This window comes from Ascaphus truei, chromosome 7 (genome assembly GCF_040206685.1).
Source record: "Ascaphus truei isolate aAscTru1 chromosome 7, aAscTru1.hap1, whole genome shotgun sequence".
NCBI classification, from domain to species: Eukaryota; Metazoa; Chordata; class Amphibia; order Anura; family Ascaphidae; genus Ascaphus; species Ascaphus truei.
In genome coordinates, this window is record NC_134489.1 from 16,193,063 (window position 1) to 16,337,241 (window position 144,179).

The following is a 144,179-nucleotide window of genomic DNA, read 5'->3' on the forward strand; positions in this document are numbered from 1 at the left end:
GCTACACTCTCCCTATGGTGGAATCCAATGGTCCCCACTTGGACCTATCTTTAGCAGAACCATCCTGCGGCGAACCACCTGAGAAACAGCACACATAACATTATCATAATACATGCATAATGAGGTAGTTTTAATACAAGTACACCCAGGTACTCCCGACATGGAGAACCCTACAGATAATGCCTTGGATCAGGCTTTCTTACCCGTCGTCCATTATGATCAGTGACAGTCACAGTGAACGACTGAACCGGCCCATGCTCAGGCCTGTATGTAACACCATGCATGTAAATACACCTACCGATGCTCCATATGCGTACTAGCTCACTAATCTTATCCTCATTGTGATACCCTGCCTGACCGAACTTGGTCCGAAGGTACTCTTGGACTGCCTCCCTAAGCCAACTGTCTCGGTTCTCTTCAATCTCTCTCATGATGGGCTCCGGCACGTAGGGATACTCATACCCGTGTGACTGCCGGTATCTAGTGACTACGACCCGGTCAGCTCGACTTAGCTTGGTAAGTGTGCGGTGCCCTGCCCTGCTCGGCAGTACCCAAAATACAGGCTCCTCTGGAGCTACCTCGTCATACAATATACTGGGGCCTTGAGGTACAATACATTTCTGTTCTATCTCCCTAACTGGTGATCTAACTCATCCTCCATCTCCTGCGGAGTGAAAGAACCAGCCGCCCACCAATGATCTACCACGTCGTTCTTAATTAACAAGAACCGCATATGGTCCATCCCTTCGTGGTATCCGGTGAACAACGGCGCCCACCATTTGTCGCGGTGTTCGTACTCTGCGGCCGGACTAGTGCGTTCTACATCAAACTCTACCTGTGATGATACACCGGACGTACCCGCATCAGTAGATCGCGAGCAATCTCTCCTTCCCTTGGCATTATAATACCTAGTGGGGTTCATTTTGTGCACCACTTTACTAGTAGACCCAGTCTCTACTGGAGTGTGAGACCCACGGGCCCTCCCTCTAGCTGCAGGAGAAAACGGCACAGGGTTAGGTACAGGTATAACACTTGAATACGGTATCTCCCCCTCCGACCCTTCTTCACTCAACTCCCAGTTCCACAAGTCATTAGCGTATATTTGGGGGATTTACATAACTTATCCCTGGTAGGTCCCGGTGGCGCCACTCGTGATGGGGCAGGGGCAGTGGCCGGGGCAGGGGGGCTATGGGCCGGGGCTGGGGGAACGTCCAGGGCATTGTCCAGCAAACGGGTGACACCCCGCCAGAGGAATCGGTGCTTAGAGGCCCTCTCCGCCATACTTTGGGTCTCTCGGGAGGGGCCTCGACTCCGTAGAGCAACCAGGGCAATAGCGGCGTCTATGCTCCGAGAGGCGAACACTCCTCCAGGACTTTTCTTCTCCCCAGTGGAACTGGATCCGCGGTCATCAGGATCGCCTGCAGAATCTCCATCCGCCCCGGGGTCACGCACCGGCAGTGCGTCGAGGACCGGCGGGGGGCAGCGGTGGAACATCCGGTACACGGTCGAACAAGTAGGCCTCAAGCCTCTCTTTCTCGTTCACCGTGAGTGCGGTCTGTGCCTGGCGGGAGTAAGGGGGAGGTGGGGTCTCCTTACCGCTCCGCTGCTTTTTGATGACATCGGGATCCTCTAGGATCGTCTCGGTCTCCGTCTCCGTTGCACTGGGAGTCACCACGGCGGTGGGACTTGTACGGGCCTCCGGCCGCACCAGCGCTCGCCGTCGGATGGTCTCCGGACTTGTCTGCTCTCTTTTGATGCCTTTGGGGTGGTTCACCGGTAGGCGCATCGCCACCGATGCTACACCAACCTCTTCCTCCGAAGAAATCACGATCGGTTCCTCCGCTGGGGAGTCACCTGGTTCTTCAGCGAAACAACCAGTGGGTATAGGTACAAAATGTTCTCGCTTGTGTACCTCCACTGCAGTCGCGCTTGTCTTGGTTGCCAGCTTGCTTACTTCAATAGCTAGCTGAGCCTTGGTTCCTCCCGATATGGTACAATGGGGACCCAGGGCAGACTTTTCTTGGTCTTCCGCCATCTCCGTCAACGTTCCCGGAGAGGCACCCCGCGGGGTTCCGAACAAATCCCGCGGCTCAGTTGGCCAAAGGTAAAACGTGCCACATTTAGGGCATCGGGCCTTGGTGCTTGGTACCGGACCCGGTATCCCGCAGTGTACACACAAACACCGAACGTATTCGTGCTCGGCTACCTCCACTACCAGTAGGCCTCCTGGTAATTGGTGAATGGAAGTACTCATCTCGGACATGGTTCGCTCAGAGTGAAGACAGCTCAGTGTTCCAGCTCCTTGCTCCTTGAATGCCAGACAAAAGTGACGCTCTTCGCTCAGGCTTCCGGTCCCTCCCTTCGCGGGGGAGGACTCTCCTGATTGGCTCTTCTTGGGCCCCCTCCCTCTGGTGGAATCCAGAGGCGGGATCTTTTCCTTGTCAGCGTAATGTGGCCGGGCTTTTTGACCATTCACGACACAGGTGGGTGGGCTTTCGGCTTTCGCGCCGCTCCGCTCCCCTTGCCAAGAATCCGGGTTTGGCGCCAAATTGTTACACATGTCCCGCCACATTCTCCTGATTGCCTCTGTGCACAACGCACGTGCTTTCTCCAGGCTTGGCGGGAACCGCCATTTTAGATCACTGTCCTTGCTCCGCGGAGTGCATGTGGGGATGGCCGCCATTTTGGACGAGTCCTCCAAATGTCCATGTGCCCTATCCTCAATGTCTAAAGGGTATCTCGTACCTAAAATACACTGACTGACTGTCAACTGTGTGCTCTTCATTCTGTTTCTCCCTAAATTGAGGTGGCTTGTACCCCAGGCTCAGCGGAACTCCTCTCCTCCATGCACTATACTCGATGTTTACAATGCAAGTGTTCTGTGTTGCGTGTGTGTGGGTGATAGCTATGGTACCTCTTGTATAGGTACGGGCGTCTCCTGCTTTTGGCCACTCATAGCGCGGGCCCTGGGCCATGGTCCCTGGACTGGTTAACAGGGTGACCCCCCCAGTTGCCTCACGCTACCTGCCTCAAGGGACTCGGTCAGCTCTAACTATCCACCCTTCCTACGCCACCTCCTATGGGCGCCCAAGGCATACTGTGTGAGAGTCTACGCTCCTCCTGACTACCCTCGGCATATGCAATTGCGCCCATCCTTCTCCAACACTTGCGTGGAGAGTGCATCTCACTCTGCCTGTTCCGCCTTGCTATAAGCCGGTCCTGTTCTGACATATCTCTCAGCAGCGCCTCCAAATGTAAACCTGCTTCCCCCCTTCCCCCAGACTCTACGGTGGTGTCTAGGGTGCATGAGGACGGATTACATGCGGTGTGGTGTGTACCTGTGAGGAACAGGAGAGCCTGAGCTTCCCGCGATGTTGTGGGGGAGCCAGGACCGGGCTTCTGGGGTGGTAGCCTTCATGATCTCTTAGTGGTGCAGCGCCTCCATCTTCTATACTCCCAGGAATATGGGACAGGACCGGTATAGAAGAACCCCTTGGGTCCCAGGGTAGTACTTTCCAAATCACACACAGTCATTGCGGAGGATGAATAGTCTCTTTTATTAACAGAGCAACAATATCCCAACGATAGTGGCTTCCAACAGCCGCAACACAATAGCCAGGACGGGTTATACGCAGCTCGCCGTTACCCAGATAATTCCTCCTCTCCTTCCCTCCAAGTCGATCCTCCGGCAGGATGGTCTGGGCTAGGGCTTCAATACCCCGTGGCCCACCCCTGAGGTTAGCCTCGCGGTGGGTCTTGAATTCTCCCCATCACCCCTGGCAGAGGGGTGAGGGCATTGGTCCACCAAGTCTATAATTCTATCAGCTCTACTAAAGGACGCTGAATCATTCCGCTCTTCTTTCGCATGCACTCTGTGCAGGGGAAACCGTAGTCTCCTCCAAATCCTCGGTCCGATCCGCAGGATTTCTTGACTCATAGCATATTTACTGCACTGCATACTCCCGGCATAACGAACCGGCAACTCCAGACTCTCGGTATCACTATCAACTCTCTCGAACTCTCTCTCGAATGAACTCTACTCACCGGAGTTGGCTGCTAAATATAGAGCTAGCCCCGCCCCTCGTGATGTCAACAGGACCTCCCCTCTTGCTCACGCCTGCAGCAGAGTCCAGGCCTGCGTCTATCATTCAGGATAGGGCTATGAAGGGGGGAAAAAACATGATGATTACTGGTGCCTGATCTTAACAGGACTTACCACAGCAGAAGGAAGATAGGTATAGCCTGTGCTGTTTACAGGGGGCTACACTAGTTTGATAAATATTTTGTAAAACGAATTACAGTCATGGCACTTAAGGAAGATGTAAGCCTAATGAAAATGTAAGCACAATGTTAAAATGGTTAAAATTGAATTTAAGATGTTTTTATTTTATTTTATTTTTTTGAGATTGGCCGTGACCAACTGAGGCAGAGTGTACTGCTGAAATTAATTTAAACTCCAGCACATATCTGCCATAAAATCTCAATAAACTTAAAGGGAAATAGGTTAAAATCCAAATTTATTGCACATGATTTATTTCCATTTCCCAGCATAGATCATTTTAGTTAGATTTAGATGTCCAGAGGTTTTAGTAGTATGTGTAAATCATTTGTCAAGTGCGCATGTGTAGAGATACGCACACATGTTTACTGATGGACACAGTTTAATGATGGATTAAAGGGACTACTTAAAACCGGAGTAGCTATACCTCCGTCATACACCCCCGAAGAAGCAAGTTAGCTCGCGAAATGCGTAGGATTAATTCTGGTTGGCCCCATATAGTCTAAAGATTCAGCTCGTTGACGCTGATATTGATGAACAGCCACCAGCGAATATTCCACAGAAACCGACACCAGCTGGTCTGAGACACAGTAAACCACATTGGATTTTCGGGCTGTCATTGCCACGGTTGAGAGAGGATATTCTCTATTACATATCCAATGCGCATATCCTACCTGCGTCTCGTAAGTAGGACTCACACTTTACGTAGCGGACCACCATCGGATCTTCAATTGCATTACTCTTTATTGTTGATGTTATTGCATTTTATTATCTAATTTTAAATAAATGTACCCCCCCTTTTATCACTTATCTATCATTTCCATGTTCTGATCCTACACCTCTGAGGCATCATATCTAGCACAAATCATTGTGCTTGCTCACTTACAAAACAGTATTATACTGTGTTTTGTCTGTTTTTCTCTCTTTTTATGTGCTGAGAGAACAATTACATGAATATCCGTCTGGAGTGGCTAGGACATCGGTCACATCTCGGACTGCAAACGGTTCTATACAATACATCTGTACAGCAATTAACTATATTGAACTAAGACTAACTATCAGTATCATGCACCGGAATAATTATCTATTTTTGTACAGATACAATATATATGTTCAAAAAAAGGTTGGACATCTTTTTAGAAAGGAAATGTATACAGGGATATACCTAATAAGTAAACATGGGAAGGGTGTTGATCCAGGGAGTAATCTGTAATCTGGGATAAAGTATTTGTCGTCTAAATTTAGGTTGAACTAACTTGATGGACGTACAATATATCTCTTTTCAACCTCATCTACTACAGTGTATGTAACTATTGTGACATAGTCCAAAGATGTTAGGCAGCTTTCTGCCCTGTTTTAGGTGAGAAAGTGCAGGAATTATGCAAAATGATCCATTCCACAGCTTCACATTAACTCAGGCTAGTGGATGGAAAATCCAGACCACAGATTACAATGTGTCTAGTTCTCCCTCACCTGCTCTCCTAATCACTAGCACAGGTATTTAGAGCAGAGAGGGTTGCTTTTCACTCTCTCTTCTTAGAGCCTGGGGACTGGGGGTTTCGCTGCTCCCCTGCATCCAGTTTGGGGTGGACGGCCCCTTCAAGTATCCCAGTACCAGAGGATTTGCCTGGACACTTGGGACCGAGTTCCCACCACGAACAGATAAGACAAACAAATCTTTATTGCTGTATCTAAAAGACTGTATGCTTTATCTAGTGACCCTAAATGAGAGGGCATTGTTTTAAGCTGGGAAACCAGGTTAGTTGGCCCAGCATCAGTTAGAGAGGCTGTTTCTGCTGTGTAGTTAGATCCCTGAATGGGATAGGATTTTGATTATATGGTTTTGTTTTGTTTCTTGAAATAACAGTGTGGAAAATACTATAACACTGATATGAGTAAACTGCTGAATGTTAACATCTGATTGCCTCTTTCCTACACATGTTAAAGCTGCAGTCCCTTACTGGGATGAAAATAAAACAGGCAGAAGCCTGAGTTAAGCAACGTAATGTTAATCAAGGGATCAGTTATGATCCAGTTCTGGAGGTCTGCAGCAGTTAAGGCTGTCAGATATAATTGATAGTTATCTACACTGTGATCAAGGACCCGACACAGGTGGTGATCTCCCTGAGGGAAGAGGTGATCCAACTCCATTGAGAGGGAAGGAACTTCTGAAAGGATGTACTACATTGAAATGAGCAGCTAGGACGACCGCTGTGAGGGACAGTCTGCCTAAAGATGTCAATAAAGATGCCCAGTTTCACAAGACCCTTGCTGTGTGTGAGTGAAGTTCTTACACAGAAGGAGGCACCCAGAAGGAGGTCCCCATCAGACACTTCTCCCTGCAGCCGCAGAAATCCTGATGGGGTGGAGGCGCTGCATCGGATGTAAGACTCAACGCACACTACCTCAGATGCCTGTCATGCTGATATCCCCATACCAACTTAGTGGGAGACTCAGGAGTCCTGTAAGCCAGCAGGTGCACCACACGACATACAGACATGTAATGGGGCTAGTAGACCACAGGGGCCAATGTGAGATTGGGTGGGGGCCCGTAAAACCGTTACACATGTCACAAATAATATCACAGGAGATGGCTATTGGACAAATGAGAGATGCAGAACACTGAACATGGCAGCAAACGGAGGAAAACTATGAAGTTCATTACTTGGATTGATTTACCTTGGTGAGTTGATTGATATTTAGAGCTTTATTGATACCGTAATCAGACAAAGTTATAACCCCATACTGTATTAAAACATTCAGATTAGATTTTTTCCTACCCATGTAGAGCCGATATATTCACTGTTAGAAGAAACAGCCAGAGAAACTAGATGGCCTCTGGGGTCACAATTAGAAACTGCAACATAATTTCCTGAGTAAGGTTCAGCCTGGTGACTATATTGTATGATTCTCTGTCCTGGCATTTAAAATTTGAATTTCTACGTGAACTCGGTCTTTGCTTATAGTAAATCTGGGCCTTAGATAGGTTACTAGCAATTCAGCTCATTTGATTTTAATATTTTAATATTGACTGCATCTTTAACGTGACTCAATGTACATGTCATAGAACCTTGGGAAATTTCCCATGCCAGTCACATTGGGGGTGATGTCTATTTCTTCTGGAGGAAGAGCAGATTTCAGGTTGAAGCTCTGCAGAATGGTAGTGAAGATTAAAAAGATGGTGAAGAAAAAAATGTGAACTAGCGCTAAAGTGTAATACACAGTGTGATATTAAAAAACTTATAATAAAGGATGGCTGCCCGGTGATACTGCCAGTACTAACAGAATAAACCAAAATAAAGAAAAACCTGGCGCCAAATAGTCAGTGGAATGTCCTGTACTCCTCAAGGGATCCGCACACTTGCTCGACAGACCATGCAAAGAAAAGAACACAAACAAACAAAAATCATAGCGCAACACTGTAGGGTAAGCAGTACTGCACTAATACACACAAACAGTTAAGAATCCTAGCGACTATTAAAATAATTATTTATTAAAAAGAACTATGCCAAGACCGACAATGGCAAATACAAGGAACCGCAGGTCATCCGGAGCACAAAAATTGGAGCCCTACTTACATACAGCAAGGTTTAAACTCGCATGGTAGGAACAAGTCCTAGGTAGAGATGATCTCCCTGGCGGGTGATGCCTCTGCTCCACTGCGGCTCAGACACCAGTCAGTCCTTACGATGGTAACCGGAACAGCTCCGGCCGTGGGGGCTGGTGTGCGGGGTCCACAGCTCTGCACCGCGTGTAGACACACGCCTCACTTCCTCCTACGGAGCAACAGGAAGTCTCTGCGCGCCCGCGCGCGATAGTGCCCGTTGCCTTAAAGGAACAGCTGGCAGGCTGAAGGGAAAGTTGGGCTCCAAGGCCAAATGTCCTTAAACGTCCAAAGTCAGTCAAATAGTGGCTGTGCCACTAGCCCTACGCGTTTCGTAGATGTCACTATTTTTTCTGCACACTGAAACAGTGGATTCACTGTTTCAGTGTGCAGAAAAAATAGTGACATCTACGAAACGCGTAGGAGGAAGTGAGGCGTGTGTCTACACGCGGTGCAGAGCTGTGGACCCCGCACACCAGCCCCCACGGCCGGAGCTGTTCCGGTTACCATCGTAAGGACTGACTGGTGTCTGAGCCGCAGTGGAGCAGAGGCATCACCCGCCAGGGAGATCATCTCTACCTAGGACTTGTTCCTACCATGCGAGTTTAAACCTTGCTGTATGTAAGTAGGGCTCCAATTTTTGTGCTCCGGATGACCTGCGGTTCCTTGTATTTGCCATTGTCGGTCTTGGCATAGTTCTTTTTAATAAATAATTATTTTAATAGTCGCTAGGATTCTTAACTGTTTGTGTGTATTAGTGCAGTACTGCTTACCCTACAGTGTTGCGCTATGATTTTTGTTTGTTTGTGTTCTTTTCTTTGCATGGTCTGTCGAGCAAGTGTGCGGATCCCTTGAGGAGTACAGGACATTCCACTGACTATTTGGCGCCAGGTTTTTCTTTATTTTGAAGATTAAAAAGAGCTTCATCCGAGCCAGACCCTCTCCGAGGCAGTTCCGCTTCCCTAGAAAAGACAACAAGAAGGTCATACTTTCCGATCTGTGTAGTGAATGGGAAAAAGGTTTAGGAAAAGGCGTCTAAAAGGGATATGATTACTATTTACAAGTACAGTATATGTAAGGTCAAGACATGGCACCTTCGAGGGAACATCCTAAGTACAATACAAATGTCAGGGGGTCGTCCCAGGAGATTAGAGGAAAGAAGATTCAACCAGCAGCAAAGGAAAGGGTTCTATACAAGGTGAGCAGTGACCATGTGGAATTTATTACTCATGGAGACTGATAGATATAGTAGATACGTTTAAGAAAATATTTGGGACCATACTTGCTAAGCAGTGTTATTCCATAAGACCACATCTGGCACTGGAATACAGTTTCTGATGTGTATTCCAAGCTGCTGATTGGGGAATTTTGGGCAGAAAATGGCACAATCAGTGACTTTGGCACATATAAAATCAGCCCCTGTGACTTTAATGGTATTATAAGATGTTTTCTCATACCGGAAGGTGCTTTACGGATTAGCACTGCTTACTACATGTAAATATGCCTATTGATGTTTTTTACATAGAGGAAAAGTATACGGGGTATGCAGAACCATACACAACATAAACAGAGCTTTGATACAGGGAGCAATCTGACTAAACAGGATAAAGCATAGGCAGAGTATTGATCCATTTACAGGTGTTAGGAAGGAATTCCTTTACCTTTTGAGACGTACAGATGCAGCCGCCAGTTTTACACCACTTGCCTTTTAAAATCTGTGGCTATCTCGCAGTAACTGGTGAGATGGGTCAGAGCAGGCTGAAATGGCCCATCGGATTAACACAGCGCGGGTCCCTGAGCTTGAATGGGACTCACAGTCCCATTCAAATGCAGGAACCCACGCTGTGTTAATCCGATGGGCCATTAGTCTGGCTGCAGAAATCTCCCAGCGTTACTGCGAGATAGCCACAGATTTTCCATGGCAAGTGGTCTAAAACCGGCACATGCAACTGTAACTGGCAAATTGTACTGTGATTTTTCTTTGCCTTAAAAGATGTGCAAACTGGCCAAAACTCACTTTGATGACTTTTCGTTTTAACTTTTTATAAAGTTAGAAACATTTCCAAATATTTTGAATGTTTTTGAGGCAAAACAAATTTGCTATTTTTATTTTTTATTTTTAACTTGCCAAAATAGCAGCCCTTAAACATTTTATATGTATGCTTTAATAGAAACACTAAATAGGCACGCCGGCTGCAGCTTCACCCTGCCAATGTTGTTTTATTGTTTCAATTAGAGAGGTGTTCTGGCAGTGGGGGGAGATTCTACCCTATAAAACTGAGGAGGGATTTTTGGTCCCTTAGTTCAGCAGGGACAACATCCTAAGCAGTAGTAGATACAAGAGTTGTTTTTGCTTATACCAGTAGTAGCAGCAGTGGTACTATTGTGGTTGCACCCCCTCTGTGTGTGTCCCAGGTGCCTGCTGCTGTTGAGCCCATGTTAGTAGAACAGGTTGTGGCTGAGTTGAGCTCGGAGGAGGTAATTTCACCTTTTTCAACCTCCCTCTTTGGAAGTTGCATTGTATTAGATGAAGCACGTCAGTATGAGATTTTGCTGGTTTCCTCTTATGTAGGAGACTGCGATTTTGATAGGGCCACCTTTGGCAGCAGCTGTCTCATCTATCTCACCGCCCTCAACTAATTCTGTTGCACCTGACCCTTGAACCGTTGTTGGAGAAGGTGAGGGTGACATTTTTAGTGATGCTAAGTGAGGAGCATCCTAATGAAGGTGAGGTTCAGGAGCCATTTCTCCTCAGATGTGATGTGTTGGGACTCAGGCTGGTATTCCATCCTGCCCCCGAGCCCGCAGGCATCACATAGGCATAGTTGGGCACCCATAGGAATCCCCTCCCTAGTGTGGGATAGTGAGCCAAAAGTAGGAGGGCAGGAGCATGTGCCACCTGGAGATACCTGCACTGCAACACCATCTACAATACAATCACTAGGACATCTGGGAGAAGCACCATCAGCAATCCTCTATATCTGAGTGTTCTTCTAGGCGGAAGGATCCAACTCTATGTCACCGGTGGAGTGTTGCCACCACCATCCCCTGAAGCAGGAAGTCACCCACACCTTCTCGTAGTTGGCACACCAGACCCAGGTGTTCTCCACCATTTGCCCCTTCTAAGAGTTCTGCTCCTAGATGGAGTGCTGTCTGAAGTACCGCAGGTGCTTTTTCTGGACCGATTACCCAACTTGTGGAAACTTTTTTTCTTCCCCTAGATTCACCACCACCCCAGAGACAATGGAGACAAGGAGTGAGAACAAAGACAGCAGGGTGGGACAAGGTTCAATGCACTCTATACTGTAGCTTTAGAGATGTGTGGTACTGTCCCAAATGCATTCGCTAAATCTAAACCATTTTCACCCTAATCGCTTGGGAACTCAAATTCATCTGCAGCGTTTTTTTCCTGACCTCATGTACAAGTTTTGCACATCTCTATGTAGCATGGCAGTGACAGGGCCGATTCTAGACCTAGTTAGTCACTTAGAGTGGCAATTCTGCGATCAGATGCATTGTAAATTCTGCTGCATTTGATACAATTTTCAAATGACAAAAATATTGCAGGGAACCCTTAGGGATGCCCAGGGAATCCAAGGGTTCCTGGTTAGGTGAAGGATGGAAAACAGCTATGGGTTTTTGGGGTATGAGGGTGCAATATATTATATATTTCTTTCTTTGTCCTGTCTAGTTTGTAAAATATTATTGGTAATTATGTAGAACTAAAATAGAATGCCTGATGTAGTCATATGGGCCCATATGTATGCACGCCAATTTATTTTTGGAGTATAAGTTAGATTGCTTAGGGCTATTATTTCAGTGCCTTTGTGTTATGTCAGACAGCAATGTTTGATTTGTAATAAATGCACTCTTGCTAACATCTGTGTGCAATAAAAGTCTCTATTCAAATTGCTTTATTTGAAAAGACACGTGTGGAACTCAGTTTTTCCACCACAATTGCATCTTTAAACTGAATAATATGTTAACTCATAGATACAAACACATAACATACCTGCAGAGAAAGGCATAAAAGCGTCACTTTTCATGAAGCCGCCACTTTCATCTAAGAAGTTCTTGGGGTTGAAATTGTCAGGGTCAGAGAAGCATTCAGGCTCTCTTAACACGGTGCCTAGCATGGCGAAAACATTGGTACCCTGACAAAATGAGATGACAGACTAAAATTATGTTTCCTCTTTATAAGGGTGTTGGTTAAGAATGTACTCTGTAATCCATCTGCAAAACTCAGGGTTCACACTAAGTTGCTTAGTGGGCTAAAGGGTCAGACCAGTGTGACCTAATGGCAGTGACATTTTGTAATGGATAAAAAGGGTCCGTCCCACTTAGGACCACAGTGACCCAATCACAGTGGCAGGTTTAATGGGGGCAGTATCCCCCCCCGAAGCCTATATACATTTACCTTATATAATACCTTATATATACACACCTTATATAATGTTAGTATCTTGCCCCCCTGAGCATGTCCTGCTTTTTCTTAAAAAGCACAAATCTGATTCTGTTCAAAATCATGATTTTCTCAGTCTCTAGTGTCTGAGGTTAGCATAGAAACCTTTAAACTGCACTGATATCTGGGGAGAGCTCCATTTAAACCTTTCAGACATGTATTATTTCAAATGCTTATATCTGCTGAGCCGAGCACCCAACAGTGTGAAAGGACAAGAAGAGAGATCTCTTGAAGTAAATAAAAAGAATAATATACAATCAGTGCGGACTGCTGCTTTAAAGTGTCAGTCCCATTTAGGACAAATATGCCCTAATAACTATGATAGGTTAAATCAGTGGAGCTCAACTCCAATCCTCAAGACCCCCCAATAGTCGAAGAATGAGCTACCGATTAAGCCACCTGTGCTGAATCTGTTAAACTGTTAAACAAGGGGATCTGATGAAAACAGTTTAGCTGGTGAAACGTGAAGGGCAAGGTATGCTGTGGATTCCTTCAGCGTTGATTTATGAGTTCTGCCTGACATTCTCCTGCTTGCCATCTCCGTGCACGGCGTGACGTCATCTGTTCGTTCCGCCGCAAACATTGTCCCCGGTGGGAACCTAAACTATCTGGAGGTGTGTTCCCGGGGAAAGAATACTGTGAGGAGCCTGATGACGTGAGTTCCTGCTGGCAGAGATACACGAGGGCTGTACTGGATGCAGTGGTGTCACGGAGCAGAGTAGCAGAGCAGCAGCGCTTACAGATCCTTTGGAGCATGAGTATTACTCATACAATGCTTTTTTATCTTTTATGTTTGTGAGTTCATTTTATGAGCCTTTTATTGGGAATTAAACCATTTTTTGCACAGTAATGCACTAGGATTGGGCGCTTTTTTCTTCTATTTTATATATATATATATATATATATATAAAATCACTGGCACTCCTATATAGATGTAAATGGTTACCTGGTGCACGTCCCATAAAATCAAATAGAGGCATACATTACCAGAAGTGGCAAGGTGGCGACAGCACTCAGAGGGTTCAAGTCAAAACTTATGTATTAAACATAGCACAAAACTCCAACGTTTCGATCCCTCTGGGGGATCTTCCTCAGGGGGGTGCAGAGAGCCAGTGACTCTCAGTGACCTTAAATACCCAGCACCCCTGTGCCAAACCACACCTACTAATTAAAAACATCATTACCACGTGCAGATACAGGTGAAGAAGCATATAATCATATAATCAGGGAGAATCAGCTGAACTCATGCTGCCCGATTCCTATAGGTTTAGCCCGGTCACCTGACCCTGTTTCAAGAGGTATCTCTGTCACTGGTAGGCTTCTTCCTGAGTTCCGTATACTTTCTTTGGTTGACATAGCAACCGCGCATGTTCGTGAGTTCATTCCACTGCTCTAAGAGTTCACACGGTGTCCGCGATCTCCAAGGCAACTGCGCATGCACGTGACGTAATCCTGCAATCTTCGTGTATTGCTGCTTTGCTGATCCCTGAACCTCCATTCAAAGACAGTATGCAAGAAGAACTCATGTACAACTACTGAGTGAGCATGTTGTACCAATAGTAATGAGGCATAATAGAGTTGAATCATGCAAGATAATTGAGTATATTAAACATAATGGCCCCCACAATGGCTAGGTCACAGATATTCAGGGATCATGGGCAGCAATAAAATCAATGACAGAAATAGTAAAGCAAACGCCCTAGGGTATAAGTGAGGATAAGTGAAGTGAACAGGGGAAGGGAGGGGAAAATAAGGGGAAGAGCAAGGAAAAATGCTAAACATATATAAATCTAATACATACTGTGCTATGCTAATTATATAAAAATATATGCCGAAAGCATAGCACGTGTCAGCCTTGCTGTTATAGCTACATAATCAGTCAATAAATGGAAAATAACAATTATAGAAGTTAAAGAAAACATCTCAAGTTCATGTCCTCATTCAAACCTTTGGGGGCCATGGAATCCAGTTTATATATCATTCTTGCCTCAAGTTGAAGCAAAAGCTTGAGTCTATTCCTTCCCCTTGGTGGAACGTGGGCTTGTACAACGGGCATGCATCTAAAAGGTGGCCAAGCTATGTTGTTTGAGCTTAAAATGTCTTGCCACTGGTAATAGCTTTAGATCATCAGGTAGCTTGTAGATCGATGCATTGCTATTCGCTCTTTTAGCCCACGTGTTGTTTTAAGAACATATATAAGCCCACAGGGGCATTTAATGATGTAAACAACAAATTTAGAGTCACAATTGTGAAAATCCACAATTTTGATTGGGTAACCTTTATGCGGATGCGGGAACGTGTTGCCTAGTATAAGATACTGGCAATTGACACATCCTTTGCATTTGTGTACCCCTGGAAATTTAGTAAGCCAGGTGGGATTCACAGCATACTTATCAATAGGGTCCGCCTTTACAAGGTGGTCCCCTATATTACGACCCTGCCGGTAACAGAACAGAGGTGGGGACTTGAAATGTTTACCGATGCGCTTATCATTAGCCAGAATGTGCCAATTTTGTCTTATACTGCGCTGTACTGTATCTGGCTAGAGGCAGTACTACTGTATATGTTGATACCACATGGAACCGATCACTCTCATTTTTCCTTGTTGGTTTCAGCAAATCCTCTCTTGCAGGTGCATGATTTCCTTCTGATCATAGCCCCTCTCACAGAAGCGTTCTGCCATTTTCTGTAAAGCCACCTCAAAGTGCGCAGGATTCCTTGTTATGCTCCGTGCCCGGAGCATCTGCGAAAATGTGAGCCCCCTCTTGAGGGGAGGTGGATGGTGACTTTGGGCGTCCAGGAGAGTATTTTTATCTGTATCTTTGGTATGTATTCTAGTACACAATACATTGTTCTCCGTATATATTACCGTATCCAAGAATACTATATCAGTTGCACTGTACTGGTATGTGAAGCAAACATTAGCGGGTATAAGGTTCACATAATTGATGAATTCTAGCAGCTCTTGTTCACCCCCACCCCACATCAGAAACACATCATCAATGAATCTAGAGTAATGGAGAATAGATTCAGCATGTGGGGCATCACTCAAGAGATGAATCTGCTCATATGTGTCCATCTAGATATTCGCATAGGCCGGGGCCATATTGGACCCCATGGCCGTTCCCATAAGTTAAAGATAGTACGTGCGCTCAAATCGGAAGTAGTTCTTATGCAATATAAGATCAAAGAGGGTCATTATGAACTCCGATGGGGGTCCATCAGCATGGTCCATGTGCAGTAGATGGCTCTTGACTCCGTCCATCCCCTCCTGGTGGGGTATATTAGTGTACAGACTTGACACGTTAAGTGTCACTAACAAGATGTCCGTCAGGTCAAGAGATAATAATGAAAGTTTAGTTATAAAATCCGTTGTATCTTTAATATATGAAGGCATCCGGAGAACAATTGACTGTAGGTAGAAGTCGACAAATTGCGACAATGGATGAAACAATGATGATCTCGCAGAAATTATTGGTCTACCCGGTGGGGCAACAAGAGACTTGTGTACCTTAGGTAAGGTGTATAGTAAGTGTAGTTAAGAAACCAGCCGTGTCTTCTGAAATCCAGCCGTTGCTCATTCCCATGGCAATAATCAAGTCTACTTCTCATTTATACGCTACTGTGGGATCTGCGGTTAGCTTCTTGTAATGGTCCTTGTGAGCAAATGTTTTTAATTAGTATATGTGGTTTATGTCACAGAGGTGCTGGGTATTTAAGGTCACTGACAGTCACTTGCTCTCTGCACCCCCCTGAGGAAGATCCCACAGAGGGATCGAAACGTTGGAGTTTTGTGCTATGTTTAATTAATAAGTTTTGACTTGAACCCTCTGAGTGCTGTCGCCTCCTTGCCACTTTTGGTAATATCTCTCTCTCTCCGCCTCTCCGCCTCTCCCCCTCTCCCCCTCTCCTTCTCTCCCTCTCTCTCTAGCTCTCTCTTTCCCTCTCCCTCTCCCTGTCTCTCCATACATACATTTAGTTGATGCCCTTAAACTGATGCACTAGACACCTGACAACCCCTTGTTCTAAGAGCCTGAAAACAGAGATCACATATATGTTTATACTACCAAGCAGTATTAAATTCAATGAATAATGTCATCTGATATGTACTTTGCTAGTGCACCAAATATCTGACAAACCCTTGTAGGCTAAGAGCCTGAGAGCAGACAGCACATAAATGAGGATACTATTAATGAAAAACTGTCTTTGCAAGTAATGGCAACAGTCACAACCAATGAGTCTCTAAGGCATGTATGTGCTGTCTGCTCTCAGGCCCTTAGCCTACAAGGGTTTGTCAGATATTTGGTGCACTAGCTAAGTACATATCAGATGACATTATTCATTGAATTTAATACTGCTTGGTAGTATACACATGTAGCCCCGGTCTTATTTTGTACTCACTGACCCCCCTCCGCGAGTGCCGAGCGGTTGCGGGTGCCGCCGGAGGCAGCGACAGACCCGCCGGCACTTCGCGAGGGTGGGGGCCAGTGCAGGGAGCACTTGGCGTCCCTGGAGATCCGGCGGCGCACCCGGCTAGCGGGGGCTGCCATGACACGTTGTGCGAGCGTGCGCGGGATCGCGCATGCGCAGATAGGGGCAGGGAGTTAAAGAAGCCCTTAGGAGATCGCGCGAGAGCAGGGTCAGCCAGAGAAAGGTTGCGGCGGCCATTAGGCGTTCGCGCATGCGCAGGGCAAGTGCGCACGCGGCCCCAATGCTATAGCAGCCTCCTGGGAACTACAACTCCCATGGAGCATAGAGAGGGAGACACCAGGTGTCTCATAGTGGCCAATGAGGGCCAAGGATTCTCAGCCCAGGAAATTGATACTTTTCGCGGGCTTAGGTAAGGATCCCCAAGTCCCAGGCAGGCCCCAATCCCTGTTAGGGTAGTGGGTAGTACTGAGGGACAGCCCCTAGGTTAGGGACGCTGCCCTTAGGTGTGTGAGGGTGCAGGCTTGTCAGTGTCACAGCTGGTAGTGCTGTGAGCGCTGACAAGTATGCACAGTGTATGCAGCGTGTGCTGTGTGTTGCTGCAGGTTGACTGTGCGTGTGCAGTGGGTTGCTGCAGGCGTTAGGCTGAGTTAGCCAGAGGGGACCCGGGTGGGCACGGGATAAGTAGTGTGGGTGCAGGGGGTCAGTGACCCACCTGCATAGGATAGGCTACCCCGTAGGCCCTAGGAGTTTCCGCTAAAGCCATCCAAGGTTGCTGTGCTGTAGGGACGGCCTATAGTGAGAGCGAGCATCACCCCTTACTGAGTACCAGATAGGGACAAAGCACAGAGTTGCGGCGGTTGCAGTCATCTGGGACCAGACGGCTGGATACCGTGATATCTGGAGGCTACGTGTTGGAGTCGTCTGACCCTTTGTGAAGTTGTTGCTGGTCACCGCCGTGACCGGAAGGTATTATTACATCAAGTGCACCAACACCGGTCAACAGGCGCTGATCCCGCCTTAGGCGTAACTCTTTAGGGACACTGAGCGAGTGGCTAAAGAACTGAGCCTATACCAATATACTATATATGGACACGGTGTGTGGGGCACACGGTGAAGGGACGGAGACATTGCCCTGAAGAGGGGGCAGCCGCTATAGTTATACCGTTAGAGTATAAGTATATGTATGTGTTATTGCTACATTGCATTCTCATTAGTAAAACCCAGTTACAATCATAGAGTGTTGTATGTTTCTTGCCCAGGGGAATCTCACATCACGGGTATCCTGGGTAAGTGGAGGCGCTGTGCTAACGAAATGTGTAAGTATTACCCCAGGCTCCCAGCTAGCGGAGGCTCAGATCTCCTGGAGCCGCAGGTGTTGTACAGCGACCAGTAGTTCCTTTGGGAGGGTTCAGAAAAAGGGCTACATTTGGAGGCGCTGCTGAGATATATATCAGACCTGGGGTGCCCGGTAATTTTTTTTTCTAAATTGTCCTATTTTTGTTCGCCATGGGGAAGCCCTCAAGGCGGAGGAAGCCACGTGCTGAATTCCCGGCCGCGCGGGAAAATGTTGCTAACAGTGATCCGGGACTGGCGGGAAACCCAGAGCCCCGCCCCCACACTGTGAGTGAGCACAGTGAACAGCAATCAGCGATGTCTGTTCCCCCTAAGGAAAGTACGGGATGCAGAGAAACACACCCCTTGCTGTATATAGTCATACGGCCCCCACATTTAGTCTTGCCAATGGTAGTATGCCCGTGTGCGTTAAGAGACTGGAAGGTGACTGGTGGCTGGACGGACGGGTCACTTAGGTTTCCCGTAGCGCTCACGACAACAGTGGTAGATGGGGAAGAATGCATGCACTGCTGCCTGAGTGAATGTGGTTGCCCCGTAGGTGAATTGACCCGAGGGCCCAAGTGTCCTGACTGTGAGGCGCAGTTCCTGAAACCCAGACTGCCGCAGCCTGCAGAACCTCCAGAGGAAGAGGAGGACACTGTTGCAGAAATTGATTATTTTCCCCCCGAGATTAAGAGAGACTGCCAGGGGTTACACCCTAACGTGTATGTGCCCTGGCAATTGCCAGGAATAGATGTTCTTGCGCTGATGTGTCCCTTCCTGAGTGAAGCCTATGACAAGGGAATCGAACTGTCCCAGTTACCGCTAGGCTTCAAGACAACGGAGGTGGATGGAGAAACGTTTACACAGTGTTTTAGCACCACCTGTGACTGTTCGAGAGGTGCACTGGCGTGGGAGCCCCAATGTGACTGTTGCGGGGCCTGCTTCTTATAGCCTATCATAACCCCGGCTACGGAACCAGCAGAGAAAGACGAGGAGGATCCTGACCTCCCTACCAAAGTGAGTTATGCTGGTAATCAGTCTGTCCTAATTCCAGAGGCCTCCGGGGACCCGTGTGTCCAGACCCATGTTGCAGACACGGTTCCAGACCCTCTCAAAGGGGACGTCCTAGTGGTAGAGAAGGAACCTCTGATGGTGGAACCTGCGGAGAAAGAGGCGCCTGATGGCTCTACCGTGGTGGGTGAAGCCGCTACCAGTCCACCTACCTCAGCTGTGGAGGTTGTGGAGGAGCCGTGGGCCCAATTGGACATTCTAGACTCCGGTCCCGAGCCGGAGCCGCCGAAAACAGAGCTACAGATGCTGGAACCCCAGATGTTGGTTCCAGACACGGTTCCCGAGCAGGAACCACCGAGGCCAGAACCGCCGATTCCGGAATCACAGGGTAAGGTGTCTATACCCCCATCTTCTTTTGGTGATTCCAGCGATCAACCGCCCGTGGTGATGCGTCTGCCGGCGGACCACTCTAGTGAAGTCACCGAGCCAACTAACTCAGCGGATACAGAGTATGCTGTTGGTCCGTGTGCCATAGAGGAGGTGTATCCAGATGCTGCGGACACTGATGTGGGCCCATGTGCCCTACTGTGTCCAGTCCGACCTACCACCGAGGTACCAGCGGTTCCAGGCTTGGGATCAGTACCTGGCAACGACGACAAGGGTGAGTTGACTGCCCCAGGGGTGTCGGGTGTGAGCTTCCCGGTGATCGCGGAGCCTGGCGGCTCCGAAGGTAGGGTCACCCGGGCGATGGGCTCACCTCGTCATCGCGTCCTGGCGGAGGTGTCCCCCTTAGAAGATAGCTGTCCAGTGGTGCGAGTGGACCCGTACCTACCGCCTATCGTCCAGGCGAAGAGAACAGCTCCTGATCTGAGTGTGAGTCCGTGCGCTCCAACCCAAGTGGTCCCAGGACTGAGATCCAACGCTCCCGAGGTTCCAGCAAGTAAGTGGACTGCCCCAGAAGTGCCGGGGACAGGTCCCGAGACAGCCAAGGTGGGAACTGACAGCGTCCCCGAGGATCTGTTGGCCACCGTGAATCACGGCAGTGGTAAGGTATCTACCCTTTACCCCCTGCCGGGTGAACCCGAGACGGTGAAGAAAGAGACATTGTCCATTGCTCGCTTCCCCGTGGAAGCTTTGCCAGTTTGTAGGGACAAAGACTGTGAGAAGAAGGATTCAGGGAAGGTTGCCTCCTTTAAGCCCAAAAAGGAGCGCTCCATTCACCATGTAGTGGACCGCGGGAAAGGTCCTGGTCTCCTGGCCTACCGCATCCATGCCGCGAATGGCCGGGTAAAGGCCTGGTTAAAGGACATTGTACTATTCCTTCTACAAGGGGGAGGAAGTAGTACAGAGCCGGTGACTGTTACCCCAGAACGTGCTCTTCAAGAGATTTGTTTAGGGGAGGCTCACGGACGCAAAAGTGAGGTACCCCCATCTGCTCAGTTAAGGGCACTCCACTATGAGACGCAGCGGGCCTCGGGTATCCACGGGATGTTGTTGGGTACCAATGGAAAAATGCAAGTTATATGTGATATGATTTATGCCATGCATTTTTCATTATATAACTCTCTGTATGGTTGCTACCCAAGCGAGGTAGCGAGGTTGCTACCCAACTCTCTGTATGGTTGCTACCCAAGCGAGGTTTGCACAAACCAGGTTGGGATTCTTCAAGGGGGAGAATGTAGCCCCGGTCTTATTTTGTACTCACTGACCCCCCTCCGCGAGTGCCGAGCGGTTGCGGGTGCCGCTGGAGGCAGCGACGGACCTGCCGGCACTTCGCGAGGGTGGGGGCCAGTGCAGGGAGCGCTCGGCGTCCCTGGAGCTCCGGTGGCGCACCCGGCTAGCGGGGGCTGCCATGACACATTGCGCGAGCGTGCGCGGGATCGCGCATGCCCAGATAGGGGCAGGGAGTTAAAGAAGCCCTTAGGAGATCGCGCAAGAGCAGAGTCAGCCAGAGAAAGGTTGCGGCGGCCATTAGGCGTTCGCGCATGCGCAGGGCAAGTGCGCACGCGGCCCCAATGCTATAGCAGCCTCCTGGGAACTACAACTCCCATGGAGCATAGAGAGGGAGACACCAGGTGTCTCATAGTGGCCAATGAGGGCCAAGGATTCTCAGCCCAGGAGATTGATACTTTTCGTGGGCTTAGAAAAACGGCAGTTGAAGCTGGGAGAAGGAAGGGGGAGGAAGGGTGTAGGGAGCAAGTGGCTCCTGCACCAGGTAAGGATCCCCAAGTCCCAGGCAGGCCCCAATCCCTGTTAGGGTAGTGGGTAGTACTGAGGGACAGCCCCTAGGTTAGGGACGCGGCCTTTAGGTGTGTGAGGGTACAGGCTTGTCAGTGTCACGGCTGGTAGTGCTGTGAGCACTGACAAGTAGGCACAGTGTATGCAGCATGTGGTGTGTGTTGCTGCAGGTTGACTGTGTGTATGCAAGGTGTTTGCTGCAGGCGTTAGGCTGAGTTAGCCAGAGGGGACCCGGGTGGGCACGGGATAGGTAGTGTGGGTGCAGGGGGTCAGTGACCCACCTGCATAGGATAGGCTACCCCGTAGGCCCTAGGAGTTTCCCCTAAAGCCATCCAAGGTTGCTGTGCTGTAGGGACGGCCTATAGTGAGAGCGAGCATCACCCCTTACTGAGTACCAGTTAGGGACAAAGCACAGAGTTGTGGCAGTTGCAGTCATCTGGGACCAGACGGCTGGATACCGTGATATCTGGAGGCTACGTGTTGGAGGCGTCTGACCCTTTGTGAAGTTGTTGCCGGTCTCCGCCGTGACCGGAAGGTATTATTACATCAAGTGCACCAACACCGATCAACAGGCGCTGATCCCGCCTTAGGCGTAACTCTTTAGGGACACTGAGCGAGTGGCTAAAGAACTGAGCCTATACCAATATACTATATATGGACACGGTGTGTGGGGCACACGGTGAAGGGACGGAGACATTGCCCCGAAGAGGGGGCAGCCGCTAAAGTTATACCGTTAGAGTATAAGCATATGTATGTGTTATTGCTACGTTGCATTCTCATTAGTAAAACCCAGTTACATTCATAGAGTGTTGTATCTTTCTTGCCCAGGGGAATCTCACATCACGGGGATCCTGGGTAAGTGGAGGCGCTGCGCTAACGAAATGTGTAAGTATTACCCCAGGCTCCCAGCTAGTGGAGGCTCAGATCTCCTGGAGCTGCAGATGTTGTACAGCGACCAGTAGTTCCTTTGGGAGGTTCAGAAAAAGGGCTACACACATATACTGTATGTCAAATCTAATACCTAAAAACCATACAACAAGCGCTAATCTACCAAAATGTATATAACCAATAAGGTAACATGTGCCTAATGCCCAAAACTTAACTGTGACCTATTATAAAGGATGACAGATATCTAAAGATAAGAATTGCTGCCCAGGGTACTCCCAAAGACAAGTGCTCTCACTACACTAGCTATATATCACCACAAAGAAAACAAAAATTAATTCCCAGCGCCAAAAGTCAAATGGTAAAAATTGACACCAATTCCCACTGTCCTGGATATAGTCCAGACTTGGTTCCCAATCCGAGAATTTAATCCAGTTTGCACAAACCAGGCTTGTTTCTTTCACTCCGGCTCCCCTCCTGTTATAAAATACAAAGGGGACAAACCATTGCGCAGAAAACCAGGACTGTTTAAGGGATCACTCTTGCAGACACTAAGAATGCCTACTTACAAGATACTAACTTGATATATACATTGGATACAATCTGTGCTTTTGCCTTCTCTCCAACGTTCACGAACCCCACGTGATGCTCCTGATTGAATCTAACCTCCTCCTTCTTGTAATTGAACACCATGCACCAGAACAGTCCCACCGTTAAAGTAACAGAGGAAAAAGATAGTGCGGTACTGCAAAACACACTTTAATAAAAACACATAATGTACACAGCACGAGTACACACTTACAGTACATTGTGCCACATCCTGCCATATAACACAAATGCTGTCCGCAGCTTGAAATCCTTGCTCCTTGCAGTTTCTAGCCTATCAGCTGTTTGCGCCTAACAGCTGTGGTCTCCGACATCTTTGCTGGTAATGTTACAGCTCTGCTACAAAGACTCCTCACTTATCAGCATCTCAAACAACTAGGCTCCTCCCTCCCAACATATTTCGTGACATCAGCAGTCACTTCCTCAGGGGTTCATAGAGCCTTAACCATAGTGTGCTATTTATACCTCCCGGGATTAACCCTTTCATTACCAGAAGTTAACCATATTTAAAGGAAAAGGGGCAAAAGTGCTGTCTAATGTGCAAATGAATATATTCAAACACATATGCAGTATAAGATATAAGGCAATGGGGTTACTCCTTTCTTACTTATAATACAGACACAGAACTTAAAACCTCTAAAATCTGATCAAACATTTGGTAAAATACATAGAAGGATATAAAAAAAATATAAAAAAGGAACCACCCCTATTTTTCAATAAAAACACATCATGACGGAGGCGCATGCACGATGATGAGGTGGTTGGATGTGTAGGCGCTGAGCTCCGTCCCCCACCAAGCATAAAACCCTGATTTAACCACTCAAAAACAGCCTAATAACCCCAAATTGGCCCTATCCACGGAATAGACACACTAAAGATTGCTCCGCAGAACGCAAAGAAGTAGAACACCGGCGATCTGAGAAATTACATGAACCGCCCGAGCACCCGGGCAGCGGAGACAGAAATGGCGCCTCTTTCAAATGCCGGCTCAGAATCAGAGAGAGAGGAGGACACAGCGGAGGAACAACGGCCGGTCCGCATAGGTGACTTTGATCGGCTCTACAGAAACTTAAAACCCTCCTGCAAGCGGAGATCCAGGAGCTCCGCAAAAATGTTCAAACCATTGGTGAAAGAACCGGAGCCCTGGAAGTAAAGATGGCAGCCGCAACGAAACGATTAAGAAGACTGAGAAGAAATCCGCCTATCTTCAGCCCAAATTACAGACCTGGCTGACCGGCAAGAGGATGCCGAAAAGAGGGATCGCCGCAATAATATAAGGGTCCGCGGCATCCCTGAAGTAGTGACGGATGTGGAAGGATTTGTTTTGCGCTGGCTAGCATTGCTTCTACCAGACCTACCAGAAGGGGAGCTCCTGATGGACCGCTGCCACCGGGCCCTCCGGAGTAGGCCAGTGGCGACGGAGCAACCCCATGATGTTATAGCCAAGCTCCACGATTTCCGGACCAGGGAGGCCGTGTTCTGGAAAACTAAATCTGAAGGGGCCTGCCGATTCGAAGAGGCCTCCCTTCAGATATTCCAAGACCTCTCCCCAGTGACCCTCAACAGAAGAAGAAGGTTGCAGCCCATCACAAGAATCCTACGCGAAAGGGCAGATATAGATAGATCTTCCCATTTGGCCTGCTGGTGCTGAAAGGTGGGAAGGCCATCTCCATGAAGGAGCTTGAGGAAGGGGAGGACTTCCTAAACAAACTTGGTGTGAGAGAAGGACCACCAGCGGGCCCATGGAGCGCACAAGCACTAGAGGAAGGATGGCAGAAGGTGGGGAAATCAAGGAAGAACCGAGGGGCAGAAGAAAGTGATGAGGACTAAGGGGAGGGAAAGGGACATGGTCGGCTGATGCTTTAGCGAGTTCTAAAAGTTTTAAAGGTTTCGGTTATTCTTGCCCTGGGCACCTGAGTACTCAACCCCCATGCACGGTTTTGCCTCATGGCAGCAAGAGGAGGCTTAAGCAGATAAAGAGCCCGCCTGGCCCCCGGCCACCCCACTGCGACAAAGATTAAGGCCAGAATAAAACTTTGTATAATCCGTACCTGATTCTGAAACAGGGGAAAAGATGGACGCTATCAGTGGAACGCAGAAGGGCAAGATGGCGGTCTCGGATGGCGGGGGCGACATGCTTGATGCAGACGGATGGGGAAGAGTGGATGGTGGGAAGATCAGGCGGGAATACGGCCGTCTTCGTGGGCTTCCTGCAGGAAAATGGCGGCGTCCGGATGTGCGTAACCGGAAGTGACCAGGCAGCCATCTTGGAGGAGGCAGGGGCAGCCCGATAGCAGACGTCAGCATGCGGCGACGGGATCCCTGGGCTCTCGCGAGATTAGGTCAGAGACACCGGAAGAACACAGGCATAACCCAGGCCTGGGACAGAAGGCTGCGAGTTGGAGCAGGGAGATAGGGCGGGGAGGCAGGGGACCCTGAAGTCCATAGCAGCAGGCCCGTTTGCTGCGGCCAGGGGGTTCATCTACGCCGGGCGCGCCAGCAGGATAGGCAAGACGTCAGCAGAGGGAGGCCGTAGTATATAGTTATTGGAAGGCATGGTCTCCTTAGAAGGGGAATGGAGGGCGGGGAGGCGGGAGGGGGCCTGATGAGGGAGCGAACAAAGAACCAGGCTGTCGGGGATGGGGGGGCTTTTGGGTAAATACGAAGGGGGGAGCAAAGCATAGGACAGGAAGCTGTATGAGAGTCATAAAGCCGCTAGGAGAGAGTCCCTACCTATGGGAGTCACATGGGGGGAGGTCAAATAGGGGTACCAGAGGCAAGCGAGACAATTATTAGGGGTTAGATGGCCGCAGGGTCTGTCAATTGTTTAGGGGGTCAGTTGTGGCTCATCTGCGGGTTGGAGGCGGAGGGGGTACACATTATTCTGAGTGGTTGTTTCAAGGTTAGGGTTAGTTTATGTAGAGGGGGGGGGGAGGATCAGGGTCCTTGCCCACCGTTGTCATGGGCCTCCACCTGAGCACTGGGGCGCTTATACCCAGGCGGCTCAGGAAAGTCCTCACTGGGCCAGCAGACATGGGAGCTAGCGGCGGGAAGAAGATCATCGGAGCTGCACCCTGGCTGGATGCCCAGGAGGGGCAGATATGGCGACAGGAGGGGATCGACCCCAGCCAGTCGTCGATTGTTCTTTTGCTGTATTTTTGTGTTGTTGCGTCTGTGTCTCAATGTTTCCCTTGTGTGCGTTCCTATGTTTCTCCCCCTTGCAGTCAGTAAGCACGGCTCGGCAGTGGACCAGTCCGCAGGAATCAGCCTCGCTAAAGATACCTATTCATGATGTATTAGCCAGTGATCAAGCTCAGCTCAGAGCTCATCTACATGGATAAGGACATTGTAATTTTATCACACAACGTGAAGGGTTTCAATAGTCCGCATAAACGAAGAGTGGCCATGACCGATTATAAAAGATACGACCCAGACATTATACTGTTACAAGAGACTCATTTCTCCAAATACAGCTCCCCGAAGTTCATTGATAGGAGGTACACGCAGTGGTTTGCTGCATCTGCCAATAAGAAACAGAGAGGTGTGGCAATTCTGGTGCACAACCGATTACCACTAAAGGTTAACCTTGTAAAAAAAGATAAGAACGGCAGGTTCATAATTATAGTGGGGGAATTACAGGGCCAAATCATCACAGTGGCAAATGTCTATGCCCCTAGCGATCAGGCGGAACCCTTCTTAGATAAATTCTTCTCCTTGCTTAGAACCTTGGCCCAGGGCTGTATAGTGGCGGGTGGAGATTTTAATCAAACTCTGGACCCGGTCCTGGACATATGCACTCCGGGAGGTAGTAAGCAACGAACGGTCCAGGCAGCTTGGGCTATTTGGCTTAAGGCCAATAGCCTCATAGATATCTGGAGGGAACAACATCAAGGGGAGAAGGGTTTCACCTTTTACTCGCACCCACACGACAGATACAGCAGGATAGACTACCTCTTTGTGGTCGAACAGAATGGTTTCTCAGATCTCCCACATGGGTATCCATGATATTTCATGGTCAGATCACGCACCAATCGAGCTGCGGTGCACAGATTTTAGGCTAGACAGGCAGGACAGGAGCGAACTGGAAACTTAACGAGTTATTGTTAAAAATCCCAGAGTTTGAGCTGAAGTTGGGGGATAAAATCAGGGACTATTTTCAAGAGAACGTCGGCAGTGTGGACTCACACTCCATCCTCTGGGAGGCCCATAAGGCCACTCTCCGCGGAGTACTCATTGGATTGGCGAGCAGACGAAAAAGGGAGGACACTAAAATTAAAAAATTACAGTCGGAATTGGCCGTCCTATCTGCCCTACATAAAGAAAACAAACAAGCTTCAACTCTACAGAGGCTGCTTGATACCAAAACAAAACTAAATTTGCTGCTGACCTCTCGCACTGAAAAGGAGATATCCTGGTCCAAGCGGAAATTCTTTGAGAAAGCGAACAAGTCAGATACTCTGTGTAACAGGGGACTTGTCCCTGTTCAGTAATGTGCCTTTAATCCAGCAGTGTGGTGGTTAACCTCTGGTAGTTAATTACTAAACACCACCTGCCAGATTTAGATTGTTTACAAAAACCTGTCTGTTCAGACAGGAAGTGACTCTCTCCTTAGCTCTGACTGAGAGCTGACATTTGGAGCTGACCAGTCTTGAACTCTGCACAGCAGAGTTGATTTCAAGACACAGGGAAAACTACTGCACCTGAAGCTGAACCAGGAAGTGAGATTTTCCCTCCAAGAAACAGATAAGACTTTTATTCTTAAGAGACTGCTTATATCTGCTTATTTCATGTTATATGTTTTGGGGCTGCGAGAACTGCTTGATTAAGGGAGATGTGAATTATTGCATAGTGTTTAACTAGAAATACTCCCAAGTGAATAGAAGCTTTGTTCCCCCCCCGCCCCCTGTGTTTGGATGAATTTCCTTTATAGGGCAATTTTACACTCAGCATTTGTTTGCTAAAAATACCCCTGCTTCAGCACAGTCTTTTTATCAATTTTCACACTTTTCTGCATATACTCCTTTCACAGCTGGTAGCCCAATGCGGTGTGGCAACCTTTATTTGCAAAATCAGTACCACTCATGGGTCACCATATGTATTCACTGCTTCAGCGAAACTTTTGAAAACAACAAACACCTATCCCTTTTTTAAGGGCTGACTCACTTCTTGAACCCTGACTATGGCTAGAAGGCAAAATCCCTATTTCAATGACCGTATTACACTTTGTGATAGGCAATTAAAGGTTTACCTGCTTCAGCAGTCTCTTGGGATTGGGGAATAGAGTCCATCTGTGGTTTTTGTAAGTTTCAGTGCAGTGTAAGTTTCAGTGGTGTATAGCAAATAGACTTTTTTACCTAGCAACTGCACAATCTTGTATACCTGATAAAAGAAAATGCATGCACAATACTGCTGATATTGAAAAAAAAAAAAAAATTACCCAAGAAAGAAAAAACTACAGAGATGCCTGTGAGAGCTACGACCTCTACAAGCAAAATATCCCCATCTGTAGGACTACCACAATTGGGGGTTCTAGCAAATACAATTGCAACAGTTGCAATAGCGCCTCCTGAGGTCAGGAAGAAAATTACACCTGATAGCCTAAAAATGGAGGACAAGATGCAGCGTTCCTGTAATGAACCCTACCCCACGGAAGAGTGGCCCTTCCAGTCCTATAAAGAGGAAGACATCTCTTACGGGGAACCCGAACCGAGTCACACCCACAAAACACCCCAAGAATGTTGGAGGTGTCTGAACTCGACACAAACCGAAAAGACCGCTCCCTTTGACGAATATGATGAGCAGGAGAAAGAGCGGGAGCAGTGGATCACCGAATATTTCTGTCAGCTAAAGCAGCTGCAAGAAAAGCCTGGCGTATATAATGAAGCTGCTAAAACTTCAAATGAAGATGGAGACCCCAGTATCCCTGAAGGGACGGTGTCATCCAAATCAAAAAGCAAGAAAAAGAAAAGCGGTTCTTCACTTACCGTGGAAGTAACAGACACGTCCGCAGATCCTGTGGAGAAAAAGGGGGACCGAGTTGCCCTGCAGCCTAGAAAAAATGGAGAATTCGTCCCACGGTTAACCGAATATCCAGAGGGCCCAAGGCAGAAGTCGTGTACCTCAAAGAAGTGTCTGTCCGGTGCCAACAGTGAGGAACCCTCAACCAACCATCCCAGGGAAGTGGAGCCGGAACCAGTGAGTGACAATCCCTTGACCAGCCCTGAAGACGCCCTGAAAATTGCCAGGCATGACTGTGATCTGCTCTGTGAAGAATTGGAAAGGGGAAAAAAATAATGCTGAGCTACAGAAGACTGTGCTCGCAATTTGCTCTGCGGCCAAGACCGACTTGGAGGATCTCAAGACTGAGCTAGATACTGCAAAGGCTACTATTTCCACCATGGATGTAAAGCAGAGCCAATCTGACAAAATGGTGGCTACACTAAAGCGGAAGTATGAGGAGGCACTGAAGCAGATGACAGTCTTCCAGCAAGAGGTTCACACTCTGCGCATAGAGTTGAATGCCTCACAACAGGAGGTCAACAGTGTCCGGATAGAAGTGGACGTATCTCAGAAAGAGGTTCAGACGCTCCTCAGAGCACTTGATGCCTCACATCATGAGAAAAACAGCTGCCGCACAGACCTGGAAGTTTCCAGAAAGGAACTAAACAGGCTCACTGAGGAGCTGGACATTGCTAAAGAAACTATTGGTAATCTTGATATAGATCTCAAAGTCGCTCAGAAGGAGCTTCAGACCCTCAACCTAGAGAAGGAAGTCTCACGCCAGGAGATTGTCATTCTCAAAGCAGATGTGCGTAAATGGAAGGAGGACTGCAAAGAAGCCCTGAAGAATACAGAGACTGAAAAAATAGAAAATTCAAGATTAAAAACAGAAAACTGAAAGAAGAAAATTTTCAGTTGACAGAAGAAGTTAAGGAAAAGTTTGAAGCAGAGCACCGACTGCCGAACCAACTGCAAGGTCTGCGTATACACATCCAGTATGCTGAGGAGAAGCAGCAAACGCTGCAGGAAGAAAAGCTGCAGGCTGCTAAAGAAATTCAAGTGCTGCAGGAACGTCTGATGACCCAGTATGTCCCCGCAAAGCAGCATGAGAAACTGAAGGCTACCCTGAGCATCACCAAAGCAATGCTAAAAGCCAAGCTTAGAACCCAGGTGACGAGGCACAAAAGGGAGCACAAGAAGGTCCAGAAACTGAAACAAGTAACTGTAGCCCAAGCAAAGAAGTTCATAGTGCTTCATAATGCAATAAAAATGTGGAGTCAAGCTCAGAGAAAGCAACGCATGCAGATAAATTCCCTGAGAAGAGACTTGCAAGACGCACTCAAAAAACAGGGATCTCTCGCGGATGAGATTACAGTCCTACAAGGACAAGTATTGACCCTGACTAAGCGTCAGTATCCCAAAGCCTCAAAAATCCATGAAGACAAGGGTACAGTGAGAGCTGGGAATACCGCTCATCTAAAAGACAAGGTTGCAAAATTTGAACCACCTAAACAAGCACTAGCAAAACCTTCAGCCCCCCAGCAGGCAACAAAAGAAGGTACACGTGCTGAATTAAAACCAGAAGAATCCTTAGCTGATGAAGCTGAAAAGATGGGACACAAAGTGGGTGTGGAATTGCAACTTAATCTAAAAGGGGCTGTTTTTAAACGCTCTGCAACTGCTGCCATGCAGTATGCCTACAATGGGACGAGCACCCGACGCAAGGGAAATCTCATGACCGCGTACGCAGAAAAGAGACTATAATTGGAGAAAGTCCTCCTCGAGCGACTGAGGGGTGCTGATCTCAAACAACTTCAGCAGGAGACACGAATAAACTGGAGAAAGGGCTCCAATCCCAACGGGACTGAGGGTTCTCTTCCTCCATCCACTCTCATTCGAGTCACAGAAAGATCTCGAATGAGAGTGGGAGGATGGGCTTTGGCCGTGGTAAGCCCAAGCGTCCCACAAACAGGGGAGGTATGTAACAGGGGACAAGTGATACAAAAGGTGATCTGCGCTCATATATGATAATAAAGTGATTAGTGATATTGTGACCCTTATAAAAAACCTGAATCGGTTGAGGTTTGTGCAGCTGTTCTCAGGAATGGCTCAGCACTCCAACTAGTACAAACGAAAGAAAGAAAAAACAGCGCAAAAAAACCTCATGGTGTAGTATATTAAAAAATAATTTTATATATCAAAGGTGAGTATTGCACGTACATCAGAATTAAAATCAATCAGCATGACATGTTAGGGACATGTTACCACTCGGCGGTGACCGCAAAACCGGAACACGATATAGGATATAGCTGTCCTTCCTCTGGTGGCAGGGCCCCAGGATCGATGAAACGAGCCTGAATTTGCAGCTTTCTCCTGGTGCTGGGGATGCCGCTGCCTCCGATCTCGAGGTGGTGATTCTCCTAGTTTGTTCCGGGTCTCTTCGCGTGTGCGTCTGACGTCATCAAGTGGCGTCTCTCTGCTGTCCGCTTCGTGTCGCGCTGGGTGTATACCCAGACAAGCAAATGTCCCGAACACAGCTGATCAGTAGGGGGATACCTCAATAGGTAAAAGAAATATTGGAACGCGCCCTCTCCATCGGGAGCGAGGGTCTTGAGTGTATAAATCCAGAAACGTTTACGTCTGGACAACTCACCCAACCTATCCCCCCTCCCCCTCCAGTTGGCCTTGGAACAATCAATGCCTTTACATGTTAAACCTTGTGGGTTTTGCCCATGTTTAACCCTAAAGTGATTGGAGACACAATGTGTCTCCAATCCTCTTTTTATGTAATATATGTAATACTCTATAAAAAAGCTAAGAATTTGAAATTGACAGTGGCACCGAGTTGTCCAATCAGTGCCTCAAAAATAAAACATGGTTGAATAATCTTAAGGGATACTCTACGTGTGGGAAGTGCATTGGTTGTGGTTATAGCTCAAAATGCAAGGGATTTAAATCCAATGTCACAGGTAAAACGTATGACATTGAGTCATTCATCAACTGCAAAAGAAGTTGTAGTGTATATATGCTGGAATGCCCGTGTGGGTTATAGTATATTGGCAGAACGGGGCGACCACTTAAGAGGCATTTTGCAGAGCATATCTACAACATAAAAAGAGAATTGAAGACACATACTTTAGGGTTAAACATGGGAAAAACCCACAAGGTTTAACATGTAAAAGCATTGATTGTCCCAAGGCCAACTGGAGGGGGGGGGGGGTGTAGGGGGATAGGTTGGGTGTGTTGTCCAGACGCGAACGTTTCTGGATTTACACACTCAAGACCCTCGCCCCCGATGGCTTGAATATTGAATTTGATTTAGCTTCTTTCTTGAAATAGTGATTTTTGACATCTGGTATCACAGTTTGTTATAATCTCTAGGTAGAGATAGGTCTGCAGGTTAAATTATATTTTAAGTCATGATGTGTTTTTATGGAAAATTAGTGGTGGTTGCTTTTATATATATTTTTTATATCCTTCTATGTATTTCACCAAATGTTTGATCAGATTTGGGAGGTTTTAGGGTCTGTGTCTGTATTATAAGTAAGAAAGGAGTAACCCCATTGCCTTATATCTTATACTGCATATGTGTTTGAATATATTCATTTGCACATTAGACAGCACTTTTGCCCCTTTTCCTTTAAATATGGTTAACGTCTGGTAATGAAAGGGTTAATCCCGGGAGGTATAAATAGCACACTATGGTTAAGGCTCTATGAACCCCTGAGGAAGTGACTGCTGATGTCACGAAACATGTTGGGAGGGAGGAGCCTAGTTGTTTGAGATGCTGATAAGTGAGGAGTCTTTGTAGCAGAGCTGTAACATTACCAGCAAAGATGTCGGAGACCACAGCTGTTAGGCGCAAACAGCTGATAGGCTAGAAACTGCAAGGAGCAAGGATTTCAAGCTGCGGACAGCATTTGTGTTATATGACAGGATGTGGCACAATGTACTGTAAGTGTGTACTCGTGCTGTGTACATTATGTGTTTTTATTAAAGTGTGTTTTGCACATCTTTTTCCTCTGTTACTTTAACGGTGGGACTGTTCTGGTGCATGGTGTTCAATTACAAGAAGGAGGAGGTTGGATTCAATCAGGAGCATCACGTGGGGTTCGTGAACGTCGGAGAGAAGGCAAAAGCACAGATTGTATCCAACGTACAGTATATATCAAGTTAGTATCTTGTAAGTAGGCATTCTTAGTGTCTGCAAGAATGATCCCTTAAACAGTCCTGGTTTTCTGCGCAATGGTTTGTCCCCTTTGTATTTTATAACAGGAGGAGAGCCGGAGTGAAAGAAGCAAGCCTGGTTTGTGCAAACTGGATTAAATTCTCGGATTGGGAACCAAGTCTGGACTATATCCAGGACAGTGGGAATCGGTGACAATATTTACCATTTGACGTTTGGCGCAAGGGATTACATATACTGTATATGATCTCTGTTTTCAGGCTCTTAGCCTACAAGGGGTTGTCAGGTGTCTAGTGCATCAGTTTAAGGGCATCAGCTAAACATATATATACATGTATATCAGATGACATAATTCAATGAATTTAATACTGCTTGCATCCGCCTGGACACTTTTTTTGCATTTTTTTTTTAACACTGGGAGGATTTTGCTGTGAGGCAGTCGGGAAGTACCATAGTCCCACTTTGTGGTGACTATGGCAATGGGCCTGTAGAAGGGTTAAGTGACCCCGAAACGTTACCCAATGCGTCTCACCGCATCCACTGATTTTCTGTTACCTTTGACCTCAGCTTTTTCCAGGACCACTGCCTTCTCTGACCCCTGACCTCGTCTTGTATTTGGACTCCCACCTTCTCTGCTCCTGGACCGCGGCTACGCTCAACGACCATGCGACTTCTCCAATTCTAGACCACGGTGAGGATCACGACTATTCTGACCTCTCCTACCCTGACCCGCCTACATGACCTTCACTCTGCACTCCAGACGCGGTTACGCGGTTGCAGGTCGGTGTATCACTAGCCCAACCTCAGCCTCGCGGTCCCGTCCTGTTTGTGGTGAGCACTCGTTACACTGAGTGAGCCAAGTGGTTCTTGTCTGCTTTCAAAATCTGTGTTTAGTAAGGTTACTAGCACACACAACAATGTATTTGCATGGGGTGTCTGTTAATACCAACCTTTGGAATGGTGTATCCCTTAAAAATAACGTCCCGAGTGACAGCCCGCGGGGCACCAAATGGGGCAAGATCAATGAACCTCTGGATCTCGTGTAGCACTGCTTCTGTATATTGCATCTCACTTTTGTCCTGGAAGTTTGGAGTTCTATTTTGTCCCACCACTCTGTCAATCTCCTCTTGAACCCTCTCTGTTTGGAAGGGAGTAGAACATTAAGGTTGTTGGGAGAAATGTTATGGACCAATAGGAGGAGTTAAGGGGAAGATATAGGGAATGCTTATATGCACCAATAGGAAGTGTTGTATGGAGCAATAGACGGCATTAGGGACTGTAATAAGGAGCGGTTTTATGGAGCAATAGGAGGAGTTACAGTATATGGTGTCGATATATGGTGCAAAAGGTGGAAACATGGAATAGCTCTATAAAGCAATAGGATGTGTTACATAACATATTATAATGATGTATATATAGCCTGGGTCTCCCTGGTCCCCTGTTATTCCCCTTACCTTTCCATAGGAGTATAGCACAGCAGGGAACTACAAGTTTCAGCAGCCTCAGGGGCTGCAGGATGTGTTGCCAGGCAACCAATAGGGCTGAGACATGTATGGCAGCTAGAATTCTTACAGCAGGGATTGTGACCGAATCTCGGAGTCCCTACGCCTCACCCTCTGTGGTGGTGAGAAAGAAGAATGGATCGGTAAGATTGTATGTCGACTACCAGACACTGAACAACCGTACCGTACCCGATCAATACACTCTTTCCCGCATCGAAGAGATTCTCAACGCACTAACTGGGAGCCAGTGGTTCAGTGTTCTGGACTTGCGATCTGGGTACTACCAGGTACCAATGTGTAAAGAAGAGCAGGAGAAGACTGCCTTCGTGTGCTTCCTGGGTTTCTACCAGTTTACGTGCATGCCCCAAGGCATCTGCTGGGCTCCAGTAACATTCCAACGCCTAATGGAGAAAACTATTGGAGACATGAATCCTCGGGAATGTTTGGTTTACCTAGACGATATTATTGTCTTTGGTAAGACCCTGGAAGAACATGAAGAACGACTGCTTATAGTACTGGACCGTCTGGGGAGAGAGGGCCTGAAACTGTCACTCGACAAATGCCGGTTCTGTCGCACTTCGGTGACCTACGTGGGACACATTGTGTCTGCCGACGGAATCACCACTGATCCGGCCAAAGTCGAGACCTTAGAATGTCATGTAATGTCATGGAATTACACTTTTTCCTCTGCTTCTGTGGCTACTATCGTCGCTTTCCAGTAAGGCCAAGCCTCTAAATAATCTTCTCAATATATACCCTGAAGATACCGGGCGAAAGGCCACCTCTGCTACACAGCCGTTTGGTGACAAATGGACGACTGAATGCGAACGCGCCTTCTTGGGCCTAAAGAGGAGTTTAACCAAGGCACCTGTTATTGCTTATGTCGATCCGGAACAGCCCCATGTCCTCCATGATGCGAGTCTTAACGGCTTAGGTGCAGTTTTGCACCAGAAGCACCCAGAGGGGCTCTAACCAGTAGCCTAAATCAGCTGCAGTTTGACTGCTAGCGAGCAAAATTACCCGGTACACAAGTTGGAGTTCCTTGCCCTCAAGTGAGCTATCGTGGACAAACAACATGATTATTTGTATGGCGTATCCTTAGAAGTGAGGATGGATAACAATCCCCTCACCTACATACTAACATCAGCCAAATTAGATGCTACTGGCCATCGATGGCTGGCAGCGTTATCAAATTACCAGTTCACGCTAAAGTATAAACCAGGGCCCCTGAATATAGGAGCAGATGCCCTATCCCGAAGACCAGGGCTGAGCCCCACTCCCGACGATGACGGCTGGGAAGAGATCCCGGGACCTGGGGTGAGAGCCATGTGCCGCACGACTGCTATCATAGCAGATAGGGTGGCCTTCTCAGAATTAATTTAATGTAAATCTAGGGCCATCCTGTCGCTTACTGTGATCCAGAAGAGATGAATATCACTCACGATAAAATCATAGCGTGGAGGGATATGATTCAATATCAGATCCGGGACCCCATAGCTGGCATCATCCATCAAGCTGTCCAGAGAAACATGCCTGTGATTCTGAAACTTGCTCCTAGCGACATGGTCGACAATGGGCTACTCTATCGGGTGGTGCAATACCACAACCACCCAGATAGACGACAACTGGTTCTCCCCAGGAACCTATAATATATGGTCCTGAAAGCCTTGCACGATGAGCATGGACATCTCAGTGTGGAAAAGACTTTCAGACACGTCAGAGATTATTTCTTCTGGCCATAAATGCGTGAGTCGGTGGAACGACACTGTCGACGGTGCTCACGGTGTATTCAACGCAAAAGGCTGCCTACCCGAGCCACACCAACGGCCCACCAAAAGAGCTCAGGTCCCATGGACTTGGAGTACATGGATTTCCTGTGCATCAAGCCTGATGCCCGAGGTATCGGTAATGTGCTGGTCATCACGGACCATTACAACCGATACGCACATGCTTTCCCGACCAAAGACCAGAAGGCCCTTACGTGGCGAAGATTCTATGGGAAAGGTACTTCGTGCATTATGGCCTACCCAACCGCCTTCATTCCAATCAAGGCCGGGATTTTGAAAGCAAACTAATCCGGGAGCTACTCAAAATCCTGGACATCACCAGGTCTCGGACAACCCCGTACCATCCAGAGGGTGACGCTATGCCAGAGCGATTCAACCGGACGTTGCTGGACATGCTAGGCACATTGAATGGTGCTCAGAAGACATGTGGAGACTCTGGTACAAGCGTATAACTGTACCCGACATGAGTCCACGGGATTCTCCCCATGAAGTACTTCCTTATGTTTGAGCGAGAAGCCAGACTGCCAGTGGATGTATGTCTAAGAGTATCAACAGGTGAATACACAATGCAATGCACTTTAAATACGTGCAAAGGCTTCAGGAAAACCTGCAACTGGCTTACCAGCAAGCCGAGAAGTCCGATGCTAAACTCAACGCCAACAACAAAGATGCTATGACCACAAGGTCAGACACCGTGAAATCCGTCCTGGAGATGTAGTGCTTCTCTGCAACCTAGTTATTCCCAGAAAGCATAAACTCGCTGACCGTTGGCGTGACGGTGTCTATGAGGTCGAATCGCAGATGCCGGGTCTCACGGTCTATCGAATAAAAGACACGGATGGCCGGGTAAAGGTTTGGCACCATAACCATCTGCTTCCTATTCCACAAGTGGGAGACGATGAACCAGAGATACCGGCTACACCACTGGACGGTGAGCCAGAGCAAGACAATTCTAGCCAAGAGACTGTAAATGAAGCCATTCATGAGACCATAGAAGATCCTATGGAGGGACCCTCTCAAAGGGGACCCCACAGTCACGGAGCACCTCCCGGAGGAGCTATGGGTCAAGGGCCCTGTCGGCATTGGCCTACTACGTAGGCTCCAACGAGCCAACCTTTGGATCCCCGAACCCGTGCTTCATGCCCCACAGAGACTTCTCAGAGATATTTGTACCCGCAACGGGAGAGGCTGAGCCTCAGGACTTTGTACCTTACTCCCCAGAGGGAGTAACAGAAGAATTGCTCCGGAGGAGCCATAGAGGTAGGCGTCCGCCAAATCGGATGGCCTATGATCAAATTGGGGCACCCCACTATGCAGTGATCTCGAGATAAGATACAGTCCGTGATCACCATGTTCACGGCACTGTACAATCTTGTATAAAGTCGTTGATTATGTGATAAGTTATACATATGACTGCATTTTTATTATATAATGTTGTGTGTTACGTTGTTCCCAAGTGGGGACGTTGGTTATTTTACCACGGGGAGAGTATAGCCTGGGTCCCCCTGGTCCACTGTTTGTCCCCTTATCTTTCCATAGGAGTATAGCACAGCAGGGGAACTACAAGTTTCATTAGACTCAGGGGCTTCAGAATGCGTTGCCAGGTAACCAATAGGGCTGAGAGATGTATGGCAGTTAGAATTCTGACAGTTGAGATTCTGACAGTTAAGGGGACTGTGGGTTGGAAGCTGGATACCGAAGGGGTAGGGTGTGAGTATGCAGGTGCCTGTGGCATCTGCACTAGGCCAGAGACCCCTGATAGGCCCCAGCTAGGCCCAACTCCCCTCAGTTTGTGGCTGCTACAGGGACAGGCCCATAGATAGGGAAATTGCACCCTGTAGCTTGTAGTGAGGGACACAGATATGACACAGCGGCATCCTATCTGGGTGGTCTGGTACCAGGCTACCCCCATGGAAGAGACTGTCCTTGAGTTGGACATCCCACGCGGAAGCTCCGGAGTCGCGGATCATCGTTGGGTCTGTGTACCTCATCGCCGGACGCAGCATGCCCGGGTGCGGATGCACCCAGCAGGTACCACACGCACAAGTGCACCAATATACACTATAGTGGCAGCGCTGACCACAAATAAGGGTGAGGGGTTATATCCTTGTGGACACTAGAGTGGTTGAGTGCCCGAGAGCCCCATCAGGTACTGTGGGGACTGTGAACAAGTGTGTGGGACACTAGGTGGGTGGTTACGGCCGTGCGAGGCCTAGTGGGTAGGCTGTAACCAGTAGCCATATTATCGTTCTGTAGTAAAGTTATTATTTTATGTTTAAACCATTGTGTGTGGTTATTTTAAGAATTATATGTATATAGGTCCTGTAACGCATAATTCCACTCAGCAGAATCCGTTACAGATGGAGGCACTGCAGAACACCGTACCAGTTACACCCCAGGCTACCTGCAGCGCAGGTTGAGACCTCCTGTGAGCCACAGGTATTGCACCACACACACCGTAGCCACATATTCAAAGTGGCCCATTATAAGTGGCAGGACTACTGAACAACTCAAGTTTAAAAGGAAGGAACTCTTACCCTAATGGATCTTATCCTTCTTCTCTCCTCAGGTAAAAAAAATCTCTATATCCTCATTGAAACCTTTGCTGTGTGTATTATATATATGCAAGTGACCCAATGCTAGGTAAAAACCATATTTGAATGTTGTTTTCTGTCTACCCCTAATCAAATTAAGTGTTGACACCTAAGCAGGGAACACCCTGTGTAGAAAACCATTTGTTTGAATGTGCCTCAGATGTGCTAATTAAGCAGACAGAACCACACTGTCCGTTGACTTTTTAGGCCTATATAGCACCAGATAGAACAGCCTTATGCTGCCTGCAGCCCATATCCAAAGTGGCCCATTATAAGTGGCAGGACTACTGAACAACTCAAGTTTAAAAGGAAGTTAAGAAGAAGTGAAGAAGTGGACACCCCCATCTGGCCTTGATTCCTGCATTTGAACTACTGAAAAGGAGGATATCATCTATACCAGACAGCATCATTACTGCTGTGATGCTGCCTTTACCATTTATATTTGCTGTGACTTCACTTCTTCTCAAATTATGCACTTCTTTTTAGCAGCCTCAGTATGTCTCTAACTTTATTCATATATCTCCATCTCTCCTTCCTTCATCACTTCTCTGTTCACATGAACTCCTTTCTTACCTGCGTCCTCTGACACCACACAGCTATATCCCCTGCACTAAAACACACCCCTACAAATCATCCTCACACATTCTCTTTCTATCCATGCTTCTCCTCCTTGCTTCTGGGGATATCTCTCCCAATCCTGGTCCCTGCCTTATTTCTACATGCGCTTGTCCTCGCCTGCCAATTGCTCCTTCTGGTGTCAACCCCTACAACCTCATACCTATCCCCTGCCACCCTCCCTCCTCTCTCCCTTTCTCCTGTGCCCTTTGGAATGCTCGCTCCCTTTCTAACAAGTTCCTCTCTGTACATGACTTTTTTCTCTCTCACTCTCTGCTCCTATTTGCTATAACTGAGACCTGGCTCACTCAGTCACTGACATTGCTCTGGAAGCTGCCCTCTCCTATGGTGGCCTTTCCTTCTCCCAAACTCCGCGCACTGCTGGCAGGGGTGGAGGCATGGGGCTCCTGCTCTCCTCTCTCTGCCGTTACCGAACCCTTCCTATTCCTCCCTCTCTTGCTTTTCCCTCCTTTGAGGTTCACACAGTCCAGATCTTCTCTCCTCTCTCTGTCCATGTGGCGGTCATCTATCGCCCACCTACCTCTACTCATCCCCCTTCTGCCTTTCTCTCTCACTTTGAATCCTGCCTCTCTTTCTTTCTCTCCACAGACTCCCCTGTTCTTCTCCTTGGGGACTTCAATTGCCACATTGATGACCCCTCTCTCCCTTGGGCTTCCCGCTTTCTTTCTCTAACCTCTTCTTTTGGCCTTCAACAGTGGACTGCAGCCAGCACCCACAAGGATGGCCACTACTTAGACCTGGTTTTCACTAAAAACTTTTCTCTCTCCGATTTCTCCATTTCCCCTTTTCCTCTCTCTGACCATCATCTCATCTCATTCTCTCTATCTCGCTTCTCCCCTTCTCCACCTCCATCTACCCCCCGGTTCTGCAGAAACCTGTGCTCTATTCACTTACCTGACTTTGAGTCCACTTTACTTTCCTCCCTCTCCTCTCTCAGCTCTGCTACAGACCCTGACAACCTGGTCAGGAACTACAACTCTGTCTTGTCCTCGTCTCTTGATCTACATGCCCCGCCTTCTCTCTGCCGCCCTCGCCCCTCTAACCCTAGACCCTGGCTAAATTCCCAAACGCGCATGCTGCGTTCCTCCACTCGTTCCTCTGAACGCCTCTGGAGGAAGTCTCACACTCTTGTAGACTTCCTTCACTACAAATTTATGCTATCCTGTTTCAACTCTGCCCTCTCGCAAGCTAAACAAGCCTACTTTTCTACTCTGATCAATATGCCCAAGTCTAACCCACGCCGACTGTTCTCTGTCTTTGATACTCTACTCAAACCACCCTCAGCTGCCTATCCTTCCTCCCTCTCCGGCTCAAGACTTTGCAGACTATTTTAAGGAAAAGGTGGAATCCATACAAAAGTCAGAACATCCCCTCTGTTTCTTCCTCCCATCTTACACCTATTCCTTACTCTCCTCCTGCCTTCCTTGACTCTTTTTCCACTGTCTCAGAGGAGGATGTGTCTCTGTTGATCGCCTCTTCTCCCTCTACCACTTGCCCTCTTGACCCCATTCCTTCCCATCTCCTAAAACCTCTTGCTCCTACTATAATCCCTATGCTCACACACATTTTTAACTCCTCCCTCTGCTCTGGAACCTTTCCATCCTCCTTCAAACATGCAACAGTCATACCATTACTCAAAAACAGCAAGCTTGACCCTACCTGTCTTTCTAACTATCGACCTGTCTGCCTCCTGCCTTTTGTCTCTAAACTCCTTGAACGTCTTGTATTCTCTCGATTGCTCCATTTTCTCAACACCTATTCTCTCCTAGACCCTCTACAATCTGGCTTCCGCACTGCTCACTCCACGGAAACAGCCCTCACTAAAATAACTGACGACCTCCATGCTGCCAAAGACAGAGGTCATTACACTTTGCTCATATTACTCAACCTCTCTGCAGCATTTGACACCGTGGACCACCCTCTTCTCCTTCATACTCTTGGTATTCGGAACAAAGCTCTATCCTGGATCTCATCCTACCTCTCCCATCGTACTTTCAGTGTCTCTTCTGCTAACACCTCCTCCTCCTCTATTGATCTCTCTGTGGGGGTACCCCAGGGTTTTGTCCTGGGACCTCTTCTCTTTTCTCTGTACACACTCTCTCTAGGTGACCTAATAACATCTTTTGGGTTTAAATATCACCTCTATGCTGATGACACACAAATATAATTTTCAACACCCGACCTTATACCTGCTGTACAAACCAAAGTTTCTGAATGTCTCTCTGCTATATCATCCTGGAAGGCCCTTCGCCGCCTTAAACTCAACATGGCTAAAACAGAGCTCCTCATACTTCCTCCCAAACCTGGCCCTACTACCTCCTTCCACATTACTGTTGGAACAACGATCATTTACCCAGTAGCCCAAGCACGCTGCCTAGGGGTCACACTCGACTCCTCTCTCACATTCGCCCCTCACATTCAAAACATTTCTAAAACCTGTCGCTTTTTCCTCCGCATATAACAAAGATACGCCCTTTCCTCTGTTGCTCGACTGCTAAAACGCTGACTCAGGCCCTCATTCTCTCCCGTCTTGATTACTGTAACCTCCTGCTGTCCGGCCTTCCTGCCTCTCACCTGTCTCCCCTACAATCTATCCTAAATGCTGCTGCCAGAATCACTCTACTCTTTCCTAGATCTGTCTCAGCATCTCCCCTCATGAAATCCCTCTCCTGGCTTCCGATCAAATGCCGCATCTCACACTCCATTCTTCTCCTCACTTTTAAAGCTTTACACTCTTCTGCCCCTCCTTACATCTCAGCCCTAATTTCTCGTTATGCACCATCTAGACTCTTGCATTCTTCTCAAGGATGTCTGCTTTCTACCCCCTTTGTATCTAAAGCCCTCTCCCGCCTTAAACTTTTTTCACTGACTGCCCCACACCTCTTGAATGCCCTTCCCCTCAATACCTGACTAGCACCCTCTCTATCCACCTTTAAGACCCACCTTAAGACACACTTGCTTAAAGAAGCATATGAATAGCACTGTGGATATTCTGAACACATGATACATAAAGCTTGGCCCCCTGCAGACGCACTTACCAGAACTCCCTCCTACTGTCTCTGTACGTTCTCCCTACCTACCAATTAGACTGTAAGCTCCTCGGGGCAGGGACTCCTCTTCCTTAATGTTACTTTTATGTCTGAAGCACTTATTCCCATGACCTGTTATTAATATTATCTGTTATTTATTTGATTACCCATGTATTACTACTGTGAAGCGCTATGTACATTAATAGCGCTATATAAATAAAGACATACAATACAATACATTCTCCAGGGGGGTGGGGGAAAGTGCGCTACATATATCAAATTCAGCATCTCTTTGTGCCTTTAGAAATGGGAGTAGATAAATGTTTTTTTTACCACATTTCTTTATAAATATTTTTTTGTAGATTACATAAACATATGTAGCAGGGTAGTCTTTCTCACCTCTGGGGAGAGCTGATGCTGATGTCTTTGGACTCCTACGTGGAGGCGCGGCGGCCATGTTGGTACTCCCAAAGTACTGGAGAGAGGTCATAACTGCCGGAGACCGCGGAGGAGAAAGTTGTGTCCTGGGAGCCAGTTAGGCTGCCTAAAACTAGGGAAAACCCCGTAGGCCAGAGTTAGGCCCTGAGCCACCCTAGCTGAGTGTTGTAGGGATGGCCATACCTCAGGGACTTGTCTGTTAGATTGCTTGTCAGCAGAGCGATGGAGCAGGACGAACAGCAAGGGAGGATTTTCCAGATCTGGAGGTACTACCGCGCGGCTGCCAGAAGAAAGGACAGAAGGGATATAGTTGGGAGGCCCTGCAACAGTGTGGTATTATGGATGCGGCTCCTGTTCCTATACCATTGTAACCAGGAAGGTACCCACGTGCACCAAAACTACACAAATGAGAGTAGAGCAGCCGCATACATTTGGGGATTGCCTTGGTGGAAACCTTGTGCTATTGTGTGCCCCAGGAATAGGGCGCAACCAAGGCTCTTAGGGGAATAGTTGTTTCCTGTGAGAGGAGGAATAGGTTGCGTCTTATCATTTACTGCATATTCTGTTGTTGTGTGTTCCTTATTTCATGTGTAGCTGGAGGGACCCTGCCGACAAAGAGTATTGTTTATCGCTATTGTGTGTAGTGGTTATCATTAAAATATAACTATGTCCCTACCTTGTCTGCCAGGTGCCTCCCTGCCACGTGATCGCCATTGGATATGTCCCGTTTGGACCTTCTCATATACAGTAGTATGTGTTTAGCCTTGAAGTCGTTCCCAGGGTTAGCTGAAGCCCGCCTCTTAGACCGAGAATGGTACCCGGTCTCTTTATTGAGCACGCTACTAATCACCAGTGGCTGTAGCCTATGGGAAGAGGAAGGACCCCAAGCCCTGTACCTACATAAAGCTATGTCCGAGGGGTGGCCACTCATATATCCCACAGTGGCAGTAAAAATTGAGGAACCTAGCTCCAGATACACTGAAGAGGTTGCCCCGGTGGCTGAATTTTCCCTGTCCCAGACAGGCCCCAGCAGAAATGAGGCTAGTCCAGGGTCAGTTCATCGCCGCCGGCCTGGTAGCAGAAGCCCGCTGGGGGAACCAGTGCTCGCGGAAGTGTTGCAGCAACTGGCTGACAACCTAGCGCACTCATCACAGGCTCATCACTACCAAAAACTAAAGGCCTTTTCAGGGGTAATGCCTACTCCATTTTGCAAAGAGGAGTTTGGGGAGTGGAAAGACCATATGCTCCAAGTAATTGATGAATGGTCTTGCTCCGAAGCCATAAAGAAGCAGAGGATTGTTGAATGTCTGCGGCCCCCTTCTGCCAATATAGTCCGGTTGTACAGTGAGTGTCATGCGGGGGCCGAATGCCCAAGCCCTGTCATGACCTAAAGTAAAGCTTACTGCACTAAGAATGATGACATTGAACTTTTAGCCCAATTCCACGCTCTTAAAGAAGATGAGGTGGAAGACCTGTCTGCATTCATCCAATGGTTACAGCTAGCTCTTTGGATGCTGATCTCTAAGAAAGTCATTGCATTATCAGTGGTGGACACATACCAAACTAAATAGTTACTGCGGGGGGCGTTGCCTTCACACCCAATAACCCTTCTACTTAACTGCTCTCTCTACAGAGACCACTCCTAGTTTTGACGAGTTAATGGATCGAGTGCAAGATAAGGAAGACATCTTGCATTTACACACTCCCAAAAAGAACCAGGAACCCAAGAGTAGAGAGGACACGGCCAGCCCCTCCAAGGGAGCCATGGTAATGAGAGATCCTGGTGAAACTATGACTCAGGAGTCTCCCCGGTCGGCCCTTCGGACTCCTTCTCGGGCATTCCGGAGCCTGGCTCCTCTCTCTAATTTGGGACCCAAATGCGCTCTTCGCTGTTATGAGTGTGGGGACGAGGGTCACATAAGAAAGAATTGCCCTCAGAAGGTAACCACTAGGTAAGCAGCGCTGACTTTTGCTACTCACCCTAAGAATCAGTTGCCCGGTGGCGGAAAGAGAACAACACCTTCGACCCCCAGAAAGGAACCCCGATCCGACCTCTCAAGTAGAATCGGTCCTACGTCACTGTTCCGGATACTGTTTGAAGGGATTTACGCTTCTGCCCTATTGGACACCGGTTCTTGGGTAACCATCATTTACCGATTCTACTATGATCTCCATCTTCAAGATCTGCTGCTGGAGTCAGCTGAGACAATGACACTATGGGGCCTCAGCAGCCAGAAGGTTGTATCCTGGGAGCCAGTCAGGCTGCCAAGGACTAGGCCAGAGAAAACACAGTAGGCCCGAGTTAGGCCCCGAGCAACCCTAGCTGAGTGTTGTAGGGACGGGCATACCTCAGGGACTTGTCTGTTAGCCTGCTTGTCAGCGGAGCGATAGAGCAAGACGAACTGCAGAGGAGGAGTCCCCAGATCTGCAGGTACTACCGCACGGCTGCCGAAAGTAAGGAGAGAAGGGATATTGTTGGGAGGGCCTGCAATGTGGGATCACGGATGTGGCTCCTATTTCTCTAAGAAGGACTCCCTGGTAATATCATTGAAACCAGGAAGGTACCCACATGCACCACCAATACACAAGGGAGGGTAGTGCTGCCCTCACGCATACATTTGTGGATTGCCTTGGCGGACACCTTGTGCTCTTGGTTGCCCCAGGGATAGGGTGCAACCAGGACCCTTAGGGGGATAGTTGTTTCCTGGGAGAGGAGGAATAGGTTGGATCTTATCACTGCATGTGTATTCTGTGTTCTTACTGCATGTGTAGCTAGAGGGACTCTGCAGGTAAAGAGTATTGTTTATCACTATTTTGTGTTGTGGTTATTTGCTGTATACATATATATGTTCCCGTGAGGATCCATCCCGTCTACGCCGGAATCCCCACGGGTGGAGGCGCTGCACCTGGCACCCCCAAGCTCCTGATGTGCCTTCTGTGAGCCTGCAGGTTAGCACCATAACACCCTGTGTATGCAAATCTCCCTTGGGGTGGGTGGGGGGGGGGGTGAAAGAGTGTTACAAATACATCTTACATTTTGACATCTTTGTACCTACAGTACAAAAGATCACTGTGTGTATGCATTTGCACAAACAAAACTCTTGTCTGTCTCTCCGTACCCCTCATGTCTCTCTATCCCTCTGTGCCCCTCATGTCTGTTTCTCCATCCGTGGCCCTCATGTCCGGCTGTCCCTCAAGTCTATCTCTGTGCCCCCTCATGTTTGTCTCTTTGTCCCCCCCATGTCTCTCTCCCTCAGTGCTCACCTCATGTCTGTCTCTCCCTCAGTGCTCCTCCATGTAAGTTTCTCCCTCAGTGCTCCCCCATATCTGTTTGTCTTTCTCTCTATGCCCCATATGTCTATCTGTCTCTCTCAGTGTCTCCCATGTATCAGTCTCCCACCCTCAATGTCTGTCTCCATGTCTCTACCTCTTTTGTCTGTCAGTCTCCCCTCTCAGTACCTCTAGGCTGTCTCTCTCTTTGTTCTTGTCTTCTCTTCTTCTTTGTCCTGACCTGCGCCTCTGATTGGTCTCCCCTGATTCTGTCCTACCCCATACTCGTCCCTATCATCCTTTGTCCCAATATTCCCTTCTCTGATTGGCTCTTTCTAATGAGTCAATAGCATCTGTGGTAGATTGCGGCACTCCTGAAAGCATGCGCCTTGTGCAATAGCGCCTGTGCCACTTGCTAAAAGCTGACTATGAGTTCCTTTGTGGTCAGCACCAATATTAAATTGTAAGCTCTGCAGGTAAGGTACATTACTCATTGTGACTGCAAAATTCAATGCACAGCACTGCATACACTATCAACACTAAATAACAAAAACATTACTATTAGGAAGACAGCATTAAAAAAAACTAATTCTTTCAACTGGAGTTTGCTTTATTATACATGGTTTTTTTATTGCCCAATTTTGCAATCAGAAGAATAACACATTGCCCCTAAGGGGTAGGAGAAGGTGCGCAGTGCCTTCTTAAGTTACTTGCCTTGAATTTCCGGGTATCTAAGCAGTAGAAGGAATCCATAAGTCAAAGTTATACTGGGGGCATCTGAAGCAGCAAAGATGATCTGAGCAGTGTTACATAGCAAGTTGGGCATGGTGAATTCCGTGTCAGGATTCTGTTTTTCCTGTTTGAGTGGGAGAAAACAATGGATATCTCTCTCTGCGCATGCGCACGCACACATGGCTCAAAAAAACAACTTGTAGGTTGGAGGTGTTTTGTATAGGTAATGTCTGCCGGTGCTGCAGAATCTATTCAGAAGCCGAGTTGTCACTAATTACATTACATTACACTTTCTAGTTCATTAATTACACTGTTTCTGAAAGTTGTGCCCCCAATTCCTTGCATAGCGCTATTAGGGGACATGACTTCGGAAAGCAGAGCGGTAAGTGACAGATCTGCTTATGAAGGTTCCGCAGCAGCCGCCATCTTTAGTGAACCGAAACATTGGATATGATGTTTGTTCATTATAAATCTTTTTGATTGATATTCTTGGAGTAGTGAGTAGTTCTGAAACGGACCTGGTTTGGGTGAAGTATTTTTTGTATTTATTTTCAAGACATATGCACATACATACATACTATACATACATACATACATACATACATACATACATACATACATACATACATACATATCCTAAACCAGAGGTCTGAACAAATGGAAACAGCACATGGATTCAATAAGTGTGAAAAACTGAATTTACAGTCCAAAATAACAAAATTTTGGTCCATGGTGATAATGAAAAAATGTACAAAAGCTACAGCTGGACACTCATGAAAAACACAGAGAGGAAAAGCCATTTTATTACCCGATAACATAGACAGATCGTCTCTCAATGTTTATTTATGTGCAGTGGTTGCTATGCAATCGCACCTAGGGGCCCTAGCTTTGCTGGCTTTTCCTCTCGTTCTACACTTGTTGAATCTGTGAGCTGCTTCCATTTGTTCAGACCCTTTGAGTGCTCTGGGACGTAGCTGCTACATCATGGGTTCTGGTACCCTGGGTGCCTCGTTACGTAGTAGCTGCGTCCCAAACATTCCTCCTCTTCCGCTAAATAATGATTGAAGGAGAGATCACATTACTACTCTATGCCTGGCAGACGTATGTGTAGGTATGCAGTGCAGCAGTGACGAGGTTTAACTTTCAGCTGGGAAGCTCCTGACAATTAGAGTGGTCCCAGCTGCATAATCAAGGTGTTTTAAAACCCCCAGGCTGCACACACATGGTGCTGGCTGGTCAAGAGATAGGACTGAAACGCTGAAGTAAATTACTGCTATAAGGTCTGTTTTCCAAATGCATGTTTGATGAACTGTCTGGGTTTTTGTATGCTGAAAAGAAGCTGTTTTGTTTTTTTATTTTTGTGTGCTAAAAAGAAGCTGTTTTGTTTTTTGTGTGCTGTATTTTTAAGGCTCAATAAATAGCCTTATCCAGAAACCCCGCGTGTGGTTGCATGTACCCTGCAACAGTTATGATGATGTTTTTGCAGGGAAAAATGTAGAAGATAAATGGACAGTCTATAAAACATTGTTAGAAAAGCACACTTATCAGTGTATACCCTTGGGTAATAAGTATAAAAGAAATAAGTCAAAACCAATGTGGCTAAATAAACAGGTGGGGGAGGAAATGGACAAGAAGAGGAAGGCGTTTAGATTCTTTAAGTCAGAAGGGACGGAGACATCGTATCAGAATTATAAGGAATGTAACAAAAATTGCAAAAGGGCAATCAAATGAGCAAAAAATGGATAATGAAAAAAGGATTGCAATAGAAAGTAAGGTCAACCCTAAAAAGTTCTTTAAGTACCTTAATAACAAAAAAATGAGAAAAGAAAATATAGGACCCTTTCAGTGTGAGATGGGTAGGCAGATTATTGGAGATAAGGAAAAAGCAGAGGTATTAAACAAATTCTTTGCCTCTGTGTTTACCAGGGAAGAATCAACTTCAATAGTAGTGCCGCAGGAGGAAGCCACAACCTCTGTATTAATGAACAATTGGTTAACTGAGGAAGAAGTTCATAAGCTACTTGAAAAAATGTAAGTAAATAAGGCACCTGGCCCCGATGGCATACATCCAAGAGTTCTCAAGGAGTTAAGCTCAGTAATAGCCAAACCATTATATTAAATATTCAAGGACTCCATTTCCACAGGTTCAGTACAACAAGATTGGCGTAAAGCAGATGTGGTGCCTATATTTAAAATGGGAGCTAGGTCACAACCGGGAAATTACAGACCTTTAAGCCTGGCTTCAATAGTGGGGAAACTACTTGAAGGTTTAATACAGGATAATATTCAGGAATACCTAATGGAAAACAAAATTATTAGTAATAGTCAGCATGGATTTATGAAGGATAGATCATGCCAAACTAACCTTATTTGTTTCTTTGAGGAGGTAAGTAGGAATTTAGATAGGGTAATGCAGTTGATGTGGTCTACTTAGATTTTGCAAAGGCTTTTGATACGGTTTCACACAAGAGGTTGGTGTACAAAATAAAGAAAATTGGACTCAGTAATAATATATGCACCTGGATTGAAAACTGGTTAAAGGACAGACAACAGAGGGTTGTCATAAATTGAACTTTTTCAGGTTGGGCTAAAGTCGTGAGTGGAGTACCTCAGGGATCGGTATTGGTACCCCTGCTTTTTAACTTGTTTATTAATGACCTTGAGGTTGGGATCGAGAGCAAAGTCTCCCTCTTTGCTAATGATACTAAATTGTGTAAGGTAATAGAATCAGAGCAGGATGTAATTTCTCTTCAGAAGGACTTGGAGAGACTGGAAACGTGGGCAGGTAAATGGCAGATGAGGTTTAATACAGATAAATGTAAGGTTATGCATTTGGGATGCAAGGATAAAAAGGCGACTTACAAATTAAATGGAGATATATTGGGGGAATCCTTGATGGAGAAGGATTTAGGAGTGCTTGTAGACAGCAGGCTTAGCAATAGTGCCCAATGTCATGCAGTAGCTGCAAAGGCAAACAAGATCTTATCTTGCATAAAACGGGCAATGGATGGAACGGAAGTAAACATAATTATGCCCCTTTACAAAGCACTAGTAAGACCACACCTTGATTATGGAGTACAATTTTGGGCACCAATCCTAAGAAAATACATTATGGAATTAGAGAGAGTGCAGAGAAGAGCCACCAAATTAATAAAGGGGATGGACAATCTAACTTATGAGGAGAGGCTAGCTAAATTAGATTTATTTACTGCACCGACACACTTTATTCGAGCAAATGCCCAGTATGTACCTGGCAGATACCTGGAATGCACCGCTCCTCACCTCTGACAAGCCCCGTTGCGTTTGCCTTCCCAGCCTGGGTTCATGCCTGGCTGACGGGCGGCTGATCTGTTAAATGATAATGATTAGGATTTAATAGGCTGCAATGCTTAGCGTGTCTACCAGATGGCATAAATTCATGAATTGTAATGCAGTATATATATATATACTGTGCAGTATTGCAGCCAGCAGGAATAAAATGCTTCAATCCCTGCCTGAAAAAAACCTCAATGCACTCGGGCAGAAAACAGTCACAAACCTCAATACACCCGGGTATACCCGAATTCGTGGGACTAGCCGAGCTCGAATAAAGTGTGTCGCCAGTGTACATTAGAAAAGAGACATCTAAGAGGGGATATGATAACTATATACAAATATATTCGGGGACAGTACAAGGAGCTTTCAAAAGAACTGTTCATCCCACGGGCAGTACAAAGGACTCGGGCCATCCCTTAAGGTTGGAGGAAAGGAGATTTTCACAGCAACAAAGGAAAGGGCAGTTAAAATGTGGAATTCACAGTAAGGGCAGTTAAAATGTGGAATTTATTACCCATTTAGACTGTGATGGCAGATATAATAGATTTGTTCAAAAAAAGGTTGGACATCTTTTTAGATGGGAAAGGTATACAGGGATATACCAAATAATATACATTGGAAGGATGTTGATCCAGGTATTAATCCGATTGCTAATTCTTGGAGTCAGGAAGGAATTTATTTTTTCCCTAATGAGATATCATTGGATGATATGTCACTGGGGTTTTTTGTTTGCCTTCCTATTTTGAAAGGGTCACTCGTAATTCTACATACCCTTAGCATTTGGGAATATGGCAATCCCTTCTTCAATGGCAGCGGGTGGTGACTCCTGGCATCTAATAGGGTGTTTTTGTCAGTGGGTTTACTGAAAATCCTAATGCCCAAAGTGCCATCTTTTATGAAAACCACCGTATCCAGGTATGTGATTTCTTCACGGCTATGACATGAGTAAACCGAATGGTCGATGGTATGGAATTGAGGTGCGCCACGAATTCCGAAAGTACATCTTCCTCTCCCTTCCATATCATAAAGATATCATCTATATAACGATTGTAATGTGCATAGGGTGCATCCGCCTATTGTTGTTTTGTTTATTCCCTGTAAATAAAACTCTGTATAACGAAATATAGAGTTTCCTGCCTTGAATTTGGGACACAAGACCCCGCTACGTGATGGAGGAATCATAATTGGTGGAGTTTAAATTTGGGCAGTCCAAAAGGCACCGAGCAATGAGAACAGTGGGTTTGAGAATAAATGTAGGGCATTAAAATGGCCGCTCAGCCAAAGTGAAATACAGACTCTGCGAGTTTAGCCTGTCCCACTGTGTATGAACTGTTATGATTACAGCATACACAGGGAAAAGTGTGAAGAAATGATGAAATAGTACATCCAGAGATCAAGGTGAACAATACACCTGAAAGTGAATAATGGAGGAAACAATATATTTTTTGTGTAATGTGTCTGGCCACACAAAACAATGTTGTTTAAGGAATGAGCATCCCTTCAGGTCGTCTGATGAAAAGGAGGAGGAGGAGGAGGAGGAGGAGGAGGTGGAGGACAACTATGGGGCCCTGCTTTCAGGACAGCAGCAAGAGGAATATTTTTTTTCAGCAAGCTAATCAACTGCAGAAGCAAGCGACACGCTGTGGTCAAAAGGAAAAGATACGAATTCTTCCACTTACAGAGGAAGTTGCAGACACGTTTAGAGATAATCCTTGGACATCAGGAAAGCCTATTTATTATTATGGAGCCGAGATCTAGTGCAGCCCAGAGGGACTGGTAGATTTAGCAGAGGATCGGAGCATTCCTTGAGCTGAACTGAAAAAGCATTGCAAAGTACAAGGCAGGACTGTTGTCTTCTCCGTAAACAATTATATAAAGAGCGAGAAGCCATGGCTGAGCTACAGAGGGACCTGTCGGCAGCTGTTGCTAAGTGTGTCTATGGAGAAAGCAACGGCAGGTGTTGCCGCCATGGATGAAAAGCAGAGAAAATCTGACAAAATGATTGCTGACTGGAAGCAGTACTGTGAGATCTCTCAGAGAGAGGTTCGCACACTCATCACAGATCAGGAAGTCTCCGAGAAACAGGTCCACGCTCTTAACACAGAGTTCTGTAAATTGAAGGATTCACAGGAAAATATCCCGATTCATTTTGAGACTGTAAAGAGAGAAAAAGCAAGTCTGAAAAAGGAAAATTCTGATTTGACTGACCAGAACAGTGAAGGAAATGAGAAGCTTCACCAAGCAGAAAAAGTGAAGAAACAATTGGCACAAGAAAACTTAGAAGTGCAGGAAGAACTACAGAATGATTAGAGAATGCTGCAATATGAATGTGTCTCCCTGGAGCACCGCACACAAGCAGTGCACATACTGTACTGTAGAACCAGCTGCAAGAGCTGCATGCAAGTCTGCAAGAGGCCAAGGATAAACAAGTGGATGCCGAGGAGAAGCAGCTAGTGCTACAAAAAAGTTTCCAGGCTTCTCACAAAGTACAAGTGCTGCAGGAGTGTCTTAGTACACAGTGTCACCCAGCAGAGAAACATGAGGAGCTTAATGGCACGCTGAGTATCACCAGAGCATAACTGGAAGCAGAGCATAGATGCCAGGTGACCCTGTATGCGAGGAAATTTGAGAAGGTCCAGAAACTGGAGCAAGAAATGGAAAAGCACAGAGGCTGCTCCATCCCCAAAAGTTAGTAAGCCCAGGAGAAAGGCATCGAAAAAACAAGCAAAGACACTAGCGAAGAAATCTGCAGATCTCCAAAATATGATAGAGGCGTGGATGCAAACTAGGAGCAAGCATCTAAGAGATGGAGGAGAATTGCAGGATGTACTCAAGAGACAAAAGATTCTCGCTGAGGAGCTAAACTTGCTGCAATGAGAGAAAAGTATTCTGACACTTCAGAAGTCCTACAAAGCATTTATCCAAGGAAGGATGGAGAGAGAAAGCTATTTGTGCAAACGCTCTGCGACTGTCACCATAGAATCTGCCTACAGAGGGAGGAGAGTATTTCTGCTTTTTCGCCAGAGTAAAGCAGCTTGGGTTATAAAGTAATTTTGGAGAATGATACAGCAAAGAAAGAAGAATGAATGCTTGAAGGAATGAGTGATTCTACTTCAGTCCAATGTTAGGAGGTATCAGCAACAAAGGCTCTACAAGACATGAAGGCAAGTATGATTCAGTCCGGATATAGCTCCTACATCATACCTACGCCATAACCAAGCAAGCTGTGCGTTCCTTTAGGCCTATCTGCATTGCCGTTGCAGTACTACAGTCTGCTTTCCACAAGGCACAGAATGGGAGGACCAAGTTGTGATGGAATATCTCAGTAAGAATCCAGTCGTGCTGCAGTGCCCATGGGGTCCAAAGTGGATTCCTTGACATGAGGGCAGTCGCTGTAAAGATGCAGTCTCTGATGAGAATGGGTCAGAAGTGTGTCCGCGATCTTATGCTGAGAAAGGCCTCAAGGATTGTCCAGTGATACGCCCATTGGAGTTAGTTAAGAAATCAAGAAAGAAAGGCCCAAGCCTACTAGTCTGGCAACTGTAACAGAGAGGTGCCATGGGATGCACTTGGAGTTAATGGGAATCCCGCCCAAGTTGAAGTACTGAAGCTAAATGGTGTGGAACCAGACACAGATCGTCGTGCGAGTGACACGGAAGAGGAGGTGGTGAAATACCATTCTGCAGGCCCATAGAGTATGGTATTTGCCCCGAAAGGAAAAATCGCAAACTGGAAGTTGAGGAAAAAGAAGAGAGATGGATATCGGATATTTCCGACAAAGAGGCTGGTGCATGGGCCGCTTCACAGGACAATGTTACGCTGAGGAGGGGGATATGTGAGAGAGTCAGTGCCTCTGTATGTTTGTATGTAGAGAGATATGTGTGCTTTCCAGCATGCTAGCAGTTAACCTCCCCTGGAGAGGCTTGTTGCAGGTGCAGCAAATCAACAAGCAGTACTCCTGATTGAACAGGAGGTTTAAATGGCAGATAGTTGAAAGAAACAGTGAGATTGTTTTCCCCAGAGAGGAGGAGAGACTTTTTCCCCAGACAGGAGGAAGTTGGTTGGCACAGTTCCCCAGGCTTGCTGGACGCTAGTCACAGGGCCGACTGGGACTGCCTTAGCCAGCCGGCAGGAAGAACAAGCCGCAGAAGAGTGAAGAAATGAGACTGCTGTGGAAGGAGTAAAAAAAGGGGGGATACGAGCACCGCGGAAATGACACTCTGGCTAGGGCAAGTGCAAAAAAGTGAAAAAAAGCTTTATTGTGGCTTAACACGCCATTAAAATTACATGTTCACCGTCCTCTGACGCGTTTCGTTCCCAACGGAACTTTATCAAGGAAGGAGGGCTGTCTTGTCCAGGTGTTTGGATCCAGAGAGGGATTTCCTGGACTCTCTTTGGGCCGAGTCCCCAACACAAACAGATAAGGACTTTTGATATAGTCTTATGGTATACTGATGCAGCGGCCGTTATTCGAACAATTCACGCGTCATGTACATTGGATTCCCAATTTGAAACCGTGGGATGAATTCCAGCCTTCCCGCAATAAGATGCAAGCACAGCGAGAGCAGAAAAACGAATTTTAGGGTTCTGGCTTTTAAAAACATGAAATTTACACAGTAGCACAGTACTGTACACATTACAATTCAGAGACAGAACATAAAACACAGACAAAGCTCAGTTTTTAGCACATCCAGTGAGACTCATACACGGTACAGTGCCTAAATATATATGTATAAATATCTAATAAGTAAAATGGTCTTTTAGTTTGACATTTTTGGCCAAAATTGTTGTAAGCCCCTGAGCCAACGCCAAGGCAGACCACATATCAGGGGTCCCTAACGCTAATATAAATTCTTAATAACCTGTGTAATTAAAATTTTAAAAATATATATTGCCATGCTCAGTAGCACTCCTCTGTGACACTCATATGCTTATATATATATGTTGTGGTCATTTTGGGGGTTCAATAGGAGCTTGTTAGGTGTCCAGTATGTTTCACATTACAATTCATCCATTTTATTGCAAATGAAGAAACAGAATCCATGAAATTCAAACAAAACATCCGCGATAAGCGCGGGTGCCGGGGGAGATTAGCCGCGTTCATACTGTGGGGAACAGCAGAGAACTCAAAATTGGTCCCGTGATGTGTTCGAATAACGGCCGCTGCATCAGTATCTGTAAACCGGAAGAGATGACTTTTAACTTTCGTGGTTTATTTTTCCACAGTCAGACAATTTCTAGGCACACTGTCCCTTTAAGAAAAACAAATCATAAAATAAAACTCTACTCCCCTTGGGAGATTAACTATAAAGTAGGTCCCAAGCTATCCCCCTGGGTAGCCTATTTTCAGGGCAAACAATATTATGCAAACGTCTGTCATGAACATATAAAAGTTCTTATCTGTGTATGGGGAACTCCTCCCTAAGAGAGTCCAAGTAATCCCTTCTGAATACTGCAACAGCAGCTTTCATTCCTATGCAGGGTTGGAAGGCTGGTTTCTTTGTAGACAGGGGGAGCAGAGCCTCCAGCGTGCTTCCTTGTTTGGAACAGTCTCTCTACCTTCCTGCTCAGGTCTGGCACCTTATGCAGCTTCCTGACAGCTGCCTTAACTCAGCCCTGATTGCCCAGGTATCTCTGACTGGGTTAACTCTCTAACGTCTGGTTTCAGCCATCAAAGGTATGTTACCCAGGCATAATATGTCAGCGAATTACTTCACCATGTCACAACTATAGAATAGTATTATCTCAATAAATTTTAATTTATTGTCTCCAAAAGTTACACTCACATTCTAGTGAGTGTCAATAAGCATATCACAATCTGTGGAAAGTGCTGGCAGGCAGTGAAATGATGTGGATTATCTCGGAAGAAGAGAAGAAAACAACACAGCACAAAATATATGTTATAAACTTTATATGGTAATAAACTGTTTATTTTTTGCTGTTTTTAGCACCTTCTGTCTTCGTGCCTTCTTCCTAAATGTGGTCAAGCCCATGGACAATTCATCCACTTGAGAATGAGGGCTAATGCTGTTCGGTATGTTCCATATTTGGGGGTTTAGGCCTTACTTGTCATGCCGGCCTCATTTGCATGTTGGCAAGTACATTTATCACTAGCCGGGTATATTGTTCAGGCTTTCATAGTACTGTATGGTTAAACCCACCAACACAAGTGCCACTATACATCTTCCTGAACACAGCAGTAGTCTGTTCTATACAATTTTAAGTGTGTGCCCCAATCCCTTCACATTGTATATATCAAAATGTATGTATATTTATTTGTGGGTTTGGCTGGGATTAATACAGTATATACCCCAAAGCCATTTGAAATCTTATTCATACATACTGTTTTTCTAATACATTGAACTGGTTTATCTCTAATATATATAATAATGTATGTACATTACAATCAACTCTTAATTTGAACTGATACGGTGTAGAAAGGTGCGCTCAATGTTAAGTTATGATATGTGACAATGTTATAAAATGATTAATGGGCTAAACAAATAACTTAATTGCTAGGAGCAAGTACTGTAAACTAAAAGATGCAGCTAGTACATAAATGTTAGTTCAAGAACATCAAGGTAGAAATGGTAAAGGAATATACCAGTGCAAACTTTTGCCTGCCCCCTTGATTCTGCACCACTGCCGCCAGCCCTGACCTCTGCCTGCTTACTGACTACGGATACTCTAACAGGACTCTGTCCCTGGGTTCTTGTCGGTTATTCTGTATCCCTACCTCAGCCCTGCTGGTCCACTTCCTGATTGGAGACGAGTCAGATGGAACTCCAGCTCTCAATGTTCGTCACTCACCGATCCATGGTAGCCTACGTCATTTCCCTACTGATGGACGAGGACTTGGCCTGGGCTTCCCCACTGTGAGAGAGAATCCCTACTGATCAACATCTCAGTTGCCTTTATTCAGGCATTTAAAAGAGTATTCGATCCAACTGGTCGCGTGTCCTCCACTTCTGCTTCACTCCTTCGAATCCGACAAGGAACCCGTACTGTGGGCCAGTATGCCATTGAGTTCCGAACCTTTGCTGCGGCGACGGGCTGGAACAATGAAGTTCTGGTGGCAGCATTTTGGCAGGGGATTTCTGAGCATTTAAAGCACAAACTGACTTGCCGTGGCATCCCCAAAGATCTGGAGGAACTGATTGCCCTCTGTATCAGAATGGTCCTCCGGATACGAGAACGGCAGACTGAGCGAGACTGCTCCCCAAAAATGCCAATAATTCAGTTAGCTCCCCATTTCAATACTCCTTTTACTGCACCTCGCCCAGATGATGAACCGATACAATTAGGGGATACCAAATTACCTTAGCAGGAGAGAACTAGAAGACGAACCAGGAGGCTGTGCCTGTTCTGTGGGCTCAAAGGTCATCTTCTCAGAGACTGTCCTAAATCATGAAAACCCCAATGCCCAGTGAAGATAGAGGAATATTCTCTGGACATTTAATCTATTCTTCCTTCACCACAACCTTCACGGCTCCACTTGCCGGTTTCACTCTCCAGGGGACGAGCCTCCATCTTCACTCATGTTTCTGTGGATTCTGGAGACGCAGAAAATTTCATTGACCGCGCATTTGCGGAACTCCACTCTATTTCTCTCCGCACTAAGGAGATTCCACTAGCAGTAGTGGCCATTGATGTAAGACCCCTGATATCTGTGACCATCACCCATGAGACTAATCCGTTGCTGGTTTTGGTTGGGGTACTTCACAAAGAAACACTTTCTTTTTATGTCATTTGCTCTCCCTCAACTCCAGTGGTCCTTGGTCTACACTGGTTGTGGCACCACAACCCCAAGATCAAATGGACGAGCAGTCAAGTGACAGCCTGGGGATAACATTGCCATGGATCATGTCTTCCAGCGTCGTGAACCATCTCCAAAGTTCAGCTACCCACAGAAACTTTCTTGTCATGCCTTCCAGTTTCCTACAAGGACTTTGCCGATATATTCGACAAAAAGCAGGCAGAGGCGTTACCACCACACCAACCTTATGATTGTGCCATCGATCTGCTCCCAGGGGTCATCCCTCCTCGAGGTCGCACTTGCCCCCTTTCAGAACCAGAAGCTAGGGCAATGCGGGGATACATTTCGGAGAACCTCCAGCGAGGGTTTATTCGCAAATCAAAATCCCCTGCTAGTGCGGTTTTCTTCTTCTTTCCAAAAAGGAAGCTTCTTTCAGGCCATGTATTGATTTATAGAGGCCTAAATAAAATCACTTTAAAAAAACGGTATCCTCTTCCCCTGATCCCTGAACTTTTAGGCCGCTTACGCAAGGCTACGATCTTTTTCAAACTGGATCTTCGAGGAGCTTAAATTTAATTAGGATCAGAGAAGGTGATGAGTGGATGACAGCCTTTAATACCTGTGACGGCCACTACAAATTCTTGGTCATGCCATTCAGGTTATGCAACGCACCGGACGTATTTCAACATTTCATCAATGAGATTTTTCGGGATCTACGTGATCAATTCCTCGTGGTATATCTGGACGATATCATTATTTTTTTCCAGTTCTTTGTCCAAACATTGGGCACAGGTTAGACAGATTCTCCAAAAACGTTGTGATCACTCCCTTTTTGCCAAGTTGGAGAAGTGTCAGTTTGAACAGAAGAACATTTCCTTCCTTGGATACTTCATCTCCTCCTTTGGATTTGAGATGGATCGTGTGAACGTTTCGGCAGTGCTGGATTGGCCCCTACCGACAGGCCTCAAACCAACTCAATGATTTCTTGGGTTTGCCAACTACTACCATTGTTTCATCAGGAACTTCTCCAAGGTAGTTGCACCCATTACGGCTCCAACTAAGTGAATCCCAAGATATGGCCCTCTGAGGCTCTTCTGGCTTTCGAGAAACTCAAGTACGCCTTTTCTTCCGCACCTGTACTGATCCAATCAGATCCTACGAAACCCTTTGTGCTTGAAGTGGACACATCTGATCTGGCAACCGGAGCCATTCTTTCTCATGGGAAACTCCACCCCTGTGCCTTATTTTCTAAAAAATTATCTGCCGCAGGAAGGAATTATGATGTTGGAAATTGGGAACTATTGGCTATGAAAATGGCTCTAGAGGAATGGAGACACTTACTTGAAGGAACATCTTCTCCCATAACAATCATGACGGACCACAAGAACCTCGAATACATTGAAGGAGCAAAGGGACTCGGGATGCATCAGGCGAGGTGGGCTCTCTTCTTCACTCAGTTCAACATTGTGATGTCTTATCATCCAGGATCTAAGAATGTCAAAGCAGATGCTCTATCCAGGCAATTCTCTCCAGACGACACCAAGGAGATAGAGCAGGGGACCATCATTCCATCTTCTTAGATCATCTCTGCAGTTTCATCTTCACTTCTGCAACAGTTTTCTATGGCTCAGGCAGAGGATCCCAGGTCAACGTCCACTCATTTGTCCAAACTATTTGTCCTCCCAATTTCGAAGTGAGGTATTGCAATGGGGTCATAACTCCAAGACGGCTGGTCACCTGGGAGTCAGGAAGATGTGATTTCCTTGAATGGATCTTTTGGTGGCCAGAGATCCTCAAAGACGTGAAGGAGTTTTTGGCAGCCTATTTTGTATGCACCCAGACTAAGGTGCCAAGAACATTACTGTGCGGGTTGCTCCAGACCTTGCCAGTCCCCATCCGCTCGTGGACACACCTATCCATGGATTTTATTGTGGAGCTTCCTCCCTCCAGGGGTATACTACTATACTGGTAGTAGTTGATCGATTTACACAACATGCCCATTATGTTCCCCTCAAGAATCTACCCACAGCCTCTAACTATCGGAGTTCTTTATTAAGGAGATATTCCACCTCCATTGAGTCCTGACGGATATAGTCTCAGACTGCAGATCCCAATTCATCTCCAGATTTGAAAGCCTTCTGCCAAAGAATGGGTATCTCCTCCTATCATCCCCAGTCCAATGGACTCACGGAAAGGGCCAACCAGTCCTTAGGTTACCAGTCCTTAGGCCAACCAGTCCTTCCTCCGTTGTTTTGTTTCTGAGCTACAAGACAACTGGGTTGACCTGCTCCCGCGGGCCCTGTTTTCCCGCAATTCTATGAAGCATGATTCAAAACTGGAATTGCCGTTCATCTGTGCCTACGGGTACCATCCTTCTGCCCTTCCTCCTTTCAGTCCTCTCTCTGGAGTTCCTGCAGTGGACGACAAAATCCAAGAACTCCAACTACTCTGGAAGAGGATCCAGGCCAATCTGGTTAAAGCTGCCCACCAGCAAAAGATCCAGGCGGATAAACGTCGATGACCACCTCCCCTGTTTCAAGTGGGAGATCAGGTTTGGCTGGCTACAAGGAATATCCAGCTGAAACTGCCCTCCTCCAAACTCGGTCCCAAATTCATTGAACCTTACAGGATCCTGAAGCAGGTTACAGTAAGCCAGTGGCATTTAAATTGAAACTCCCAGCTAGTTTGAAGATACCTCCAGAGTTCCATGTCTCCCTCCCCAAACTGTTCGTCCAGAACATTTTCTCTTCTCCTAGTCTCCCTCCTCCTAGACCAATCTTGATGGATGGCCAGGAGGCGTTTGAGATGCATCAGATACTGGATTCCCGAAGATCCCATGGCGGACTACAGAACTTGGTCCAGTGGAAGGGATATGGCCCTGAGGAGATCTAATGGATTAAGTTCATGGAGGTCTGTGCCATCAACCTAGTTCGGGCATTTTGTTGCAAATTTCCGGCTAAGCCAGCTTACATCGCCCAGAGGTCGCTCCTGAAGATGGGGGTACTTTAAGTATTCTGCTAATCTGTGCCGGGTTTTGCTGAAGTTCGTGTTTTCCAAGTTGCCTTCCCTTTCTCCTCAGTTCGGCCATTTTGGTTACTTGCAGCCTTCTATATAAGGCCGCAGTTCCCAGTGGGAGTCGCCGAGCAAAGTTCTAAGGTTTGCAGCTCCTGTCAGTCTTCACTGTCACGCCTTTCCCAGTTGTCTTTTTGGATTCCTTTGTTGCTGACCCCAGACCATGACCTCTATCTCGCTGCTTTTTGCCTACCCTGACCTTTTGCCTGTCCCCTGGATTATGCACCACTGCCATCAGCCCTGACCCCTGCTTGCTTACCAACTCCCTATACTCCTACAGGACTCTGTCCCTGGGCTCTGGTCGGTTATTCTGTATCCCTACCCCAGCCTGTGGGTTTGCTTACTGATTGGAGATGAGCACCATCACATATATCACGAGATGGATTAATGTTTCTGGAGAAGATCGTCAAACTTTAGCAGAGGATTATATGTCCACACATATATATATATATATATAGATGTTTAGCCGGTAGGGAGGCACCCGCTCCAGGCTGAGTATTATGAACAATCATGTTAAAGATGGAGGAAAGAGGCACAAGTCCAGCCTCACATGACCCATACTTACGATCACTCCATCGGGGGAGACACTCACAGTGCGGCAGATGAAGATCTGCTCCGGTAGGGAATGCACCTGCTCCTGGTCCTCCACAGTGAGCTCTACACATCTCCGTCAGCTGAGCATGGATGGGTGTGGACAAAATTGCTTGCACTGCCACCACAGCTGAGATGGAATAGCTCAAAGCAGCAGCGTTGCTTGGAGAGCCGGCAGTCAAAAAGGCAATTGATACCGGATAGCTAACCAGCAATAATAAAGAGATAGAAAAATAGCTTAGAAAATGATCAAGATGACCAATAAGGAATAGAAAATAGCACACAATGTATTACAATGCGTTTCGTAGCTGTTGCTACTTCATCAGTCAGCTGATGAGCTACGAAACGCATTGTAATACATTGTGTGCTATTTTCTATTCCTTATTGGTCATCTTGACCATTTTCTAAGCTAAGAAGAAAAATGCACACAATGCGCACCAGGGTCACGACAGGTCACTCTGCGCGTATGCTGAGACGGCGTTTGCAGGGAGCTCTGGTGGTGGCAACATCTCTGCGGTGGTGTGGTCCGGACCCTCTTACGTTCACCTGCAGAACCCGCTTGGGGCTTCAGTGTAAGTCTCCGTCTCCCACTTCCAGCCTCAGGTAGTTGTTCAGCTATTATTTTAGCTTAATTCTGGGTACATGCATCCCGTTTTATTTTTATTTTTTCATTTGTTATGTGGTTTGTAGATTCAGTCTAATTAGATACATTTTACTTTTGATGTGGTTTCTGTTCATTGTTACTTAAACCCGGATCTATAGCCTTTGTGTACTGAGGTGGGGTTGGATCCCCTCAGTTATTTTTTGTTTTATTAATAAATATTTAACTTCATTTTAATCCCTGGTGTGCATTGTGTGCATTTTTCTTCTTTTCATCTCAAGGTGCCCCCCATCTTGGGGGTCACCTTGTTCTAGGAGTTCATTGGGGAGACGCTCTACACACATGCTGCAAGGGGATTAATGCTTCCAGCAAACTGTATATCTGCAGCACGACCGCTGAATTTCCTACATTCTCCATTTTCTAAGCTATATTTCTATAGCTTTATTATTGCTTTATTATTGCTGCAATTTATTATTGCCGTTTTTGGCCGTTTTGGGCGCCGCGGGCGCTTTCAATGTTAAGCGCCATTAGCGCTGTCTCGTCAATGCGACCGATGCGCGGGAAACTCCGTGACAAACGGAGAACATCCCCGCATTTTTACGGGGATGTTGGAGGTTAAAAGGGGCCGCAGCTGTATATCAGGAATCAATTGCCTTTTTGGCTGCCGGCTGTCTAAGCAACGCTGCTGCCTTGAGCTATTCCATATCAGCTGAGGCGGTAGGGCAGGCGATTTTGTCCCCACCCATCCATGCTCAGCTGACGGAGACGTGTAGATCTCACTGCAAAGGACCGGAAGCGGGTTCATTTCCTACCGGAGCTGATCTTCATCTGCCGCACTGTGAGTGTCTCTCCCAACGGAGTGATCGTGAGTGCCGGTCATGTGAGGCTGGACTTGCGCCTCTTTCCTACAAATTTAATGGGACTGTTCATAATACTCAGCTATGCCATCTATATATGTGTGGACATATAATCCTCCACTAAAGCTTGGCGCTCTTCTCCAGAAACCTTAATCCATCTGGTAGTATCTATGGGAGTCTGGTAACAATGTATCACTGCCATTTCCACTTGTAGCACTTGCCTATGCGCTGTTTTATTATGTGTTTATTTTATATCATACCAAAGAATCTTTTTTGAAGTTTGCGCTATTATATTTCTTAATTTGTATTGTATACTTTATTTCTGTACATCATACAAACATCATATAATTAATTTTAAAATAGCATACATTTCACTACTGTAATTTTATAATGTGTGTTGGATAGTAGAATCATTAATAATTATAATATAGTCATTTGTATACAGTGAACAAGATATATTAACAACTATACTGTAATATAGTATTTATTTGTGTACTGTATATAAAGCACAATACAAATAATTTGAATATAGTGTGCATTTGTATACTATAGTTTGATAAGGCATAATTATAATACAGAATTAATTGGTATATTTTGCACAGAGCGCCACACAAAGAACTTTAATACAGTAATCATTTGTATACTGTCTTTTTGGGAAGCACATTGAGGGGTGGAAAGCATTATATAAATCAGGGGTGGCCAGCTTAGTCCTCAAGGGCCACCAACAGGGCAGGTTTTTAGGATATCCCTGCTTCAGAAAAGGTAGCTCTATCACAATGATTGAGTCACTGATTGAGGCACCTGTGCTGAAGCAGGGATATCCTTAATTAAAACCTGACCAGTTGGGGTCCTTGAGGACTGGAGTTGGCCACCCCCGATATAAATAATTATAATTTTACAAGTCAAATATAATCTAGGTTACAATACCTTGTCCATTTTAATGAGGAATGTGTCAATGTAATGCCTAGGGCTGCTTGGGTCCAGCGTCCGTCTGCTCATCTCCACTCTCTTTTCTATTATTGCTATGAGGATCTCTAGGTCACGGAATATTTGGTGATGTTTACCGGGAAGATGCTTCATGAGACCTGGGAGAATTTCATACATCTATAAAGAATAACATGGAAATACAGGGTCAAGCTTCTAAAGTACAACAACTGCACATCGCTGTGCTATTTATCTGCTTCTCATAGGAAACTTCATTAAAGGATAAGGTGACTAAAGGCACAATTCCTCCCAGGACCGATATGGAGCAATGGCAGTGACATTTTTAGACTGTCAAATTCCTTACAAAAGGTTGTTTTCCCTTCGGCTACGTGGGACTGCACCTAGAACATACTGTATCTATTTATTTGTCTTCTTTTAAAAAGATCCAATTCCTTTCTCAAGGAATATGTTTACTTATTTTCATCTACTGAAGAAATTAATTAAATTCATATTTTCTAGAATTATAGTATAGATACATTAGGTACATTTAAGAAATAATTGCCAAAGTAATTAACACATGGAGTATTGATGCGGGGAGATATCTGATTAATCAGGATGAAACATTTGCAGAGTAGTGATGCAGGGAGACTTTTGATTGATCAGGATAAAACGTGCAGAATATTGATCCAGAAATTTGATTAATCAGGGTACCACATAGACAGAGCATTAATTGTTTTATTTCTTTATATTACTCCAGATTAGAATTTAGCGTAACTTGAACTTGATGGTCATGGATGTTTTTTCAACCTATAGTAATTACTATCTAATTATGTTACTTTCACAGTTTATCGCTATCACAGAACTGTGATTAACAAACTTTTTACATATGAGGCACATTTTCTGTTGGTTAATTGCCAACGTGCAAATATATATAGTACATTACAATTCTGCCCCCACAAAATAGCACTTACCTGCCCCCAGACAGAGCTTATGAGCTCAAATGACTCATGAATCACATGTACCATAGACAGTAGCTCCTTGTCGTCATATTCAAAGCGGTCACCGAACATGATAGAGCTCATGATGTTACAAGAGGCAAGGCTGAGAGGAATAGTTGGGTTGAACATTGTCCCTGGAAGAGATGTAGAGGATTGATCCAATACCAGTGATTCAAAAAACTATGTTTAAAAGTAGCTATGTTTTTATAATGTATATAGCCGTGTTCATGATGCAGGCATAACAAGATCCTCCATAACTCAGAGTTATCAATAATCTAAAACATGAGTATACAATATACACAGGGTTGTATAATAAAAGTTGGACGATGCTCAAGCGATAAACTTGTATCCTGGCTGGCTCATTACTGAAAAGGTAAATGTTACACTCTGTGATGGTGAGGGGTAACCAGGCTCAATAATAAAGGCTAATCCCACTTGGTTACCCCTGATCCATGTTTTAAGGTCCTAGACTGTCAGCTCTTGGAACTGACTGTCGTATATGCATTGCTTTGACTATGTGTAAATTATGCGACAATACAGTATTTTTGTGTTTTTGCCTTTCCAGGGGTGCCAGCAAGCAGAGATTGCTGGGCTATGAGTTTCAGGGTGGGTTTTGCAGAGGAAGTCTTGTCAGATTGTGGCTATGTAGCGGGGTCCCCGAGTTACGGGATACCCCAAAGATGTACCCGAGAATCAGGTAATATTCTCAGATTCATTTAAGCATAGTGCTCCGGGCAAAATCCTACCCTGGAAACGTTCTTGCGACTCACCACCGAAGTTAACTGCTTCAGCACAGACCAGAAAGGTAAAAACGGGGCATAGGGGATCAGGGTATCCCCAAAACGGTACATGGGTCCCTAGCATAAGGGGGTACTGTATGCCCAGTTCATGCCCAGTCACCCTGAACCCAGTATAAGTGTTCAGGGGGTGCTCCAGCAATGTGATGAAGCTGCAAGGTTTTAATTTGTGTGTAAAGTCTAAAGTCAGGTTTCTATAGTGTGGCAGGGATGAGGCTAGTAAGAGTAGAAAGTATATCATCTTATTCCGTCCCTGACACCAGGAAGGGGACTTAGACAATTTTATCACCAGATACAGGGGAAAAGCATATTTTATTAAAGTGTACATTTAATACAAGTATATATGTTTGATGCACTTTATATCTGTGGGATGTCCAAGTCCTGGGTTTCCGAGAGACCAGATGGCTACCAAGCTTGGTGCCACTGAGTCTGCTCAGGTCCCGGAGTTGAAAGCCTCAGGGATGCCAAGGTGTTGGAACAGGAGGAGTACTGCAGTTGTACTTCAGTACCCACGTCCTGGTCTAACAAAGGGCTATCCGGCAACTATTTGCCCAACCCGAGACTTTGCGGAGCCTGTGACAGTGAGGTGCTCAATATGCTAACTGGCAGAGGTGCCACTGCCAGATTGACGCATGCCCCTTAGCAGAATTGGAAAAGGTACCTGGAAAAGGTACCCACACGGCATCAGAATACCAGCAAATCGGTGATAGACTGGCAGAGGAATTCCCACGCACTGAATAGCTGTAGTGGTTTGTGAATGGGACTACAAAACCTATAAGAAACCTTGCAGCCAATCGGGACCTCAGATTCCAAGCGCCAAACCATCAGCGGTAAATTTAAAGATGCTCTGGAAGGAATAGACGCGAGCCGGCTTCAAAAATTTAAACTCAAGAAATTTTCTAAGTCCCGTTTTCAGGGGCCAGGTTCTGAAAATGGAACGTAGCGGTCGCGGCTGGAATTCCATGCCGAATTGTGTTCCAGGAATTTTGTGAGAACCTCCCGGTCATTGGAAAGTACTCGTACAGACGTAATTTGTTAACATTTAGTTCTAGGAAAGTTTAGTTCGGGGGGGAAGGGGGGGGAGGGGGGAAGAGAGAAGAAACAATTGTCCAATGGAGTAATACTCAGGATGTATTGGAATAAGTGAAATAAAACTTACAAACATATAGGGCCTCATTCAGAAAGCCTCGATAAGGCCCTTATCGAGCACTTATCGACTAAAATGGCTACTCGTATTCAGTAAGCCTTGATAAGTGCTCGATAACGACCTCTATGGACGCAAAATCTTATGATCAAAAGAAAATCGCCAATTGAGTGGCGATCAGCCTCTTATCGACCATTTTCGGAAGGATCATAAACTCGCGTGATTCTAGTACCCGCGAGTCGGCTGTCGTCGCCTATCGCAGCCCTTAAAGGCGATCTTCTCCCCAAATCCAATTCACCTCAAAATTCAGGTAAATTGGTGGGGAGATGCGTCGATGAGCTACGATATGTCGGGACTTAGAAAAAATCAGGCCCTTTTCCTGCCTCGGATTAATGCCGGGTGTCTCCGGAGCTGATAGCCATTAATACCAGCACCGGAGTCCCCAGGCATGCATCCGATGCAGGAAAAATGCATTTACAGCAACTTCATTACCTTAGCGGCTAACCGCTAAGGCAATGAAGGGGTTAAACACCCATGCCAGGCTTACTGTGGCAAGCGTGGGTGGGTGAAGGGGGAATGTGGCCCTTAGTGGCTTTTTAGGCCTTGCTGGGGGACTTAACCCCTTCATTACCTTAGCGGTTCATACCGCTAAGGTAATAAAGGGGTTAAACCAACCGCTACCCACCCGCAAGGTCTAGACACCCATCCTTAGGGCTAATACCCCCTTCACCCATCGGTGAGGCCTAAGCACCCACCACTGACTGACTATACCAACCCTGTACCCATTGAGTACTATAGTGGTACATCATACCCATATAATAATAATATGGGCATGATAAGCCGCTATAGCACTCAATGGGCATCCTAATTACAATATATTAATTCATTTAAGATGACGTCACTAAATCCAAGATGGTTGGCGTCACATGGTATTTCAGCCAATCAGAGTGTGGAATTGGTTACCATGATCTGATTGGCTGAAACACCAAGTGACGCCGGCTTCGTGATGTCATCTTAAAGGCAAATGAAGCACAGCCTTTCTGATTGGCTGGCACCATTCCCTTTAAGTGACATCATGTAAAAAATATAAAATTAAAGTCTGAACATGGTTTTAACAGCCAATCAGGTGGCTATTAACCAATTTTATGGCTAAATGTGATGTCACAAGCCCTATTTAAGGCCGTGACGCCTCATTTGAGCCCAAGAAAACGACGAGACAACATTGGTTGGGATTTACCATGGTGCTTTTTGGATTGACAGATGAAGATAGAAGATAAAGAAGATAAAGAAATGGTGACAGATGAAAATAGAAGAAGGTGATTAAAGAAAGAAAAAAGAAGATTGGGGTACCTGATCCGGATCTTCATGGCGATGGCATCGGATGCTGTTGGAGGCCTTCATGGTACGTGAGCTTCCTGTTTCCCCGGGATTCGGAGGGCCACCGCTTCTAATGGTAAGTAATATATTGAATGTTTGTAAATGTCTCTTTTTACAGGTTTATTCTTTGGATGTGTTTTTTTGATTTTTTGGGGGAGGCACGTTGACTGATAATATATTAATCTGTACCACTTTAGGATACAGATTAATACATTATTATGATAATATTTGGGGGGCATTTCTGGCTTGGTATTGCTGTTGTTTTTTTTTTAATTTCAGTTTCTTATGTGGATGCCATTGTTTGTTTTTTTCCTGCTTAATGCTAATAAAATGTTTGCGATTGGTGTTCGTTTTTAGTTAATGTTGTATTATGTTAGCTAATGCGTTTTATGGTTATTTCAGATATTGTTTGAATTTATTTCTTTGTATTTTAATATTTAAATTAATTAATGTTGTAGTAATTAATTGGTTTGATTGGTTAGTGTTACTATTCATTTTGAGTTGGTTTAGGAATTAATTGTTTTGATTGGTTAATGGTTTAATTAATTCATTGTTGATGTTGTTATTGCTTGTATTGATTGGATTAGCTGGCTACTGTTTTTATTTAGTGAAGTGTGGTTTTTTGGAGTTTAGTTATATTTTATTATTGTGTGTCTTGTGTATTAATGTATTGTAATTAGGGTGCCCATTGAGTGCTATAGAGGCTTATCATGCCCATATTATTATTATATGGGTATGATGTACCACTATACTACTCAATGGGTACAGGGTGGGTATAGTAAGTCCGGGGCGGGTGCTTAAGGCTCCCGGGTTTGTATCGGGTCAGGGTGGGTTAACCCCTTAATGACTATAGCGGTTAGTAACCGCTAAAGTGATTAAGGGGTTAGGGGCCATTAGAATGTCTTTATTATGTATATATGCTTTCCTGCTACGGAGGACAGAGGGACCTGCTGTTGTGGTAAGTATAACTGTATTTATTTACTTTATTTATGTATGCTAATGCAGTATTTAATAATGGGCAAATAATCTATTATCCATATCTGGATAATAGTTATTTTGCCCATTACTGTACTATATGGGTTTGGGCGGAGGGGGGGGGGGCGTGTATTGATGTTTATTAAAATGTTTTTTAATATACATTTCTTTCATAGTGTAGATGTGCAAAGGGTCTCCGGAGCTGAACCGCGTTGGTTTTATGTCCGGGGACCCCCTGCTTCCCAAGATACAGGCCCCTTTATGAGGTGCCGGTATCCCTCTGCATTGAAATGTCCCACGTCACGTGACCGGGACATTTCCTTGCATAGGAGATACCGGCACCCCATAATGAGGCCTGTATCTCAGGAAGCAGGGGGTCCCCGGACATAAAACCAACGCGGTTCAGCTCCGGAGACCCCCTGCACATCTACACTATGAAAGAAATGTATATTTAAATAAATAATTTTCGGGCGACATTTCCGCTGTGAGAGGCGGCTTTCTCAGAGCCGCTCTCTCTGCAGCAGAAATGAATCACCGGGTTTGGCCTTTTCAGAGGCTCAATGCTCTCGCTGGCAGCAACTCGCTCGTTTTGGGAATTTTTCTATCACATGTAATCGAGGCTTTCTGAATACCGTGATAGCAACGCCCAAAAAAACGTCATTTTAAATGCCCTGGCGATAATTCTTATCAACCTTCTCTGAATGAGGCCCATAGTGTTCAGAGGCTTTGGGTGTTATAACCTCAGAAATAGCCACACGGTCTATTCCTCTTCCAGTGTCTTTGCACAATCCTGCCTTCCGTAACTTAAGTTCCGAACCTGGTCCTAAACAAGGCAGCTGGGCAGAAGGATTCTCTCCCTTGCTTCTGTCGGGAGACGCCTGTAGCTTAGGCCACGCTTATAGGTATGGCGATGGCGCGCAGCTCCAAAACAAGTTCCTGAAGTCCGTTGCGGGTGCCCATAGTGGGCGTGACCGCGACGGTGCTGCGTAGCGATGTGGAGACCAAAAGCACAGAAGACAAATGATTTTGTGATACACAGTGACAGCCAAATCACGCGACTGGCAGCAAGCCAATCACATCTCCATCTTGCCTTTTGTGCCTTCCCCCTTGCTGACCTCAGCGTGTGACATCACACGGTCACGAGAAAGCAACGCACTGCTCACTATAAGCGCAGTGTTAGAACAGAGCTTGCTACCTCCGAAGTCACTCGTCAGTGATGGAGCCTGGCGTCTGGAACCTGGATTTCTCCGCAACGTCAGAGTCAGTGGCAGGGAAATGAGAATGCACTGGAGGTGCAATGCAGTCAATCCACAATGCAGTTAATCCTACGTGTTTCTCTCTAGACATTAGCTTCCTCAGGGATTATGGGATTGAGAGAGACTTCAGATGATTTATATGATTTGGAATCAATTAGTCATGAGCATAAAAACATTGCTAATAGTAATACATTCCAATAGTGTATTACATATAAATATGACATATTATACAATAATATTTAATCATTGTGTTCTTAATCTCTACGACCATCTTGTGGTCATTCTACCTTGTTACACGTGCCTAAATATTAGTTTTTTTAGTATTGATTTAAATAGTATTTAAACATTTTTTTTTATTGTTTTGATTTAATTGATTTTCTGTGTGTAACATAAGTGTCACATATAAAGTGTCTGTGGAGTTAATACTGGAGCTAGAATTGGAGGTGAAGAATACACGAAGATCTGAACACTGCACAACAACAACTCTGCAACTGTGAGAAATTGACTTTCTAAACGCTCTGATAAATTGTATTCTCCCTATCCTCCAAAATCTGGGCAGTCTGTCCTCCTGCAGCTCAATATGCCCTCCCTATTTCTTTATCTGTTTACTGTTTCCTCACTCCTTTGTAAACATTTATGTTTCTTCAACTTCCCCACTCCCCTCCTATCAACATTTCTTCATATCTCCTCCCCTCCAACTATGCCTGTGCCCATACACTACACCATTATTTATATACTGTACCTCTCTCCCAACAACTTCTTTACCCCACAATGTAAAGCACCTACACAAATCCTTTATTCACACCCTCTCTCTACCTACTTTTTCCTGCTGCTGAGTATCTTTCCTAATCCCAGACCCAGCGATATACACACCTGCCACCTCTTCCCCTGCTAATAGTGTTAACCTATCTGATGTAATACTGCCTTAAAACCTGCCTCACAAATCAAGCATCCCAGTAGCCTGCAGTCATGGCTATTGTCCCACATTCACAGTCACTCCTACCAAAAATTGTCTCCAAGCAGTGCCATTGTCATGGGATACCAATGCTTTTAACACCTTAATACCTGGATCCTTTGATTGAGCAAAGCGAGAGGTAAAATAAATTGTGATCTATTTACAAAATGAACATTCACAGCTTGATCTATGAAATACCACGAAATAACACTTACTGGGACTTGGCAAAATTAAATAAAATGTTCCCAGAACGAAATTCACCGAAATAAAGTTTCTAGGCATCAATTCCCAGGAGCGGGGTTGGTGCGCAAAACAGAGCCGCGAAACAGTCTTTGGCTAGTGTCACTTCCCGCAACCACTCTTATTCCGCCCGAAGTAATCTTTTCGTTCCCCCAATACAGGATTAGTTAGCAAATCCTTAATCCTTACGAAAACTGGAAGCAGGATACAATTCTTGGTTACGATGTTACAATCCTGAATGAATCTTAGCTGAATCTCTTTACATGATAGAACTAACTCCCGATTGGCTGCATGGACTTTTAAAAGCACCCAAGTCCTATCGGCATAATGTGCAGCCAATCACTGCATGGGAACAACGCATCCCACCTATTCGCAAGGTTCGCCCATACTTCATGGAGCCGGGCAGAGGCTTCAAGGTATGATACGGTCATGCGTCAACTTTGCACCTGAGCCGCTTAGCATACCTAACCAAACCCACTTCCCTGGCGACATGTTGGCTGCCTGTCCCTGGACATCTGGACATCTGGCAGGAAAACCTGTTTACATTTACTTCCCTTCACTTAACACTTTAAAATGTCAGTACCTTTTTAAGTCCAGAATTTCCTAGACATTCTGGTGTGATGTCTTAGAAGTCCTGACTTAAGTTATGCATGACTCACTGTCCGGAATGGCTGGCCATATCTCTGGGAATCACTGTACTTGTGAACCAAGTGTTTCCGCTGCTCTGCTTGCTTGAATGTACAGTAAATGCCCTTGCTCTTATAACTCATGTAACTCATGATAACTATGCGGTCCCCTTATGCCTAGCAGGACACACACAGACACATTCCTTATACAATGTAACTCACAATAAGGATGTGGTCCCCTTATGCCTAGCAGGACACACACAGACAATTAAAATAAAATTACAGCACCGCAGCCAATACCGGGCTGCAGAGCTGACACTCTCCATTCCCAATATGAGTCAGGGGCACACATAATACCTTTATTTACTGGCCTGGGTACCCCTTCACCGTCACAGCCATCTACAACACTTATTCCCTCACCTGCTACCTCTATAAATCTCCCATCATACCACTTAGATTGTAAGATCTTCAGGCAGGGGTTTCCTTTCCTATTGTCTGATTTTGCTGCACTCATTGTATTATTATAATTCCCTGTACTGTATTTTTTGAGACGTGCTGAGTACACTTTTGGCGTTATATAAATAAAGATATACATACATACATTTATTTCAAATCATATAAATCATCTGAAGTCTCCCACAATCCGATAATCCCTGAGGAAGCTCATGCTTAGAGCGAAACACATAGGATTGACTGCATTGTCTGACCCATGGCACCCCTCCAGTGCATTCTTATTTCCCTGCCTCCGACTCTGATGTTGCAGAGACATCCGGGTCCCAGACTTGAGTGACGTGAGTGAAGAGTGACATCGGAGGTAGCAAGCTCCATTCTAAGCCATTGGTGTCTCCCCACAGAAGCAAGGGAGAGGAACCTTCTGCCCAGCTGCCTTGTTCAGGATCAGGTTTGGGACTTAAGTTATGGAAGGCAGGGTTTTTTTGTTTGTGAGTTTTATTAAATTAATTCCAATTCATCCAGAGTATTACTCCATTGTACTATTGTGTATCTTTTCTCGTTCTCCACTCCCACCCCTCCCCCCCCCCCCGATATCTTTCATGCTGAGGAAAGTATATAATTATATAGATTTTCTGCGAATCAAAATAACTTTTTCCCTGACAGTTTTCTCACTTACTTTATGTGAGTGTAACATTTACCTGTTTATTCACACATGCAATGTTGCACTTTTTAATTTTTCATTTTTGAGACGTAGAATGTGTTTTGCGCCCCGGTATTAATTTTCCACTTCTTTTATGACAAGTGGAAACATTGTCTTTTCTAGGAGCTGCATCACCTTCACCTTTGAATATTTAAATGTATCCACTCAACTATTTCACACTATTAATTAATTTGCGCTTGTTTCACCCCACCAGTCATGACTGAAAAGGTTAATCGCTAGTGAGCGATCCCACGTGACAAGTACACGCACCCCACAAATAGGTCTCCACAAATACGTCTTTAGAGCTATCTCCAAGATGATACAATTGCAAAATCATTACACAATCCAATAATCATTTCAATTGTGTGTCAAATAGTACTCACGTGATCCCTGATGCTGGAGGTATCGTTGGTGTGCTCCTGCCACGTGGGTAAGTATGATGAAAGAGGAAAAAATGGTGGTGCACAGCACTTAGTAAGGGCTGGAGAGCAAGAAATACCTAGATAAAGCTCTTTATTGGCACAAGTCCATATCAAAAAATGAAGGGAGTGAAACTCTAACATGTTTTGGGCCTCTGTTAGCGCTAAGTCAAAGAGTCATTAACAAAGCACCAAGGGAGGCGTGAAACACGTTAGTTTCACTCCCTTTATTTTTTCATATGGACTTGTGCCAATAAAGACCTTTTTCTAGATATTTTTTTCTCTCCAGCCCTTACTAACTGCTGTGCACCGCCATTTTTTCCAGTTTAATCATTGTCCCTGGAACACAGAGTGATAATGAAACTTTTTGCCATACTGTAGATATCAAGCTTCGCAATTAGAGCAAATTTGCATTATTTAGTCTTCTTTAAAGGGGTACTTCCTCTTAGGGCCAAGGTGTACTAATGGTAGAGACTTGTTTAAGGGATCACATCTGGGTGATTGATGACCCTGTTTTCCAAAATCTGACACTTAAGTATTTTAAAATAATTTCTATAATTACTTTGTAAATATGGTGAGCTAAGATGTGGGAGGGGTTTGATTCCCTCTGGTTGCTTTCATCTGTCTGATGTCCCTGTGTCTACAACAAGAGTTTACACAAACACAAAGCCCCCCACTTTTAAAAGATTTATTTCATAAAGCACTTTTCTCCCAATGGGACTCAATTAAGCCATGTTTGAAGTAGCCAGGTGTCAAAAGGAGTACTACTAGGTGTCGCTAAATGTACATAACAAAAGACAAAGAAGCCCAAAGCCACATCCAATATGACAAAAATACGCAGTGAAATACCTATTGACCCATTTTCAAGAGATATTTAGGTATTTCACTGTTTATTTTTGTCATATTGGATGTAGCTTTGGACTTCTTTGTCTTTTGTTATATACATTTAGCCCCGCCCAGTAGCCCTCTTTTTGACACGTATATACATACATATATATATATATATATATATATATATATATATATATATATATATATATATATATATTATGTTGTAGTTTTGGAGGTTTCTCAGAGCTTGCTGGGTATCTGTGTGTTTATTGACTTTGTCCAGCTGGTCTCAGCTGTTTTGGAGGTTGGTGGCCACGCCTTCCCAGTGTTTAATCTCGCCCCTCCCCACTTTCCATGTAAGCAGGTTTTTTCATGCAGCTTCTTGGGACATTTCCAATGTGATCATTCTTCCTCTAATTATAGAGGTAAAAAATAATTTTAATCAGTTAATGTTAGGACCTGGGAATTTGGCCATGCTTTGATGTGGCTCGCAGGCTTAAAATGCTTTGGCCAAAGGGTTTAACTAAATGATCCCTTTTCAAGAGATAGGTATTTCACTGTGTACAGCTGAACCCTGAACCCTGTTATAACGCGGTGCTTGGGGTCAACATAATGCGACCACTTTATAACGGGGATCGCGGAGAAAAAAATGGCAGCTGCAATTGGGGGTTCCGCGTCCGCTGGAGGAGGAGAGCTGGGATAACTCTTTAAACGCTATGGGGCTGGAAGTAGTAGTTACTATACTTTTATTTTTTTTATCAGAATTATCAAATTTGTGTATGAATTTATAAACATTTACAGCAATGGCCCCTTTGCCATGAATATGCTTAGAGTCTGTACTCTCATCAAATGGGGAAAAAATCATCCCAGTTTTCCACTGTTGTTTTAGAAAAAAAAAATAGAAACAATGTTTGTGTCCCTCTTCACACTGATTGCCTTACAGTTTGCAGAGGTTGTTGCAAAAACAGGTTTGCCCAAAGGCGTTATCAACATCCTGCCAGGATCAGGTAACGTGTAGTCATGTTTACTGTACTCGTGCTGCCATGTGATACTGTCACGGTGGAACAGAACTTATATCTCAAACACTCTGGGTTTAGATTGAAAAAGACTATTGGTAAAATAAACTTGCAGGTTTATTTCTTAGAAGACAGACATGCACAATTATGCAACTAACAATTAATATATATATATACTTACTGGGTATTGGAAAATGAAATATTCCGATGTTAGGAATAGCAGTTCATTCAGGAATCCGGAAAATCACGACAAGCACAGGAATAAGGGGTGCAAGCATGGCAGTTCAGTTATTGGCGAATAATTATCTTGTCCCAATCACAGGTTGCCAGGTAACGTGAGAAGCAGGGTTTACCTAGCCCCTCATTAGTATACCCCTCCCCTGGTCCTACTTGGCCAGCCCATTTATTTAAAAATATGACAAGAGGCCTAGGTGCCATTATGTCTACTAAAATGGTTATTGGGACAGAGACCTTTCCTGTAGGGGTGTTACATTTAACCGGTGATGTGGTTATCACCTACAGTAGTTGTGAGACCCGGTCTGCATATTCAAGGGGTGAGTCATAGCCCCTTTGATCAGCATATGGCCTCACCTCTGGTGTTACTTAGCCACAGGGGTCGGGAGGTGTAGGACATCTCAAAGGACTTTTAATCATGCCTTCCTTGCCTACACTTAGCATATCAAAGCCCCATTTGCTGAGTTCTGCTCTGCCTTATCCCATATAGCAGAAAAATAGACAAGTTCTAAAATATAACTTCTGGTGCAGGAATATGTTAAAATATGCATGTGCAACCTTGTCTATATGTGTACTATGATCTCTCCAAAAATTAGCTGGCTAGCTTGTTCAACTGCTGAGATAGGATTTATATGTTACAACATTGCATTTCATATAAGCCTAACTCCTATCTCTTTAATGGTTAACCTTCGTGGCTTGCAGGGCAAGTGATCCATAAGCCCAGCACTGCAGGACATGCCCGTCGGCCTAGGACTCTCAGCCCGCTGGCTAGGAGCGAAAGAATGGGCTCGCTAGCTAACGGGGAATGGGAGATACAGCGTTAATTACTGTAGGCTTGAACTTGGCATGGGAAAACATGGCTGTCGGTTCCCACGTGAATTACGATTCAACCGCAAGTTCAATTGGATAATTAGCCGGATGGGTTACTTCAAAGACGAGGCGAACTTCAAGTTCACTGCAACCACTTATTCAATTGACCGTGCGGTTAGCAGGGCAGCTTTCGAAGAAGGCTGTCGAGGAACACAATGTTAGTCTATGGCGCCATTGACTTCAATGGGAGGGCGCCTTCTACTGAAGTAAAAAAGCGGTCAACGGCACGGTTTTTAAAACTCCCATAGACTTCTGTGGGCTGCACCCTGAGACATGGGTTAACTGCAGTTATGACCCTGCAAACCGGGGCCGACAATGGGGTGGAAGGGAACACAGGATTATACACACAATGTAGTAAACCCTTCCCCCCCCGATATGATTTATAAACATACAGTAATACAACAAAGAGCTGCAGGGAGTTGCAGCCTTATTCTGGGGACAAAAACAGATGTGACAGGGGAATGAAAGTTATTACACAACACCAATTAACCTCTTGTGTCCCCCGCATGATTGCTGGGGCTGTCAGCTGGGGGTGACCCCTTTATTCAGGCCTGGCATAGCCTCCCATCATGACACCTCCTCTCCTCAAAATGTGCACGGTTGGCCAGCTACCTCGTCAGGGGACTGGGCCAGTGGGGCAGCTTTTGAGGATTCACGTTCAGAAGGGGTTATCTTGCCGGGACAATCCATCTGCGTTCCCGTGCTCGCTGCCCTTTTTGTGCTGGATGGTAAAAGTCGAATACTTGCAAAGCAAGACTCCATTGGAGCAGTTTGGCATTCTCCCCTGACACCCTCTGCAACCAACTCAAAAGGTTGTGGTCAGTTATGACAGTAAATGTGCGACCGTATAAGTATGGCTGGAGCTTGCGTAGAGCCCATACAATCGCCAGACACTCCTTTTCAATTGTGGCATAGGCCACTTCTCTGGGCAACAGCTTGCGACTTAGGTATACCACCGGGTGTTCACTGCCCCCTCTCCTACTTGGCTGAGTACAGCACCAATGCCAAAGTCAGAGGCATTGGTCTGCACCAAGAACTGTTTGGTATAGTCAGGAGCAGCCAAGATAGGAGCACTGGCTAGCACAGCCTTTAAAGCCTGAAATGCAATTTCATAAGTGGGAGACCAGACTACCAGCACAGGCGATCACTTCTTGGTTAAGTCGGTCAAGGGTTTGGCCACGGCGCTGTACTGTGGGACAAACTTTCTGTAGTAACCTGCGGTGCCCAAGAAAGCCATGACTTGCTTCTTAGTTTTGGGGACAGGCCACTGCCCTATTGCTTCCACTTTGGCCGGCTCGGGTTTAAGGTGCCCGCGACCCTCCCGGTGCCCTAACTAAAGAACTTCAGCCATCCCTACTAAGCACTTGGTGGGTTTTAAAGTGAGACCCGCTTCCCCAATGAGCACCACAGCTACATGCACTAAATGGGATTCCCACGAATTACTAAATACAGCAATGTCGTCCAGGTATGCCCTTGCATAACCCTGCATCCCCTCCAGTAACCGATTGACCAGGCATTGGAAGGTAGTCGGGGCATTCTTCATTCCAAATGGCAACACCAAAAACTCATAGAGGCCACTTGGAGTAATGAAAGCCGACTTCTCCCTAGCCTCCAGGGTCAGAGGGATCTGCCAATATCCTTTGCTCAGATCCATTGTGGTCAGATACTTTGCCCCCGCGAGTTTATCTAACAACTCATCCATGCGGGGCATGGGATACGCATCTGCCACCGTCCCTGCATTGAGCAACCGGTTGTCCACACAGAACCGGGTGGTTCAGTCCTTCTTAGGCACTAGTAGTAAAGAGTGTTGTCAGAATGCTCAAATACCCAGCTATATAGTGAGTAATAAATCCCAAAACATAGGTAGGTGAATAACATATCAGTGAGTTAGTCCATATAACCAAATAAAGCCATAAATCCCTGAAAACCGAGAGTGAATGAGTAAACTCACCACTCTCAATTTCATTGGGGGCAATGAGGCAACAGTAAGGGCTATAAACTCACAAACACCTCCTTGTAGGGATGACGTGCTCCTGCTGGTAGAGTCCAAGTAGATGTAAGAAGAGTAGAGCACCGTCAGAAACAGGAGTCAGGAGAGGATCCAAGGAGCAAAAAAATCTTTAATGGAGTTAAGACAGCATAGGGAAGAACCTCCTACGCGTTTCAAACGTCTTGTTCTTTATCAAGGAGTAACAAACTAGTGCAGATACATCCCTTAAATAGCCAGCTGATCCGCCTCCATTTCGCACCACAAATACGTAGTGACGTCATGACGCAACATCCCGGCGCAAGTGCATCACATGGAGGTGCAGTCAGAGTTACTGGAGATGCCTGTGCGGAGCGGCTACGGATCGCCATATGGGACAAAAATAAAGAGCAAAAGCCAAGGAACTATAAACAATGCACAGTCCCTGATAATGTATCAATTCACCCCGATCTGCAATATGAAAAGCAGAAGGATTGAATGAGGGACATCATCTAAATATGTGCAAGTCTAATGCTCACAGTAGCTTGGTCTCAAATGAACATAAGATCACTAGTCACGTATAAGCGAATCAAAATTCAGAAACAGGAAATGTATCTGCAGAATACACATTAACCCACAGGGGTAATGAATAAAAACATAGTTAAAAACAGAAAAAGTACAAAAAATTACAATACAAAAAGAATATAAAAAGAATTCTAAAGAAAAAATAATATCAAAAAAATGAATGTGTCTAGTTAAAAGAAACTCTTATGCTGATATTGGTGATTCAACATTCATAATAGATATATACTAAAGAAAATGTATATATATAAATTACAAAAATCATTCAAAAAAACATAAAGAAAATCTAAAGTGAATGAATTCACAAAAAGAAACCAATATATGATGACTTATCAAATAAGCAGAATACTAGGAGTGGCCAGAAACTGACAAAGTTGATATATAGAATTCATTGGGCTTCAAGGACAATTAGTTAGCAAAGAAATCATTAAATTCTGTAAAGAATATCTACTTAGGGAATCAATATAATATGCATTTTTAGAAAAGAAAAAAATTGTATATATATATATATATATTTATATATATATATATATATATATATATATATATTTGAGAAGACACATGTATATATATATATTTTAAGAAGTGACTCAGACTCCAATCTACATTCATTCCCAGAGGGAAGCGTGTTTGGAGCATAAAGATCCAATACGCTTCCCTCCGGTCCAGCAGATTGACATGATCACCTCCTCTTTTGTGCTGATGAACTAATTCAATTCCTAAAAAAGAGAAATTCCTCACCCCACCTTTGCCACATTCTGTAAAATGTTTAAAGACTGGGTGATTCTGGTCTTTTTTTCTTATAAGTCTGAGGTGCTCTTGAATTCTGATCTTAAGTGCCCATGTGGTTCTCCCCACATATCTTTTGTGACATCCACATGTTATTAAATACACCACATAGTGGCTATTGCAATTTATAAAGCTGTTAATTTGATATTTTTTATTTTTATCCGCAGTCTGATGAGAACTGGGGAGAAAAAATGTAGGCAGTCTCATGTATCTACAAGCAATACATGCCCCGCATTGAAAAGAACCTTTAGTAAGAAATAGTTTTTGTCTAATATCAGGAATTGAGATGTCACTGGGATATATGTATGAGCCAATTATTTAAGCACGTCTAAAGACAAACTGTGGACCGTGTTCAATATACTTGCTCAATATTGGGTCCATCTCTAGAATTCCCCAATGTTTTTTTTTATAATAGATTTGACGCTATTACTTTGTTTATTAAATTGAGAAATAAACAGAGGGGAGCTGTTCGACAACCTGTTCTTAGCTTTGTTCCCCATTTTTCTATGATTGATGTGTGATGATGTTATATGATATGGAAGAAGTGTGGATATATATACATATGTAGTGCTATCTGAAAAGCATCATTAAGGTTATCCGACGAATAACCTCTGTCCAGAAACCGTTGAGCAAGCCCCTCAGACTGAGAAAGAAAACACACCAAAGTGGAGCAATTCCTCCTCAGCCTGAGGAACTGTCCCTTAGGTATCCCCCTGATCACCGCCCTGGGATGGCAGCTGTCCGCCCTCAGAAATGTGTTCCTGGAGTTAATTTTCCGGAACACATCTGTTTGTATTGTGCTATTAACATCGATGAATAATTGAAGATCCAGAAAGTTGATGTGATGTGCATGTGAATTAATGGTAACGTGTAGGTTATAAATATTATGATTAAGGTAAGAAACGAAAGAATTGAAAGTAGTGAGGTCACCCTTCCAAATGATAATGAGATCATCAATGAATCTTTTGAAAAAATAGTATTATTACGAAAAGTGTTATTACTAGAAAAAATGTGTTGTGATTCCCACCACCCCATAAAGAGATTTGCATAAGAAGGTGCAAAACTCGTGCCCATAGCTGTGCCGATTAACTGTAAATAAAACTTGGGCTCAAAAGTGAAAAAGTTATGTGTGAGAAGAAAAGAAGATGAAAGTGGATTGAAATAATGAAGTTTCTGGATTCTCCACAAAATGGGGGACAGCTGCCAATCCGTGATCATGCCGAATAACAGAGTACAGGGAAACCACATCTAATGTAACCCATAAATAATCACTACACTAGGGTAGATCCATAAGTTTGCCCATAAGGTCACCAGAGTCCAAAATGTAGGATGGAAGGTTTTCTGACAATAGGTTGTAAGAAATTATTGATGTACCTAGAGAGATCATCTCCCAAAGATCCAATACTAGAGACTATTGGCCGACCAGGAGGGTCGACCAATGTCTTATGGATCTTTGGGAGATGGTGAAAGATGGGGATTATGGGGTGGAGGTTGACAATGAAGTAAACTTCTTTTTTGACAAAACCTCTGTGATCACACCCAATTCCACAAGCTCGTTAAGGGCCATCATGAATTCTAAGGTTGGGTCAGATGGTATTACAGAGTAGGAGGAGAGATCTTCCAGTTGACGAAGAGCTTCTCTAAGATAACTCTCACGACTCTGCACCACCACCACACACCCCCAAATCGGCACTTTTAATTATCAACAAATAATTATTTTGAAGGTTTTTTAACGCTGCTCTTTCCTCCCTGCTAAGGTTATCACAATCATAGCGAGAAAAAGAAAACCCTTGTGATAGAAGACAAAGGTCCCTGATGACCAAGTTCTCAAACATAGGGAGAAATTGGCCTTTAATGTGAGTAGGGTAAAAGATAAAACTCCTTTTGAGACCAGAATACCATTAAAAAAAATGTGTGGGAGAGGCGCATGCGTGGCACTGAGTTGAATGGAGTCCTGATTACAGAGCTCCTCACCTGTCGGCATTCATAAGCATAATAAAAGCTGCAATTTCGAATGCACACCGGCTCACTATACTGCATAAGCTGTATAAAACTGCAGAGATGGCTTCAAGCAGATCTGCCCGTACAAAAAGCCAGCCGGTTTCCACGTATTTCATAAGGAAAGCAATGCCCCCATCGGATAAACAGGACAAGATGGAGTCTCCCGCCCAACCTGCTAGTAAAGACCCCGAGACAGACCCCTTCACAGAAGATGAAGGCGATGAAGAAGTAGTACGCAGGAAGGACTTGAAAGAATTCTGCTCACAAATGAAAAAGTTTTTCAAGTCTGAGCTATGGGCCCTCAGAAAAGATTTAGACGCTCTGGGTGAAAGAACTGACACTCTAGAATCAAAGACTGATGAATCAATGGTTGCCATCTCCCACACACAAGAACAAATATCCTCTCTAACTGACAAAGTCAAGTTCCTTGAAGATAAAGCAGAGGACGCGGAAAACCGCTATAGGAGATGCAACATTAGGCTTCGAGGGGTTCCCGAAAGTATCACTGACCCAGAAGATTTTATCCTCAGATGGCTAGAGCACCTCTTCCCGGACAAACCTGAGTCAGTTTTACGGCTAGATCGGTGCCATCGAGCTCTCCGAGGGAAACCGCAGAGCGGAGACCCCCCCAGGGATATTGTCTCCAGGTTCCACCACTTCTGCACAAAGGAAGAGGTGTGCAGAATAGCCCGAGAGGCCAGGTCACTGGAATTTGAAGGGATTAAGCTCCAAGTATACCAAGACCTGGCCCCGGCTACCCTAATGAAAAGGAGAGCCCTGGCCCCCACCACACGAGTACTGCGGGACAATAACATTAAATATCGTTGGCTGTTTCCTTGTGCCCTTCTTTCTATTAAAAACGGGGTAGCCCACGCTCTAAAGAAACTGGAGGATGGAGAGAGTTTCCTAATTAAACTGGGCATCACCGGAGACCCCCGAAGCGTGCCAGGTTCACCAGTACCAAAGCGTCCATCTACGTCCAACAGCTCCCCTGGCCCCTCGTGGTCCAAAGTGGGAGCCAACAAAACCAAAAACATTACCGTCTCTGAGGCGTCAGGCTCGGATTGATCCTGTTTCCCTTATTGTTGAACTCTCTCTAAGTTTACCCTACCCTTCAGAGGAACCGAAAAATACAATACCACCTCCCGCCAGTATCTAGGCTTACCTTCATCTTCACGATCCTAATCTCAACACGGAGCTGAGCCGCACACCACCTTGGAGCAGCAGCCATCTTACCCTGGACTTCCCTGGATCGGAGCGGGAATGACAATGAAGATGGCGCGAAACCGGGTATGACATCATCTTCACCCTCCCACATCTCGCGAGATCCCGCAATTCACTATGACTGGATGCCACCACCAAGATGACAAAGGTCATGAACCCGGATGCAGAGGGAATCCAACCCACAAGGAGAAAATCTGAAGAGAAGACCGGGAACACTCCAACCCTGCGAGACGCACCACATCGATGATCCCTTTACAGTGACATTTCACCCAGTAACCACCCCACTTATACACTACATTACACACCACACATTAACAACTTAATAAAACTAATAAACTAACATAAGACACGGATCTCTGTAGATGCGCACATAAGAGATGTATCTATATGTGTGTTGGTGCACGTGTGTCGGTATAGATATATATATATTGAGATATGTCTACCCTTACACACGTACCGAAGTTTATCTGTATATAATTGTAGTTTGCAGTTATGAAAATATTGGTATAAGTGTAGGCTAATATATATATCATGAATCGCACGTATAAAATATTAACATGTTATATAATATAAATGAGTTGCATAGCTAGCTACATGCACATCTGCATGAATATAGGTACAGTGATGCATATAGTCATATTATATATCAGTGGGCTTACCTAGATGGTCACATGATACTTCACTGTGAATTATTCTATGATTTATTTTATCTTGTCCCTGGAGTGGGATCATATCTAGTCATAGTTTAGGACCCCCAGATAGAAGAATATAATCTTAACCCATATATACCTTGATTAGGTAAGTTTACAATTCCCACTAACACCTATTGTCCCCCTAATACACACAACTGACATACAATGGTACTTTCAAATTACCCCCAAGACTTATATGAATAGAGACACTTAGTTTAGCCCCCTTCTATTCCTACCGGTATACCTACACACACCAGGCCCGACACCTTTCCTTCTCTTAGCCTGTACAGCGGATTACTGAATCTCCACACTGACTATGTCTTTGTTTTAGTTCCACTATAAATATGAGACAGTCAGCTCCTATCTCGCTTTCGGACAAATTGCTGTAACGTAGGGATCATGCCCTTAATCTCTGGCGGGTATTGTTCGGTTCCACAGAGAGTTTTTCGTTCTCTTGTAGAAAGAGTCATATCTTTTTACTTACAGTTCATAGTTTAAAGTGTTTAATATGTTTAACATGTCCTAGCTAATTGCTGCAAATTTGTTTTTTTTTCATTAGACGAATGCCGGCAGGCCCAGCCTCACTGTGGCATATGCGTTCTCTACCATGGTCCCCTAAAACAAGGGACCAGCCTCAAGACCTAGGGAGGTCTGTCTCCAACTATGGAGGCTGGCTCATCCAGGCAATGAGACCTGAAGACCCTCCCTCTAGGCGCAGGAGCCGTCCTCGGGGGCCCCCGAGGCGAGCTCTTGTCTTCCCTTTTTTTCCTCCCCTTGTTTTGCTTTTCTTATTTTGTACACTAATTAATTTATTTTGTTTTTCCCTTCATGTAGCTTTCCTAGTATGTCCAACCCCTCCCCACCTCCCCCCCCCCTCCCATTAACCCAAGATGCCGGGAATCAAGAGTCGCACCTCAGAATCAAACAGAAAAAGGTAAAGAAAAGACCCCTTCGGGCAACACCAGCAATGAGTATCCACCATTTAACACATCGCACCTCCTCCATATTATAGAATGGCACTAACCCTAATTTCACACAACGTTAAGGGCTTTAATAGTCCAATAAAAAGAAGACTAGCCTTTTCCAACTACAGGAGAAAACAAGCTGAAGTGTTGCTCCTCCAGGAGACACACTTCAGTAAAAAAAATACACCTAAATTATTAGACAAGGGCTTCTCACAGTTCTATACAGCCTCAGCGGCCACCAAAAAAGGCGGGGTAGCTATACTTTTTAGTAACAAAATCCCATTTGTAGTCCAAACAATTAAAAATGACGCGGAAGGCCGATTTCTCATTCTTGTAGGCACTATACATGAACAATATATCACCTTAGCTTCCCTATATGCCCTGTGTATACAGGACGCTGCATTCTTCAATAAGTTCTTCCGCACCCTAAGTTCAATATCCCAAGGCAGCACCATCCTCGCAGGGGATTTCAATATTGTTATGCAAGCTTCCCTAGATTGATCAGGAGGAAACGACTCAGACAACAAAAAGGCTCATTCTTCCCTACTTAAAAACATAAAGGATAACCAATTAGTGGACATTTGGAGAGATACACACCCGACAAGCAAAGATTATACATTCTACTCCCACCCACACACATCATATAGCAGAATCGACTACTTCTTCGTTTCGTGTCAATTGGTTCCTATGGTCGCTCGTTCCGAGATTCATGATATTTCATGGTCCGACCATGCGCCAATAGAGCTACGGTGCAACAAAATTCAGGCCTTTAGACCGGGGACGAACTGGAAACTAAATGAGTCAATCTTAAAGATACCTGTACTCTGTTATAATATAGGTCAAGATATTGATCAATTCTTTGAACTAAATACAGGCTCTGTGGAATCTCACATTACTCTATGGGAAGCTCACAAAGCAACAATGAGGGGACTATTAATCAGCCTCACTGCTAAACGAAAACGGGAGAGAGATGCTAAAATTGTCATTCTCCAGGACAAACTCCACTCTCTACTAATATCTCACAAGACTCATCCAAACAACCAAACATTGCAGGCATTAAAAGATACCAAAATTGAACTAAATATGTTATTAACGTCCAGGGCCGATAACTCACTAAGTTGGTCAAAGAGGAAGTTTTATGAAAAAGCTAACAGGCCGGATACGATGCTAGCACGAGCCCTAAAAGAGAGACAATCAAAGTTTAATATCCAAGCTTTACGCTTAAAATCTGGCATCCACACATCCAACCACCAAAAGATAGTAGAAGAATTTGGCTCTTTTTATGGTTCCTTATATGATGGGAAGAAAGTGGCACATAACAGCAAAACGAGCAAGGCCTTAAGAGATTTCTTAGCCAGCTCAAGGCTAGAGAGATTGACAGAGAGCGATCGGGACAAGATAGGCGCTGACTTCACTTTAGAAGAAGTGTCACAAGCTATCAAAGAACTCAAATCATCAAAAACACCTGGTCTGGATGGTTTCTCGGGGCTCTACTATAAGAAATTCTCGGAATTACTTGCCCTGCGGTTGCTCCATATGTTCAACGCGATTTTAGCGGGAGCCCCGATCCCCGGAGATATGCTGCGAGCGTCTATATCACTAATACATAAGCCTGGGAAAGATCCGCTGCATTGTAAAAGTTATAGACCTATATCTTTAATCAATACTGATATCAAATTATTCGCTAAACTTCTGGCCAACAGATTGAGTCTAATCCTACCCAGACTAATACATCCAGATCAAGTCGGTTTTATCAAGGGGCGGCAGGCAGCGGACAATACCCGACGATTTATTGATCTGCTCGAATTGGCAAACAAAAATAACAATCAAAGTATGCTATTAAGTCTGGATGCAGAAAAAACTTTCGATAGGATAGACTGGCCAAATCTTAAAGAAACACTCGCAGCATTTGGTTTCGGGGGTCGGGTGAGCAGAGCAATTATGTCTCTATACTCAGGCCCTACAGCCAAGGTTGTACATCAGGGTTTCCCCTCACTCCCATTCCAGATTCAGAGCGGCACAAGACAGGGGTGCCCTTTATCCCCTCTCCTGTTCGCCCTATGTATCGAACCTCTGGCGGCGCACATCCGAGACAACCCAGATATCTCAGGGTTAAACACATATTCGCAATCACACAAAGCGGCCCTGTATGCTGATAATATCTTATTAATAATCTCAAAACCCCTCACCTCCCTCCCAAACCTATTCGACCTACTAGACAGATTCTCCAAAGTCTCTGGATTTAAAATAAACCAATCCAAATCGGAAGCTCTAAATATCAACCTCCCTAGCCACATGGAGAAATTGTTAAAGTTGAACTTCCAATTTAACTGGCAAAGGAAATCCATAAAATACTTAGGTATTCACATCACAAAAAGTGCTAAAAATATCTATTCCGCAAATTATCCCAACCTAATTCGGTCATTGAAAAAGGACCTCTCCAGATGGGCCTCCAAGAAAATTTCTTGGATAGGTAGGATACATAGCATTAAAATGAACTTACTTCCCCGTATCCTATACCTCTTCCAAACTTTACCGGTGCCACTCAAACTGAAAGATATGCTCTCGCTTCAGTCTGAAATTGCTAAGTTTATATGGAAGGGGAAAAAACGAGTTAACAAAACAAATATGAAAAGATCTGTCCTAGCGGGAGGGTTAGCGGTACCCTGCCTGTTTCGTATTATAAAGCGGCACAATTAAGTCATATTATACAATGGCACTCCAACCCTAAATTGAAAAGATGGGTGGAGCTGGAAGGTGCTGCTTGTTCCCCATTGGATCTTAGCAGTCTAATTTGGCTACCTAAAAGTTCTAGAAAACATATTGATTTGCCGCTCACCTCAATGACCAACTCACTATCTGTCTGGGAAGCTTCAAAAATTAAGAATTCTCTCACATCAGATAACTCCCTGATGTCCCCCCTATGGAATAATTTGAGGTTCGCACCCGGCCTAATAGGCAGTAATAGTTCTATTTGGAGATCAATAGGATATAATAGGATCAAAGACCTGGAGGGTTATAATCTAAAAATCAAAACATTCGATCATATCAGATCAGAACAAAATTTACCCCATGCAGAATTCTTCAAATACCTCTAGATATGAGCATTCTATAACAAATTGGCCCCATACCCCCCTCTGACAAAATTTGAAAAGCTCTGTCGGGCAGAAACCGACACTAAGGGACTTATATCAATGATATATGGAGAGGTAGTCGATTCCTCAGCCCCACTCCAACACACCCCAGCATTTAGAAACCAGTGGGAGACAGACTTAGGAGAGATCCTGGAAGAGGACGATTGGAACACCATATACCTAGCCACAGCAAAAAGCTCCATATGCACCACACTAAAGGAGAACGCATATAAAGTACTCATGAGGTGGTACCTCACCCCACTCAAATTATCTAAGTTCATACCAGGTTCCTCCCCCCTGTGCCCCAAGCAGTGCGGGGGAACGGCCGACTTGTTACATATGCTGTGGTCTTGCCCACAAATAGCCCAAATATGGGAAAAAATCAGAAATTGGATACAGAGGATTTTTGACCTTACTATTCCCCCAGATCCTTGGCTGTTCCTCCTGAACAGACCTCGAAAAGATCTAACAAAATCCCAAAATAAACTAATTGCTCATTTTGCAATCGCAACGAGGTGTGAGATCGCAGCACTATGGAAACGCCCCGACATACCAAACATCCCAAAGATTCGGAATCGATTATGGTTTATTTGCCAGGTGGAAAAGTTAACGAGTCTAGTTAACGACACTGGTGACAATTATCTAAACGCCTGGTTGCCATGGTTGGCACAGACAGACATCCCCGGGGTTGAGCGTGACACAATTTGGCAATGATAGTGATAGATGCGTTCTCCCCTAGGAGTGGGTGATTTTGGTGAACCCAATATATACCATCCATCATATCTGACAGGAGCCAACTCACACAATATACTGCCAACAGATGGAATACTTCACTCGACTCGGTGATTCCAACATCTAATAATAAGATACCACCCTTTCCCACCCCTCTCCCAACTCCTAATCCTCCTTCCTCTACCCCATCCCCCCCTTCCCCATTTTTTTTTCTCCCTTCACCCCCAATCCCTTTTTTACCCCATTTCCCACGGCTCTGTAGGGCGTGAAAAGTCGTGGCACTCCCACTAATAAACAGTACAATATGTTCCAAAGATTGTATTTATTTTACTGTGATGCACAAAGTAACTATACAACGTATGTCTTATTGTATTTCATGAACAAATACTTCAATAAAATACAAGTCATAAAAAATAAAAAAAAATGTGTGGGAATGGAGAATTCATATGGAGGAACCAATTGTTCGAGACAAAGATCCTCCATATCTTAAATTGCACAAAATTCCTTAAAAGTACTTAACTCTCCTGAAGTGGTTGAGACTGTGTGCGATGAGGGGGCGCCGCCCCCCGAAGAGGACAGTGGACCCTCATCATCCACCTTTAATTCAGTACCCACTCTATCCTCAAGTTTACCAAATTTATCAAAAAATATTTTTAGAGATAACTTTTGAACAAACTTCTAGACATCTATTGTTGTGCCAAAAAGATCAAAGTCCATGGTGGGTGAGAATTGTAGACCCTTATCCAAGAGAGCAATTTCAGTGTGGGAGAGATCTGTTCAAGAAATATTGATTACATTATTGGAGATTGTCAAAACTTCTTCCTCTTTGGAGTTGATCTGTAACCGCTTCCTCCTCTTTCGGGGTGAAGTGATACATTATCAGGGACTGTGCATTGTTTATGGTTCCTTGGCTTTTGCTCTTTATTTTTGTCCCATATGGCGATCCGTAGCCGCTCCGCCCAGGGATCTCCAGTGACTCTGACTGCACCTCCATGTGATGCGTTTGCGCCGGGAGGTAGTGTCATGACGTCACTACGTATTTTTGGCGCGAAACGGAGGTGGATCAGCTGGCTATTTAAAGGGATGTATCTGCACTAGTTTGTTACTCCTTGATAAAGAACAAGACGTTTGAAACGCATAGGAGGTTCTTCCCTAAGCTGTCTTAACGCCATTAAAGATTTTTTTGCTACTTGGATCCTCTCCTGACTCCTGTTTCTGACGATGCTCTACTCTTCTTACATCTACTTCTTAGGCACTAGGACTACCGGAAAAGTCCAAGGGCTCTGGGACGGTACAATTACCCCAAGGGCCAGCATCTCCTCTACCTCTCTCTCTATACTGCTCTTCACCTCTGCTGATACTCTGTAAGCATGCTTATGCAGAGGTCGCATATCTCCTGTGAGTACTGGGTGATAAGTGATGTGTGTTTTCCCTGGCTTATGTGTGAACAGAGCCCTATACTGTTCTAACATAGCCCTGGCATCTGCTCTCTGACTGACACTCAACTGACCCCCTATCTCCACTGCTCTACAGTACCTCCTTGCCTAGCCTCCCCTAAGAGGTCAGGCAGAGCATTGCTCGCCAGATCCTGCATTGGTGGGCTACAAATGGCCAGTTTCGACCCCATACTCGACGCTCTGTACTCTTTAAGCATGTTAATGTGATATGTCTTATTCCTATCCACATCTACCTATACAACATAGTTTCACTCATTCATCTTCCGGAGTACCACATACAGTCCCGTCCAGGCAGCCATTAATTTGTTCTCCCGAGTGGGTTTAAGAACAAGTACCTGCTGACCTGGAATGAATTCTCTGCTACGGGCCTTCCGATCATACCATTTCTTTTGCTTGGTCTGAGCGGCCCTAAGATTGTCCTGTTCCAACCCCATGAGCATCTCTAACCGGTCCCTGAGATCTACTACATACTGAAGCACAAAGACATCAGTATTAGTAGCTTCCCCATCCCATCACTCACGGAATAGGTCCAGAGGTCCCCGTACCCTGCGGCCATATAGCAGTTCAAAGGGAGAAAAGCCTGTAGATTCTTGCGGTATCTCTCGGTATGCAAACAGCAAGTGCTGCAGGTGAATCTCCCAGTCTCTCCCCTCTGCCTCTATAAAGGTCTGAAGCATCTGCTTCAGGGTACCTTTCAACCTCTCACATAATCCGTTGGTTTGGGGGTGTAAAGGGGTTGTGCGCTGGTGCTGTACCCACCATGCATCCCAGAGACACTGTAACAGTTCACTCATGAACTGTGACCCTTGATCGGTTAAGATCTCACTAGGAAAGCCTACCATAGAAAAAGTAGTCAGCAATGCCCTAGCTACTGCCTTGGCATCAATAGTGGCAAGTGCTACTGGCTCAGGGTACCGGGTTGCAAAGTCCACCACCGTGAGGATGTAGCGTTTTCCTGTCCTTCTAGGAATCATAAGAGGTCCAACAAGATCCATAGCTACTCTCTGGAAGGGATCCCCCATTACCAGTAGCAGGTTCAGGGGTGCCTTCACGATCACCCGCTTCACCCACTCACTGGCAGGCATCACAGGAGCGGCAGAAAGTGCCTGCATCCCGTGATGCCCCGGCCAGTTGTAACGCTGCAACAGCTGGGATCTCATCCTAGCGACCCCCTGATACCCTGCTAGTGGAATAGATACACACATATTTATAAAAGGGAGGATGACTAATACAAGAATTCTGTACAAGACCAAGTTTCAGTCCACGATTGTAACGGAGTGCTCACCATAAAAAGGACGTGACCCCGGGCCAAGGTGGGGAATGACAAAACACCAACCTCCAGCCGCGAGAGAGCATCCGGAGTGTAGATTAGTCGTGGAAGCCGCGTCTAGGTTAGAGAGGTGAGAATGGTAGAAGATACTTGCCGAGGTCGGGGTTTGAGAGTTGCGGATCGTCGAGGGTTCTTGCCGTGGTCGGGGTTGGGGAGGTGCAGATCATCGTTGGTAAGCCAAGGTCAGAAGTGGAGAAGAGCAGAATCCAAAGAACAGGAAGGGTCAGACAAGACAGGACTTGGATACTAAGATACGGTTCAAAGCAAGGAGGCAAGAATTGCAGTTAGCACTTCGCACAGATGAAGTGTTATGCTCAGCCGATTTGCCAGAGGGCTTGTAGAGCATATCAAGAGAGGATGTCCAATGAGCTGCAGGCTGGGATGAGACTCACCAGTAAGCCTCGCTGTGATTGGCTGGTCTGATGTCAGCAACAGTTGTTGGGAATAACGCTGAAGAGCAGAGAAGATTTGGCGCATGCGCACAATGCCGCACATCGCGTGTGCGTGCTGCGTGCCGTTAATAGCACCGTGCGGGCGTAGCCAGGAGGCGGGGTCAGCGGGAACGGTATTTCTTGCAGCGTGGACTCCGGACGTGCCCCTAGGCTGACGGCTGGTACCAGCAGGTGCGTGAGACGTGTCAAAGGAAGAGGAGGAAGCGGGGCACCTAATCTCGGGTTGGAGTAAGCGGAGACCACGCCGAGCGCACCACGGATCACGGATTCTTACAATGATAATCTTGGGATAGTTTCAAACCTCCAGCACTAAAATTAAATTGTGATCTCTATGGATTACCTGTTGTCCAGTGCTGTGCATGATGTCAACATTAAGCTAAGATTTTTAAAATAAATTCAATGTTTAAACATTTATATGTTGTGAAGAGCGTTGCGCAAATAAAAGTGAAGGCTAAAACTTCTTTTTTTGTGAGTATATATTTTTTTAAAAATTCACTAAAAAAAACTTTGCTAAAGGAAGGTTATAGGTGAAAAATCAAAAGCTGGGATGTTTTTAGTACCCCTCGGGACCTTTGTCACTTTAATAAAATTCCTGGGTGGGACCAAAACGTTTGTATTACTAAATAACTAAGGACCTGTAAGATGCTAGATGCCCCCATTTGCTTTGTGGCTCCGTCAGTGTCTGATTGCTTTTGTGAAATGCTGCGTGAGATTCTTTCCTTGTGCAGGGTCAGATTCCTCTGTGGTCAGCTAAGGCCATTCATGGTGATACTGTTTTCTATTTTCCTACCTCTCTTGTTGCAAATGTTCCAGCTCCGCTTCATACATCATTGTGTGTGTGTGTGTGTGTGTGTATGTGTGTGTGTATGTGTGTGTGTGTGTGTGTGTGTGTGTGTGTGTGTGTGTGTGTGTGTGTGTGTGTGTGTGTGTGTGTGTGTGTGTGTGTGTGTGTGTGTGTCTGTGTGTCTGTGTGTGTGTGTGTTTGTCTCCGTTTCTGTCTGTTAGCAATAAAGCATTGAATAGAAAAAAATAATAAATCTTGGAGATGTACTAAATCGGGAGCCACGCTCAGACTGCATTATAAGCGTTCCGCGTTGTAGCGGATTGCCCTATAACGGGGTTGAGCTGTATTGTTGTCATATTGGATGTAGCTTTGGGCTTCTTTGTCTTTTGTTATACAGGCATACCCCGCATTAACATACGCAATGGGACCGGAGCATGTATGTAAAGCGAAAATGTACTTAAAGTGAAGCACTACCTTTTCCCCACTTATCAGTGCATGTACTGTACTGCAATCGTCATATATGTGCATAACTGATGTAAATAACGCATGTGTAACAGGCCCTATAGTCTCCCCGCTTGCGCACAGCTTCGGTACAGGTAGGGAGCTGGTATTGCTGTTCAGGACGTGCTGACAGGTGCATGCGTGAGCTGCCGTTTGCCTATTGGGCGATATGTACTTACTCGCGAGTGTACTTAAAGTGAGTGTCCTTAAACCGGGGTATGTCTGTACTTATTTATCTTAGAAACAGACTTGTTTTGCCACAAGAACTGCAGCTATATTTTTACAGTGATATTTAATAATGAATGCGGCGAAAACTCCAGATTTGTATTTCTACTAACAATATTCCTTTGGGGAGATATTACACTTGATTGGGTCCCATTGTGTCTACAAAAACTCTACATTCTATGTTTTTTTTATTTGCAAAAAATATATATTTGAATTATGTTAGGTGACAATACCACTATTAAAGTTTGGGATATCCCCTTCATCATGTTTTGTAGCAATATTATTGAAAGCCAAACCACTGTAGGAGAATTATTTTTACATAATATACAACATAATAGTTCTTCATAGATTCAATTATAGTGTAGAGAACTTTCCAATCACAGAGCTTTCTTCATCAAGTGTAGAAAAAATATTGAGATTTGAAAAGCGCTGTGTGCTATAACATAGAACGCTAATGTCGGTCCGGTAAAAATATATCACAACTGGGAATAAATCTACAGTTCTTCAGGACCAACATGACTACTAGAACTTTGAATTATGTACATAGGATAAATGAGTTTGGGTTCTACAACATTACAATATATTTTTAAGAGATTTCATGGAGTCACTATACATATGTGAAGGGTTCCACAGGTCTTGAAGGGTTGAAGACCACTGGCTTACACTATACCGTTTGACAACCTTTGAACAATGTACCAACCTTTTGTCTTTCTCAATTCAGATATGAGATACTGAATCTCCTCTTTGATTCGATCCTCAATCCCTCTCTTCCCCATGCCGAAATCCCTCAATGTGACAACAGTGAAACGGCGTAACTGCCTCCAGCGTTCCATGTTGTTGGTGAAGGTGATCCCTAGAAAAGTATGAACCCCAAGTTACAATTCAATATCTTCTCTACTTGATAGGACAGGATATTAACCTCTTGTAGGAGAACTGCTCATGCTTCACTTTGTCAAATTGATTCAAGAGCTACACAGTCTACAAGAGAGGCCACGTCAGGTACAACATATGAAAGCTTCTATAATGACGGGAATATGAAGGGCTCAGTGGAAATGTTGGTGCCATGAAGCGGATGATACTGGTTCAAATCCCAGTGTCAGCTCGTACGGACCTTACAGCTCACTTTTGCTCCCTGTACATAAGACATCAAAATGTGATTAATAGATGACAAACTTTTGGCCTAATCACTAAACTGCAATAAATGCTTTTAATGGTGAAAACATCTGTTTTTGCATGGTCTTGCATATCCGTATTCTTTAAAGCAGTTATCGCCTAAGTTAATCTATTTGGAGGCAAGTGAGCAAATGGACCCCCACCTAAATTGGTGTATCCCGCTCTCCAGCAAAAGCCTTATTTTGCGTACCTCAGGAAAGTGGGATTTTCAGACGGTACTGCAGCAAATTGGGCAAACGTGCAAATAAGATGTCAAACCGTGGGATTTTATGCACAGAAGATTATTAATCAATACGGTGAAAAAGGTTTTATTCCATCAAATTGAATGCAGGTTTTGGGAGATTTTGCCCCCATAGTTTCACTATTATTACCCTTTTAAGAATTGATTTATCTTCTAGGACATTTCTCTTAAACACTACATCAGGAATCAAATTGTTTACAAATATGCAGCATGTACAGTGTGTTCTATCTGATTAACGATGCTCTTTTAGATGATGGTTTTGCAGTGTTCTAAATTGTTGTAGATTGGGGGTATCTTTTAATGGGCAAACATACAATTTCTTTATAGATGTAATTGTGTTTATATTGCCTTACAAACCTCACAAGTCTCCTCTTCATGTGTACAGAGTTTTCCCGGTCTTGGACATTTGGTTGCAGCCGATTAGCAGCCACTTACCTCGCCGCAGTGACAACTCTCCGCTGGCCTCTTTGCCGTCAAGGTAAGACACTAACCTTTCCCCTTACCCTAAAAATACCTAATGTTTACCCCTAGTACAAACGCTACCCCCTACCCTTAAACCCTTCACCCTAAAACCCTTATCATAAAACCCCTTACCCTAAAACCTCTTATCCTAACCGCTTACACTAAAACCCCCTCTCCTTATTCCCCAACCCTGACCGCTAGCTAACGTATCTTATTGGCAAAACATCCGGCAGCTGAGTGTCCAGCGGCTGCGGCGAAGGGTCCCTCATTTCCAAATGTAGAATCCACGTGAAGTTTGTGGCCTCTAGAGCTCACCAAAACTCCCCTCCTCACCATCTTCTCCCCCACATGCTCCCCCTCTTCACAAGTTTCTCACCCACATGCTCCTCAGTAGCTTCTCACCCACATGCTCCCTTCCTCACCAGATTCTCCCCTGCATGCTCTCCTCCTCTCCAGCTTCTCCCCCGCATGCTCCACTCCTCACCAGCTTCTCACCCACAATCTCCTCTCTCATCCTTCTCTCTCCTCACATGCATGTCTCTCACTCTTATTTCTCGTCACCTGCATATCTCTCTCTCTGTCTCTCTCATGCATCTCTCTCATTCTCTCTCCACACCTGCATCTCTCTCACTCTTCTCTCTCTGCCCAACTGCATCTCTCTCTCCCCACCTGCAAGTCTCTTACTCTTCTCTCTCTCCCCACTTGAATCTCTCTCACTCTTCTCTCTCCTTCTATTCTCTCTTCCCCCCGACATCTCTCTCCCTCTTCTCTCTCTCCCTACCTGCATGTCTCTCACTCTCTCCCCAGTTGCTTACTCTGCTCCTGCCCACCACTTCCTTCTTTGCCCTCCCTGCTGCAGACGCAGCCACACCCCAGAAAGTACCACGGACTGCAGGCCACCATCCCCTAGACCACAGTTTTCCCACCCCTGGTTTAGAGCATTCCAAACCTTACGCATCTGGTCTCCAAATGTACAGGGCTTTCTATGTCCCACAGGTCTCTTCTTCATACTTGTAGAATTTCCCAAATCTCTAATTTCTCTTCACATATACATGGTTTTCCAAACCTCACAGGTCTCTTCTTTTCGTGTGCTAAGCTTTTTCAAATCTCACAAGTTTGTTTTTCAAGCTTCCCAAACTTCACAGGTCTTCTTGTTTCTAGATTTTTCCAAAACCTCACATGTCTCTTTTTCGTGTGTGCTGAGATTCCCAAATCTCACAGGTCTCTTCTTTGTCGCGCCATTAAAAGGTGACACTAGTTACAACAAACTCACATATCTCAAGGACCAATATAGCTACTGGAACAATCCACTGCTAGGTGATGTTTAATCATTGGGGTTGAAGCTGATTTCTTACCATGGTTTTTGAAGACTGTGTCAAAGGTGGGAACTTCACCCCGACCACTGAAATCATCCCCTTGATGCACCAGGGCTTCTTTCACTGTTTGGTAACCTTTCAGCACCACCACTCGCCGCATCCCCAAGTAGACCGTAAACACACTGCCATACGTTTCACTCAACTGTAATAACATTGTCAAAGAGCGCCAAAATTAGATTGTATCCTCTGCAGGCTAGGGACCCATTGGATCGGTACTCAAAGAGTGAATGTTAAAGAATAAAAGATACAGCAAAACCTTATAGTACAGTGTAGCTGGACTCTATTCACTTTCATTGTGCAATCCGTATGGATAATTTTTTCATCCTTATGGAGGATTTCACTGATACTGTAAGTTTTGGCTTTATCTTTTATTCTGTTACATATATTCTTTGAGTGCTGATCCAGCCCCTTGTTGTTCCTGTACTGTCTGAAAGCCTGCTGGTGGAGGCAGTGGATCTGGGCAGCAATCCATAAGAAATAAGAAAACTTTAAGAAAATGCTATTGGTGAGGTTTTTTTTGTTCTTTTGTTAATTATATTTTCTGAGCAAATTAAATAGAGGATTATACAGTTCATGGAATTCTCTGCTAAATAAAGGGGTGTAGCAACTGTGTAGGCAATTCTAAGGCTGCATCCGTGGTATGGCAGATCGCACGGACACGTCCGCACGCTGAGCGAACAGACTGTCTAAAGGCAGTGTTCGCGTCTATTCGGCGTGCAGGCATGGGCATGCGGAAGCGGGAGGGGGCGCGCGTTGTGCAAGAAATCAAATTAAACTGGTTTCTTACGTGACAGGCCTGTCACGTGAGTGGTTCGCACAATTAGGGCGAACCAGCTTTGTGACATCACTAGCACGCCCCCAGACACGCCCACGGATGGTGCGCATACCATGGCCAGGGAAAGCACCCGCTTTCCCTCAGCCTCTGCGCGCCTCCGTATGGGAGAACTTACTATGACCGCAGCCTAATTCAGCAGACTATCTATGAGCATGTGCAGATCTGCGTATTTCATTCTATATACCTGTGTCTGATTATGTATAAGTATGTGCAGGAAGAACAAGGACATTAGTTATGTGGCTCTAATAGGGTTCCCTATCTTTGCCCCTTAGATCAGGGACCCTAGATATGCTGTCTGTGTATGTATCAGTATGTTAAAGTGTGTGCGTCTGTGTGTGCATAATTGTGTTACTGTGTGTGCTGGAGGTACATTTTTATCTTTATGTGTGTTAATGTGCATGTCGTGTATATACAGTGTGTGCATCAATGTGCTTGTGTGTGAATAAACTTGTGCAGTGGTTAAAAAGCGTTATGTTCCTTGGGGTCAAATGGCAGAGGTCACCATTAATATATGCACCTACAAAATATTTTTCCTGCCTGACTCCTCCGTATAACACAACGCACCTCTATTAATGACTCCACCAGCTCCCCTCTCCTAAGCTGTAATAAATTCCCCAAAAATGGAAGAGGTGTCGGTCCTGGGGGCAGATTTCCTCTCCTTCCCCGTGTCTTCAGAGCTGAGTAGAAGAGCAGACAGGAGATGCAGATGACTATGGTCAGCGTTACAGATCCAGTGATATCCATTGCTAACCATGAGCTAAACAATAATCTTCGGGTCTTTTAGACGTGTTTACTGTAAGTCTGAGCTGTGAAAAATAGAACCAGTTTAAAGCACATGGTGTATCTTGAAATGCTTCCAATGCTAATACAGTTTCTGGCTTGACCTATTATTCTTGTCTGACTCAGCCCTCATTTTAAAATATACTGTATTGTGTTTGTTCAGACACAAAATAAAGTAAGCATCCAAATAAAAAATATTCAATGCAGTTCAACATAAAATCACATGTGTGTGTGTCTGTGTACAGATGCCGTGTTATTTAAGTTCATTTTGGGGCAAGGAAACTGCAGCTGAACAGAGGGTTAAGTGTATTAGGGGGGAATGGTAAGTGTGTTTGTAGGGGGAGTGGTAAATGTATTTGTGGGGGGTGTTAAGTGTATTTGTGGGGGGGTGGTATGTGTATTTGGGGGGGAGTTGTAAGTTTATTTATAGGTTGTGTTAAGTGTATTTGTGGAGGGGTGGTGGTAAGTGTATTTATGTGGCAGTGTATTTGTGGTCGGTAATAAGTGTATTTGTGGAGGTGGGGAATTGTTTTTGTGGAGGGGGGATGTAAGAGACGTGTGCAGAGGTACGCAATGGAGACCGTTTAAAGTGAAACTTAAATTAGGCTTTATTGCGCCTGTCCCTTTAATACAGCAAAAACATTAAAAATAAGCCAAAAAAAAAACCCTACTCCACGTTGGAGAATATCTACACATGTAGTTCAGCCCTCCCTAACTGCGTGGTTAGCTAAGCTAATTACCAGCCCATATATATATATATATATATATATATATATATATATATGGATAGATGGCGAAACGCGTAGGGCGTGGCTTAATCATACGGCTGTCATTCACAAATTGACTCTACTGTTGCTAGATTTGAGCTCCTGTGTCTCCCGCGTTTTCCGTGAGCTGTACTGAATCGGCTGCAGCATAAATTGGTCTGCAGGAACCCCTGCTGTCTGCTGCACCCGGAGGAACTCCTATGACGAACACCGGAGGGAAAAGATCTCGTTTCCGTTTCCGGGTCATATGGTGGAGTGACGCAGGAGAACGCTGAGATCTCGTGGATATCGAGAGGACAGCGCTGTTGGCAAATGAGAGCCAATCTCATAAACGCTTGAATATACAGCATTTTTGTGAGTGGGCATTCTAATGAATTCATGGTCTGTTAATATATTTTATATCAATAATACACTAGGTGTGCGCCTGTTTTGTTTTCTTCTTTTCACATATATATTCACATATCTTTTTATATATATATATATATATAACAAAAGAACCAAAGGAAAATGAAGTAGCGCCTCTAATATATCCTGAACAAAGCTATAAATTAATTAACCCTACAGTAAGTGCATCCAGTGGGGTGGTAAGATGATAGCAACATAAAACTGTAGACCAGTAATTTCAAAGAAATTAAAATAATAATATATGTGATGTTATTGGAACACCAACCTATTAATTAAATAAAATAACAAAGATAAAAATTCAATGATAATAACAAAAAAGAATATAAAAATATTAAATGAAAAACCTTTATAAATAACCTCTGAAAAAACAAAGTCCCGTTTCCAAAAGTAATGACATCCAGGTATTTGGCAGCCCGTTTCAAAGGGTTCACTACTCCCTGATTATACCTATGAAAAAGAAGAAAAGAAAACAGGCGCACACCTAGTGCATTAACGTAATAACAAGTGTTTATAGAACATTAAAATCAAACAAATGCCCACTCACAAGAGTACCGGTAAATTAAGCAGATATTAGATTGGCTCTCATGTGCCAGCTACGCCGTCCAATTTGGGCAATGGCGTCCTCTCGTGTCTCTCCTTCGTGCAGCCGGATGGCCGGAAGTGACGTCCCTCCAACTCGGCGCCCAGCACAAGAAGTCCCTCCGGAACCAGCAACTCCAAAGTCTCAGTGCCGGCAACGATATCACGGGAGAACAGGAACCAGCGTCTCTCATCCAGCAGTAACAAAGTTCATGGGCAAGTGACGGCTTTTGTCAAACCACGCCCGTCACTTGCCCATGAACTCTGTTACTGCTGGATGAGAGACGCTGGTTCCTGTTCTCCCGTGATATCGTTGCCGGCACTGAGACTTTGGAGTTGCTGGTTCCCGGAGGCACTTCCGGGCATCCGGCTGCACGGAGGAGATATATATATATATATATATATATATATATATATATATATATATATATATATATATATATATACACATGTAAATATATATATATATATATATTGTGACAAATGCCCCTCTTTTGTAGTGCTGACGTCTGTCTGGGTTCTTCCCGACACAGTCTTCTTGGGTTATTTATACAAAAACAGTATCATGCAAAGTATTAAGCTGCTTAACTCAGGCTTCTGCCTGCTTTATTTTCATCCAAGTAAGGGACTGCAGCTTTAACATGTGTAGGTTAGAGGCATTCAGATATTTACATTCAGCGTTTCACTCATATCAGTGTTATAGTATTTTCCACACTGTTATTTCAAGTAACAAGAAACCAAATTATATAAACAAAATCCTATCCCTTTCAGGGATCTAACTACACATCAGAATCAGGCTCTAACTGCTGCTGGGCCAACTAACCTGGTTCCCCCAGTTTAAACAATGCCCTCTCATTTAGGGTCACTAGATACAACATAGTCCATTAGAAACAGCAATACATCTTTGATTGTCTTATCTGTTTTGTGGTGGGAACTCGGTCCCAAGGGTCCAGGCAAATCCTCTGGTAGTGTGATACTTGGAGGGGCCGTCCACCCCGAAACTGGGTTGCAGGGGGGTAGCGACACCCCCAGCCCCAGGCTCTAAGGAGAGATAATGAAATGCAAACCTCTCTGTTCTAAATACCTCTGTTAGTGATTAGGAGAGCAGGTGAGGGAGAACTAGACCCATTGTAATCTGTGGTCTGGATTTTCCATCCGCCAGCCCGAGTTAATGTGAAGCTGTGGAATGGATCCTTTTTTAACTATTCCTGCACTTTCTGACCTAAAACGGGGCAGAAAGCTGCCTAACATCTTTGGACTATGTCACTATATATATATATATATATATAAACCCTGTCTTCCCATAAGAGAAGGCACAAAAGCAGCAACACTCAGAAATAGCAAAAAGACATGTATTAGCAGTGACAAAACAGCACACTATAAACCCAACGTTTCGGTCCCGGCAGGACCTTCCTATTTCTGAGTGTTGCTGCTTTTGTGCCTTCTCTTATGGGAAGACAGGGTTTCTATATTGATTTCTATGGAGCATGCACCTTGACTTTACATTTGTTGCTTGGAGTGCTGGCTGCTGCTTTTTGTTATATAAATATATATATATATATACACACAGTTAAGTTATGGTGTGTAATAAAGTGACAAAACCCCTCCACAGCAAAGCATACAGCTGCAACAGCCTTTATTCTAAATCAGCCGAAGCCGCGCCGCTCTGATAACCGCGGCCAGACGCGATCTGTTTTCTTATTTTTACGAGCGGTATTCGTTATGTTAGCGGTTGCTTTATTAGCGTTGTCTGCAGTACTGCAATACCATCTAGAAACTCATGTGGGCGATCGCGAGCTGTTGTCTTAAAAGTCTGATAGCAATTCAACCTGCCGTACATTTCTGCAAGTCTGCGTGCGCGCGCAGTAATTGTTCTGTAAATTGTAATATTTATATTTGAAGCAGAGATTAATTAACGTTCCGAGTTCATACTGTATACATTAGTATTGTTTGAGGCTCCTTTGGGAAAAGAAGTTCAGTATTACAAAAATATAACGTTGCATCTTCTTCGGAAAATAAAATTATCACATTTCTATATGTATTATTTATTAATCAAAATTTTTACTAGTCTGTATTTATTTTATGCACATGCGTGTATGTCTCATTTGAACATTGTTGAAACGCATAGGCGTGTTACAGTATCACATTTCTGCGCATTAAACATTATGATGACCTTTTGAAAATATTTATTTAAACTGATAATCCATCATACAGCGCTCTCTCCCTCTCCCCCTCTCCCCCGCACACACACAAGGCTCAAGAATTTCTACTTCTTATTGACACCTCTCCCAAACCATTCTGTTCTAGTGGATGGCTTTCTGGCTTGAATCTTCCCTAGCGTGACATCACATTCCTGCGGATGCGTGTATGACATCCCATTCAATTAGAAGTTCAAGCTTTAAAAATATATATATATATTTTTTTGGGTTATCGACATGGGCTTGCATAACAATTCTGGATATTTCGAGAATCAATCACTACTGTTGCTTTTTAATTCTACACTAGTCATGTACGTTCTTTATGAGGTGGGTGGCATAGTACTGTGATTTTTAATTGGGGGTGTGGGGATCAAAACATTATTATGAGCTGTTGAAAATATTTATTTGAACTACAGGTAATCCATCATACAGCGCTCTCCCCCTCCCCCCGCACACACAAAAGGCTCAAGAATTTCTATTATTATGTTAATCTGATTAGCCCTTCTTGACAACTACAGCAACTAGTGTAGACAGAGCCCTTCATCAAAAACTTTTGAGGCTTTGAGCTGTCGCGCGATAACAGATAACCTTCAACCCCTCCCCCCCACCACTTCACACACAAGCTTACAACGTGAATAGAAATGTTTATCCACACCATCACGAATTTAATATGTAAATCTGATAAGCCCTTCTTGGCAACTATAGTAGTGTTGCCCACCCCTAACCACATCACACACAAACCCAAACCCTTCTTGAAGAATCCCGCCCACAAATTCAAGTTAATTTAAAGTTCAAAGGAAAAAAAAGAGACACCCTTTTTTTAAGGACTGGTTTAAAAAAACATAATCTGAATCATGTTTTTGATAAATTACAAATTTTTGTCATTCTTTCTTTTTTGGGGGGGGGGGGTGTTTCAATGATTATCGTGAATTTAAAGAAATATTTATTTTATTTTATCAGAGTTCTGTCATGGTGAACCCCGCTTCAGCTAAATATTGTGTAAGTATGTAGGGGTAAGGTGCTAGTGGGTAACGTAGTAGGTAAACAGCAAAGCAGCAAGAACCCACTGAAAGCACTCAATGCGCCCTTGTAAAGTGATGTGTTAATATTAAAAGTAATCTTTAATGCTAAGCTAATTAAAATAATGGGTGTTAAAATACAGCAAATGACACACATATATATTAACCCTATGGTGAGTGTATATGACACTCCGGGTTAATGTAATAGAGGGACAGTTTGAGGTGTATTAGATCAAACGTATCCATGGAACTGATATGCAGTGTTCCCTAATTGTGGTAGTTAGGAGTGAGCAAAGGTAGGGAGGGGCTGCAAAATCACCTGTCCTAGGTATCAAACAAGTCCCAAGGTGATAAATGGGTATATATTGTGGAAATGTGAGACTGGTCGTTATGCTACTGTATATAGGCAATAGGTCAATACATACTAAACAGTATGTGCTCAATAAACATATACTATATTGTTCCAATGATGGATGATCAATTGTATATACTCTGTATATTGTCCCACATTTAATCACCTACAAACAGCTAATAAACTCCAGAATACTAGGGAGCTAGCTGTCATACACAGAACACAGGTGCAGGGGGTAATAGATTCCTATAGACGGTGTGGCTGTAAGTATACCTATGCACATATTCATGAATGTGCTGCCACCGTTAGGAATGCTAATACCACTAAATAAACTGTGTATCAGGAAAAATCAGGTAGCCCTACCCTCACCATTTGCTGCCGAGTCACCACAGAGACTCCTGCCCAATATCGAACGGAGTACACGCGCTCAGTCTAACAGCTGGTTGCTCTGCAACTTGGAAGGCTGCCATATCAATACTGACTGCGCGCGTGCACGTGACAGACGCAGACGCGCGCGTTTCGCGATTAGAACCGCTTTCTCAAGGCTCAGTGTAAGGGGGAAGTTCCATTGAAAATAATGAGGTTTATATATGCATGAGTGTGTTTCAATTGGTTGGGGGTTTCACCCTAGAGGTCTGCCTATGTAGTGCTGATGTACAGGCACTCATTCAGTACTACCTTATAAACATAGGCTGTCCTCAAGTTGGTTCAATTGATATAATCACAAAGACTTAACAGCAGTGCATATAGGAAGAATAAAGCACTGATGCACATGATCTCTACATCATGAATGTAAATATACATGTTGCTTAGAGAGTTGCTTATAGATGGGTATTAGTAAACATATAACCCCAGAGGCTAAAATATAATAAAGACTCCAATCAATTGGGTGAAGCATATTTGTAATATTAATCAGAATATAGCATAATCCTCTACTGTGGGTTGTACTCACAGAATTAAGATGTAGGTAGATACATAACCAACCTAATAAAAGCAATTTCGTAATAGTAATGCGCATTAGATACTTGATTCGGCGCGGATGTTTTAAGGCTTTACAAGCTCTAAAAATGAACGGAAAATAATGCGAATATGGTAAAATGAAGGCACAACACTGAGGTTTACAAATAAAACTGTGTTTATCAACTTTTGAGTAGTTTATTGAGTCAGTTTGGAGGGGACCTCAGTGCGCATGTGCAACAGCTGTTATTCATTGATTTTGTAATTAGGGTGCTGTAAGGGTATAAAAGGGTTTAGACCTCATTCCCCCAGTAATACTTGTCCCTGAAGAAGCTCCTTTGCTGGAGGGAAACGCGCGTTGGACGCGCAATGTTGTCAGTCTCCTACTTGGAGCTGTTTTTAATGTAGTGTTTGCAGTATCCTGGGTGTAACTGTGAAGACCATATGAGTTAACTATTTATTAATCAATTCATGGTCAGTGTGCCTGCTATCCTTGCACCTTATGTGAGGCGTCTCCACATCATATTGCTGTGTATTCAAGCCAGCACTGCTGTGTTTGGAAGTTCTATAATACAGCTATTATACCATCACATGCCAGCATTATTATTTAGACCAATCTCTATGTAAATGTGCAGGGGAGCTATATTTAGCAGTAATAGGATATTTAATCCTGTGGCCACCTACCTGAATATATTTATATACTAATCTACATTTGGTCCCATCGTTGCCCCAGAGGGGTTAATACCCTACTCATAGCATTTCCTGTCTTTTACATCCCACCATATTAATTGGTACTGGGATAGTATGAATAACCAATGACACGGTTGCTTGATAGCTATGATTTAATACATTTTTAATCCACATCACACGTTACTTTGGTAATATATGTTTTAAGGATTTATTAAAAGTTAATTTTTATACTTGGGTGGTGTGCATTTAAGTGAATTCTTTTGGGGGCACATCCATTTTTGTGTTTCCCCTCCCCTTTTTTTTGGTTCCATTCCAATTTGAAAATTTGCTAGTGGTAAGCATGTGATCACATGCCTTACATTTGCCACATTTGAACGACCCCTGTGGTTTAGGAGGTAGCCAGGTCCTTTTGACCTCTTCATCAAAATGGCTGTGAACCAGAACATCATTAAGATTTTTGGCCCTCCTGCTGACCATAGATGGACGGTCATGCAGAAATTCACCAATTGTGGTGTCGGCCCTTAAAATGTGCCAGTGCTTGCAGATTATGTCCCTGGCATGTTGCCATTGGTTGTTAAATGTGCCAACAAATCTTACTGTCTTATCATCCGTCTTAGTGATCTTGTCTTGTAGCAATGAGCCACGTGTGGTATACTTGGCCCTTTTGTACTGCACCGACACACTTTATTCGAGCAAATACCCGGTATGTACCTGGCAGATACCTGGAATGCGCCACTCCTCACCTCTGACAAGCCCCGTTGCATTTGCCTTCCCAGCCTGGGTTCATGCCTGGCTGATGGGCGGCTGATCTGTTAAATGATAATGATTAGGATTTAATAGGCTGCAATGCTTCGCGTGTCTACCAGATGGCATAAAATCATGAATTGTAATGCAGTATATATATATATACTGTGCAGTATTGCAGCCAGCGGGAATAAAATGCTTCAATCCCTGCTTGGAAAATAACTCAATGCACTCGGGCAGAAAACAGTCACAAACCTCAATACACCCGGGTATACCCGAATTCGTGGGACTAGCCAAGCTCGAATAAAGTGTGTCGCCAGTGTATGCCAACTTCACTATTCGCTTGCTATTTCCACGTTCGTGAAACCTCTTAGCCATCAAGTCCGCCTGTATCTCAAAGTCGGTATTATTGCTACAGTTGCGTTTTAATCTCAGAAACTGGCCAACTGGGATACCGTTAATGAGAGATCTAGGGTGATGACTACTGGCAATAAGAAGGCTATTGGTGGCCGTAGCCTTGCGGTGGATAGTGGTGTCAATGATATTATCAGTACCTCTGGAGATGCACACATCTAGGAACACTACTTTATTGCAATCATGTTCTAGAGTTAGATACAAGTTAAGTTCGTTGGTGTTGAGAATATCAACGAACTCCAGAAGTTTATCAACGGAGCCATTCCATAGCATCATCACATCATCGATATAGCGTACCTATATATCGATGTGTGATGTGTATGGCTCCATTTCTTCTGTAAAAACCAGCACAGATTCCCACCAACCTAAGTATAAGTTGGCGTATGATGGAGCACACTTTGTACCCATGGCTGTGCCTTGAATTTGGTGATAGTATTGACCTATTGCCTATATACAGTAGCATAACGACCAGTCTCACATTTCCACAATATATACCCATTTATCACCTTGGGACTTGTCTGATACATAAGACAGGTGATTTTGCAGCCCCTCCCTACCTTTGCTCACACCTAACTACCACAATTAGGGAACACTGCATATCAGTTCCCTGGATACGTTTGATCTAATACACCTCAAACTGTCCCTCTATTACATTAACCCGGAGTGTCATATACACTCACCATAGGGTTAATACAGTATACACTGTATATGTGTGTCATTTGCTGTATTTTCATTATTTTAATTAGCTTAGCATTAAAGATTATTTTTAATATTAACACACCACTTTACAAGGGGGCATTGAGTGCTTTCAGTGGCTTCTTGCTGCTTTGCTTTTATTTTATCAGTAATGAAAAATACAAAGAAATAAATAATACAAATAATCATGAATTACAGTAAAAATAGTAATACAAATGTTCAGTTTTTATCTTCTTCCTCATGGCTTTCACGTCATTCTGCATTGCATTCTGTAGTTCATTGAGAGAGGAGGGGTTTTGTGTAAATCATGACTGTTGATACACAATACACACAGTTCACAAAATTTACACATGATACCCGTCTCCCCCTGCCCATCCTTTTTTAGTGCAGATCTCTCTGAAAAGGAAAGAAAAATGAGTGCAGTTAAGTGCATATAATGGCATTGTGTACAGTATAACTACTCCATATTGGACTATGCAGTTGCTATTGTCAAACTACTGTATACTGGAACTCTATACTACATTACAACTACTGTATAACTACTGTAAAATACTTTGTAACAATATTGGTAGTGCAGCTCTCTGAAAAGAAAAAATTAGTGCAGTTACAGTAAGTGCATACTGTATACTGTAAAGCAATCTGTACCATACTTACCTGTATCATACTGTACTTGGTGTGCCTGTACTTAGCATACTACAGTACAGTACTGTACCATACTACCTTTTTGATGCATGCCCATTACGCGCTATCACAATGGGCAACACAGTCGCAATATGGTCGATATATTTATTACATCTTTTGACGGTGAGTACATTGTTCCAAAAACTCAGTATGCCATTCGCCAACTCATCCTTTTTTTTGGGTTTCACCACTTTTCAGATATGATCCTTCAGCTGATGTCATACCATTTCGATTGGATTGAAGTCTGGCGATCTGTCATTTGAGGGGGAAAAGAAGGAGAACTACAGTAGTTAAAGAGATAAACAGTAAAAATGAGACACGTTACCGTACTTTCTCCGCTGGCGTCTTCACCCAGTTGATACTGCAGGCCAGAATATGTGCAAATGACGCTGTGTGTTTGGGATCGTTGTCCTGGTAGAAACGATGACCATCTGGGAATTCACGTGTGATGTATTCCACAATCTCAGGCACTATTTTCTCTTGAAAAAAAACTTTATTCATAATTCCTGTAACAAGAAAAGAAAAGTGCTCAAAATAATGCACACTACAGTAGTACAGTACAGTGCATAAGGCTACAGCATGTGACTTTGTGCATTATTTTACCATCAAAGATCATGATGCATCCTGGTCACCGCCTAGAGATGGCACCCCACACATGCATCTTCACTGGGTGTTTTGGACGCGGCTTCATAGATATGCGTCCTTTTTTGTGGAATGCAAAGGTGGCAAATCTCTCCAGGGATACAGTAGACTCGTCAGTAAAGATGCAATCCTGAAAAGTTTCGCCACTTTCTATCCATGCCTGTGCCTTAACCACTCTCTTGATCTTGTTGACGTCCCTTATCATAGGGTACGCTCTGTAATAACAAGGAATAATTGTATAGGTACAGTAGAGTTTCTTAAACCACACTTTTACCTCGTGTACTGTCCAGTACTAACCTCACACGTCCATATTTCCATCCAATTCTGCGTCTCATCTTCTTAATGCTGGTCTCTGATAAGGTTATATTGTGATTTTTCTGCAGAGCGTATTTGACCCTTGTGGCACTCCTCTCATCATTCTCGTTCCTTATTTGGTCAAAACACAGAGAACACTGTATGATGCAAAGACACAATAAATACAGATAAGGCCCTATTAATGCACTCAAAATCTGGGGGGTAGGTCACCCTAGTAAAAAAGCAACAACACAGGAATAATCTGAACCAAACCTGTAAATGGTATTAAGTAATGCTTTATTAAGGTAGGTTAAAGAATGGTACCAGAATAAATAGTGAACAGAATGAACTAAATACAGTATGTGCTATTGGGGCAATTGGCCAAATAGTTAATCCAAAACAGTTGGAAAACTACACATAAGCACTATAAGTATCAGATAGCACAAAGTCAATGCCTATGGTATGAGGCAGTGAAGGCTAACTGGAATGGATGACGTCAATGGAGCACTGTATATAGTATATACATCCACTAGAGGCAATTCAATGTGTGTGAGCTCAAGCTCACTGTGAACCATTCACCAGTAATGGGGTAGAAGGTACAACAGTAGCAGTGATAATCATTTTTGGCACACATAAATATTAATACAGCTGATATGCAATGACCGATAAAACAATGATGGTGTGAGCCCCACAAAACCTGTCCCTGCTAGTTGGTAACTACACAAAGGGATAGCAATGAGGGAAAGGGGTACCCTACACACCAATATATGTAAACCCTGTGAGGAGAGAACAATACTGCAGGATCGTGTTACCTACTAGCTCTGACCCTCAATAACATACCCCTACAACACACGGGGGGAGAGGGGGAGGGGGTTGGAGAACAGAAAAGAGGGAAAGATGGCCCTGTAAACTTATCTGTGCTGGCCCTGGGTACACGATCCTACCGGTCAACCTGTAGAGATGCCTCGTGGAGTGCGCAGCTGAAGAGAACTCTGGCGTGGGCACGGTGAGGTCTGCTAGAAGCTACAGGCGTCCATGCTGGAAAGCGTGACATGTGACGTCATCACGTCCTCTGACGCACGTTTCTCGATAGCTTCTTCTCTTAAGCATGGACGCCTGAATTCTACTAAAATTGAAAAATAGCGCCGCAATTCCTCCACAATAGTCCTTCTTAAATTTTTAGGAAGCCCACTTTTTCACGATTTCCTTTGTAGTTTACATTTTTGGCCCACCCCCAGTACACCAAGTAGGACACGTGGTGCTTAAAAATTAACATGCCATACTTCTGGGGTAAAAATAGAACAAAGCGGCGTTGCACTGCCACCGTCAGATTATGGAAGATAGGAGATCCACACGCAGTAGAAATCAATAAAAGGTTTTATTCGTGCATATACACAAGAAAAAGTGCTACCGAGCGAACTCTGACGCGTTTCGTCCCTGCCTGGGACTTTGTCAAAGAGTATCTGGTAAAGCACATGATGATGCATATATAGTGAGCCCAAGCATATTATTGGTCAAACTAAATTAGTAAGCAAAACACACACCAGGTGATTGCAAAACCAATTAATTAATAGCCAGAGAGCCAATGCCCCTTAATAGTTAATGGAGTTCACTTGCAAAGCATCATCATGGACAAAAAGATGTATTAACAAGATACTAAGAGACACAAAATACATTTAAAAACAATACTTGTCTAATAAAACAAACATGTGATACATAAAACAAGTACCAGTAGCTGTGTAGCAAAGAAACAAGCAACATATACATCTATACAAAAGCCATTTAAAAACTCACTAAAAAATATATATTATTATATTAATAGAATACATGGTATACATTATCACATCTGAATCAATTATAACGATGTGAAATGATAAGAGGACCTACTGTCAAATTATGAATGGATTCATGTATGTATGTGATCACAAATCATTATATAATAATAATACTAATGAATAAAGTAATTAATAATAAAAAATATGTATATATAAGATTCTATGTTCTACATATAATAACCGATTCTTCATAAATAAATAACCAAAAGTGATTAAAAAATATATAAATATAATATAATTAAATATGAATATACATGTAACCATCCTAAATTCCCATAATAATTAATAATATAATCAGAATCAAACTAAAAAATGCTTCAGATCCCACTCAATATTAATCCCAGTGGGATGTAATGTGTTCATGACATGAATCCAATACATTTCCCTAGTATTGAGCTTATTCAATCTATCTCCACCTCTGGGGTGGATTTTAACATGTTCTAAGGCAGAAAAAGAGAAGTTGGAGATATCGCCAAGACTGCACATAGAAAAATGCCTTGACACGGGGTGTAGCATATCTTTTTTCAGAATATGTCTAATGTGTTCTTGTATCCGTATTCTTACAGGCCTAATTGTTCATCCAATGTAAGACATCTTACAACCACACTGTAAGTGGTAAATCACATGACTTGTATGGCAATTCATAAAGCTATTAATACAATGTTTGCCCTCACATGTAGTGATGTTTTTTTTTGTTTTTTCAACAAAAAAGTTTTTATTGGGACAAGGTACAGTTCACATATTGTCTGACAACCCATTATCATGCATGAGTGCCCCCGTGCCCAACATTTTTTTTTTCAGTATCAACTGTTACAAATATTGACGTACAATGGGGGAAAAGAAAAGCGAAAAGAAGAAAGATAACTGACATACGAGACATACAAGACAAACCCAGGGGGAGGGGGGGGAGGGGGGAGGTCGAGGAAGGCCAGGTAAGGCGTGTCTCCAAACTGTGTTCTGAGTCCACCGGTGTTGTGCTTGTTCTGTGGGAGTCGGCTTCTAGCCCTCTCGCAGTCATCGTACGTCTGCCCTATCGGTGCTCTATCTTGTCACTGTCTGTGCCGCTGCCCCGGAGGAGAGTGCATTTCTCGTTATCACAGCAGAATGTTGGTGGCATTCACCCCTGGGATGTCTGATTGGTCTAGCCAAGGGGCCCATATTTTTAGGAAATTTGTGCCGGTGTCATTGACCAAACTCGTCAATTGTTCCATCCGGCAAACGTACCAGATTCTGTTCCGAATTTTCATCATCGTGGGTAAGTCTGGTTGCTTCCACAAAGCTGCAAGTTCGCACCTCATGGCTGTTGCAAAATGTGCAATTAGTTTTTGTGCCGGTCTGCCTAGCCCCCGCCTGCGCCTGCACAGCAGGAACAGCCAGGGTCCAGGGGGACCGGACGTCCGAGAATTCTCTCTAGCCAATTTTGGATTTCCTCCCATAAAGGTGCCACTTTGGTGCAACCCCACAGCATGTGCAGCAAGTCTGTTTGTTCCCCACACTGTTTGGGACACAGTGGGGGGTAACCTTTTACAAACTTTGCTAATCGTATTGGGGTGAGGTACCACCTCATGAGGACTTTATATGCATTCTCCTTCAGGGTTGTGCAGATCGAGCTTTTAGCCGCTGCCAGCACTATAGAGTCCCAGTCGTCGTCTTCTAAAGTCTCCCCTAAGTCAGCTTCCCATGCCCGTCTGTAGTTCAACTTGGTGTCGTCTGTGGACCCAGGACAGACTACCGCTCTAGAGATCGTAGAAGTAAGTCCCGAAGTGTCCGTACCTCTCGAACACAGCTGCTCGAAATTGGTACGCCTAGGGCGTTTAGGGATTTTGTTGTAGAAGGCTCTAATCTGAAGGTATCTAAAGAATTCGGAGTTTGGTATCCCGGTTTCAGATTTAATTTGGTCGAATGATTTTAAGTGGGCTACCTTTCAGATGTAGAAGCCTCGTGAGGCCCTTTCTTTTCCAGGCCCCCAGGTTTCCACTTGGCATGCCCGGAGCGAAATCAGGGTTCCCTACAAACGGGGTCATATACAGTATGTGTGCTGGGTGGTAAGAGCACATCTGTATCTGGTGTCCCCCCAAACTGCCAACGAGCTCCTCAGTGCCGTAAGCGGTACCCCTAAGGATTTTTGTACCCGTTTTGGAAGCCAAATTAAGTCCTGTAACTCTACAGGGGAGCTGCATTCTCTTTCCAGTTCCACCCACCTCCGGAGAACCGGCGGCATGTGCCACTGTACAATTTGAGTCAATTGTGCTGCTCGGAAGTAGGCCATCAAGCAAGGTACCCCAAGTCCTCCTCGTAGTGTTGGGCGAATTAATATACTAGCTTTGATACGTGGCTTTTTATTACCCCAGACGAATTTCACCATAGAGGACTGCAAGCGGAGGATGTCAGCCCTGACCACCTGCACCGGGAGGGTCTGAAATAGGTACAGGATTCTAGGGAGGAGGTTCATTTTGAGGCAATGGATCCTGCCGATCCAGGAAATTGCATAGCCTGACCAGAGTCTGAGATCCTCCAGCAGGGTCCTTATTAGCCTGGGGTAATTGGCTTTATATAAGGCGCTACAGTACCGACACACTTTATTGCAGTGTGGTCGGTACCGCAAGCCGGGAGATTTCCCGGCTTGCTAGTGGCCGCCCCTCGGCGTGCCGCGCGTCATAGACGCGCGGTCACGCGTCTTCGGGAGCGTGCGCCCCCTGCACGCACGTCCAGGGGCTCCCCGAGGGAGCCCTGGTGTCCCGCGATCGCGGGACAGCGGCAGGGGGTTCCGGGGGACCCGGCGGACCCGGCAGCGGTAGGGAGAGCGCCCCGATCGGAGGGCGCTCTTCCGCTGCTTCGGCGCGCGCCCGTCACACTCGGGCGCGCGCCAGGCTACTGCTGCGGCCAAGAACGGGCAAATGCTCGAATAAACTTGGCCGCAGCAGTATATTCTTTGGTGATATTTACCCCTAGGTATTTAATAGAGGAGGCTTGCCATTTAAAGTTAAAATTTAGTTCTATCAGTTTTGCTGTAGCCTTTGGCAGGTTTAAATTTAGTGCTTCTGACTTAGTTTGGTTAATTTTGAACCCCGAGATCTTATTAAATGTATCTAGCAGGCTGAAGACGTTTGGCAGGGAGGTAAGGGGCTTTGATAACATTAGGATAATGTTGTCTGCATACAGGGCCACTTTGTGTGACTGGTCTTGAATTTGGATACCTGTTATATCTGGGTTATTACGGATATGTGCCGCCAAGGGCTCAATGCATAAAGCAATAATAGTGGGGACAGGGGACAGCCCTGTCTGGTGCCACTCCGTATCGGGAATTCCTCTGAGGGGAAGCCCTGGTGCCGGATCTTCTCCCTCGGTTCATGATACAGAGCTAGAATGGCGCCCAACATTCTCCCTCCTACTCCGAACTCTCCAAGCGTCTCCGTGAGGTAGGGCCAATCAATTCGATCAAAGGCTTTTTCGGCATCTAAGCTAAGTGCCATAGACGGGCTATTCTGTTTTTGGGCCAAATCAATTAAATCTATGATCCGTCTAGTATTATCTGCCGCTTGCCTCCCGCAGATGAACCCTACTTGATCTGGGTGGACCAGCTTGGGCATCACCGTGTTTAGGCGGTTTGCCAGTAGTTTAGAAATTTTTTTAGTGTCGGAATTGATCAACGAGATCGGACGGTAACTCTTACAATCGGCTGGGTCCTTCCCTGGTTTGGGGATCACTGATATAGACGCTTGGAGCATTTGGCTAGGGATAGGGGCACCGTCTAAGAATGAGTTATATAACCTACACTGGCGACACACTTTATTCGAGCTCGGCTAGTCCCACGAATTCGGGTATACCCGGGTGTATTGAGGTTTGTGACTGTTTTCTGCCCGAGTGCATTGAGGTATTTTCAGGCAGGGATTGAAGCATTTTATTCCCGCTGGCTGCAATACTGCACAGTATATATATATATACTGCATTACAATTCATGAATTTATGCCATCTGGTAGACACGCGAAGCATTGCAGCCTATTAAATCCTAATCATTATCATTTAACAGATCAGCCGCCCGTCAGCCAGGCATGAACCCAGGCTGGGAAGGCAAACGCAACGGGGCTTGTCAGAGGTGAGGAGCGGCGCATTCCAGGTATCTGCCAGGTACATACCAGGTATTTGCTCGAATAAAGTGCTTCGGTGCAGTAGTCAGGTGAGGTACTAACAATTTCCGGAACTTTTTGTAGTATAAGTAAGAGAAACCATCGGGGCCGGGGGCCTTCGATGACTTCAGTGATTTGATTACCTCAGATATTTCCTCACCTGAAAAATCTACCTGTAGCGCGTCCCTTTCCACTCTGCTCAGTTTGGGCAGATTCGCCTCCTTCAAGAACGTCTTCAGCTGCCTATGAGTGGTCTCGCAATGGGAGACCTTTGCCCCATCATATAGGGTCTCATAGTATGTGTTAAACTCTTCTACGATTTGTTTAGGGTCAGAAGTGAGGCCACCTTTACTAGTTCGAATTGACTGTAAATGGAAATTACTACTCATGTTACGGAGTTTACGGGCAAGCGGGGTATCTGGCTTGTTGGCGCGTTCGTAAAATTTCCGATTGGACCAGGTCAACTCCTTCTCAGCCCGGGAGGCCATCAGCAAATTTAGTTGCGTTTTGGTATCCAGCCATGCCTTAAGGCAGCGGTGCGCAAAGTGGGGGGCGCGACCCCCAGGGGGGGCGGGAGATTGTGCTGGGGGGGCGCGGGAAGTTGCAGAGGCCCCGCGCTCTTCCCCCAGGCATTTAAATTAAATGCCGGGGGATCGCGTGAGGCCCCTGCAACTGTTTACTTACCGGGATTCAGCCGTCTGTGTTGTGTCGCCATGGCAACGCGGCGTCAATAGACGCCGCGGCACCATGTGACCTGACGTCACACGCACACGCAGCGTCATCTGACGCACCTGAAGGAAGGCAGGGGGGCGCGAGAGCCGGGGGCAGAGAGACAGGGGGGCGCAGCACAAAAAGTTTACGCTCCCCTGCCTTAAGGGTCTGTGCTTGTTTATTTTGTTTGTGTAGGGCGGAGAGGGTTTTTAGATCTGATTGTAAAGTGTGAATCTTTTTTTCCCTTTCTTTCTTCCGCCTACTTGCGATCCCTATGAGTTCTCCTCGGAGTGTCGCCTTATGGGCCTCCCATAGGGTAGACTGAAATGCCACGCTACCCATGTTCTCGTCAAAATAGGCCCTGATTTTTCCCCCTATTGATTGTGCCACCTCGGAGATTTTAATTAAGAACTCATTGAGTTTCCATGTCGCTCCGGGCCTGTCCAGTACAAAATCAGTGCACCGCAGCTCTATTGGTGCGTGATCTGACCATGAAATATCATGGATTTCCGTGTGGGCGATCTGCGAAACCATTCTGTTGGTCACAAAGAGGTAATCTATCCTGCTGTATCGGTCGTGTGGGTGGGAGTAAAATGTGTATTCTCTTTCCCCTGGGTGTTGCTCGCGCCAGATATCAACCAGGCTATTGGCCCGGAGGCCCCTGATCCAGGCGGCTCTACCCTGTGGATTTTTTTGTCCACCTAGGGTGCATCTGTCTGTGTGCGGGTCGAGAGTGTGATTAAAGTCCCCTCCTAAAATTATGGCACCCTGTGCTATTTTTTGTAAGGTCGTGAAAAACCAATCAAAGAAAGAGTCTGCACGGTCGCTAGGGGCATAGACGTTTGCTACGGTAAGTGGTTGGCCACGAATGGTCCCAACCACTATTATGAACCGACCGTTAGCATCCTTCTTTGTGATTTTTATATCTATTGATAGACGGTTGTGCAGCAGGATTGCAACTCCTCTCTTTTTCTTATTGGCTGAGGCTGCCACCCAGGTCTGATATCTACTGTCTATAAATTTAGGGGAATTGCGTCGGGAAAAGTGTGTTTCTTGTAAAAGGATAATGTCCGGGTTCAGTTGTTTGTAGTCAGTCATGGCCATTCGTCTTTTTTGGGGGCTGTTAAACCCCTTTACATTGAGTGATATGACTGTGAGGTCCCTACCCATTGGAGCTTCTTGTGCGAGTCTCTGCGGTGGTGGTCTGGATGCTGATCCCATGTTGTCTAGTTGTCTGAAGACGTCGGGAGCTTAGCGTGTGATCACGTGTGCCTTTGGCCTGGGAGCGGGGGAAACAATAAGGAACAAACACAAGGAGTACACAAGAAACAATGAGACAACAACATAAAAAACATTTGGTGAACCCATGAGGTTGAACCTCTCTGGGTACCATGGCTGCCCCTTCTGGGGGTCCGGTCCGGGGCTCTCCGCCTCCTCCGATGGGGGTGGTTTCCTGACCCAAATGTACCGGCCCAGTGGGGTCTTGTGCGGGTCTCCCTGGGGCTGAATCCCAGGATCCCACTTGGAGTCCCATGTCGACGGTGGGCGTAGCGCTACCCGTCCCCGCCTTTTAACAGATCATTTTTAATAGCATAATAAACAACAACAAATACATCCTCTCCCTTAACTTGTGCCATCACCCTGGCTGAGGAAGCATTAGGCTTCTTATCTATGTGCCCCCTACGCTTATAACTACCTCACCATACTTCTGCTGTTTGTGCCCGGACTTTGCATTGTCTCAATATCTAAGTAGTTAGTGTAATTTATATATATATATATATATATATATATATATATATATTTTTTATTATTTTTTTTTTAGGGGGGGGCCTGATGGGGGGGGGAGTAGAGGGAGGGGGAGTGAAAGGGGGGGGGATAGGGGGGGGAGTGGAGGGGATGGAGGAATAGGGGGGGAGGGGAGTGGAGGGGGGGGGAGAGTGGGGGGGGGGGAGTGTGGAGGGGGAGGGGGGAGTGGGGGTGAGGGGAGAATGGGGGGTGGTGGGGGGGGGAGTGGAGGGGGGGGAAATGGAGGGGGAGGGGGTAATGGGGGGGAGGTGGGGGGGGGGAAATGGAGGGGGGGGGGAATGGGGGGTGGGAATGGAGGGGGAGGGGGGGGAATGATGGGGGGGGGGTAGTGAGAGGGGGGGTAGTGGGGGGGATGAGGGGGGGATGGGGGGGAATGGGGGGGGGAAGGGGGGGGGTAGTGAGGAAATGGTAGGGGAGGTGTGGGAAAGCTACTGATAAGCTTGCATGCAGTACCTGGTCTTGAAAATACCTGGGGGATGTCGGGCAGGGGTGTCCCCTCCCCTGTCTCTATTTGTGAACTCCTCGTCTCACCCGTGCCCTGCAGGCCTGACCCGCCTGCCCAGGTACAGCAGAGGGCTGGGTACTTATACCCCCTACATTATCCTGAGTCTCTTAGATGGATGCGCGCGTGTATTGAAGACTTATAGGATAGGGGGGAAGGCCAAAAAGAAAAAAAGAGGGGTGGGTGGGGGGGGGGGGAGATGTAGGGGGGTGGGAAGTTGGGGGGGGGTAGCTGCGAGAGGTGATTTGTAAGTGTATAGAGGGGGGGGGATGTATGAGGCGATGCCATAACTTGTGGGAAGGGTGGTATGAGGGCAGCGAAACTATGAAGTGGTGTGGGGGGGGGTCGGGGGGGGGTCGGGGGAATAAAGGTGCTTTTATTGTTCGTGGAGATAGGGTATGGGGGGGGAGGATCGGTACGGTGCTGAGGCAGGGGGGGGAGGGGGAGATGAAAGATTAATATTTAAGAAAGCCGATAAGGGAGGTGCCCTTGTAGTCTTATCATCAGAATATTATAAGAAAGAGGCTTATAGACAACTCAATGATTTATCCCTTTATCAACCTTAAAGATCTAATCCAGTTGAGGAATATCAGAGAGAATATATGGAACTATTGGATATGGGTAGGATTCTAGAAGTCATAAATCTTAAAGAAATGGGGGTTTTGGCCTGTCCGCATCCTGTGACACCCATATTCCATCATCTCCCAAAGATCCATAAGTCGCTGGTCGACCCCCCTGGACGACCCATTGTGGCGAGTATTGGATCTTTGGGAGATGGGTTGTCGCGGTATGTGGACGGTTTTCTTCAACCTTTGGTGTACCAGTTACCCTCCTTCATCAAGGATACGTCAGATCTTATTGGATCCATCAAGGGACTTCAGTGGCAACGAGGATACAGGTGGGTCACCTTAGACGTGACCTCCCTGTATTCCATTATCACACATAAACATGGCATTCAGGCTCTTCAGCACTTTTTGAATTTATCTGATTTATCAATCACTTTAAGCACTTTTTTATTGGAATCAGTCACTTTTTTACTCACACACAATTATTTTATGTTTGATTCATGTTATTTTCTTCAAAAATTAGGCACTGCTAGGGGTTCTTCTTTCGCGCCATCGTATGCGAATCTTTTTATGGGTTTTTGGGAGGCACAACACATTTATCACGAATCTAATTTATTTCGTAATCACATTATATTTTATCGGCGCTTTATAGATGATCTTATTTTGGTGTGGGATGGGGATTTGGACTCACTGTGCACTTTTATTGACACACTTAACACTAATGATTATAATTTACATTTTACATATACACAGAATATTCATCACATAGATTATTTAGACATAACACTTTCAATAGACATTGATAAAAAAATACAGACGAACATTTTCCGTAAACCCCATTCCAAAAATGCACTTTTATGTGCGACGAGTTGTCATCCACCAGCACTCATTAGGAGTATACCTAAGGCGCAGTTCATTTGACTAAAGAGGATATGTTCAACGAATGAGAGGTTTTTGAGCCGGTCACGTGAATTGGCAGATAATTTTACAGAAAGAGGCTATAAAGAGGAGGACATTATTAAAGCATTTGAATATGCAGATTCCCTGGACAGGACAGAGATTATAAAATCCAATAGAGGTAATAAAAAGAAACGTAACACTTATGATGACAATTCAATTTGTCCGTCCTTTATTTCGGTATACAATAAACAATCAAAAGCAATTAAAGAAATCTTTCAAAAACATTGGAAAGTACTTACCTTAGACCATGATATTGCTTCCCTTGTACAGGGAGGACCAAGATTTATATATAAAAAAACTAAGACTCTAGGTAATCATTTGTCTCCTAGACTATTCAATGTACAGTCTAATAGACAACCACTAGATAATATTCCAAAAGGTTTTTTTCCCTGTGGGCGGTGTTCAACCTGTAAATATGCCAGATCTATAAAAACCATCACTACATGTGAGGGCAAACATCGTATTAATAGCGTTATGAATTGCCATACAAGTCATGTGATTTATCACTTACAGTGTGGGTGTAAGATGTCTTACATTGGACGAACAATTAGGCCTGTAAGAATAAGGATACAAGAACACATTAGACATATTCTGAAAAAAGATATGCTACACCCCGTGTCAAGGCATTTTGTCTATGTGCAGTCTTGGCGATATCTCCAACTTCTCTTTTTCTGCCTTAGAACATGTTAAAATTCACCCCAGAGGTGGAGATAGATTGAATAAGCTCAATACTAGGGAAATGTATTGGATTCATGTCATGAACACATTACATCCCACTGGGATTAATATTGAGTGGGATCTGAAGCATTTTTTAGTTTGATTCTGATTATATTATTAATTATTATGGGAATTTAGGATGGTTACATTTATATTCATATTTAATTATATTATATTTATATATTTTTAAATCACTTTTGGTTATTTATTTATGAAGAATCGGTTATTATATGTAGAACATAGAATCTTATATATACATATTTTTTATTATTAATTACTTTATTCATTAGTATTATTATTATATAATGATTTGTGATCACATACATACATGAATCCATTCATAATTTGACAGTAGGTCCTCTTATCATTTCACATCGTTATAATTGATTCAGATGTGATAATGTATACCATGTATTCTATTAATATAATAATATATATTTTTTAGTGAGTTTTTAAATGGCTTTTGTATAGATGTATATGTTGCTTGTTTCTTTGCTACACAGCTACTGGTACTTGTTTTATGTATCACATGTTTGTTTTATTAGACAAGTATTGTTTTTAAATGTATTTTGTGTCTCTTAGTATCTTGTTAATACATCTTTTTGTCCATGATGATGCTTTGCAAGTGAACTTCATTAACTATTAAGGGGCATTGGCTCTTTGGCTATTAATTAATTAGTTTTGCAATCACCTGGTGTGTGTTTTGCTTACTAATTTAGTTTGACCAATAATATGCTTGGGCTCACTATATATGCATCATCATGTGCTGTACCAGATACTCTTTGACAAAGTCCCAGGCAGGGACGAAACGCGTCAGAGTTCGCTCTGTAGCACTTTTTCTTGTGTATATGCACGAATAAAAATACAACCTTTTATTGATTTCTACCTCATGTGGATCTCCTATCTTCCATAACCTGACGGTGGCAGTGCACCGCCGCTTTGTTCTATTTTTGCTTTACTTCCCTGGGCTTGAGCACGCTATCCTTTACTTCCGGTTCAGAGGTACCTGACGTCATCGCTGGATGCTGAACGCCGACCGCTGAGCGTAGAATCAGAGACCCGTCGTGTCAAGAATGTGAGTGTTTGCGCTCCTTTTTCTATCCCCTCCGTGCACCTCCGCTGTGAGGTTACCTTGACTCTGTGTGGCGCCGGGTGTATGAGGGCAGTGGCGGAGGGTGGCGACACATTCAGCTGTATATGGTTCCTTTTCAGGGGACACGGCTGTGTTGTTGCTCCACATCCTCCTTACCATATCTCAGCCCCTACACGTGTGACGCTACGATACATGGTTCAAGTGGGGTAATTATATTCATGCAATATGTATCCTTCAATGGGACTCTGAACGGAAGATTGCTTTATTTATGATACAGTATATATATTTTTTTCTGGACTTTTGATAGTATTATCTGCAACGATTTGAAGCATCAGTAATTCCTTGGAGCAATTCTAGGATTTTTCATTATCTGCATACTTCTGGGGTAAACCAGCACTCATCACCCTATACTTCTCCCTGAGTGCCGGTGGCAGCTTGCGCAGGATGATGTTGGTCACCGTATCGATGCAAGCGTATGTAGGCTGGGTTCTGGGAGCGGGTGTGCTTCTGGGAGTTGGTGTGCTTGTGGTGGTGAGCGAGGGTAGGTTGTCTGGGAGGAAGCTTTCCTCCTGTCTTGGTCTCCGTGTTGTCTCCTGGCGTGGTCTTGACGGGGTTGTCATGTTATCCTCCTCGTCAACGGCATACATGTACACAAATTCTTCTGGTGGAGGGGGTGCGCTTGGTGTTGGAAGGTGGTCGAAGGTCCCATTCATTACATCCATGCCACCCTCCTGCTCCGGTATCAGGGATACAAGGGCATGAACACCGAACAAATTATGTATCCACGCTATGTCAGTCTCTATCTTCTCCATCCGTTGATCCATCTTCTCCATCCGTTGATCCATCTTCTCCATCCGTTGTTCCATCTTCTCCATCCATTGATCCATATTTAGCATGGTCTCTAAAAGAAGATCTATCTTTACCATCATAGTAGAGTTCCCGTGGATATCGACACTTAACCCATTCAGCATGCGGTCTAACAAGCTGGTTCTTGTGCATGGGGTGCTGTGGACATCTGGGTGGATGGGTGCTACTGTACGTAGGATGAGATGGGGGTTCCCTGGATAGATGCGGCAGCGTCGTCGAAGAGGGATGGAGAAAGTGACCTGTGGATTTCCGGGCGAGAAGCGGCAGAGTCGTCTAAGCGTAATGGAGAAAGTGACCCGTGGATTTCCAGGAGACCAGCGCAGCGTCATCGAAGAATAGTGGAGAAGATGGGCTGTGGGCTTCCTGGAGAGTGGCGGCAGCTTTGTGGACGAGTAGTGGAGAAGATGGGCTGTAGATTTCCGGGATTGCAGATGCAGAGACGTTGAAGCATAATCGAGGAAGTGGCCTGCGGGTTCGATGGGTTGGCTGCCATTTTTTTTGCCTTGAGTGTACATCACCAAATTTCTTCTTGACATAATAAGGCTTACTGTATTAAAACCTTTAGCCTTTGGGGTCAGCAGAAGGTTTTCTTTATTAGCCTTAGCCTGTCGATTTGGCCTTGGCTTGGAAATGGCTGCCACCTTTCGCTTTTTCTGTGTGATAGGCACGGCAGAGGTGAGTGGCTTCCTGCGTCCGTAGATTCGGGGTTGATCCATGGAAGCAGATGGCACAATGCAGTATCTGGACAAGGGCAAGTTCAGATAAAGATCATCGAGTGGTGGGCTATGCAAAGTGTGTAACCTTTTATGCATGGCGACGAGGTACAGATGTTAAAAGTGGGCGTACTCTAATGTGAGTCATTAACGTATAAATACACCATCCATTTTGTGGATTCACTGCACATTGAATACACATTGACTAAACATCGAATATACATTATTGTGCTTGTATTTCTTTCTACTCGCAGCTATGCCTGTTAAAAAGATTTCAAAGGATCTCAGCATGAGAATTAAGGAGATATACACGAGCGGACAATGAATTGCAGATATCCAACGCTGGTTAGCTGCTTCTGGCCTCGTTGTGCCATCAACCACCGTGTGCTATCATGCACACGGAAAAAACAAACAACGCACGAGGACACCAACGGTAACTAACGCGTAAGTATATTTATATAACTATATAATACAGTATATCTATCATTGTTTATATTGCTGCATATTAATATAACTATATACAGTAGTTTAGATCTATCTAATTGTATAGTTATTTCTGTATATTTATATAACTACAGTATATAATACAGTATATCTATTTTTTTCCAAGAGCAAATTGTGCCTGAGATTGTGGAATACATCACACGTGAGTTCCCAGGTGGTCACCATTTCTAACAGGACAACGATCCGAAGCACACCGCGTCAACAGCGCATGTTCTTGAGCGCGGAATAAACTGGGTGAAGACACCAGCGGAGTAAGTGCAGTAACCGTGTCTCATTTTTTCCCCACTGTTTTTACTGTTTACTGTATCTCTTTAACTAATTGTTCTTTTTTTCCCCCTCCAATGACAGATCGCCAGACTTCAATCCTATCGAAATGGTCTGGCATCAGCTGAAGGACCTGTGACGGTAACTTTGTGACAGGCTATAATAATACACCAAATATATAACTGTGTTAAACTGAACGAGGTTTAGATATGATAAAATATAATGTATTCCTTGAAAAAGGTGAACACAACAGATTATACAAATAACAGACAAAATATAGACACTTACTGAAAGGTTTGGACAAGAAAGCCATCAGGATACAGGATGGGCCATTTCTTCCATAATTCAGGTTCAGATGTAGACATCACGACAATACATGAAGATCTTGCATGAAGAACAAGAGGGACATGAGGGACCCTTGAGTAAGGGGTGAATCTGTCTTATATACCATTTCAGCCCTTTACTCTCAACCCTAGGCGCCGAGCTGGCAAGGAAAATCTGTTTGAAGGAGATTTTGGCTTCCCTTGTAAGTGTGAAGACCGACACTTAAAAACACTCAGTTCCTTTGTTCCTGACTTTAGTATAAACAATCAGGGCAGTTAACTTTTGATCACCGGGCTATGCTAATTCTTCAGGATGCCCTTCCTGCCCTATTTAGCATAGCAGATGGAGTCTGCATTTTCAGAGCAGATCCAAAATCCCATATACACTTTAATATATTCACATATTAAAATACCCGGTTCTGGTAGGTCAAGCGGGTCCAAACTTTCCAGACCTTAATGACGGAAGTGGTACATTATAGGGTCCAAGTTTCATCCTGCTGCGACCTTCGAAACCAGAGATATACAAATATCACATAAACCGTTTCATATTTTATTATGAAAATCTCCGCTAAAAAGAAATCTCAGTTTTTCACTCTTTCCCCATTGAAATCAACGGGGTCCGCCGCCATAGCGTTGAATGGCAGGCTCCGCCATTGCCGTCAATGGGGTTTCCCGCCATAGACTTTCAATGGAGAAACCACCGCCATTGAAGTCTATGAGAAAATCCACAAATCTTTGCATTCGCCCACACTCCGTCTGGTTGGTCAGAGAGGGCTAGGAAGGGTTATGTATTAAAGCCGGAACCTTGGCTACATGTCACCCAAATCCCATCCCTCTGGTCATTCCAGAACCGGAGATATGGACTTACAGTTTTCATCATTTCACACTTAGTCGTTTTTACGCCACGCGGCTTTTCCACATTGGAATCAATGGCCGGCGCCGCCATAGACAATGCATGGCGCACGCCGCCATTGGATTCAATGGTGCGACCCTCCTCCTGCGCTCGACCCCTTACGGGGGTCTCTCATTCCTGGACTCAGTGGTGGTCGTGTGTGGGGGTTCCTAGTAGCTAGGGGCAAAAATAATTTTATTTCTGGGTGCCTTAGATCCTAAGGTTCCCACGCCACTTAACGTTGAACTTGACTAATCAGTGATCAAAGCTCTTTTTCAGAGAAAGTATCTGCTTTGCGGTTTTGCGGTTTGGACGGCAGCCAACTCGTTCCTGGAAAGCGCCGTCGAGGAATCTCTATTGAAGTCAATGAGCCCATTGACTTAAAATGGGAAACCGCCACTCCTCCTTTCGGACGCCACCTGCTGGTCTTCGAGGGAAACAGGTCCAAAACCGCTACTTCTGCCATTAGAACTCATGGACTTCCAATGGTGACATATGGAAGGCTGCAAAATGGAGCCTGAAAAGGCGGGAAAAGGGAACAAATTGCTATAATCACTAAATTAACATTTACCACTTCCCTCCCGCATCAACTTTAGTGTATGTGTGAGTGCAAACACCAGGATGAGGCATTACATTGATACAGGGGAATAAACATTTGGATACTGAAGTAAGGTAAAAACACATTACTGGACCTCAGTCCAGTTAACCCCTTGCTTCCCAGGTGAGAGTAGGGGGTGGCCAACTTTGGTGTAACCCCTTTAATCCCAGGCCAAACCCCTTCTATCATGACACATCCCCTGCTCAATGGATGCCTGGTGCCCCAGATGTCTCACCTGGCACTGCGACACCATGCACCCTTGAAGCACTCAATAAGTCCTGAGGGGTTGGCCTGGCAAAATTGTCCTCCGGCATTGTCCAGTACATTGTCCTGGCCACAGTGGATAGTGAAGTCCAGGTCCTGCTGAGCAGGGCTCCACCGTGGCCGCCGGGCATTCTCCTTTGCCTCCCTCTGCCCCCCGCCCAGTGCCTGGTGAACCAAGACCATTGTGAAGGGGCACCTCTGCAGACCAAATCACATTCTGCCCAGAGACTGGCATGTCTCTGCATCAGCGAGAGACGAGCTATCAAGCACAGACCGTCGCTTTCCTGTCAACCAAGTCTGGGAAAGAGCTATGTCACTATCCTGTAGTGACCCTACCTGCCCTGGCCCTGTGCCCACCTGTAGCTGCTCCGCTATGCCCTTGACTCTCCTCCCTGGCTGCCTATCTACCCACAGCCCCACCTCTGGGAACCCTGGGGAATCTGTCAGGGGGGTCACTCCTGGCCAGTCAGAACAAGGAACCTCCTGCCTACCTAGCCCATCCCTAGCTTCTGACAGCTGCCTGACACCCCACTGACCTACTATCTCCCCCTGCTCCACAGTGTCTCCCTGCCTAGCCTCCCCTAGGCCCAGCACCTCAGCCCCTGCTGATGACTCCTGCTGATTACCTACCTGCAGCCAACCAGCACTCCTCTTCCCCCTGGGCAATCCTAACCCAGACAATGGAACTACCTGAGTGCACCTACCTCCCTGACCTTGTCTACCCCTTACCAAGGATGAGCTCAGGGGCACTTCTCCAGATGCAACTGCCTTAGCTCTTGGCTAGCAGGTATCCCTGGGGTGGCACAAGTCTGCCACTGCCCATGATACCCCCAGCCCATAGCCAGGCTGTAACAGGGGGTTGCTGATCTGAGTGACCCCCTGAGACTCTGCCAGGGTAATGGGGAACTCTAGCTGCCATACCTGCTGCTTTCCCTCCCCGGCTACCACTAGCCCTTCTTCTCCTACTGAGACCTGGTGCTGTCTACCTACCTGCAGCCTCCCCTCACTCAGCTTCTCCCTAGCTAATCCTAACCTGGATCCTAGGGACACCTGAGTGAGGCCATCTCCCTGACACTGCCTCCCCATTACCGGAGAGGAGCTCATGGTTGCTGGTGCAGATGCACCCACCTTACTCCTGGCCGGTAGGTAACCCTGGGGTGGTCTAACTTTGCCACAACCCCTGATACCTCCCGCCCATAGCAAGGCTGCAACAGTGGGGCTCCTAACTGATAGTCCCCTTGCTGCTCCGCCAGGGTAATGGGGAAATCTAGTTGCCCTACAAGCTGCCCTTCCTTCCCCTCCCCTGGCACCCCTATCTCCTGCCACCCCCCTGTCACCCGTATAGTGAAACAACAGGGTACAGTCATAGGAAAAAATAAGTCAGGGTCAGTCGGCGACTTGGTCTGGCTTACCTCGCTGGTCCCCGCAGAGACCGCCGCCTTCGTTTGTCCCGATTGCAGGGGGACTGGAGTGGCCGCCGCCGGCATCATCTGGGCCGGGAAGCAACGGGCCGCTGCCGCAACAGCGCCCGGGTTGGGTGCAGGTACAACGGTGCAGGACAAGGGTCCCATGTCTTTGTGGAGTAACACGTCTCCCGCCAAACCAGGCAAAATAACCCCCTCCCGCAATCCCTGTCCCTCCCCCCACTTAGAAAGGGCTCCTGCACTTTGCAGGAATCGCGGCTCTTCCGCCACCATCGCCGCCATGGGCGAGCCCCGGGTAGTTGCCGCAACAGTACCTGGCTTTGGTGCAGGGTAGCTGGCGTGGATCGTGGGGCTCCGGTCATCGCTGGGAATCGCTGACTCTGCCAAACAATGTGAAACACCCACCTCCCGCACATCCCAACCCTCCCCCCAAATAAAATTGCCGCCTGCAGGATGCCGAAATGGCGGCTTCTCCGCCGCCGCCGGATCGCCGCCGGGATCTGATGGATGGCCGCCGCTCTCCGCCACTAATGGGGTCAACACTCTCGCAGCTCGTGAGCGCTGGCCCTGAGGGGCTTCTTCGCCCGGCCGCGCACGGTCCGGGCATTGGGGTTTATTATGGCCCGCTTTGTTGCAGTGGTAACACCGCCGCTTCTGGCGGAGCTCCTCCGCCGCTGGTGGACTACCCCCCGCAAGAGGTTGCTGAGTCCAGGGTGGAGTTGCTTGAGCGCCGGGCTCATTCCGGAGCGTCTCAACCGCCGGTGGATTACCCCCCGCAAGAGGCTGCTGAGTCCAGGGTGGAGTTGCTTGAGCGCCGGGCTCAGGGAGGGGGTAAGTGGGTCAGGACAACGCCAGCTTCAGGAGCTCGTTCCGCTCCGCCTGGGACCACATCCCTCCCCACGCAGACAACAGTGAAAGCTCTTCCAGGGAAAATGGGCTGGCCGCCACAACAGCCGTTACCTCTCCGGCTGTAAAACTCTCGTGGTCTCCGCGATCCCCTGCTCCTTCCACAAGTCTCTGCCGTCCCAGAGCTGAGTCCATTCCCTGCTCTCCGGGCGGTTTGGTGGTTACAGTGGCTGCAGCTGTGGATCTTTGCTTAGCCTGCCTGGTTTCATGCTCACCGATCGCCGCCTCTCTCTCAGCCTTGCCGGCTGCTGGTCCCCGCGCCGACTTGAATAACTCCTACGGTCTCGGTGCCCGGCTCCAGTCACATGGAAGGCCGGCACTTTGGTTCTGGTGGCAATGCTTCTCACAAGTAGTGGAACAGTGAGGAGGTGCCATATCTTGTGTTATATGTTGTACACTGTGTGTTCAATATCTTTAGTCCCAGGAACTCGCAATTACTCTCGAGTTCCCACTATATTACAGAGTCCCACAGAACACTGTAATATAGGTTCAGTTCAGTCCCGCCGCTGCCACCAGTTTTATTATAAGCCTGTGACGGTAACTTTGTGATAGGCTATAATAATACAACAAAAATAAAACTGGGTTGAACTGAACGAGGCTTAGATATGATAAAATATAATTTATTCCTTGAAAAAGGTGAACACAACAGATTATACAAATAACAGACAAAATATAGACACTTACTGAAAGGTTTGGAAAAGAAAGCCATCAGGATACAGGATAGGCCATTTCTTCCATAATTCAGGTTCAGATGTAGACATCACGACAATACATGAAGATCTTGCATGAGGGACATGAGGGACATGAGGGACATGAGGGACATGAGGGACATGAGGGACATGAGGGACATGAGGGACATGAGGGACATGAGGGACCCTTGAGTAAGGGGTGAATCTGTCTTATATACCATTTCAGCCCTTTACTCTCAACCCTAGGCCCAGCTGGCTAGGAAAATCTCTTTGAAACACTCAGTTCCTTTGTTCCTGACTTTAGTATAAACAATCAGGGCAGTTAACTTTTGATCACCGGGCTATGCTAATTCTTCAGGATGCCCTTCCTGCCCTATTTAGCATAGCAGATGGAGTCTGCATTTTCAGAGCAGATCCAAAATCCCATATACACTTTAATATCTTCACATATTAAAATACCCGGTTCTGGTAGGTCTAGCGGGTCCAAACTTTCCAGGCCTTAATGACGGAAGTGGTACATTATAGGGTCCAAGTTTCATCCTGCTGCGACCTTCGAAACCAGAGATATACAAATATCACATAAACCGTTTCATATTTTATTATGAAAATCTCCGCTAAAAAGAAATCTCAGTTTTTCACTCTTTCCCCATTGAAATCAACGGGGTCCGCCGCCATAGCATTGAATGGCAGGCTCCGCCATTGCCGTCAATGGGGTTTCCCGCCATAGACTTTCAATGGAGAAACCACCGCCATTGAAGTCTATGAGAAAATCCACAAATCTTTGCATTCGCCCACACTCCGTCTGGTTGGTCAGAGAGGGCTGGGAAGGGTTATGCATTAAAGCCGGAACCTTGGCTACATGTCACCCAAATCCCATCCCTCTGGTCATTCCAGAACCGGAGATATGGACTTACAGTTTTCATCATTTCACACTTAGTCGTTTTTATGCCACGCGGCTTTTCCACATTGGAATCAATGGCCGGCGCCGCCATAGACAATGCATGGCGCACGCTGCCATTGGATTCAATGGTGCGACCCTCCTTCTCCGCTCGACACCTTACAGGGGTCTCTCATTCCTGGACTCAGTGGTGGTCGTGTGTGGGGGTTCCTAGGGGCTAGGGGCAAAAATAATTTTATTTCTGGGTGCCCTAGATCCTAAGGTTCCCACGCCACTTAACGTTGAACTTGACTAATCAGTGATCAAAGCTCTTTTTCAGAGAAAGTATCCGCTTTGCGGTTTTGCGGTTTGGATGGCAGCCAACTCGTTCCTGGAAAGCGCCGTCGAGGAATCTCCATTGAAGTCAATGAGCCCATTGACTTACAATGGGAAACCGCCACTCCTCCTTTCGGACGCCACCTGCTGGTCTTCGAGGGAAACAGGTCCAAAACCGCTACTTCTGCCATTAGAACTCATGGACTTCCAATGGTGACATATGGAAGGCTGCAAAATGGAGCCTGAAAAGGCGGGAAAAGGGAACAAAGGGCTATAATCACTAAATTAACAATAACCCCTTCCCTCCCGCATCAACCCTAGTGTATGTGTGAGTGCATGAATCATCACTTGTAGCATTTATAAACACACTTAATATCAATAATGTTAATATCAAATTCACTTATGAACAAAATATAAATTGCATCAATTATCTGGACCTGCTCCTTTACATAGACCATGACATGCTAATCCAAACTGACATATTTCGCAAGCCAAACTCCCGAAACACACTACTGTCAGCCAAAAGTTGCCATCCACAATCTTTAATCAAAAGTATTCCGAGGGCCCAATTTGTAAGGTTGAGACGGATATGTTCTGATGACGAGAATTTCTCTTTGCAGTCACAAGCACTATTTGAGAGATTCCAAGCCAGGGGTTACAAATATACAGATATCCAGACAGCATACGAGTACGCTATGACTTTGGATCGCCCTGGAATCCTCGATAAAAAGAAAAAAGACAAACATCATAAGGGGTACATACAATCTAAGAGCAAGTATAGTGATATGAGTCCATTATTCATCACGACTTATAGTCGCCAATCCAAGCTTATATGCGACATTGTGCATAAACATTGGCACACCCTGTGCCTTGATAAGGATATTGCTGAGTTTACCTTGAAGGGACCAAAATTTTCATTCCGTAGGGCTAAGACACTAGCATCACACCTCTCGCCAAGTCACTTTCAAACTAAAACTGATCTTAAAAGAATTGGTAGTATTCCTAAAGGTTTTTATGCATGTGGAAATTGTTCCATGTGTAAATATGTTCATAGTACAAAATTTGTCCAAACTGACATCAATGGAAAAAAATATTTTATTAAAGAATTTTTGAATTGTAGTACATCCTACACCATTTATCTTTTGAGATGTGGTTGCAAAAAATTATATGTGGGACGAACCATTCGGCCAGTCAAGACCCGCATTGCCGAGCATGTCAGGCTTATTAAAAAGAATGATGTGTCTCATCCAGTTCCCAGACACTTCTCCAGATGCCCTAAAGGGGGAATAGCCAACTTTTCCTATATGGCAATTGAACATATCCCTTGTAACGCTAGAGGAGGCCATAGAGAGGGGGTATTAAATAAACAGGAAATGTATTGGGTGTACACTCTGAACACACTCCATCCGGCCGGCATCAATCAGGAGTGGGAACTGAAACACTTCCTGATGGGGTAATGGCTAAGTTTTGGGGTGGGTTCACAGTGTTCACCCAATTACATTGTGATCTGGGAGGTGACATATTAAGTTACTGTCTGTCATGCGGTTGCCACTGTATTCATGGATATGAATTATGTGAATAAATTGATAAAATGTTTATGTCCCTTTAAAGTGAATCTTGATACTGAAAATGCTTTATAAGTACAAAAAAGATTTTATAAGTACTAGATATATGAAATCCTTTGTTATACATCTGTATACTTCCATTAATTGATATAGCTTTATATAATAATAATGATGCTGGTAACTTAAAACATCAGTAGTTGTGTTTTTAAATTTATCCATTATATGTTCTGTTTTGTTTTTAAGATTTTTCATGTGTATGTTGTAAATACCTTGTTGTGCAGCCATTGCTATGGGGATTGTTGGGGAGATAGTTATCCACTTTAATGATTAATCTACCACAGGTGAGGTTTAAATACGTTCCCTGTTTCTATTGGTGGCATACACTCACCACTCCCTATATCTATTTGGCTGCCATACACTATCAGCACTCTTTGAAAAAGTCCATAGCCTGGACGAAACATGTTAGAGTGGTTGCCTGATGTTTGCTGCTAGCGATCAATAAAGTTTTTTTAGACATCCATGCGTTGGCTGCTGAAGTTGCTGTGAACCACGGACCATCTTACCCCCTTCTTTATGTGTGAGTGCAAACACCAGGATGAGGCATTACATTGATACAGGGGAGTAAACATTTGGATACTGAAGCAAGGTAAAAACACATTACTGGACCTCAGTCCAGTTAACATCTTGCTTCCCAGGTGAGAGTAGGGGGTGGCCAACTGGGGTGTAACCCCTTTAATCCCGGGCCAAACCCCCTCTATCATGACAGGACCATATCCGAAAAGTCATGAAACCGTCCAAAAAGGATGAGTTGGCGCAAGGCATAATGAGTTTTTGGAACGATGTACTCACTGTGGAACGATGCAATAAATATATTGACCATATTGCCACTGTGTTGCCCATTGTGATCGCGCGTAATGGGCAAGCATCAGGAAGGTAGTATGGTATAGTACTGTACTGTCGTATGCTACTGTAAGTACAGTATGATAAAGGTAAGTATGGCACAGATTTTTCTTTCCTGAGAGAGCAGCACTAGCCAACTAGTTACAAAGTATTTAACAGCAGCTATAGTATACAGTAGTTCCAGTATAGACTAGTTTGACAGTACTATCTGCATACTGTAGTCCAATATGGAGTAGCTATACAGTACACAATGCCATAATACAGTATTGCTATAACTTCACAATTTTTTTATTTTCTTGTCTTTTCAGAAAAAAAGGATGGACTGGGGGAGAGGGGGAGTATCATGTGTAAAGTTTGTGAACTGTGTGTACAGTTAAGTGTATCTTAACTGCAGTCATGATTTACACAAAACCTCCCTTCTCTCAATGAACTTCACAGAATGAGGAAGAAGATAAAGATGGAAAATTTATATTACTGTTTTTATTATTATCAATGTGCATTATTCATGATTCACCAGCCCTCAATTTTCACCCCCCCCTCTCAATGATTATTTGTATTTTTCTTACCTGATAAAATAAAATACATATTTACTGTAATTACATTAAGCTTTTATTTCTTTAAACTTTAAATTCACTGTGAATGTGTGTGGGAGGGATTTTTCAAGAAGACATACAGTTTTAATAATTGGTTACCTTTTTAATAATTGGTTACATAATCAGATTAACATAAGGGAAAGCCAACAATAGGAAAATTAACGAATGGTGTGAGAGTGGTTGAAAAGCACAATGACAAGCTTTTGAAACGGAATGGTTCTGGAGAGGTTTCGATAAGAGGTTGTAATCCTTGAGCGAGCCCTGTGTGTGTCTGCGGGCATGAGGGGGCTAAAGCTGCATGAAGGATTAGCTGTATTGTAGTTCAAGACATTACATATTTTCAACAGGCAGGTCATCATAATAATTTGATCCCCACACCCCCAATACATAAAAACCACACAAATCAACCATGTGCAGTCAAACGCACAGTGTCGCAGTCAAAAGCTACAGCACAGATTGAATATCATAATATCAAGATGGTTTGGCAGGCTTGTGGAGAAAATAAAAATAAAAAATGACGAGAATTTTTTTTTTTTGGTCACTCACTCTTGAACTTCGCAAGCAAGCAGTGGTGACGTTATAGACGCATGCGCAGTAATCATCAGCTAGCAAGCAGGAATGTGATTAAAACCAGAAAAACACACATTCAAAGGAATGGTGTGGGAGAGGTGTACTGTACTGTAGATAAGATAAGAAGTTGAAATACTGCACTGCAGTAAATTAGCCTGTGTGTTTGCGGGGGCGAGTGAGAGGAGAGCGCTGTATATGCCGAAATGTGATACTGTTACAGTACACGCCTATGCGTTTCAACAATGTTCAAATGAGACATCCTGTACAGCACTGCACATGCATGTATAAATATGCAAATTTACAATTACTGCGCGCGCACACGCATACTGTGTACTGATGTACTGTAGGTTGAACTGCTAAAGTATTAGACTTTGAAGACAACAGCTCGCGAACGCCCCCCTGAGTTTTTAGACGGTATTGCAGTATTGCAGACAGCACTAATAAAATGCTAATATTACGAGCGCTAAAATACCGGAACATATTCCGGAAAAAAAAAAATACTGCATCTGCCCGCGGTTATCAGAGTTGCACCGATACGGCCACATTAGGATAAAGGCGGCCGCAGCTGTATGCTCATCTGCATGTCTTAGAAAGGTCTGCAAGTCCGCCTTTCACCATTATCATCCAGCACACAGCACTTCCACTGCAGCAAGGGATTCTGGGAAATGACATGCAAATGAACACACAGTGCCACTTTTTGCTTCAAAACCATTTAACATGGATCCCCTATAGGCTTAAGCTTGCTTCATGGTCACAGCTTTGAGCACAGCCAGGGTTAAGATGCAAAGCTGTGACCATGCAGCAAGCTTACGCCTATAGGGCAGGGGTCTCCATACCTATCCTCAAGAGCCGCACACAGGCCCGCTTTTATGGATATCCCTGTTTCAGCACAGGTGGCTCAATCAGTGGCCAAGTCAAGCACTGAGGCACTGATTGAGCCACCTGTGCTGCAACAGGGAAATCCATAAAAGCTGGCCTGTGTGCGGCTCATGAGAACTGGTTTGGAGACTCCTGCTATGAACCATGTTGAATTGTTTTTATATATATATATATACAGTATATATAAAACAGTCCCATAAGAAAGACTTATCTATATCCATAGCTGTAGGGGAAGGCCTCTCTGCTATGCTTGGTCCGCACCCTTGCGTGCTATAGCAATATCAATATCCAGGTTTAGAAATCTTGTCCCCTTTGTCTTGCTGTCAGCCTGCAGTCTCTTTGCAGCTCAAGATATCTGTTTGTTCCCCAGGTCAGCCCAGTTGTGGACTAGGGAACTCTCTGGTCTGTCCTTCCTGGGTCAGCTCCAATTGTGAGCTCAGGAATCCTCCTCCTGTTTCTGGGAACAGGCTTTTTCTATAGTTCTAATCAGCTAGGTGGAGTCTGGCTGATTGCTGATGTGCAATAAACAAGCACACTTCTGGATTAGAGGCATGTTTCTTAACATGGATAAGTCCTTGTTACAGGGGAATTATATTTAGGGGGTAGGGGTGTTTGTTTCTGGTGGATGTAGTTGTGTTTGTATTTGCGGGGATAGTTTTGTGTATTAGGAGGGAGTAGTGTTTATGTGTATAGGTGCTGGGGTTGTATGGGTATTGGGGGGAATTGTGTGTGTGGCCAGGAGAGGAAGGGCAAATGAGTGAGGAAAGGGGGGATTGAGTGAGAAAGGATAATTGAGTGATAGTGGATGGGTAGGGAGAGAAGAGAAGGGGTGTAAGAGTGCGATAGGGAAGAATGAGGAAGAGGGGGAAGAGTGAGAGACAGAAGGGGGAGATAAATACAAGTGTGAAGGGGAGGGCTCAACATGGGGTGGTCAGTGCCAATACATTCACAGCCCTGTATAAATATATATATATTTTTTTAACGTTAGTTTTGTTAACGTGATGCCAAGTTCTGGTCTTTGCATCAAAGCCAGGTGAGCAGTATCCCCACTGTCCAAATGTTCGTAAATTTGGTGTGCTGATCTTCAAGGAGGCTTGTAACTTTTAAATTCATCTCTTTAGTATATTCTATATTCATACCTAATTATTCACGTTAGTGCACTGATATATTTGAAATAGTTAGGAAATCAGCGCATTTGTGTATATATATATATATATATATATACACAAATGCGCTGATTTCCTAACTATTTCAAATATATCAGTGCTCTAACGTGAATAATTAGGTATGAATATAGAATATACTAAAGAGATGAATTTAAAAGTTACAAGCCTCCTTGAAGATCAGCACACCAAATTTACGAACATTTGGGGACCTTGGATATCCCACAGTGCACAAATCTGAACCTTAAATTAAATGTAGGCTTGGTGACCATACAGGAATTCATGGCCCCATATCTTCCCTCTGTGTGTGAGGGTACCACATATAAAAGGAATATCTTAGCACATGATACAGGGTAACAATGCAACCTCTTTCATTAAGCAGACCATAGGTTCCCCCCAGTTAGATGGGAAAGATTAATCCCACCATTTCCTGTACCTGTCAATAATACATCTGTATCTTATACTATATTTGTGAAAGCACTGTATGCCTGTCTGCATGGCCTCTGTCCCTAGGGGAAATCTCATTGGTCCCTTGGCCTGCCCGCCCCTGCACACCTCGTTGGCCTGAGGCAGAGTAACGGGCCAAAGGACACACACACATACACACACCCACACAGACACACACAGACACAGAGACACACAGACACACACGGTAGGGGGGGGGTGTTACATACATTAGCAGCATGTATAACCCGTGGGGTGGGGCACACAGTGTTCCAAGTCATCGTGACCCGCGCGCACCTCCTCCTCTCCCCGTGTCTCCCCCCGGTGCTCCGCTCAGCTCCCCCCCGGTGCTCCACTCAGTTCCCCCCGGTACTCCACTCACCTCCCCCCCGGTGCTCCACTCACCTCCCCCCCGGTGCTCCACTCACCTTCCACGGTGCTCCGCTCACCTCCCCCCGATGCTCCGCTCAGCTCCCCCCCGCAGCTCCGCTCAGCTCCCCCCTGGTGCTCCACTCACCTCCCTCCTGGTGCTCCATTCACCTCCCCCCGGTGCTCCGACAGGCAGTGGGCAGGCAGCCTGCAGCTGCCACGCGGCGCCTAAGATGGCCGCGCCCGGAAGGACCCCCTTCCTCCCTCGCAGAGTAACTAAGATGGCGGCGGCCGGCAGGAGAGGTGACGTGTGTGTGTCACTGTGTGTGTGGGGGGGGGACACTGTGTGTGTGTGTGTGTGTGTGTGTGACACTGTGTGTGTGTGTGTTACACTGTGTGTGTGTGTCATTGTGTGTGAGTGAGTGTGTGTGCCCCCCCTCCTGTCCACTGTCCCCCCCCCTCCTTTCCACTGTCCCCCCACTGTCCCCCCCTCCCGTCCACTGTCCCCCCCCTGTCCACTGTCCCCCCTCCTGTCCACTGTCCCCGCCCCCCTCCCATCCACTGTCCCCCCCTCCCGTCCACTGCCCCCCCCTCCTGTTCACTGTCCCCCCTCCTCCTGTCCACTGTCCCCCCTCCTCCTGTCCACTGTCCCTCCCCCTCCCCTCCTCCTGTCCACTGTCCCTCCCCCCCTCCCCTCCTCCTGTCCACTGTCCCTCCCCCCTCCCCTCCTCCTGTCCACTGTCCCTCCCCCCTCCCCTCCTCCTGTCCACTGTCCCTCACCCCCTCCCCTCCTCCTGTCCACTGTCCCTCCCCCCTCCTCCCTTTTTCCCCCCCTCTCCCCCCCCCCCCTTTTCCTAGCGGGAAATTTAACTCACGGGCAACGCCGGGTCTCTCAGCTAGTTATATATATATTATATAGCCTTGTTCCAGCACATCAAGGACAAAGGGGTTAATTTTGTGTTCAGCTGGAATGTTTGAAAGTGTTATGTGACCTTTCCATGTAACTATTTGTATGTAACCAGTTATGTTGCATTTCAACCCACCAATCAGGGGCTGCGTCATATTGAAGACTTCTGGCCTCAACTCTCTATTATTGTAGCCTTGTTGTGGCATGGGGTAATGTATAAAAAAAAGTGGTGGGGGGGGGGGGGGGGGGTGAGGCCCATAGATAGCTCTAGCTCCAGTTCTATGTCTCTGGCTGTTGGGGGATATAGAGCTCCAGTGCCAGTCCCAAGCCTGAAGACCAGTCCCTGTAGACACTGTGTTGGGAAAAGTACAGGAGAAATCTCTTTAGGGAGGTCCCTATGCCTAGTTCTTTAGGGTAACCCCAGTTTCCCCAGTTGGGAGTTTGTATTGTCTATTTTATGCACAGTTGTGGATACCTTTTTTCCACAAAATTCAATTTTATCAACTCTGTTATTCCGTCTGGTGAATTGATCCCTGGTGTTATAGTTCTTGTCTCCAATGACACATACTGTATAACTTGGGATAACATCTGCTTTTCAATGCAAAGCAAATGGGTTCTTTTGACTACAACATTTTAAGATAATCACTGTGAAAGCTTTATAATTCTTGCAACCTTGTCGGTGTTTATCGTACCTTGTATCTATTATATATAAAATATATTTGTATAAATTTGCACTATGAAACGTGCGCTTCTTTCTCTTTCTCTCTATAAATATATTGGCAAAACAAAGTTTGTTGAGCTCAGACCTAGTTCTATAACAAAAGCACAAAATCACAACAGAGCTTATATTCACAAACTTCCGAACAATACAGAGGGAATCCCAATCGCTTAGGTGTCCAGCACCACAGAAAGGACTTTCCTGGAGCAGCTTCCACTTCTGTATCAAGCACGCAGGATCCTGGCAGCGTTGGATTCAAGTTGGAGCAAGGCAAGTTCAAATCTAATGCTCAGCGTACAAGCAGCCTCGACTTCAGGTGTTTCTGGCACGTCCTCAGAGCCCACCGCTTAATCTATCTGCATGCTAGCCCAGTAGACTCAGATCAGTCCTGTTTTTAAAGATTTGTGGTATGTGGGAATGAACCCCAAGTGTCCGGTGCTCCAAATGTCCACAATGGGACTGGTACAAATGGTGTGTAGATAGTCTCTGAACGGAACGAAACTCGTCAGAGGTGTTCTCCGTTATGTGATGTGCAGCACTACAGTGCAATAAAGTTTTTTTTATTTATTTATGCATCCGGCTGAGTTCCTCTTGCTGTGACCACCCACCAACTAAATTCCACGTTACTGTTTTTAAAGGTTCCTGGTCTCCATAGGAAATCCTGGAGTTTGAGGCAGCGACCAATCCCAGCACGGACGCTGTGTGGGGAACCAATCACAGTGCGAAGGCTCGCCAGTGTTGGCCAATTTGGGCTGGGTGTGTGACGAGGGGGAGGGGCGGCAAAGCAAGGAGGGTGGGAATTATGATCTGGCCAATGAGAGCAGCGGCTACCTGTACATGCTCGCTATCTCATGAGTAGATAGGCACCTCGTTGTCTGGGCAGGCAATGGCTCTGCTCTTTGGACCAACGTCTCCCAGAAAGGAAGACTGCCCATCCCCACCCTCCATTTTCTCCCATCTCCCTGTAGAACCAGTCCAAGTCCGATTTTTGAATGTTCAAACTGGGTAATCATATTACCAGCCTAGGATGCCCAGGAAACAAATACATGCATTTATCATTGCACTGCATAGATTTACATTTAACACTTCACATGCTGGCCACCTGAGCCACAGGTAGATGGGTGTGGAAGGCGATCCTGTTCATCCATCAGAAGGATAGGGGCCATGGACCGGACTTAACCTTTAATATGCTGCTCTCTGGATCCCTACCATCACAACACTATGTACACTACCGACACACTTTATCACACTGCGGCCAGATCCGCAAGCCGGGAGATTTCCCGGCTTGCTAGTGGCCGCCCCTCGGCGTGCCGCGCGTCATAGACGCGCGGTCACGCGTCATAGACGCGCGGTCACGCGTCTTCGGGAGCGTGCGCCCCCTGCACGCGCGTCCAGGGGCTCCCCGAGGGAGCCCTGGTGTCCCGCGATCGCGGGACAGCGGCAGGGGGTTCCGGGGGACCCGGCGGACCCGGCAGCGGTAGGGAGAGCGCCCCGATCGGAGGGCGCTCTTCCGCTGCTTCGGCGCACGCCCGTCACTCTCGGGCGCGCGCCAGGCTACTGCTGCGGCCAAGAACGGGCAAATGCTTGAATAAACTTGGCCGCAGCAGTAACAGTGTTTCCCCCACCCAATCGCAGATAGGGGCCATTGCAGGATGTATGGTACATATACCTGCTGGTAACAGGAGGGCTGAGCACAGGAACAGACTTCTGGGGTTCATACCCCACATATTTACTTAGCAGTGCAGTGCCTCCATCTGCCGTGGACTCCAAGAACTGAAGGTTATCTTTCACAATAAAACTATTACCTCGCCCCCCAGTAAGGTCACGCATCAGGCAGGAGGTATATTGCAAACAGGAACAGGTTTATTACTACACTCTGCAGTAACAGTTACACAACAGTCTTCTGCTGGATACAGTCTGTCAGCATTCACTGGATGATGGTCCCTGGACTGTCACTACAGGCCAAGAGCACCGGCTGCCATCCTAGCTCTTCCCCACCTCCCTAGCGGTATTTAGGTTTAATACAGATAAATGTAAGGTTATGCATTTGGGAAATAAGAATATACATGTGATTTACAAATTAAATGGTGATAAATTAGGGGGATCCTTGATGGAGAAGGATTTATGAGTGCTTGTAGACAGCAGGCTTAGCAATAGTGCCCAAAGTTATGCAGTAGCTGCAAAGGAAAACAAGATCTTATCTTGCATTAAACGGACAATGGATGGAAGGGAAGCAAACATAAGTATGCCCCTTTACAAAGCATTAGTAAGACCACACGTTGAATAGGGAATACAATTTTGGGCACCACTCCTTAGAAAATACACTATGGAACAGGAGAAAGTGCAGAAAATAGCCACCAAATTAATAAAGGGGATGGATAGTCTGATTTATCAGGAGAGGCTAGCTAAATTAGATTTATTTACATTACAAAAGAGGCGTCTAAGATAGCATATGATAACTATATACAAATATATTTGAGGACAGTACAAGGAGCTTTCAAAATAATTATTAATCGCATGGGCAGGACAAAGAACACGGGGTCATCCCTTAAATTTGGTGGAAAGGCACTTTCACCAGCAATAAAGGAAAGGGGTATTTATGGAAATGGCTGTTAAAATGTGGAACTCATTACCCATGGAGACTGTGATGGCAGATACAATAGTTTTGACATAAAAGGGACACACTTCTCACATACAAAAAGAAAGTTAACAGCATAATGGGTGATGTTCCTTTCATAACTCAATACTATTAAGTGGCTCAAGTAAAAAGAAAACATGCCGAAAATATTGGACATTCCTAAAAAAGGACAAAGATTTGGCTGCTATACTACCAGAACTACCAAATATCATATTCACCAAGGCACCAAATTTGAAAATTAAAATAGCTTCAAGCTGTCCAATAACATAATAATAATAATAATAATAATAATAATAATAATAATAATAATAATTATAAAACATCCCATAATAGTAAAGGCTATTACATCTGCACTCAATGCATAGCCTGTAAATTTAGGGTAAATGGAACAACTTTCAAATTCAATGTCACGTCCCTGGTTTATAACATCTCATCCTAAATCAACTGTAACAGTTCATTTGTGAATGTCCCTGTGGTCTGCAGTACCTGGGTATGACCACAAGACCAATAATACTGAGGCTCCACGAGAACATATACAATATAAAAAGGGGTCTGGTCACCCATAACGTATCACGCCATTTTTTATTAGTTCATAGACAAAATCCACAGGGACTTGCATGTAAAGTTATTGAGGCATCCTCCCCACATTGGAGAGGAGGCGATAAAACCAACCTGCTAGCCAAAAATTGATCAGTTTGGATCTACAGTATGCGTTAAAAAATCTGATTGCAAGTGGTTTGAATTGAATTTGATTTAAAGGCTTTTTTGAAGAAAGACTGACTTGTCCTGAAGGAAGGAAGACTGACTGTTGGACGGGGTCGGTAGTAATAATATTATGATAAATCAATACCTACATATAAACATTTAGGTGATAATTTTGTAAAATACAAATTCTATTCAAATATGAACTGCAGCACTGTGAGGTGTATTGAACAACCCCACCATTGGCTAATTTCAAACTTGCATTCTAAATGGACGTATTTTGCTGTGGATACATTAATGTAAATGTATATTGCCAAAAAAGTAATTTGCTAGTTTGATTAAAAAAAATGTAAAACTAATTAGAGTCATGGCACTTAAGGAAGATGTAAGCCTAATGAAAATGTAAGCACAATGTTAAAATGGTTAAAATTGTATTTTAGATGTTTTTATTTTATTTTTTTGAGATTGCCGTGACCAACTGAGGAAGACTGAACTGCTGAAATGAATTTAAACTCCAGCCCATATCTTCCATTAAATCTCAATATACTTAAAGGGAAATAGGTTAAATCCAAATGTATTGCACATTGTTTATTTCCATTTCCCAGCATAGATCAGTTTAGTTAGATTTAGATGTCCGGAGGTTTTAGTACAATGTGTAAATCATTTGTCAAGTGCGCATGTGTAGAGATACGCGCACAGGTTTACTGATGGACACAGTTTAATGATGGATTAAAGGGACTACTTAAAACCGGAGTAGCTATACCTCCGTCATACCCCCCTGAAGAAGCGAGTGAACTCGCGAAACGCGTAGGGTTAATCCTGGTTGTCCCCATATATCCAAAGGTATTCAGCTCATGGACGCTGATATTGATGCACAGCCTCCAGCTGACTCCCCGAGCACCGGGACTGGCTTTTTTCCTTCTCGCGAGATTTGAGAGTTAGAGCAAGTGGAGACAGCAAGAGGCAGCAGGAGAATTTTCCGCAGATACCGGCACCTTTCAGCTCCGTCCTTGTGGGGAAACATCATGCCTGCACCAGCTGGACTGAGACACAGAAAACCACATTGGATTTTCGGGCTGTCACTGCCATGGTTGAGAGAGGATATTCTCTATTAACATATCCAATGCGCATATCCTACCTGCGTCTCGTAAGTAGGACTCACACTTTACGTAGCGGACCACCATCGGATCTTCAATTGCATTACTCTTTATTGTTGATCTTATCTAATTTTAAATAAATGTACCCCCCCTTTTATCACTTATCTATCATTTCCATGTTCTGATCTAACACCTCTGAGGCATCATATCTAGCAGAAATCATTGTGCTTGCTCACTTACAAAACAGTATTATACTATGTTTTGTCAGTTTTTCTCTCTTTTTATGTGCTGAGAGCACAATTACATGAATATCCGTCTGGAGTGGCTAGGACATCGGTCACATCTCGGACTGCAAACGGTTGTATACAATACATCTGTACAGCAATTAACTATATTGAACTAAGACTAACTACAGTATCATGCACCGGAATAATTATCTATTTTTTTATAGATACAATATATATGTTCAAAAAAAGGTGGGCATTTTATTTACAAAGGAAAGGTATACAGGGATATACCAAATAAGTAAACATGGGAAGGATGTTGATCCAGGGAGTAATCTGATTGCCAATTATTGGAGTAAGGAAGGAATTTAATTTTTCCCTTATAAGATATCAGTGGATGATATAACACTGGAGTTTTTTGTTTGCCTTCCACTGGATCAATATACTGTAAGTACAGATATAGGATAAAGTATCTATTGTCTAAATTTAGCTTAGATTGAACTTGATGGACATATATCTTTTTTCAACCACATCTACTATGTAACTATGTAACTATGTAACTATGTAATAGGGCTAAGATCTTCTCTGACAAGTGCTGACAGTGCCTTCCACTGGATCAATATACTGTAAGTACAGATATAGGATAAAGTATCTATTGTCTAAATTTAGCTTAGATTGAACTTGATGGACATACCGGTATATCTTTTTTCAACCACATCTACTATGTAACTATGTAACTATGTAACTATGTAACAATGTAATAGGGCTAAGATCTTCTCTGACAAGGGGAAAACACCTTCAGAGCATATTCAATTTCAGATATTGATCCTTAAACATGCTACACAATACATTTGTCAATAACTCTTTAAAAACAAAACTCCTTCAGGGATGAAGTTCCCGCTACCTCCATGGCTACGAACCCTCTGGCTCCGGCACTTTAATCATGTGATCACTGCTGATCTCGACGTCATTCCAATGATGTCGCTGAAAGAAGAGGTTCCTTGCGTGCAGATCTACCCTTAGAAAAGTAGCATAGTGCCTTGATGTACATTATACCGTACACCCAAAGGGCACTAATGGGCTTCAACCATATTGAAATGATTGAATGTTTAAAAAGAGGTAAAACAGGAAGTCTCCATGTTGTCTCATTGGGGATGTTATTTATGGTACAGGAAGTTATGGGTGTCAGTCATCAATCCTATTTCCCATTACTTTCAACGCTTCATAAATAAGTGTAACAATGCGCACACCACAAACAAATGATT

General features: G+C 45.0%; 1 protein-coding gene across 1 annotated transcript; it reads right to left on the reverse strand.

Annotated features, from left to right (window-relative positions):
• Positions 1–7,318: 7,318 nt before the first annotated feature.
• LOC142499912 (cytochrome P450 2A4-like) lies at positions 7,319–98,766 on the reverse strand. The gene is made up of 10 exons (XM_075609967.1): positions 98,518–98,766; positions 97,098–97,260; positions 94,567–94,719; positions 65,113–65,273; positions 64,145–64,321; positions 47,004–47,149; positions 33,988–34,171; positions 11,896–12,037; positions 8,751–8,845; positions 7,319–7,429 (listed from the first exon to the last, which is right to left on the reverse strand). Exons 1-10 carry the CDS (start codon positions 98,695–98,697, stop codon positions 7,319–7,321), a joined length of 1,512 nt encoding a protein of 503 aa, XP_075466082.1. The 5' UTR covers positions 98,698–98,766.
• Positions 98,767–144,179: the final 45,413 nt, after the last annotated feature.

Bases quoted from the DNA above. Each gene is read 5' to 3' on its own strand.
- LOC142499912 (XM_075609967.1), bottom strand. From the start codon at position 98,697: ATGGATATCACTGGATCTGTAACGCTGACCATAGTCATCTGCATCTCC. The intron at 47,150-64,144 runs GTATTGTAACCT...CCACTCAAACAG, and splicing joins TCCTCATTAAAATGGACAAG to GAAAAACAGAATCCTGACAC. The intron at 7,430-8,750 runs GTCCTGTACTCC...ACCATTCTGCAG, and splicing joins CGCCAAATAGTCAGTGGAAT to AGCTTCAACCTGAAATCTGC.